Raw genomic sequence first — 144179 nt, forward strand, 5'->3', positions numbered from 1 at the left:
AGAAGAGAGATAATATAATAAAATATATTAAATTTACATTAGGGACTGATCTGCATGTCAGACGCGTGAATAGGGACTGATTTGCTTGAAGAAACTACCTAGAGACTGATCTGTGATTTGAGTTTTGGATTAGGGATTTATCTGTAGTTTCCCCAATGAAATAAGTACTGTAGCATGGTGAAGCGATTAACGTTGTTGCGATAATGACGGGCATGGCCTCTTCACAACTATCGATTGAATTTGCTTGTAATAATTTAAGCTTATTTAGCGAAGAAATGGTATAAAAAAAAATCTCCAATCATTGAGCTTGTTAGTTAAGTAATAAGAACTTGTCCGTAATAAAACACAAACGTACAAATTTAAAGGAAACATAAGCAGCTGGTTGTTGTAAGAAATTGTGCAAAATAAACATGGAATAAGGGGTATAGCAGCGTACTGTTGGTGGTAATACCTACACGCAAGTGCACATATCATACAAGTAACATAGTATACAAGTAATATAGTGGACAATTAAGTTCGGATATCGAACCCACAGAGAATATTTAATTATCTAATACTAGATGCTAAATTCTACCAATTGTTATCAAACCCACCCTACACAGTCGACTTTAGAGAGAGAATTAACTAAATTAAAATAAACTAAATTAAAGCAAATTAAAACGACAAAGCAAGAAAGCAAATTAAACACGAAGATTTATCAGAGTGAACCAACCTAGGATTTTATTCTCCCCCCTATGTGATTATTATTCCCCCAATTCCTTCAATTATGTAAGCAATTAACCCGAATTATTAACCTGAGATGCTAAATTAATTATAACCCACTTCCGCGTGTATTACGATTCTAATACTCTAGATTCAATTACTATATTCCTATGCAATTAATTCTAGAACACAACATTAAGCACAAATCTCAATAATGACTATCTAAGAGATTAACTATATTCTTATGTTAATGCCACAAAGGCTCTTCTACCACAGTTCTAATTATTAACCAGATCTTCCGATTCATGCGATTAACAATAACATAAAAGCACATAAAGTGGCCAGTTTCATGAACTTAATAAAACAAGTAGAAGAAATAATCCGGAATTAAAACTTGCATAAAATCATAAAATTGGGTTCATAAATCCCACATAGGGTTCCAAATAAAATCCTAGAAATAAGAAAATTAGCTACTCATGATTAAAGTAAAAACGCAAATAAAATTAATCATAAACGATAAGTCTATGCTTGGAATCTTCGAATTCTTCGTTATTGCTTCGTTGCTCTTGAAATTGCGTAAAAGATTGATCCCCAGTTGTGTGCTTGGCTTGGTCTTATATAGGGTGGAAAATTTGGAGAAGAAGGTAGATTCCTTGTGCAATTATGATTCCTTTACTGCGCTTTTTCGTAATCTCGGACGGCCGTCTCAAAACCAGAGACTGCTTCTGCTTCTCAGACGGCCGTCCCAGGCTGTATTTCTTCATATTTTTGATTTCTTCACTTTCGGCCCATATTTTCTCCAAAATTGCAGTTTTTACCCCATACTTTTCCAATTCTTCAATTTGTACCTAAAATACAATGAATCAAACTTTTTAAGCACCAATTATCGTTAAAACACACCAAAATCTCCAATTAAAAGGTATGATAAAGTGTAAAAATATACACTTAACACACCCCTAAACTTGACTTTTGCTTGTCCTCAAGCAAAATCTACCAATAAGCATATAGCTCAACTACTACATCTCATTACATAGATCAATGATCAACTTCACGTTTTCAGAACTTGTAATTATAATGACAATTCTTAGGCATTCGCAAGCTCAAAATTCAACAGCACTTAGTCACTCACCATTACCAAAAACCACAAATCATACAATTGCTTCAAGCATCCAATATTTGCAAATTAAAGATAGAAAGAATTTATATTTACATGCATATGTTTGACTCCAAATACTCACCAAATTATTCTACCCTACTAATATTGAACATTAAGCTATTGGGATCATTGGGGCTTTGTGGCTTTCAATTGTTAGGCTCTTTGGTTCGAGGTACGAAATATGGGTATATGTGGCTATTTTTCTCGAATTGAGGTGATTTCGCCAAAATTTGAAAGATAGGCGTTTGAAACAATGAATTCACATCTAAGGACTTTAATAAACTCGATTCTTAAGAGTTCAAAAGTCTCCACTTTTGCTCTTAAGCTAATGGATCGAGCTTTCAAAATAATTCAACAACTAGTCCTTACTTCTCCCTTCTAGTCTTTTCTTCTTCTTCTTTTTTTTCTTTTTTGTCTTCTTTTTTTTCGAAGAAGAAGAAGGACCTTATAAAACATTTCGACCAAACTCCAAGGGGTAATTTTTTCAAGAATCTCCACTTTTCTACCTTATACACTGTAGACGCATAAAATTAATTAATTGGTTAATTAAATTAGCCAATTAAATTGTGTCTGAATTAAATTATAATTTATCTTACAAAATAAGTTATGGAGATAATTATCAAATAATTATTGGCCAATAAGATTATTTCTTCTCTTCCAAGTTATAAGAGATAAATATCAATTTAAAGAGAGCCAATCAAATCGCGCCACGTCATCAAGTAGACTTTAAGTAGGACTCTTATTCTACCACTATAAATAGGCACCCTCTCTACACAATTCAAAACACAACTCAAGAAGAATAAAAAACCGTAGGAGAAAATTCTCTCTACAATATTCAAGTCGTTCTTCATCAAATTCAAGGCGTTCTTCATCAAATCGAAGGAGTTCATCAAATCGAAGGTGTTCATCAAATCAAGGCGTTAAAGCGTTTAATTCAAGATTACGGTGCTAAACCCTCGAATTAACGTTATTAACATCAAATCAAGATCGAAGGAAGATTGAAGGGCCAAATCCATCAAGAACTCCAAGATCTTCAAGTCAAAATCCGTCAAAGTTCAGCGTTCGATCCGAGATTCAAGTCGCAAGACCCTCGGAAGACGTTATTCAAATCCAAATCAAATCCGGAGAAGATCAAGTCAACGACTCGTCTCCGAAATTCAAAGTCAATCATATATTTTTCTTGAGAGAATAATCAGAGGATTAAATTAGAGTTTGTAACCCGCAATATTTTATTTTAATTCAATAAATTATCTTTGTGCAAGTATTTTCTTGTTTGTTAAATTCGCAGATAAGAATTTGTTGCTACAAATTTTGGCACGCCCGGTGGGGACATCTCTACCTCTCATCTCTTCTCTCTCTCGAAGATCCTCGAAGTGTTGCAGCTGCAAGCATCCTCCGAGACTAACTCGACGCCTCAAACCATTCAGAAAGGCTTACCACCTCTTGTCAACACAAGCGCAGACGTGGAAGGTTCAAAACAAAAGATTTCACAGCCCACGCCTCGTTCAACATCAAGCTACTCAGAGGTGGCATCCGTCATGACAACAAACGCTACAACCATGGAGGAGCAAATTGCAAGTTTGACAAAGGAAATTGAGGGACTCACAAAGCATGTTCAACAACGAGATTCTCAAATTGCCGAGTTGATCAACAAGATGGACAAATCCGATGCTAGTCAAGCTCTGGAGAATCAGATAGAAGTTCAAGACGAAGTCGAGACATCCACAAAGCAACAACCAGTTGAAAACGAGAAGGCTCCAGCTCAAGAACTTCAAGTTTCTCCAGAAGGGATGATTCATGTAGATCAAGTGATAACGCTGATCAGTGGAACCATCAAAGACAAGTTGGAAGGAAGCTCGAAGTCTCCATCAACCTATGTCAAGCCATACACGCAAAGGATTGATGATCTAAGGATGCCAATGGGCTATATACCTCCAAAGTTTCAACAATTTGACGGCAAAGGCAACCCCAAGCAACATGTGGCACACTTCGTCGAGACTTGCAATGATGCCGGGACGTACAGAGATCACCTCGTCAAGCAATTCGTCCGATTGCTCAAAGACAATGCGTTTGATTGGTACATTGATTTGGGGGCAAACTCCATCGATAGTTGGAAGCACTTAGAGGAAGAATTTCTCAACCGCTTTTACAGCACTCGAAGAACAGTCAGCATGATTGAGCTCACCAATTCCCGCCAGTGGATGAAGGAACCTGTCATCGACTACATCAACTGTTGGAGAAATTTGAGTCTTAATTGCAAGGATCGACTGTCTGAGACATCAGCTATTGAACTGTGCATCCAAGGAATGCAATGGGGACTCCGATATATCCTTCAAGTAATTCAACCTAAAAGTTTTGAAGAGTTGGCCACTCGAGCACATGATATGGAGTTGAGCATACTTGCAAATCAAATTGAAGAACCACCATTCCAAAAGCCGTACCAGCTCAATGAAGAACATATTGAAGAAGAACAAGAAGATCATGAGGATGGGGACAAGTCTTTTGAGGAACCAACACCCTATGCAATATGACAAGTCCGAATCAAACGAAGCACTCCTTGACACGAGTTTAAAAGGTCTACATGTCCGAATCAAATGAAGTACTCCTTGACACGAGTTTAAAAGGTCTACATGTCCAAATCAAGTGAAATACTCCTTGACACGAGTTTAAAAGGTCTACGTGTCCAAATCAAGTGAAATACTCATTAACACGAGTTTAAAATGTCTATAAGTTCAAATCAAATCAAAGCTCCTTGATACGAGCATAAACTATCTATATATCCAAATCAAATCAAGGCTCCTTGACACGAGCATAAACTATCTATATATCCCAATCAAGTCAAGGCTCCTTGATACGAGCATAAACTATCTATATATCCAAGTCAAGTCAAGGCTCCTTGATACGAGCATAAACTATCTACATATCCAAGTCAAATCAAGGCTCCTTGATACGAGCATAAACTATCTACATATCCAAATCAAGTCAAGGCTCCTTGATACGAGCATAAACTATCTACATATCCAAATCAAGTCAAGGCTCCTCGATACGAGCATAAACTATCTATATATCCAAATCAAGTCAAGGCTCCTCGATACGAGCATAAACTATCTATATATCGAAATCAAGTCAAGGCTCCTTGATACGAGCATAAACTATCTACAAATTCAAATCAAATGCTCCTTCAGTACGAGCTTAAACTGCATGTTTCTCCTTGTCCACATGAGTATAAACTGTGCACGACATCCCTCAAAAGGATATATTTTGAACTACGTTATGACTTGATCCCTTTATAGGGTACGTAGCAACTTAGAATCTCTCTAAGTTCAGTCATGATTTTAAAGATATATGCGCTTTGCTAGATCAAGCTGCAATTGAAGTTGAGCAATTATCGAGACTCATTCACTCCAAGATGCATTGTCCGTGAACAAGTCTCGAGGGGGCATTTGTAGACGCATAAAATTAATTAATTGGTTAATTAAATTAGCCAATTAAATTGTGTCTGAATTAAATTATAATTTATCTTACAAAATAAGTTATGGAGATAATTATCAAATAATTATTGGCCAATAAGATTATTTCTTCTCTTCCAAGTTATAAGAGATAAATATCAATTTAAAGAGAGCCAATCAAATCGCGCCACGTCATCAAGTAGACTTTAAGTAGGACTCTTATTCTACCACTATAAATATGCACCCTCTCTACACAATTCAAAACACAACTCAAGAAGAATAAAAAACCGTAGGAGAAAATTCTCTCTACAATATTCAAGTCGTTCTTCATCAAATTCAAGGCGTTCTTCATCAAATCGAAGGAGTTCATCAAATCGAAGGTGTTCTTCATCAAATCAAGGCGTTAAAGCGTTTAATTCAAGGTTACGGTGCTAAACCCTCGAATTAACGTTATTAACATCAAATCAAGATCGAAGGAATATTGAAGGGCCAAATCCATCAAGAACTCCAAGATCTTCAAGTCAAAATCCGTCAAAGTTCAGCGTTCGATCCGAGATTCAAGTCGCAAGACCCTCGGAAGACGTTATTCAAATCCAAATCAAATCCGGAGAAGATCAAGTCAACGACTCGTCTCCGAAATTCAAAGTCAATCATATATTTTTCTTGAGAGAATAATCAGAGGATTAAATTAGAGTTTGTAACCCGCAATATTTTATTTTAATTCAATAAATTATCTTTGTGCAAGTATTTTCTTGTTTGTTAAATTCGCAGATAAGAATTTGTTGCTACATACACATTGGCTAAAAGAAAGAACACCTTTTCTCCGAGGCTCAAATCAAGGTTCTAAGGATAATTTCGATAAAAATGTCGGCTTGAAAGGCTCAAACGGTTCAAAGAAGGCCCAAATCATATCCCAAATCACTGACTACTTAATACTTCGTTTCATAAATTTCCTAAGGTGAGTTCTAAAACCGAATATAGCATGATCTAGCACAAATTAATTCCAAATTTATAATACAAAACATTCAACCAAAGCAATGCACAAAGTGTGCTTCCTAGCAATAATTCGCATCTAAGTTCCGTTGAATCGAAAGCTAAACAAACATCTAATCCTTATCACACAAAACAAGCAATCTCATCATCAAACATTGATCATCTCACATCATCATAAATCATTCTTTTTTTATATTCCGGAAAAGAAAACGATGAAAGCAATAAAAATAAATAAAACCTACTGCATGCAAACTAAAACAAATAAGCACAAAAACATGTTTTTCACCCCCAAACTTAAAATTTCCGTTGCCCTCAACGAAATTAGCACAAAGTTAAGGATATAAAACACCTGATTTAGTCGGAGTCGATGTGATCGGGGTATGAGAATTGGCGGGAAAGAAATACAATTTTTTTTTTTAATTTTTTTTGCCCTTACTGGTAGTGGGACGGCCGTCCCACTTTTGTGCTATTTTTTCGGACGGCTGTCCCACAGGCAGAGCTGCAGTTTGTGGCCTTCTGTTTCCCAGACGGCCGTCTTGGATTTTGCTTGCAATTTCGGACGGCCGTCTGGACTCCCTGACCATGTTTTCGACCCTAAAAATTAAAATTCCAATAAATTAATTAGAATGCATGCCTATGACAATAAAAACGAAACAAAAAATTAAAGAAATCTACGAAAAACAATAAAGCTCGGGTTGCCTCTCGAGAAGCGTTAAGTTTAAAGTCTTCAGCCGGACGTTGCTTCTTTATTTTCAAGCAAAAGCGACCGAAGTCACTTGGCAATCTTCACTCGCTTCCCAATATAGTTTGAGCCGGCTCCGCTTCACGTTGAACGTATGATTTGAATCTCGCTCCTTTATTTTGATAACTTCGTAAGGAAGAATCTCTTGGACAATAAATGGTACCGACCACTTTGATTTGCGCTTCCTTGGAAATAACCAAAGACGGGATTTGCACAATAACACCAATTGTCTTTTGTGCAATTTCCTTTTGACTTTCTCCTTACGACCACAATTCCTTGACTCATCCTTCCCTCGTGGCTTGCTCGAGTCTTTGGGTGGCAACATCTTCCTTGCACTTTCATCGTCGTTAAGACCCCAAATCTTATGACTTTCTCTCGGAGGAGTTGAAATTGAGTCCACAAAGTAAACTTGCTCCTTCCGATTCCCGTTTCCGCCATCATCTCCTGCACTCAAAGATACTTTCCCATTGTCCAAGTTCAAAATATCAAAATTTTCATGAGTTGTAAAATCCATAAGCTCAATAGCAAAACAATCATTATTATCACATGGATTTTTATTAGCACTAAAAACATTGAGTTTTATTGTTTGATCATGAGCAGTCATTGTAAGATCACCACTAGCACAATCAATTAGCGTCTTCGACGTGGCTAAAAACTGTCTCCCAACGATAATAGGTATCGATCTCCCTATCCTCATCCATATCAAGTATAGCGAAATCAACAGGGAAGATAAATTTATTAACTTTCACTAGCACATTCTCTAAAATAACTTTTGGGTAAACTAAAGATCTATCGGCTAATTGAAGAGTTATAGCCGTCGGTTCAATTTCTCCTAACCCAAGATTTTTAAAAGTGGCATAAGGCATAAGATTAATGCAAGCGCCTAAATCAATGAGGGATCTAAAATTTTTACCTCCTATAGTACAAGGAATAGTAACCTTACCTAGATCGCCGAGTTTTTGTTGAAGGGGCCGAGTAAGAATTGCACTAATTTGCTCTGTAAGTTGAATCATCTCGTTCCCTTGCAATTTCTTACTTTTCTTCACAAGGTCCTTGAGGAACTTCAACCACTTTGGCATCTTTTGAAGTGCTTCAATGAAAGGAATATTTATGCGAATTTCCTTCAACTTGTCCAAAAATCTTTGATATTCGGCATCGAGCTTCTTCTTTATAAACTTTTGAGGATAAGGAATTGGAGGGACTTGTGAAGGCACCGTTCATGGTGGCTCTTCATGAGTTGATTCTTTTTCCTCAATGACTTTTGGCTTCTCAATTACCGTGTTTCTCTTCTCTTTTCGTGGGGCTTCCTCCTATTGCTTACCGTTCTTCAAGGTGACTGCTCGGCACGTCTCGACCTCGATCTTTTTCGTTAGCAATCGTTGTGGATATGGGATTGGTTCCACCCATTCAGCTACAGTGACTTGCGGCTTTATTTGAATTTCTTCCCTTTTTTCGATCTTGACATCGATAGCTTGGCACGTCTCGAACTTTTGCTTTCGAGGATCTTCCTTATTCGATGGCAATGCTCCCGCCGGACGATTCTTTTGATTCACAACGAATTGAGCAAATTGATTCTCCAAATTCTGCAGCGAGGCTTGGGTAGCGGTCATGAATTGGGCCAATATCTCATCCATGTTTGATTTTTGGGCCGGTGGATTGTTGCCTTGATAGCTTTGTGGAGGATGGGCTTGATTTTGGAATTGACCTTGAGGTCTTTGATACCCTTGGCCTTGTGGATTTCCTCCATATTGCCCTTGTGATCTGCACCCTTGATTTTGCAATTGGCGAGGCGCATTGTTGACGTAGTTGAGCAACTCCATATCTTGTTGGCATTGGAGCGTGTAATGATTTCCACCGCAAATTTCACAACATGGAGAATCAATTGCTTGGACTTGTTGTGGTGGTGGACTTGCTTTGATGTGCTGCAGAATGAGTTGATTTTGTTGAGCAATTTGGGTCACTTGAGCTTAAAGGGCCGTAATTGCATCTAACTCCAACACTCCGGGAATTTTCTTGGCTCCGTTAACCGTCCTTTCGCTTGACTTGGCAAACCGATTTTGTGCAATTTGATCCAACATAATAAAAGCATCCGGTATCGATTGACTCATAAAGTTACCTCCGGTGGATGCATCTAAGACGGTTCGTGCATTCGCGTTAATCCCTTGATAGAAAATGTGGATTTGCCGCCATTGTTCGACTCCATGTGTTGGACACTTCCCCAAAAGGGTCTTAAATCTCTTCCATGCCTCGTATAATTGCTCGCCTTGCTCTTGGACAAAATTATGAATTTCTCGTCGGATTCTCTCGTCCTTCTCGGGTGAGCTATAAACTTTCATGAAAAGGTTGAGGAGTTGAGGCCACGAAGAGATAGAGTGGGGGGCTTGGGACATCAACCACTGGCAAGTTGTTCCTTGTAAGGAGTGCTTGAAGAGAATTAATTGAAGCGCCTCTTGGGAAACGTCGTTTTGACGGTGGGAATTACAGGTATCTAGAAAATTGACAATATGAAGATGGGGATCTTCACCCGCCAATCCACTAAATAGCCCATTATTTTGGAGCATCGTCAAGAGGCCTTGCTTGATCTCAAAATTGTGTGCCTCAATTGGTGGATATTGGATGCTCGGGCGGAATCTGTCGAGAGTTGGATTACGTAATCTTGAAGTGCCCGTGGCCTAGCTGCTGGCTGTAATGGAAGATGAGGGGGTGGGTCTTGGACTTGGTTTCCATTGGCATTGAGTAAATTACCCTCTGTGTTTCCGCGTTCTTCGTCCTCCATTGTATTGATTGCGCGTTGGCGTCTCCTAGCTGCTCGAAAAGTACGTTCGATTTCCGGATCAAACGGTTCTCTAGCAAGATCGAGTTTTCTGCACATACACAGTACCTAAAAAGAAAAATAAAATAAAACAAAAAACTAAATGGGTGAGTCGTGAAAATTGTTCAAATTTAGATCTAGAATAAAATAAATAATTAAAATATTTCCCAGCAACGGCGCCAAAAACTTGTTGGTGGTAATACCTACACGCAAGTGCACGTATCGTACAAGTAATATAGTGGACAATTAAGTCCGGATATCGAACCCACAGAGAATATTTAATTATCTAATCCTAGACGCTAAATTCTACCAATTGTTATCAAACCCACCCTACACAGTCGATTTTGGAGATAATTAACTAAATTAAAATAAACTAAATTAAAGCAAATTAAAACGACAAAGCAAGAAAGCAAATTAAACACGAAGATTTATCAGAGTAAACAAGCCTAGGATTTTATTCTTCCCCCTATGTGATTATTATTCCCCTAATTCCTTCAATTGTGCAAGCAATTAACTCGGATTATTAACCTGAGATGCTAAATTAATCATAACGCGCTTCAGCGTGTATTACGATTCTAATACTCTAAATTCAATTACTATATTCCTATGCAATTAATTCTAGAACACAGTATTAAGCACAAATCTCAATAATGGCTACCTAAGAGATTAACTATATTCATATGTTAATACCACAAAGGCTCTTCTACCACAGTTCTAATTATTAACCCGATCTTCCGATTCATGCGATTAACAATAACATAAAAACACATAAAGTGGCCAGTTTCATGAACTTAATAAAACAAGTTGAAGAAATAATCCAGAATTAAAACTTGCATAAAATCATAGAATTGGGTTCATAAATCCCACATAGGGTTCCAAATAAAATCCTAGAAATAAAAAAATTAGCTACTCGTGATTAAAGTAAAAACGCAAATAAAATTAATCATAAACGATAAGTCTATGATTGGAATCTTCGAATTCTTCGTCTTCGTTATTGCTTTGTTGCTCTTGAAATTGCGTAAAAGATTGATCCACAATTGTGTGCTTGGCTTGGTCTTATAGGGTGGAAAATTTGGAGAAGAAGGTAGTTTCCTTGTGCAATTAGGATTCCTTTACTGCGCCTTTTCGTAATCTCGGACGGGCGTCCCGAATTTTATACTAAAACTCGGACGGCCATCTCAAAACCAGAGACTGCTTCTGCTTCTTAGACGCCCGTCCCAGTTTTAAGTGTATTTCTGGGACGGCCATCCCAGGCTATATTTATTCATATTTTTTATTTCTTCACTTTCGGCCCATAATTTCTCCAAAATTGCAGTTTTTACCCCATACTTTTCCAATTCTTCAATTTGTACCTAAAATAAAATAAATCAACCTTTTAAGCACCAATTATCGTTAAAACACGCCAAAGGCTCCAATTAAAAGGTACGATAAAGTGTAAAAATATACACTTAACACGTACCTAAGAGCAGTGGCGGATCCAGGAATTTTGCCAAGGGGGTTCGAAATTGCGTAAAATAAAAAAATTAAATCAGTTTAAAAAAATAGTGGACCAAAAATTTACGATTTTCAAAATTTTAGAAATATTTAAAGAGAAAAGAGGTGAAAAATATTAACTATTTCAATGGTTTGGACCATTTTGAGAGAAAAAAAGGATTTAGGAAAATTTCAGAAATATTTAAAGAGAAAAGAGGTGAAAAATATTAATTATGGGTCTATTAGATATAACCCCCTTAAACATTCAAATAATAGGGGTAGACCCAAATTTAAATTTGCCATTTTGATAAAAGCCCAAGCTTTTCGTAATTACATAATTACCCTCAATCAAATCCCACAAATCCCGTTACTTTACCTTTTTTTAAATTAATAGACTATCTCATATCTTTTAATAGACTATCCCATGTATCTAATTCGACTATGGGTTTAATTAATTGACTATTGGAAAAATAATAATATATATGGAAACTGAATAATATGTTTGTTTGAAATACTAATCAATTAGGGTAATTTTCCTTATTATATGAAAACGATTAGGGTAAATAATAATATATATGAAAAAATAATAATATATATGGAAAGTGAATAATATGTTTGTTATACTAATCAATTAGGGTAATTTTCCTTATATCATGTAATAGACTATCTTATTGATCTAATTCGACTATGGATCTCGTTAATAGACTATGGATCCCGTATTATTCAACCACATAGTATATTAATAATTTCAATATAGTACATTAATCTGCTATGATAGTATATTACGGTTATAGTATTGATATGAAATTGTGTTACAAACAATATACCACTGAAATGACAAGAACATTGAGAACAACACCAACGTAAAGTATTCCACATAACCAATAAAATAGTACATTAATAATCTCATAATTTCAATCTAGGGTTTTGATAAAATACATAAAACACATCATAACACAATAAAACCAATATGTCGAGTTAAAAAACTCTAGTACATTAATAATCTCATAATAGTATAATAAAATGATAATGGTAGTATCATACGGTATTCATAATATTATACTACTGTATTACAACGGTTCAACACTTAACCGAAGTTACCGAGCCATTACATCGTAAACACCTCTTTATAGCAACTAACCCACCAAACCTCAACAAAATCCGTACGAAATTCGCCATCGAAAAAACCTAAAATCATGAAACAAAATTAAAAATGCAGAATACTAAAAAATAATTAAATAGACTGCAAATACATTTGAATGATAATACATTAATATCATCAAAAATAAATTTAAAATGCAAAATTCATACGCTAAATTAAAAAAGACTACGAACTATATTTTAATGTACTACCCAGCACACTTAAATCGGCTGTTATAAACAAATAAACCAACTATCGATCGGGATAAAAACATGAACTCGACCAAAGCGGACAATTATTCCGATTATTGCATAAACCAACTACGAAGCTCATATAAAACAACTCTGGTACGATCTGCGTGAACCATCCTCTTCTAACTCTGTCAATCCTCTTCCAAACAAACATCATCGGCAAAAAAAACGATATATATATGACGGAATAATTTTGTTAAAAAACGTTCTACTTAATAGAATCAAGTATCAACACAACTCTTAAAAATTTCTAACCACCGTACACGACAATCATGGACATTGAGCAAAAATAAAAACGAATAACGCATTCATACCCGCTTAACAACGTCCAACAACAAACGCTCAAAAATCGATCCTATTTCCACGACGGTGCAGAAATCTTCAATGACGATAAAACCCGCTGGAACGATGAAGAGAATCTTCAAAAAAAATTGTACACGATTTGATATAACGGCCAATGATCTCACGTAAATTTATTCCGTGATTTTAGGCAACATATCAGCAAATCTCAAATCACGTATTAAAGGAAATAAATGCCGTTTAATAATAAAACAGGGGTATTAAAGGGAAATTATATAATATATTTTGCCAAGTTGGCAAAATTGGGTGTATCTCAAAAAGGAGAAAAAAAATTGGATCTACCTCATTAGAAAATATGAACAAGGGGGTTTTCCCTAATAAACCCATTAATTATTTCAATGGTTTGGACCATTTTGAGAGAAAAAAAGTATTTGAGAGGAACAGAAATCGAACCTGGGACCTCTTAATGCTTGAAAAAGCTCTTTACCACCTCAACCATTAGATGTTTTATTTAAATTATGTATAACAGTATAATTTATCTGTAAAATCAAGGGTGTGCAGCTGCACACCCTAGACCATAGGTAGATCCGCCACTGCCTAAGAGTAAGTTTGAACGTAGCGAAATCTTGCAGGGAAGGGGATAGAAAATGCGGGGGTTGTATGTATACGCAGATATTTGAAGGGGGACTACCATTGCACCAGTATGGACGGAAAGTAATAATCTTAACGATAAGTTGTGAGATAAGTTATGCTGAATTGTATGTATGGGTGCCGTCATTGTAGTTTGAGTAATGAAAGAATAAATTGGGACTGCGATATAACTGTTGTTTGCAGTGGACGCCACCGAATATTGTTGTGGATTTGTATCTTGACGCTTGTTTTTTTCCTTTTTCGTTGGGCGCATGTTTTCTGATATATTGGGTAGGTCTTGTATAGGGGTGCAAGTCGGAATGGAATTTTCGTATTTTGTTAACTTCGCAATCTATATTGTACAACTGCGGTAGTGCAAGAATCAGCTAGAAGTTAGGCATTACCGGTTTAAGGACCAAAATTAAAAATGGTATATAATATAGGAACCAAAATTGTAATTTTCACAAGTTTATTATAAATAATATAATAAAAGTTTTCTTAAATCGTAACATTTGATCGATTTGTTGATATTGAACATTTATTTTAACAATTGAATCGACTTAGTTATAAATGGAAAGAATAGTACGATTTGAATCTTAAATCGTAAAATTTTAGGCTCGGTATCGCGAATTTTAGTAAATGAGTCACACGTGATTACAACCGAGAAGGAGTCGAAGCATGCTGCATTAGTGGCGGATATTTCGAATATTGCAAGAGAGATCCACTTTGGGGTCAAATTTGTAATTTGCATGGAGCAGCTGGGAAAATGGAGTAAGTATAGGGGTGATTCTGCAATTTTCAGAATTATTTCTGTCAAGGAGGTGGATTTCCAGAAATTACAAATTGACCCCCATCTGTGGGGCATTACCGGTTTAAGGACCAAAATAAAAAATGGTATATAATATAGGGACCAAAACTGTACTTATCCCAAGTTTATTGTAAATAATATAATAAATAAAAGTCTTAAGAAATCGTAAATCATTAAATTTGATCGATTTGTTCATATTTAAGATTTATTTTAATTTTTTAATCGACTTAGCTATGAATGAATTGGCATGTCAAGGAAGTACTTTTATTGCTTAAGTGCTTGGATGTTGGATTCTTGTTGGATCTTTTGTTAGATGATTCCAAATGAGGAGCCCTATTTATACTAGGCCACCTCATTAATGGACGGTGGATATCTATTTGATCTAACTGCTAGGAGTTGTTCACTAGAACACTCCATAATATTCCTACAAAATAAATACCTACAAGGGAGGGTTCTATAAAGTTTTCTAGAATCCTCCAAGAATCTCTACATCTCTATACATTCGAGCCAACTAGGGCCTAACCCTATTTGGGCTATGTCTTGGGCTTCTTAACCTTCCAACCCAAGGGGAACTGGCAAAGGGTTGGGCCAAACTGGCGGGCCGTGACATGGTGGGAAGATGGAGTAAGTATAGGGGTGATTCTGCAATTTTCAAAATTGTTTCAGCCAGGAAGATGGATTTCCAGAAATTAAAAATTGACCCCCAATTGGGGCATTTCCGGTTGAAGGATCAAATCTAAAAATGGTATATAATATAGGGACAAAACTGTAATTATCTCAAGATTACTATATTTAATATACTAAATTAAAGTTTTCTTAAATTGTAAATCCTAAAATTTGATCGATTTGTTGTTATTTAAGATTTATTTTCAGAACTTTTCAGGCAGGGAGGTGGATTTCCAGAAATTACAAATTGACCCCCACTTGGGCGGCATTTCCGGTTGAAGGACCAAAATTAAAAATGATATATAATATAGAGACCAAAATTGTATTATCCCAAGTTTATTATAAATAATATAATAAGTTAAATTTTCTTAAATCGTAAATCATAAAATTTTGTGGATTTGTTGATATTTAGGATTTATTTTAACATTTGAATCGACATAGTTATGAATGAATTAAATCGTAAGATTTGAATCGTAAATCATAAGATTTTTAGTTAGGTGTTGCGAATTTTCGTAAATGAGTCACACGCGATTACAACTCAGGAGGAGTCGAAGCATGCGACATAGGTATGAATGAATTGAATCGTAAGATTTGAATCGTAAATCATAAGATTTTAAGCTTGGTATTGCGAATTTTTGCAAATGAGTTACACGCGATTATTGCTTAAGATGAGTTGAAGCATGCTGCGTTGGTTGTGGATATTTTGGGTATTGCAAGAGAGATCCACTTTAGGGTCAAATTTGCAATTTGGGTAGAGCGGCTAGGAAGATGGAGTAAGTATAGCGGTTATTCTGCAATTTTCAGAACTGTTTCAGCCAAGAGGTTGGATTTCCATAAATTACAAATTGATCCCCACTTGGAAGGCATTTCCGATTTTAAGGCCCAAAACTAAAAATGGTATATAATAGAGGGACTAAAATTGTAATTATCCCAAGTTTATTATAAAAAATATAATAAATTAAAGTTTTCTTAAATCATAAATCGTAAAATTTGATCGATTTGTTGATGTATAAGATTTATTTTAACATTTGAATCGACATAGGTATGAATGAATTAAATCGTAAAATTTGAACGGTGAATAATAAGATTTTAAGCTCGGTATTGCGAATTTTCGTAAACAAGTCACACGCAATTACAGCTGCATGCTGCGTTGGTGGCGGATATTTTCGGATATTGCAAGAGAAATCCACGTTGGAGTCAATTAATAAAATAAATCTTATGATTCAGGATTCAATTTATTCATACCCCACCCAAATTGCGAATTTGACCCCAAAGTGGATCTCTCATAACGATAATAGGTACACTTATGAAAACAGTAGCCTAAAGTTTGAAATAAAGAAATAAATATAGTTGTGGCCTTTTTTAGATACGAAGTTAGTGAAGGGGTACAGGGTACTGCAGGAATTTGTTGGACCATTCTGCAAAGCATACAACTTCCAAATCTCTCTAACTGGAAGACGTAATATGCCTTAAAAGAATAAATACTCGCGTTTTTTTCGTGCCTCTTTTTCCCCTTTGGAAATTCTCTTGTGCGTTCCACATCAAATGAAAGGAGAAAAAAGGGTTCAAAAATTTCAACTTTGAATTTTAATACAAATTGTATTAAAATTACAGACATCCAAAGATAAATGTATATCAGTCCAAAATTTCTGTAAAAATCCCGCACAACTAAAAAAGGCCTAAACTCAATCAGCAACCTATGACAAATGTAAAGTGTATTGAATCGATTCTTTTTAATGAATAGATCCGATCGCAACTTCGAATAAGGAATTCAAAGGGATCAAATAGGAAAGGATACTCTGAATCATAGAACTATAATGAAATATATGATCAACCAACATTTATCGAATTTGAAAAAGAGTCAGAAGAAATGGTTTGATCCTCTTATCTTGATTTCTCGAACCGAGAGATCCATGAATCGGGATTCTGATGCATATAGACACAAATAATCCAATGCGAGCAAGAATTTCCAGGAACATTTGGAACATTTCGTTTCTGAGCAGAAGAGCCGTTTTCAAATAATGTTCGATCGATTAAGTATTAATCAATATTCGATTGATTGGTCTGACACAAACAAATAATAAACTTCTTATATGAACCACAAAAAACGATAAACATGCATCCATTCTGCGTTTTAATGAATTGGTACTCAAAAGTGAAAGTTGAGCCCATATACATCCAGATGGGGCGAAGAGCTGGCGCCGGTCAGGGGCCTGGCCCGCACCGCTAAAAAAATTCAACAAGGATTCAAGAAACACGTATGGAATTGATAGGAATCGAGAACAATCCAAGAGAATAGTAAATAACGATGGCCGATTATGTTCAAAATCTTAAACACAGTAATATACCATATATAGTTGTCCGTATGGAGAGGACAAGACTCCAGAAATTCATACAAGTTACTAATTCCCCAATCCCCTAAAAATTGAACAAATACTAACTATTTATACTAAGCTAACACAAAACTAATCTCCTAAACATACGGAATAACTGAAATCTAATAACTGACTTAATAAAAGTCAGTTTATGGATAAATTCCGAAACACATGGAATAACTAAAATATAATAACTGACTTAATAAAAGTCAGTTTATTGATATATTATCCTTAATTAACTTCCATTTCTTCCTGGAAATGAGTTGGTAGAGGTGGAAATGTATCAGTACACCCCCCCCCCCCCCCCCCCCCCTGAAAATTCGGCTTGTCCTCAAGGCGGAAATGTGTTAAAATATTGATAATCGGCTTCAAAAGTTGGTGTGTGAGGAACTCCTTGGAGCTTGTACTTCGTCCCATTCAACTGAAAAATGCGAAACATCTCGTTCCAATTTGCTTGCACAGTATTCAAAGAAGCAAGCCATTTAATTCCCAAGACCAAATCAGCTCCACCGAGTGCAAATGGATAAAAATCTTGGATGATAGTTAATCCAGGGAGCTGAACCGAAATGTCTCGGCAAGTTTGGTTGCATTTGATCACATCCCCGTTGCCAATTTTTACTCCAAAAGAAGGAACCTCTTGGATAGGTAATGCAACATTTTGGACTATCTGTTTCGCCACGAAATTGTGGGTTGACCGACTGTCAACGAGGATTAAAACTTGTCGGTGCTTACCAAAATTTTCATGGTTGATGTTGCTGAAGTCCCCATCATAGCATGGAAAGATATTTCAGCCAATCCGGCAAGAGTAGCATCCTCGGCATGTGCATTGATTGCGTCTTGCGCCTTTGTAGCTGGAAGTTTGTTCTCCATAAGTTCCATGAGGGAAAAGTTAGACGATTTGCAGCGATGGCCTGGTCCAAATTTTTAGTTGCATCGAAAACATAGACCTTTTGTCATCCGTAACTGTCGCTCTTCCCATGACAGAGCTTGTCTAGATGGCATCGACGGAGGTTTAACTGAATGGGGTTGAGGGTATGCTTTATTTGGTGCAGGAAAATGGGGATCGTTATGAAGACGATTTAAGTCTACATTGGATGTGAGTTTGGATTCAAATTCAAGGGCCAAACTCATAGCTTTATACACAGTTCTGGGCTTGTGAATTCGAACATCAGCCTTTAGTTTATCCCTCAAGCCATTTAAAAACACACCTAATAAGCAATGATCAGGCCAATTTGTTACACGTGACGATCTCTTTGCAAATTCTTGGCGGTATTCGGTGACTGAACCAACTTGTTGAATGCTACAGAGATACTCATTAGGATTTTGAAACTCGGCTGGTCCGTAATTTTCTTGTAAAGCTCGAACAAGATCATCCCAGTACAGCACGATGCGTTCGCGATTAACCCAAGCAAAGAAATCAAGAGCATCACCTTCAAGATACATGGCTGCAACATCGACTTTGAGTTCCTCCGGTGTTTGATAGTATCAAAAATATTTTTCGGCTTTCAATATCCACCCACGAGGATCTCCACCGTCGTACTTTGGAAAGTCCATTTTTGTATGTGGTCGTCGTGAAGGAGTTCGCAACAGCCCAGGGTTGTCGGCATCATCGTCATCACCCTCCGACCAATTTGATCGACCTTTGTCACACGGTCCCAATGGAATATCAGTGTTCTTCCCTTTGTTTCGACCTCTCGTGCTTGTTTCCCCAATTAGAGATCCACTCGATTGTTCCTTCAGTGCAGCAAGTTCCTTCAGTGCAGCAACTTCAGCGGCAAGTGAGTCCAACATGTTGAGTTTTGCAGCAATGGCGGAAAGTTGAAGGGCTGTGGAATCTGAAATTTGGTGGGTTGGTGGGTTGGGAAGGGTTGGTGGTTGATCATTTTGTGAATTGGAAGATCGAGTATTAACCATATCTATCGTTCTGGCTGATACCATTGATATGAATTGAGAACAATCCAAGAGAATAGTAAATAACGATGGCCGATTATGTGCAAGAATCTTAAACACAATAATATATCATATATAGTTGTCCGTATGGAGAGGACTAGACTCCAGAAATTCATACAAGTTACTAATTCCCCAATCCCCTAAAAACTGAACAAATACTAACTATTTATACTAAACTAACACAAAACTAATCTCCTAAACATAGAGAATAACTGAAATCTAATAACTGACTTAATAAAAGTCAGTTTATGGATAAATTCAGAAACACATGGAATAACTAAAATATAATAACTGACTTAATAAAAGTCAGTTTATTGATATATTATCCTTAATTAACTTCCATTTCTTCCTGGAAATGAGTTGGTAGAGGTGGAATTGTATTAGGAATTCAAGAATTGTAGACGCATGGGGCCTGATTAAAACAAACGGAAAGAAAAAAGTGATGTGGAGAAAAATTGAATCAAAGCAAACCTGTTGGCATCTGCATCCCTATTTTGAAAAAAAATCATAATCAAAATTTTGAGCACAATAAACATCCCTAATCTCGAAACTGATAAAAATAGATTCAATAAAAAATAAAGCACATAGAGTAACAGAAACATTGAAGTCATTAAGTTAATGAGAATCCCAGCTCCTAGCGCTCGGACAAGCTCCTCCAATTTTTTTTTCACCGGGACTCAGTACAATTTCTACAAACATCTAAATAGCAAAAAGGCGTTAAATTCAAATAAGCAAAACAGATACGAAAACCTAAACGAACCAAAATAAATCGTAATAAAAAAACAGAAATATAAGAGGCAGAAATCAAACAAATATAAACAACTCCAACGGCTGACGAAGTCGTCGGACGCGCAAAGCTACTCATCAGAGTGGCGCCATCAACAGACGTGGCCGAACCCATCTCCATCTCAGAATGCAGTCGTCCGAATAAAAGCGGCTGTAAAAAATAAATGCCAACAAGAAACATCAATATAATAGTATTGATGTGGCAAATGCCAAATCTAAAAGAAAATAGTGTGAAATATCAGTAGCCCTTAATTTAATTCTACCAACAAATAATAAAGGAATACAGAAAGGTAGAAAAACATAAAGTGATTAACAAAACGTCAATAAAACCAATCCAATCCGGAAAGAGAAATTGAAATATCAATAACATGGAAAAGTTTGACCGAACAAATCGTAAACCCGAAACCCACCCCCTAAAACAATGAAGGGATCGTAAACGCACCTTGTCACGGGCATGCCTCTTGAATTTTCCTGTAACTTGACGGTAGATTTTGGAACCTCGAATTGCAACCTGCGAAGGGCAGTAGAAAAAAATACGTTCATGCGTTGTTACCTCCTCTGCAAGGAAATCATGAAAGATAAGTGGAGAATTACATGGAGCAAGCGATCATAAAAACTGGCAACTTGGAAGCAAAAAAAAAGGTTGAGAGGAAGAGGATGAGAAGAAGAGGAGGACGAAAATAGAGTGAATCAAGGTAGTCAAAATCGGGATTTTAAGTGAAATTGTGGAGGGGTGATAAAATCGGAAACTTAGATCGTAACATCGTAAGATTTTACATGCATTGTAAAATAAATATATTTAGTACTTACTACTTAGAAAATGATAAGCCACGTCGTAGCATGCGAACCATCCGACCTAACCGGCGCTACTTGGACTAGTTAGGATCGTGGCTTATGGGTCTCTATAATAGCTTCCTTATTAATAGCTTCTTTCTTATTATAATTCCTAGTTATTATATTTTTATAGTATTTTAGTTAAGTTAGTCTTCTTTAATTATTAGGATTAGAATTATTCCTTGATTAGTTTACGTAGCTTTAGGATTGTCTTTCTTTTCTTTTCTATATATTTCAACCAACGTGATAAACTGAAGCACGTTGAATAAATAAAGTTTTCTCTAGTTTTTCTTGCAATTCTTGCGTAGAAAATCTGTCGGTACCAAAGCGATCGCATCAATTGGTATCAAGAGCGAGGTTGCGATAACATCAACGCTCCGCTACGGTCATGGCAACAAATAAGGAAAGATTTGATAGATTGGAAGGCTCCGTTGATAGATTGGAAGGCTCCGTGCAAGAGATCCAGACTTCTATGCAACAGATGCAAAGGATGCTTGAACGAGGGCAAGATCGACAAAACCCATGGGGGAGAAGAAACGAGTCGTCGCCGCCACCATCGGACGACTCGTCGGGCAGCGACAGCCAAGATAGCCGCATGTCGAACAATTCGATTAGGAGTCGAGCTTCGAACAACGGCAAACATGGAAGGCGACACCACCAGGTTAGAATGGATTTTACAAAATTTGATGGTGAAGAGCCGAGGGTATGGCTCAATCGGGCGAAGCAATTTTTCTTGGCTAATGACTTACATGGCCATCGTAAAGTAGTGCTGGCTTCGTATCATCTAGAAGGAGATGCCAATCAATGGTGGCAGTGGTTCGAAAGGGCGAATCAAGGTCGTAAAATATCGTGGAGGCAATTCGAGAAAGGGATACTATTGCGTTTTGGCCACGGCAATTACGAGGACCCCAATGAGTCCATGTGTCGTTTAAGACAGAAGGGAGGATTCAAAGAATTCTTAGGAGAGTTCGAGAAGCTCATGAATTGTCTACCAGATTGGCCCGAAGAGGCACTTATGGGAGCTTTCATGGCAGGTCTCCGTGAAGATATTGCGGGGGACGTTCGTCTGTTCAAACCTAAGGATCTACAGACTGCTATGGAGCTAGCAAAACGCAAGGACGAGCAGCTGCAATTCGGGAAAAGAAGTGCAGGCCAAACAAGGACCACGAATTCCACAAACTCCAAATTCGTGAACCCGAACCCGGCAACCAACACTCGTCAATTGGTCGCTGATGGAGCAAAGCGTCTGACCTGGGAAGAATTGCAACGTCGTAGGGAACAAAACCTATGTTATCATTGTGATGAGAAGTTTGTAAGAGGGCACCAGTGTAAAAAAGCACAAGCTTTAATAATCGAAGCGGAAGATCAGGGCGACGATGAAGCAGTTGACTTTGATGAGCCGCAACAAATTTCGTTGCATGCGATTGGAGGAGAGTCGGGAAAGAAAGCCATGAGAGTAAGTGGAAAGCTTGAGAATTCACCGGTCGAAATGTTGGTGGATAACGGGTCCAGTCTCAACTTCATCAACCCGGAATTAGCTCAACGACTACGATTGGAGGTTAAACCGATTAAGCCTTTTCTGGTGCGGATGGCGAATGGTCAAAAATTGGAATGTTCGGCAAGGTGTGAAATCGTCCCAATGCATGTACAGGGATATGATTTTCGAGCCAATTTATATCCTTTGCCGATCGACGGACTAGATGTAGTACTGGGTTTACCATGGCTCGAGGACCTGAGTCCCGTGCTAACAGATTATCGAAAAAAATCAATGAAATTTAAAGTCCAAGGCCGTGAATATCACATTCAGGGACGGGAAGAGAAGGACATCGAAATTAGCGAGCTCCATGCGCTGATCGGGGACTGGAAAGCTGGAGGCGAGCTATTCGGAGTAGCGGCATCGTTCGATAGGGAGGAAACAAGCGAAGTAGTTGGTACCGGCAATGTGGAAATAAAAAAATTATTGACTGAATTTCTTGATATCCAGGCAGAGCCCGAAACCTTACCACCACAACGAGAGTTTGACCACCGTATACGTTTACACGATGAAGCAACCGTCGTCAACGTGCGACCCTACCGATACGCACACTTCCAGAAAAACGAGATCGAAAAACAAGTAGCCGCATTGCTTAAGTCGGGACTGATTCGGCCAAGTACAAGTCCTTTTTCATCGCCGGTTCTTCTCGTAAAAAAGAAGGATGGTTCGTGGCGTTTCTGCACAGATTATAGGGGATTGAATGACGTAACTATTAAAGATCGATTTCCTATACCAACCGTGGACGACATGCTTGATGAGCTACACGGGGCTAAGTATTACAGCAAGCTCGATCTACGTGCGGGCTATCATCAAATCCGGGTACATCCTGATGACATTCACAAAACTGCCTTTCGAGTTCATAATGGCCACTACGAGTATCTAGTAATGCCGTTCGGATTGTGTAATGCACCATCGACTTTCCAAGCTGCTATGAATGAGATCTTTCGGCCACACTTGCGGAAATTCATATTGGTTTTTTTTGATGATATATTAGTTTATAGTAAATCGTGGGAAGATCACCTACAACAGTTGCGGACCACTTTGCAAATATTGAGGGATGCACATTTTTTTCTAAAACCCAGTAAATGTTGTTTTGGCCAAAAGCAAGTGGAATACTTGGGCCATTGGATTTCACACGAAGGGGTAAGAGTTGATCAAGAAAAAATTAAAGCTATGGTATCATGGCCTTCTCCTAAAACTGTGCGCGCATTACGTGGATTCTTAGGGTTAACCGGTTATTATCGAAAATTTGTACACAACTATGGGAGTATAGCTCGACCACTGACAAACTTACTCAAAAAAGGAGGCTTCAAGTGGGGGGAAGAGGCACAATTAGCATTTGAAAAATTAAAAGAAGCAATGACGAAGACCCCTGTTCTAGCCCTACCAAACTTTGAGGAGGAATTTACCATTGAGACGGACGCTTCCGGTGAAGGCATAGGGGCTGTGTTGAGTCAAGGGGGAAGACCTATTGCTTTTATTAGCAAGGGGATTAGCGCAACAAAGAGGGCTTGGTCCACTTACGAAAAAGAGATGCTAGCGATTTTAGAAGCGGTTCGATGTTGGCGACCGTATCTCTTAGGGCGTAAATTCAAAATATGCACTGATCACCGAAGTCTCCGCTATCTTCTTGAGCAGCGTATTACTACGCCTGAACAACAAAAGTGGATAGCTAAGTTATTGGGATTTGATTACGAGATCATTTATAAGCCGGGAAAACAAAATAGCGCGGCTGATGCCTTATCCCGCCGCGAACATGCAAATCCAAAAATCGACGAGGGTATGGTCAGCGAGTCGGAGTTATCTGCTATTACCATACCGACTTGGGCCGTGTGGGACGAGATCGCCGCTGCCACTGCAGAGGATCCAAAGTTGAACGAGCTGAAAAAAAAAGGGGAAAATACTTCAAGTGAAGACGGGATTTCAGTCAAAAATGGGTGCGTATGGGTGAAAGGACGTGTAATGGTTCCCGAGGCGGGTCCTCTACGACAAAAGATCCTTACAGAATTTCACTCTTCACCAATTGCGGGACATTCAGGAGAGCTTCGCACATTCAAACGCATTTCACAGTTGTTTTCATGGCAAGGACTACGATCAGCGGTGCGGCAATTTGTGCGCGAGTGTGACACGTGCCAAAGAAATAAAGCTGATCATCGTCGGCCGGCGGGGCTGCTCGAACCATTGCAAATACCAGTTGTCATATGGGCCGATATAAGTATGGACTTTATTGAGGGATTGCCGAGATCGCAAGGGAAAGATACGATCTTCGTGGTAGTCGATCGATTATCAAAATATGCCCACTTTATGACATTAACCCACCCATACACGGCTAAAGATGTGGCAGCTACATTTGTGAGAGGAGTGGTCAAATTACATGGCCTTCCCACGTCAATTGTGTCTGATCGAGACAAAGTTTTTATGAGTAATTTTTGGCGGGAGCTATTTCGCTTGCAGGGGACTGCCTTGTGCACTAGTTCGGCTTACCATCCCGAATCCGACGGCCAAACCGAAGTAGTAAATCGGTGTCTTGAGCAATATTTAAGGTGCTTCGTTTACCTCAAACCAAGACAATGGGAAGAATACCTAGCATGGGCTGAATTCTGGTACAATACATCGTTCCATCAATCCATTGGAATGACACCATTTGAAGCAGTTTATGGGCGACCTCCACCACCATTGGTGCAATACATGGCTGGAACTGCTAATGTACCAGAGGTTGATCGAACCTTGAGGGCACGAGATGAGATTATTAAGGAATTGAAAATTCACTTGGCAGCCGCTCAGAATCGAATGAAGCAAGCGGCTGATAAACATCGACGTGAGGAGCAGTTTGAGATTGGCGACTGGGTGTATTTAAAACTTCAACCATATCGACAACAGTCTGTTTTCAAGAGGATTTTCCATAAGTTGGCTAGCCGTTTTTACGGTCCATTTCGCATTGTCGAGAGAATTGGCCGTGTGGCGTATAAGTTGGACCTTCCTAGCGAGTCTCGCGTACACCCGGTGTTTCACGTTTCATTGCTTCGGCGTAAGCTTGGGGATCAACAGTCTGCAGTAGCTACTTTACCACCTTACACCGTGGACGGAGAACCCGTTCTTGAGCCCACACAAGTTCTGGAGTCTAGGGTTGTTGCTGGAAATGGTGGCCGCGTGCGAGAGGTGTTGGTTAAATGGAATTCCTTGCCAGTAGAAGACGCCACTTGGGAAGCTTTGGAGGTGCTTGTCGAAAAGTTTCCCCACCTTAACCTTGAGGACAAGGTTGTATTTGAAGAGGGAGGGAATGATAAGCCACGTCGTAGCATGCGAACCATCCGACCTAACCGGCGCTACTTGGACTAGTTAGGATCGTGGCTTATGGGTCTCTATAATAGCTTCCTTATTAATAGCTTCTTTATTATTATAATTCCTAGTTATTATATTTTTATAGTATTTTAGTTAAGTTAGTCTTCTTTAATTATTAGGATTAGAATTATTCCTTGATTAGTTTACGTAGCTTTAGGATTGTCTTTCTTTTCTTTTCTATATATTTCAACCAACGTGATAAACTGAAGCACGTTGAATAAATAAAGTTTTCTCTAGTTTTTCTTGCAATTCTTGCGTAGAAAATCTGTCGGTACCAAAGCGATCGCATCAGAAAACAATCTGTAACACAAATAAAATAAGTCATAATATACATAAACTATGTCCTAACAAATATAAAACATCCCAATATTAACAAAACGTGTTTTAACATTAATTAAACATAGTCTAGTTAGGAGATAACCGAAACCGACACTCACAACCGCTGGATGTTTTTTTTAGCAGAAGAGGAGATTTAAATCAAGGCCAGATATTAATTCTCCAAGGCTAAAGCAAAGCAGAAACAAGATTTGTAAGTAATAAAGAGTTGATAGTTGTTGTACAAGGAAGGGGACATGTGCAAGCAGATAATAACTGATATGGCTACCTGTGGGTGCACGATTCCAAAAGTGCCAACTTGCTTTCCATTGTATATGATTCTTGCTTGTCTACCTGGAAGAAACTGGGGATCCTGCATACACTGATGATGCGGTTTGCTTTCAAAAGAATCTTTAGATATGATGCTCAACAGCTAAAATATAAGACGTACATTTGAACTTAGTATGTAGTAGCCAAAAATAGTCTGATTTGGTGCTGCAAATCCAAAAAAAAAAACTATGTAATAAGCACATGGAAGCTGAAATATATGAAGCTAAGGGAAAAAAATATTTTGTATGACGTTCTTTTAAATAATTTCTCCACAACAAACATATGAAGCTAATATTAGGCTAAAAATTCACCTGCGTCTCCAATCACCCTGGATAATATCGCATCGTAACTTTCAAAACTTTTTTTCCTGAACAACATATTTATGTCTTTAATAGAAATTGTAAAATCTACAGCACCTCCTGAAGATGGAAGAAGGAGAGAGGGAAGGATTTTGTAGATTGAGTAAAGTGGCAATATATGCGCAGAGAAAATCGGAAAATGTGAGATGAAGAAAAAATACACATGATTTGTGGGAAAGCTCTCGGAACTCGAGCCTCCATGTGTACGACGACGGAGGCGGACAACAAGGAGGAGGTGTTGGAGATAGGTGTAAAACGAAGACGGTGAAACACCGTCGTTCCGCAGTTGGCAGATTAAAAGAAAACCGAAAATGGCTGAGAATTATTGGAGAAAGTCAACAATGGCGGCGGCGAGGAGGACGATGAATTGTTCTGAGAGTTATATATTGAATTGAGAAAATATGTACGCCGGTCGAAAAGGGAGGCGTCTCCAATTGGTTGAAAAAAAGAAGAGAACTGAGAAGTGATGTTGGCGGCAAGGGCGGTGAGCGGCGGCGAACGGTGCCAGTTGTGGAGCCGCGGCGCTGAAACGGCAAGAACAGGAAAAAGAAAAGAACTACGCCGTTTCGTATTAAAAGGCCGGGGCAGAAGAAAAACAAAAATGAAATTGCATATATGGAAAACGGGTTAAAATGAGAGAAATGGATCTCTCTTGATTTACATTGCATGGCAGTTTCCTTGCTTACCAATTTGTACAAAACGAAAAACTTCCATCTAGAGAAAACCTAAATTTTTTATTCAACTACCTATTAAATTAATTGCTGCCCTAAACATTTTTCATTCATATTCCATCGCAATAGTGTCATCTACAACTGGGAAAAATTCTGAGAGGTAACCCACACATACATTCTTTTACATCGTTTATTTATTTTTTGTTAGGCTTCATTATTTTTAATGTTATTACAGTGTACCATGAAAACAATTTCAAAAAAAAACAAAGGGTAGTTTTTATTTGCTTGTCAATTGTAATTTATAGTTTGATACATAGTGAGTAGTCGCGGAGCCGGCATAGGGTCAGGGGAGGCCGCAAACGAGAAAATGGTGTTCCTCCATTCTGTAAAATAATGAATCCAATACTGTAATTTTTTAATGTTTTTTAGTATTATACTATAACTTTTGTTAAGTAGTTATTTAAAAAGTAGTACTAATTTTTCTCTTATTATTTATTACACGGATATATTATGCAGTTAGTTGTAATTAAGGGCAATGGCAAAACCAGTGAAGACCATTGTACTGAGAGTACTAGCTGTTGTCTCTTTCTTGATTGCGTCCATTGTCATGTTTTTAAGCAATCAAACGGTTCAAGTTCAAAATTCTTTCAAGGTCAAAGTCAAATACATCGATTGGAATGGTTTCTTGTAAGTTCTCTCTCTCTCTCTCTCTCTCTCTCTCTCTATGTTTTTTTTTTAATTCATCACATTTACTAAAGTTATTATAAATTACTGGAGACAATTTTACTATAACCGGTGGTGAGTTCTGAAATTTGTTGCCAAGTTAAATTTTTTTTGGGGTGCGGGAAGTTAAATGTCACGTCTGATTATTTACACAGGATGGATTCGAACAGTAGATTTGATTAAATAACTATCTACTAGGCACTCATACACATGGTTGTGTGTAAATATTTGTAGATCTACAATTCAAATCCACCAATTGTAAATAACTAGATGTAGCATCTAATTTCCTGAGTTCAGGGGCAGTGCCCTCGAAAAAAATAGAATAAAATTAGAAAATAGGTAAAGAAAAAATATTAGTTATGATTTTTTATTTTTTTTTGCATTAATTTATGTTTTGGGTGGATTAATTAATAAAAATAAATTTGGCTCACACCATTTATTATTATAGTTATTAATTTGTAGTTCTTATTCAAATTATTTCAATTTTGGGTCGAGACAGGTTTTGTCTTGTTGTGTACTGCATTGGATGGTTATACAATGGTCTAGTCATGGCAATACCTTCTGGAAGTCAGCTATGGAAAACTGTCATTGTACTAGATGTGGTAATTATAAAATCATCTTACTTTAATTTAATTTTTATTTTTTTTAATTGTGAAATTAGATTGCATTAAAAAAATTAATTTGATAAATAATTGTATTGGTTGGGCAGATTGTGAATATCCTAGTTGGTATAAGCCTTGGAGTTGGTTGGCAAACATACTCACTGATTAGGCAAGGGAATATATACGCAGGATGCGCGCCGTTATGTGGCATAACGCCATATTTCTGCAGCAAGATTATGGGTTCGCTGATTACCTCGACTATCGGGTTTGTCGTTAGCTTTGGACTTATAATGGGTACTCTTCATGTTTGTGTAGACCCGTTTCTTTTGGGCGATAATTCTTAGTCTCTATTTTTTTTCTTAGAGCGAAACGGTTGTTTTATAAGATTAGTCAAGTAGTAATTGAACAAAGAGACGGGTTTATTTTATATTATATTCAATGGAATTCGTGCTCGATTATATAATATATTTTGCGTGCAAATTTTGTAAGAACATATATATAGTTAGGTGGAAATTTACGATGATATTATATACTAACTAGTGTTATTCATCAATTGTAGCATGTACAAAATCGTAATATTATATATGCAACTAGTATTTCATTCGTGCGTTGCGTTGCACGATTGTCAAACGGATTGACCATTACAGGTATCATTTTGGCGCACTTTGCCAGCGTTTGCACCGGGAAACCGTAAACCAAATCACAGTTTTGAATTTATTTATTTTCCCCATCAAATAAATCAACAGAAACAAAATATCATTCAACAAAAGGCGCACACAGACGCAGTGATTCGTGAGCCAAAGAAAGCATCGATATCTATGTATTAACAGGAACTTTACCAAGAGAATAAATAACACACGAGCAATCGCTGTTTTCCGGAGTGCGAACAGTTTGCAGTGATCTGAAATCGAATTGATCGGCAAATGAAAATGTATTTGGGGTTTCCCAACTTCGGAAGCCGGCCGGATGCAGAGCTGAAACCAGTGTCTTTGAAGCTGTACTGGATTAGGCATTTCATCAATCACCTTCGGGGCATCGGTTCTTACTGAAGCAGGGGCAGAGGAAGAAGATTTTTGAGATTCGGAAAGTGAGATTTCTTTCTCAGCGGAGAGACCTTCATCGACAATAATGGCGGCAAGATATTCGTCGTAAAAGGACTCGACATCCTCCTCCATATCCGCCTTATCTGACTCAACCACCACCACCACAGACACCCTCCGATTTGACCCAGCTGACAGTTTTTGTATTTATGTGTAGTACAAGATATGATACAAAGTTCACAGTACAGGGTGGTTTTGTATTTAACCCTAAAAATAATTAACTTCTCCTCAGATCCATATTATTAATCTATCTTTGCAATTGGAAAAGGGTGTTGGATTTTAATGGAACTAAAAAAAGTCTGAAATTGTTCAAACTCAACCAAAAAATTGCAATCCCAATTGTCTATATTATTTTTAGTTTCATAAAAATTCCAACTACAGCTTCAAGTATAGAATTAGATGAAAAAGAGGGATCACATGAAATTTTCTTCATTCTGATTTATGTCATATAACAAATACTACCCTGTTTGGAAAAAAAATACTACTACAGCAAACGAAATTAGATAAAGTTTAATTATATGCTTGTTATTTTGGAGCAGATAATTGCTTAGACCCAAATTTTTATTGTTCATCTAATTATATACTTGGGATGAATTCGTCTCCTTTTTTTTTTTTTTTTTTTCTTTTTATAGCTTCAGATGAATTCTCCAAAGACGTTAATGGAGATGATATGAAGAAAATATGGAAATCCGTGATAGAAAGGAATAATGAGAAGGAAAATATGTATCACCTAAATTAGTGGGATTTTCTTATAATAAATAAATGAATTACAAAATTAAAAAAATAATTAAAACTGAAATTAAAACCACGTGGCAGCAGAAGGGTGACCCGGTGATAAATACCGTAGCATCGAGGCTGCCGGGGAAGCGCTTTTTATGTTCAGTTAAACCTCTATAAATTAATACAGTTGAGAGTTGGGACCATCAAAATTCCATTAATTTAGTGAAATATTAACTTATCGATAAATTAATAATTATAATTTATACATTAATTAATAACCTATTAATTTATGAAATTACTTTTATTATGATTTTCAATAATACATTTTTTAGTATATTAATTTATGAAATTACGAGTATATTATTCATTGTACCATTAGTTTAGTGCACTATAGAGCCTGTTTCATGAACAGAAGTTTTTAAAGCAGATATGACATTGAACAATTTTCTGTTGAGTTATGTGAAAACTATTCCCAGGGCCGGCCCTTATGGGAAGCCAAGGAAGCCAAGGCTTTGGGCCCCCAATTCCAAAAGGTCCAAAAAAAAAAAATTGTTATATATATATAGTATATGTAATTTACATGAAAAATAAAACAACTATGTGCTTTACTCTGGTAGTTCACGCCACCCAACACCCACCTCCAACTTAAATAAATTTTTTTATAATTTTGATGGGCCCTTAAGGCTTAAAGAAAAGTAAAAAACAAAACATAAATAATGAATGTATACCTAGTAGAATGAAACGCACAAAACACTTTTACTGAAATTAAAAAATCTATCTGCCCTACTCACTGTAATACTTTTTTATCCCTTCCCCAAAATTAAAAGGTATGTTTTTCGTAAATTAATTTCAATTTCCAGCCTGCAGTGTGATTTGTCTTGCATCAAAGTTTTAGGAAATTAGATTTGGGCTCTTATTTACAAGTGTAGATTTTTATTATATATTTTTTGTCCTTTTTCCAGGGCTAAAAATATTTGGAATTGATCGATATTCGGGTGTTATTTTTGTTTTTTTGGCCAAAAGATTTTATTATTCCATTTAAAATATGCCGGGGGTCTCGTTAAAACCTTGTGGGCCTAACACAAGGAAAAAAAGTACTCCTACAATGGAAATAAAAAATCATTATCTAGTCTACCTAGACTATTATAAAAAAAGCCCCAAGATGGGGGGCATAAAATGCAATTATCAAAGTAACTAAGCTGAATATTATCCTCCACCCACAGCCTAGTTTTTGACGAAAACACCCGAAAAACGGGGGTCAAGATGTAATATCTGAAAATATCCCTCTCTTGCCATGCAGTTTCTGAAAATTGCAAATGCCTCCTAGTACTTGCTCTCTCTTAGTGATTTTGCTTCAAAAAAATGCTAGAAGGGTAATATTTAAGTGATATGTTTTATTGAATGTTTATGAGTTTTATCCTCCTTCATTAATGTATTTATTTTTATTACATTTTTTTTTTTGCTTACTGAAATTACTCTCGGCCTACATTTTTTCACTTAATGTAATTTTTTTAGGGATAATGTAATTTGTTAGTAGTATCTTATCTTTGTTTTGGTAGTTTAATAAAAACTTGCAAAATAAAATTAACGATGGCAGCTACGTTGATCTTAATGTTCGGCAGGAAAAAAAACTTACTAAAATTGAAACTACAAAAGGCCCATTTTTTCAATCTTGCTTAGGGCCCCCAAATTCATAGGACCGGCCCTGACTATACCACAAATTCTAACCATATTAAGAAAAGCATGGTGCGCCGGACCGGAACAATGCATTGTCGCGGACACTGCCGTTCTAGTTCCGTTGCAAAGTCGCGGCTGCGTCGCGGCCGGAACGGACACATTTTAATTAAATTATTAAAAAAATACAATATATTTCAAATATATTTTTAATAACAATATTAGAATTCAATAATATGCAAAATATTATTACAATTTAAAAAATAAATATTACAAAGAATATTATGAAAATACAAGCAATATTAATACCAAGTAGAATACCGAACTGGAATTGTGTAGGATATAATTGAAGAGTGAGGCCAAAGATCTGTGATTCAGGGGAATCTTCACTATCTAACGTGGCCACCACCATCATATTATTTATTTTTTATTTTTTTTTATGTTTTTTTTCCTTATTTTTTTAGTCAATTTTTTTTTTTTTTCAAAATCTTTTTTCCTGTTCCGGTGCCGTTCCGGCCTCGTCGGGGCCGTTCGTGGCTCCGTCTCGCCCATCCCACCGATTTCTTGGCGTTCCGACGAGTCACGGTGCAAACACCATTCTGGTTACGGATTCCAAAACAGAGGGCACCGTTCCCGTTCCGGAACGGCCGTTCCGGCGAACCATGAAGAAAAGTGAGGGACGAGATTGATGGTAATGTGAACTTCAACAAGAAATAAGTGACAATTAAATTATATTTTACTTAGCCTTCATAAATATATGAAGTATGTATTGTACCATGTAATTTAAGAATTATTTTTATGCATTATTAATTTATATATTATATGGGGCTTCTTAAAATCTTGGAAAGTGTATTATCTTACAAATTTAGCGAATTGTTAATTTAGCCGTTGTGCCCGAGTCGGGACCGGGAAAATTTATTATTTAAGCGAGGTTATTAATTTATCGGGTATTAGTTTATCGAAGTTTTACTGTATTTCTTCAGTTAATTTTATGGCACTTTACAAATAAATTCATCAATGGGTACTTATACATAAAGAGGTCAAGATAATAAATTATCTTACAAAAAAGTGCACACATGGTCCAGATGTTTGAAAAAGACTAAAATAGCCCCTCATACTTTAATATACTCCAATTTCATCATTTAATTGCACCGTTCCGGTGCCGTTCCGCCCGCGTCGGGACCGTTCCGTGGCTCCGTCTCGCCCATCCCACCGATTTATCGGCGTTCCGACGAGTCACGGTGCAAACACCGTTCTGGTTACGGATTCCGGAACGGAGGGCACCGTTCCCGTTCCGGAACGGCCGTTCCGGCGAACCATGAAGAAAAGTGAGGGACGAGATTGATGGTAATGTGAACTTCAACAAGAAATAAGTGACAATTAAATTATATTTTACTTAGCCTTCATAGATATATGAAGTATGTATTGTACCATGTAATTTAAGAATTATTTTTATGCATTATTAATTTATATATTATATGGGGTTTCTTAAAATTTTGGAAAGTGTATTATCTTATAAATTTAGCGAATTATTAATTTAGCACGTTGTGCCCGAGTCGGGACCGGGAAAATTTATTATTTAAGCGAGGTTATTAATTTATCGGGTATTAGTTTATCGAAGTTTTACTGTATTTCTTCAGTTAATTTTATCGCACTTTACAAATAAGTTCATCAATGGGTACTTAACATAAAGAGGTCAAGATAATAAACTATCTTACAAAAAAGTGCACACATGGTCCAGAGGTTTGAAAAAGACTAAAATAGCCACTCATATTTTAATATACTTCAATTTCATCATTTAATTTAATCTAACCTCAATTTGACCCCAAATTTCACAAATTATTCAATTTTAACACAAAACACATTTTTATGGACAATTTGGTCCGTCACCGCCGTTGACTTTTTTTTTCTTTAGCATCTTTTTGCCCCCGTTTAAACAACTATATTGATTTGATTGACAATAATATTAACTATATTACTGTTAAACACAGTAAAATTAACTATACTACAGTTTAACACAATAATATTCCTATATTAATCTCTAGCAGAGTTATATTAACACAACAAAACTCATTATTATTGTGTAATAGAGTAATATTAATATGTTGACCGTTCAACAAATGTAAGAATAAAAAAAACCAAAAGAATTAATATTACTGTGAGTGACAGTAATATTACTATAACAAATCTGGGACGGCCGTCCCATGCCAAATTCTTCAAATTTTTGATTATTTCACTTTTGGCCCATATTTTCTCCAAAATTGCAGTATGACCCCAAACTTTTCCAATTCTTCAATTTGTACCTAAAATACAATAGATAAACTTTTTAAGCACCAATTATCGTTAAATCACACCAAAAGCTCAAATAAAAAGATACGATAAAGTGTAAAAATATACACTTAACACATGCATAGACCTTGGCCGATTCTGGAGAAAAAAAGTTCGCCTAAAACCAATGCTTATTGAGTTTGAGAGGGATACATCCATTGAGGGGTGAGAAATATCGCATGGGTAGGAGTCATCACCATTGGTTGAAGTGAGCATATAAGCCTCAGTTGGGTGAGTGACGTTTGCAAAAAAAAATTGGGGAGACTGACTTACATCATTTAAATTGGAATTTAAGTTTAGGGTTTGGATATTAGGTAATATCAATTTAATTTTTTTTTTGAAAATGGGGTATTAAGATCACCCGAGAATCTTTTGAGAGATCCATCAACACTTGGGCTTCTACCAGATTTTAATGAACTTGTTTAGGGTTAAAGCCCACTTATTCTAATTCAATTAGGGGGGGGGGGGGGGATTAATTTATTTATTTTAAAGATTTCTCTAGGGAATCGGGGGGCATTTCGGGGCCAAGATTGCATGTTTGGAGATTTGGTGCGTCGGAGGATATTCATTGATATCATATGGGTCAGCTCCCTTTAATGTAATTTTATTAGAAGCTGCAAAATGCATGATTTGGGGAGTAGATTCAGAAATGTTGATATTATAAATGGCTGAATAATGGGTCAATCAGTCAGATATTGTCACGTGGTTTTTGTTTTCCAAAGAAAGTTTATTTGTGGATATCCGGGTTTTATGGATATTTTTAGGTTTACCACCACGAGAACAGTATTCCGGTGAGGTTACAGTGGTTTTGGCGATAGAATCTTGTTTTTTCTTAGCCGAGAAGAGACAGGCTCAAAAAAGAAGGGGTTTGGGATAAGGAGTTTTTCAAATTTGAGCCATAGATCATAGATGCATTGGGAACAATTTGCAATATCTTCCAATAAAAACCACACGAAAAAAAAAAACTCAACTAACCTATCATACCTGATTTCAGTTGATTTCAGTCCAGAGATCAGCTCCTCATGGGCGAGCAAGAGTAACAGAGCCAATGACATGTTTGGTAGTGTCAAGAAAGATGTTGACTCGGAAAGATCTTTTTCATTTATGGATGGTAGAGTGAGGTTCTGTCACCGATTTTTTCAGCAGACTGAGGATTGATAAGGCAAGCAGATAAGTTGAAAATTTGGATCCAAAAAGGGATTTTTGTAAGGTCAATTTTAGAGATCGATTTGTCAGGAGGCCATAGCCTTAATATGACTTGGGAATCTCTAAAGGACCAAGAGAGGTTTTGAATTTTATGGACGACAATGGGGGATTCGAAAATGAATGCCATGGTTTTTTGGTGAAGCTGGTTGGTGAAAGTACAACCTTTAGGGTTCCAAACTTTGAGCATTGTGACTTTCAAGGCATTCATATTGATGTTTTTTGTGAGCGTGAATTTTGGCTATAAGAGTGTGTTCTTCTTCAAAAGGAGCATTTTTGGTGTCGGTTGTTTTAGAGCATTGATGCTTGTCGGTTTGGGCTATGAGCTCATTAATGGGGGTGGTGATTGCATCGTAAACGAAAGTGAGGGGAACAAAAGCATAAACAAGAGCAATAAATGAATGGAGAGGAAGGAGGAGAACAAGGATGAAGATCTGAGATAACTGAGTACTAATGGGGTATACTTAGTGTGGGTTGTACACTCAATTTATACCATTTTACGAGAATTTTGTGGGATTTTGTCGATATAATGGTGCTTAATGACTTGGTCTTTGATGAAACGCTCAAAAACCGGTCAAAGTCAAGCAAGAATGTAAGAAAACAATTCGGAGACCAAACATGACCTGAGACAGCCGTTCTAGTATCATTACTGATTCTTAGACGATCATCCTAAATGGAGAAATCTAACAGAAGCGCGCGACGACCGTCCCAGAAATGCACTGATATGAGATCATCCTCCGAAGGCACGCAGAGGCACAATTTGGGAGTTCTAATTGCATAAGGAAACCCCGATATTTTACAAAGTTTGGACATCTATATAAAGTAATGAGTTGAAACAAAACTTTATTAACCAATTGTTGAGTGTAGATTTTGCACTCATTACATTTACTTTACGTGAATCTTTTGTTTATATTTAATTATATTTGTGCTTTAATTGATTAATTTTGTGTTTTATAGGTGAAAAACGAGACTTACGTGTCAATGAAGGAAAAATGATTAAAAAAAGAAAAAGTTGCAAATAAGGAAGTAAATCAAATTAGAAGAAGGAATCTCGCAACAACTTTGGCAGTGTCCACCATTTCGAGCATATCTTTCTCATACGAACTCCAAATCACCTCATTCAAGCAGCATTGAAAAGCTAACTTAAAGGGCTACAATTTGTATTTCACGTAACAATCCAAAATTCAGACTCAAACATCGTCAACATCGGATTCAAAACCGACCAAGTGCAGAAAAAGCTTCGGCCAGCCGGCCCAATTTTGTACTAAAATCTGGGACGGCCGCCCCTTGATGCGAAAGTGAGCATAGGCTACGAAAATTGAGATGGCCGTCTCGGAATGGCCAGAAAACTCATACAGCCATCCGAGACCCCGATTTTGCACAGTCGGAAGTTTTAATTGCACAAGGAAGCTCTTTCCTTTTGATCAAGTTTTAACCACTATATAAACATAATTCAATGGGATCCAACGATGAAATTTTACACCACAAAACGCAAAGAACGAAGATCGACGAAGATTCAAGCTTAGTTTTTCTTATTTTTTTTATGAATTTTATTTTGTTTATCATAAGAACTACGAGTAGCTAAGTATTTATTCGAACCCTATGTGGGATGTGAACCCAATTCCATGATTTTATGCAAGTATTAATTTTGGACTATTTCTTCTACTTGATTAATTAAGTGCATGAAATTGATCACTTTATGTGCTTTATTTTTATTATTGGATGCATGAACCGGGAGATCGGTTCAACAATTAGAACTGTTGTAGAAAAGCCTTTGTTGTGTTATCATAGGAATATAGTTAACCTCTTAGGTAGCTATTATTGAGATTTATGCTTAATGCTTTGTTCTTAATTGAATTGCGTAGGAATACAGTAATTTAATCCTTGATAATAGAATCGTAATACACGCGGAAGCGAGTTTTGATTAAATTAGCATCTTAGGTTAATAATCCGAATTATTTGCTTGCATAATTGAGGGAATTGGATGATCAATAATCACATAGGGGAAAAATAATATACTAGGCTCGTTTAATTTGATAAATCTTCGTGCTATTTACTTACTTATTTTTGCTTGATTATTATTTGTATTTTATATTTTAGTTTAATTCAGTTAATCTTCTCTAAATTCAACTGTGTAGGGTGGACTTGAACATAATTGTGACAATCTAGCGCTTAGAATTAGATAGTTGAATATTCCTCGTGAAATGGATATCCGAAGTTAATTGTCCTCGTGAAATCTGATTTCACACGAGCACTGTTGAAATGCTCGCATGTTTTTGCACGAGCATCTTATAAATCAAAAAAAAAAAAAAAAAAAACTAATAATAATCTGCTCGTGTAAAAACACACGAGCGGTTGCAAACTGCTCGTGTGATTTCACACGAGCACTTTGCAACCACTCGTGTGTTTTTACACGAGCAATTAAAAAAAATAAAAAAAAATAATAAAAATGCCTGCTCGTGTGGATTTACACGAGCACAGTGGATGCGCTCGTGTAAATTCACACGAGCAGGCCAACGTGTGATTTTTTTCGTTTTTTTTTTCCGGATTCGTAATCTACATAACAAGAGGATCGTAAAAACGTAAAAATTACCTCCGATCTGTTGACGATTTGCACGGGCTTTGCGAAAGAAAATCGAAAGGTTGAGAGAGTTTTGAGTTTTTTTACTTTTTGTTTTTTGAAAAATGGTAAAAAATGTGCCTGAATGTTTAATTTTGGCCTGCACAAATCATTTCAGTTTCTAAAATTTGGGTCGTTTGGTTATCCCTACTATTTAATAAAAAAATACAAAATTCGAATTTTTTGGAGAAGCCTAGAGCAAATGTAATTCTTTTCCCGAGGTGACATGGTTCCCCCAACATTTCTTAAATCATCCCCTATCTCTATATTTTTTTCACCATTTCCTGAAATTAATAGTCTGTTAGAAATTTATCTTAATAACGTATCCAATGCATTATCCCATTAGAGTTTCTAACAATGTTTCAGGGATGATTGTAATTACCGATACAACAAGGACCTTAAATTTATTTTAGAATACCTCAGGGGTGTAGGTGTAATTTACCGAAAATAAAAATAGAAAAGGAATAAAAACATGTTTCGCTTGGGTAATTGATTCAAGTTTTTTGATCGAACCAAAGGCTAAAAACATCGACCGAACCCTCGTCTCGAATCGCTTTCTAAACCAGAGCGGAGGCGTTTGCTCGTCGCACCGATGGTTTGGGGTCTCTTTCCCGTCGATCCACTTCCAGGTATTCATTTTACATTCCGGAAGATTTTGCGTTCTTCAGTGGGGAATTTAAACAAACACCTTGTATACCTGTAGTAGCGTGTTCCCATTTTTTTTTTAAATTCCGGCGGCGAACCTCACCAACCACTACGGCAACCTAACCCTGTGTGTTCTCGAGGGATTTTTGTCTATATTGTTGTTTAGATGACTCGCCCAAATGAAAAACTTTGCCTCTGCGTGGAGAAAAAAATGTTGTATATGAGTGACAAAGTGCAACCGTAACTGGAAAAAAAGGGAATTTTCTTTAGCACGTATAGATTACAAAGAAAAACTGTGCAAGTGGGATTTGGCCAATTGGCCCAAATAACTGTTTTTTTTTTTGACATAAAATGCACTAATTATGATAATTTTTATTCTCCATTCTGTTACCGATGATGGGTTATCGAATTTGTTTCTCTGCGGATTGTCTTTGTACATTATAACTAAATAGTGCGTTGAGTATTTATCATTGAATTTTGCGGAAGTTAAGAAAATCTACTGTTGAAGTTCCTTATAGTACATTTTATATCTTACGAAAAATTTCCTTGAATCGTCTGGCTGGTTTGTTAGGATGAGTGATCTAGCATTTGATTAAGTTGAAGTTCCTTAATAGTACATTTTATCTCTTGCAAAGAGTTTGCTTGATTGTCTGGCTGATTTGTTAGGATGAGTGATCTAGCATTTGATTAAACCAGGAGTTTCTTCGCTTCCATAGTCATAACACTTTGGCTGACATGGTTACGTTTATTATAACTATTACTTCTTGACTAGATTCTACCATATATATTTGTCCAATTATGATGGCAAATTTATGAATGTACTTTCGGATTGGAATTTTTCAGAAGGTTTCATTTTCGAAATCATGAAGTGTTATAATGTTATATCCCCGTTTCTTTATTGTGATAGACCGATTTTCAGTCATATGGTATAACAGATGTGGGCTTACGTATCAATTGTAGTTCCTCTGCATATTTTCGATTGAAGGTATGAGCATCTCATGCTTCAAGTATTCTTTATTTTGCAGGTGAACTTGAATATTATATCTTCAGCAAAGGAACATACAAAGTGGGCCGAAAAGGTACTCTTCTTTATGATTTATTTGTTAAATCATATACCCGTACACTTGCATCATTTTACTAAAGCTATATGAGATTTGAAGCTATATGAGATTTGTCGTAAAGGGGAATCTTTTATGTGTTATAATATCTGTCAGAGAGAGCAGATTGTTTGATATTGATCTTGATGCCATGCGATAACTCGTCGAGCAACAAATCTGATATCTATCTTGGCTACTGCCATATTGCTCAGACTCGATTCCCATCACATGTTTGTCTAAGCAGAATATGGAGGAAATTTATATTCCTTCGTATAAAAGTTTTTATATTAATTTTTCTCGTAATTCACTAAATTAATTATGAAATTTAACAGTAATGATGTGTATGCAGAAGAGTATGATATTCATATTCTACTATCCTCTATATGCATTAGTATTTATAAATTATTGGGTGTAGTTACTTTCACTCTCAACTTGTCGAGTCGCCTTCACTCTTGAAGTGATAATATTTTTTGGTTGATCGAAAAAGTTAAACCTAATTCACGTAACTGTTTGGAGAGCACGAGTATTCAAAAAGTGGATAAATTTGAGACTTTTGCACCAAAAAAACATCTTAGAGCATGCTCTATTCCTTTCCTATGCTATAAAATGTGATATTAACTTCCGTCATCTGACGTTTTCTTTTACTGTTCTTCTGACATGTAATCGATGTTCTTCTTCGTCTTATATTAAATGTAAAAATATTTTTGTAGGATGTGATATAATTACTAATAAAGACAAAGGAGTGTCAAGGGTACATGCAGAAATTATTGTAGATGAAATGGTTTGCATGGATCATTTACAAAAGAGACTTTCACATAAATCCTCCAAAGTTCGGATAAGAGACTGCTCCAAGTACGGGACCTTTATTAACAAGAATACGGATTCTAAGGAAAAGGTTCATGAATTTTCCAATAAAGAGACAACTCTGACCGATGGGGACCTTGTCGCATTTGGAACTGGAAACGCAAAATACAGGTAATTCAGTGTTATTTTTCTTTTCTTTTTCCCCCTTTAGCAATTTTACCCTACATTAATAATGGATAGGTTTTTTTAGCTCTTCTGTTGTGGTCTGGGGTGGGTCGTTTGCGCCTGGGATGGGTTGCCATTGGCGAAATTTTTTGTGGTCAGCTGGGTGGTTGATGTGGTGTTTAAAAAGGAAGGATGTACAAACAAAATACAAATTATACAAGACGAATTTTATAGATTTTTCAAAAACATTTTTGTGTTTACGTACTTATTTTAGAAGTAATAATTATAAATATTTAAGTATATTTATTTTCAAGTAAAATAGATCGACTGATAGTTCAATGTATAATGATTGCTATAAATTAAGTATTAGTAAACACACACACACACACACACACACACACACACACACACACACACACACACACATCCTTGGCCGTATCTCACTAATAGTCCCTCATCTTAACATTTAGTCCCGCTTTAGTCCTTAAATATTTATGTCTCTATCGTCTCATTTTCATTCCTCAATGTTACAATTCATCTCATTATAGTCCCCTTGTGTATAAATTTGTTAACTTTAACGGAATCTCTTCAAGATTGGATGGAATGTTCCATTGTTAATTATTTTTGATAAATTATGAAAAAATAATAAATAATTAATTTTATAATTTAAAATAATATTTACAACCAAGAAAAATATAATTTATAAATATAAAACTTAAAAAATTATACAACATATTAATTGTTATTAATATACAAATAATCATTTAGATTTTATTTGTTGATATAAGTTGCATTTAGGAACATATCAAGTGATTATGATATATCATCTACATATATTCTTTATTTTAATTTACTTATATTTCTTATGATTTGATGTTAATATTTAAAGAACTAATTCAATTATATATGTTCTTCTATTGTTCTTATTTTATTTATTGTTTATTAAAAATAATTATAAAAATAGAACATTCCATCCATTAAATAAAAGATTCCGGTAAAGTTAACCAAGTTATACACCGAAGTACTAAATGAGATGAATTGTAGGGTTGAGGGATGAAATGAGACAATGGAGACATGAGGGACCTAAAGCGGATCTATATAATAAGATGGGGTACTATTAGTGGGATTTGGCCTACATTCTTTTTGATATAGTTTGTACTATACTATGCTTGTAGTTGCTTATATTGTATGTAGGTGTAAAGCAAGGGTAAAGTAGTCATTTAAATGGAGTTATAAGTTAAGTTTAAGTGTTTAGGAAATTATCTTCCCATTTTAAGTGTGTGGGACAACACACCCATTAGTTTATGATTTGTTTTGCAGATTTATTTTTTACTCTCTGCTTAAACGGCCTTTTTGGCAAATAAATAGTTAAATACTTGATTTTTTGAGTCATCTTAATATAAATACAATAATGTTACGTTTTACAAATTTACTCATATGGCAGGTTTTCTTTTGTTTCTCTTGTAATTTTTGCACCGTCCAAGTCTTTAGAGATGAATCAACTACAAGACAAGATGTCGTCGATTGGTAAGTTTATTTACTTATAATTTCTAAATATATATATATTTTTTTAAATCATATTAATGTTAACTGATACTGTTAGTTTTATATTATGTATGTACATCTTAAACATGGGTGAATGAGTGTCGAGGGGAGTAAAGGGTGTGGAGATAGAATGGTCATATTTGATTTTGGTTGTTGAGATAATCTTTAATATATTCAGCATGCAGGTGCCGGTGTTAGTCAAACATGGACTTCAAAATGCACGCATATGGTTATTGATGACTTCACCTCTATGAATGATGACATCATTGACGCTATAGTGGCTAAAAAACCCCTTGTCAGATTTAGCTGGATCGAGGTATTTCTGCACTCACAATTCTCCACTCGAATAAGATAGCTCTGCTTCTCAAGTGCACACCCTCAAACGTTCAAAATATAATTAGAATGACTCAGGACAAGTCTCATTGCACGTAAATTACGGCAAACTGTACTTGGATAATTTGCGAATAATATTTATAACTGAAGGCATAGGTTTTTTATTCGGAATGGCAGTTGGAAGTTAGCTGTGACTCTGTTCAATTTATGTATGATGTGAAGAACATACATTGAAATGTCAAGGCTTATTACGTGGCAATTTCTTTAAGTTGTTTTCTTATTCCTGTGAATTAAGCTGCTATTTTTTCTTACACATATTTTTCTTTTTGGAATTTATAACGTGCTGCTTCGATAGTCATTTGACTTTCCCGTGTTACGTAATTACTAACTACTGGACTACGGTATTCAGTTAATTGCAGGAAAAACTATTTGCACCGAAATGCCAAGCTCCCTCTCGTGAGTATACTCTTCCTCCCGACTTAACTTCTCATCTGCCTTTTTCTGGTGGTTAAGAGGTACTTTCCTTTCTGTATTAGGCATGCACCAACTTTAACATTCGAAGGGGTATCTCTCAAAGTTGCTGACCAACAATCTCGAGAACATTGTTTGAAAGGATACACTTTTCTGTTGGAATCTATACACGAGGTATCAATCATACTTCAACTATTTCATGCTTTCAAATGGCAGTCAGGTTCCATTTGCTTATAAGTTCTAATACATGGCAACAGTATGTAAACTTATTTTGTATTAGCATGTGTATGTACATGCACATTTACATTTACATAATTAGCAGTGTATAGAAAACCACAGTACAGTTTATGGTGTTCACACACACACACACACACACACACATATATATATATATAGTACACATGACAGGGATAATAGTATGGTATATCTGTTGTCCCAATATTCTATAATTGCTCGTACATTGAGATCCATATAAGAGCTATTTTGGGCATTTGACTAATTGACTTTTAAAATATCCGCTGTTGAAACGTTTGACTTATGGTTATTTTTAGATGATAGTTTCGCATTTTAAATATCATCCGCTCTTATCCCTTTCTCCTTTTTCCTAGCAGTATAAATTTAAGGAAAAGTTGCAGTTGCTTTTGGAAGCGGGAGGTGCAAAAGTTGTTTATGCTGAAACTCTGGATCCATGTGCCCACGTATGTTATATATCTGTTTTTCGTCTATATCTTCGTCTTTAAACCATATTAATTTTTTTTTAAAACAATAAGCAATTTTTCTCATGCAATCCACAAAGTCATTGGTACGTTCAGATAACACAATTGTATAGCAAAATGCGTGTCTGTACTAAAAAGCCCCAGAATTTTCTTTATTGACTGAACAAAAATATTAAAAAGCTTTTCTCCAAAGCCAATCCAGTAATACATGTTTATCTAACCTGATTGATGACTGTTATTCATGAAAACTCTTTACTGCATGTCATAGTGACCAGATTATGTCATGGAGAAGCTTAAATATGCAGCTGTACTATTTTACGAGTGTACGATGTAGAAGAACGATGAAATTGTACATCTTGAGAGTAGGAACAATATTCAAATGAGGAAATGGTTTTGTCTCTTAGTCTAATGGAAATTCTCTTTAATGCACGTGTTTTTAAATGACTCATAAAATGCACCTATTGCTGCAGACCTATCGCTTGTAACATACAGCAGTTCTAAATGGTTGTTTTGACTTGTTGCATAGCACAAAGAACTCTCTAGACTTGTAAAAAAATGTTAATTTTGGATCAATAAATGCACGTGTTACACATTCTTATTACGTAGTTTGTAACATGACTGACTTAGGCGTGTAATAATTTGGTGGAGATGTGAGTTGATAAGGTTATCACCTTATCAGAACTTTCGTACAGATAACTTATCTTTCGTTTGCATTAACTTTTCCTCATGCGGTCCTTGTAGAATTTAGAAGACAATCTGGTGCGTGTGATGCCAGCTGGATTGACAAGAAGCACTAGAATATTGAATAAATTCAATTCTCTGCCTAAGGTGAATGAGACGGATATAATCTCAGCAGTTTGTTCTGGACATTTGGATCCTTCAATTATGGCATCATCACCCGGTAATTGCTCTCCGACCATCTATACTAGTATATCTAAAATTTGGTTCCTATTAATTGCTCTCGTTCAATTCTCACGAGATAGAGGATTGACATATTATTGTAACCAAACATATAGCTATCAGGAATTGGAACAGAGTGATTAAGTCGTCTGCTAAAAACACGAGAGGGCATATGTATATATATAATCGAACGTTGTCTTTTTATAATTTCTTAATTTACCAAGAGTAGTTCATTAAGGTATGTTGTTCTACTCTGGTTGCGGTCGCAGTACTTTTTATGCTACTCTACAGCTTTATTACAAAGTTAAGTGATGCACTAGTTTGACAGATTTCTATGAGCTAAGTACTTGTACAATTGCCTTTTTGCAGTGTTGGTCTCGTCTTCATGTTCGACAGATGAGACAGTGGTGGCAGATTCTGATGTAGAATTGGAAACTGCTACGTCAGCTCACAAATCTGTGGTGGTGAACTTAGTTGAGTCTGCTGAAGTTGAATCCGAGAGAAATATAGCAATCCACGAGACGGAATCTTCCGGAAAAGATTGCAAAGCGGAAGATGTTCATATTTCAGAATCCGCCGAGCACAACAGTTTTGGAGGGAATACAGCTGCATTCAAAACTAGCGAACACGAGAGCCAAGGATTTTTACCTCTTAATCGGAGTACTTTTAAACCTGTCAAGACTGATAGTGTCAACAGCATCACTTCATCAGATGACAGAAACGAAGTTACTGTGTCGAGAAAGGATAAGGGCCATTCATCTGAAAGCGAGAATATTGATGTTATATACAGCCAAGATCTAATTGTTCGAGCGCCCAGATTACCACAATCTGGCCGTTCTTCTTCAATAAGTGGTGCATGTGTAGACTTCAAACTTTTCAGGAAGGTAATTAATTTAACCCGTGTTTAAATCTGTAAATGATGACTTAGTTCTTATACATGCCCACATATTTTTAATTTTATTTAATTTTTTCAACTTTTTTTTTCCTTTGGATGATTAAATTGTTATGCATTGTTGATCTTGATTTTGGATTAGACGAGTACTCCATCGGGAAACAGCTTCAGCAATCTTATTCCGTTTTCAAAGTATCCATACGGGTATGAATCAATTTTCTGCTCCATTTCTTCGAATCTAGTCTTATTAGCGTTTAAAACTATATACATGTGAATGCAATGTTTCGTCTTTCGTAGAGATTCTGAATATGGGAATGAAGACGTTGCTGAGTCTGTGAAAGAGGAGAAAAAACGGAAACAGATGGAAGCTATTGCAGATGACTTATTTAACACTGAGAAGGTCCGTACAAGGCAATATATGACTAATCGTCCTAAAAATTCATTCGCCTTTGTGCAAAAACAATACTTACCGATATTATCATGTGATGCAGGGAAGAAAGCGTGCTGCAACTGGTCCTCTTCGTGGGCTTTTTACTCGTGCTTAGTTGAGAGGTATGTCGTATGCAGTGTGTATACTAGTTAGTAATAAATCAAAGTATAATTCATGTGCCAAACACCGTTGTTTCATATCTGGTCGTAATTTGCATTTGTCACTTGTGTTTTTGCTCAATGCTAAAAATATTGTCCTTCTATATATATATATATATATATATATATATATATATATATATATATATATATATATATATATATATATATATGTATAGTTTCGGGTTTAAAGTGCTCATGAGTTCTTGGGTTTTTAACATTCCAACTCTGCAACCGTTTCTCCTGGCGAGCATTCTTGATAATGTTCAGGCTAATTGATTTCTTGCCGCAAGAATGGTATCATTTTTATTTCAGCCATTCCCTAAAAAAAGATTTTTTATTTTCCTTACCGTGGCTTGGTTCGTGTTAGTATTTCGGCTTCTTTCATTGCGGGGTAGAAATTCGAGGTCCAAAAATTACATTTGTGCTCCCCGTGGGAAGTACAAAAACAATTACATTTGTGCTCCGTTCATTTTTTCTAAAACAATATCCCTCAACATAAACCAAAATAGGTGGAGAAGGTGAGCGCGATGTCTATAAACACAACCTCTACCAATAGGGGTGAGCCGAAAAACCGAACCGAAAACCGAAAAAACCGAGCCGATATGTACCGTCCCGAATTAAAACCGCATACACGGTAATTTTTTTTTGAAAAACCGAAAATATCGGTTTGTGTATGGAGAATTTAAAAATTACCGAACCGATTTCCCGAACCGAACCGATTTATACAAAATGATGTATTTTTGATATATATTATAAATACTTACCCTAGCGTGCCTCTATCTTTCGAGCGCCTCCATGTGACATCGTTTTCTATTAATTAATTTTGGTTGTGACGTGTTTTTTATTAGTTAATTTTCGGTTGTTATTTGTTAATATTCTCAAATAAATATAATGAAAGTCCAAATATATGGGTTTTATGCCGAACCGGTTCGAACAAATAGACGAAATCGAAACCCAAAATAAACCGAATTGATACCGAAACCGTTAACCGAAAACCGAAAAACCGATTCACACCGAACCGAAAAAAAACGACATATTCGGTTTTTAAATTATGAGAAACCGATATTATCTGTACGTGTTTGGTTTATTGGAAAAACCGAGCCGTACCGACCCGTGCACACCCCTATCTACCAACATTTCTTTTTACTGCGTGTGTGGTATGTGGGTTCCCTCTTTTCTACAGCACTCGATTTTGTGATGGTGTGAATGGGTACTTGCCAAATTCACAGTATTCGAATTCAAAGCATACGCACTTGAACATCGATTTATTTATGTATTTAAAATGCTTTCAGTTTTGAGAAACCGAGTAATGCTTCTTCGTTGTTCTTGCGCTACTGCATTCTTCAACGGCTTAATCCCACTTTGCACCCTTGAAATGGAATCTTTTGGCACTTTGCACCCTTGAAAAATAATAATAGCACTTTGCACCGTCAAAACACAATAAATCATTTACAATGCACCCTTAATTGAATGAATAATAAAGGACAATTCATTTTTTATTGGTTTTTTCTTTTCGGGTGTGCAAAATAACAAATTAAATTTTCCTTCAACCTCTAATCTGATTTCGAGCGCACAAAGTTTGAAAAAATAAAAACTACACCGGATAATTGAAAAAAAAAAATCTTACAAAATAAAATCAAATAAAACTTTTATCACCAAATTAGTTAATTGATAGATCTTTTATTGTAATTGTGGAAATATTATGTAAAAATATTTGGAAAAAATATGATTTTCAGAGAACTTGATAACGAAATAGTTGAATGAATTTTTTTTTTCGTAAAAAATATTAGCTTTAAAAACTTTAAAAACCATTAAAAATATTAAATAACGTTTATTAGCTTTAAAAACTCATGTGGGTGCATTATGCATGATATTTTGTTGTTTCGAGGGTGCAAAAAGCTATTAATTTATTTCGAAGGTGTAAAGTGCCAAAATTGTATATTTCAAGGGTGCAAAGTGGAATGAAGCCTTCTTCAACCTATGGAAATCCTCAATGCTACATCCCGTCAGGTTGAACCTGAAATGATTCGATTAAAAAAAAAGGGCAAATTACCAAAACCCCCCTGAGGTAAGCCTGAATAACGAAAATCCCCCCACGTTCTCGTAATTACGAAAAACCCCTGAGGTATGCAGACATCTTACAAATTGCTCTAACGGTGTTAACCTCGATAGAATCTTTTTGATTCCCCCGAATATTCCTCCGATAAATACCAATTTTGCCCTTGTACACGTAGAACGTTCCGATACTTCTATTTACAGACGAAATTACCCTCAGGGGGGTAATTGTAAGCATTTTATTTAATGAAGGGTCATATTGTTGCATAGTTTGTACTTACTGAAATATAACCGTTGCATTTTAACTGTTACTATCTGAGGGGGTTAATTGTAAGTTTTGAGTTATTTGTTGGAATATGATCGTTTTTTGCATCCCTATAAATAAGGTGGAGTTTTCTCTTCTCTTTCACCTCTCTCTCTCTACTTCTCTCTATTGCTTCCATGGATTCTTCTAGCACATTCTCTCAAGTCAGTGAGTTAAAATACAAAAAGGAGAAATGCAAGAGTTGTGGAAAGAAAACAACAATTATGATATCAGAGACGAGAAAAAATCCGGGAAGGCTCTTTTATTGTTGCCCCGAGCACGGCTTCTCACATTGGTGTGAGCCATTTGAAGTTGGTTATAGTTGCTCACATGGCGATACAATAGCTACTCCAAAGTCCAAAGCATGATGACAGTGAGGTGACAAGTGCATCAACAAATCAAGTTCAATCAAAGAAGAATGGCAAGATTGAAGATGGATTAGTTTGTAGTTTGGTAGTGCTAAACCTAGCAATCCTAGTATTATACATGATATGTAAAATAACTGTACTACTATTTCTGCAATAAAATATTGTACCTTACTTTATGATATATCAAACATAAACTAGTATTCAAATTAGCCCATAAGCACCATATGTTTAGTGAATAAATACATATCAAATCAGCTCAAAAAATAGCATGTAAAACATTAACAAAACAACCTTTATAACAGGCTACAAAAGACCACCAAAAACAGGCTAAAAAAACCCACAGAAAACAGTCCATGATATACGAAACACCCCAAAAACAGGCTACAAAACATCCAAAAAACAACCTATAAATCTTCCAAAGAAACAGTCTATGATGTTCTACCTCTTGGTGAAAGACATAAATTTGTCAAAGTGAGTGGGATACCATTTTGCCAGAAGTTTGTCAATATTATCACACTTCATTTTGCCTTTTGATTGCATTGATTGCTCTGAAGTTGCGTTGCTCTTTAAAACTGTTGCATTAGCTGCTGCACTTGAAGATGGTGATGCTGCACTTGAAGATGGTGCTGCAACATTGCCTTTTGAGACCACCTTAGCTGTTGCACTTGTCTTTTTTCTCTTCTTAGGTGCTTGAGCATAGGTTTGAGTAGTCACTTGGACATCATCATCAAATGCATGAGCATAGGCTTGAGCAGTCACTTGGGCATCATCATCAAATTCATGAGCATAGGCTTGAGCAGTTACTTAGACATCATCATCAAAAGCATGAGCAGAGGCTTGTGCAGAACTCTGAAATAAAGTAAAAACAGCTAAAAAAAATAATAAAAAATTAAACAGAATACAGAACACACAAAAACAGGAGGAAACCAAAATACATAATAAGAAAATTAAAAAACAGAATACCTGGGACTTGGAACTAGCATTTGTTCGTTTTCTTCTAGTCAACACTGATGCTTCACCTTGTCTTTCAGGATTGCTAAAGGCTTGAAATTGTGTATTTTCCTAGAATATATATGTATTTTCTTAGAAACATAGAAACAAATTGTAAGAACACATGAAGTAAAAATAATAAATTGTACAACATACCCCACTAGCTGTGGTTGTGGCACCTCTCCTAGACTGACTTGGTCCTTTGCAAGTTCTAATGTTATGCCCCCAACCTTTGCATCTCTTGCATCTAACCACAGTTGATCTTTTCTGTGATTGACCTTCTCCAGCCTCTATTCTTCTATTTTTTTAGGTCTCCCAGGCAACCTCCTATTAGTAGGAGGTTGCAGATCCTTTGGAGTGGCATCCAGGTGTTCTCGCCAGAAATCAGGGTGGTTAACAGGATTAATATAATGACTATAAACTCTCATGTAAGTTTCCTTGGAAAAATACTTATCTGTATAATTCTCAAGCCTCTGCCTATTGTGTTTAATTGCAACTATGGCATGTTTACAGGCATTCCAGACAAATCCCAATCTTCACAGTCACACCTCTTGTTTGATAAATGCACAACAAAATGATTTCTTTTGTCTTTAATTTGAAACTGATCATTTCCAGCAACTACAATCTCACACTTCATAGACTCTTCAACTGCAATATTTAACCTGTCAACTACAGTTGACATTAATTCATGTGTGGACTTCTACCATTTTGCAGTCCTATTTGTAAGCCTTAATTAGTTTACACCTAAGATCATCCAACAAACTCAAGAAAGACAGATGTCTAAATTCTTCAATCCAATTATTAAAAGACTCTGAAATGTTATTAGTAACGTGATCATTTTTAAGCCTTTTATCAAAGGCATACATTGATCACTGCTCAATTGGAATAGCTAGCAACCACTTATATCCATTAAGGTTCAATTCTTTCATTTTATACATTGCAAAGTTAAATCCAGAGGGAGTATATGACCTGGCAGCTGACCAAAACCATTTCTTCAGTGCACCTCCAGAAAAATGAGTTCTGAAATTAGCACAAATGTGCCTAGCACACCTTTTGTTCATTACATTGGGGGCCATCTATGAAATTGTCTCCACCAGTCCTTGAAATAAAGAAAAAAAATGCATTATGACATTATTTTGATCAAAAAACATAATTATAACAAAGACACTATGAAAGTCCTTAAATGACTTTACCTTCTGCCTATCGGTCATAAAAGTCCATGGCTTTCCATCAGAAAATCCTCCCAGCATGATTGTGAGATTATGAAAGAAGAAACTCCAACTGTCCCTATTCTCTGTCTCAACAATAGCAAATGCTATTGGATATAGGCCATTGTTGCCATCCAATGCTATTGCTAAAAGCAACACACCACCATATGGCCCTTTGAGATGGCATCCATCAAAGCCAATAAATGGATTACACCCACTTAATAATCCATCTCTATGTGCAGCAAGTCCCATGAAAAATCTCTTGAATGTAGGTGGATTTTGTGGTCTACCTAACCCATTTTCATCTTCAACATCTTTAATATCACATTGTAGTGTAACTACACTGCCTGGGTTAGTAGCAAGAACCATAGCACCATAATATGGTAGTTTTTCAAACAATTTTGCATGACTTCCTTGTATCTGATCTAGTGCAATACTTTTAGCTCTGTAAAACTGCATGTATTGTGGCCTGACCCCATATTTTTTCACCTCATGCCTCATTGCCTTCAGCTTTGCATCATCAGGGTCTGATCTTAAGAGATCCATCAGCTTTGAGGCTAACAACTTGGCACTGACATCATTATCAACACACCTGATACGCGTTTTCCTCACGTATAAATTACCGCAAGTATACAATATCGCATTTTGCAGAACAGTGGTTCCGGATATCGATCCACAGAGACCTTGTAGATTCACAATCTAAGTAGTGCAATTATATTATCGTTATATTATCTAGCCGATTGTAAATATTTGGAATGGTGATAAACCCTAATTTATAAGCATGCAAGATCGTAAACATGCAAATATAGAATGTACGTAAATAAAGTAACGACAACTCAACGCGGGGGGACTTCGATTTAAAATGGACTTCTAGGGCCAAATCCACCTATGTATAATCAACAACGATCTACAAATCCGTTATCTAACGTCACATTCCTATTCGTTAACCCAGACGCTAATGTACTCTAACCCCCGTCTCCAGTGTAGTTAGAGTCTACCCACATGTCCGACATCTCCGTTCAAAACCTGCTATTAAGAGAGCATTTAGGTCAAGTCCTTAGGGCTACCCGAAGTGCATCACGTCTCCGTTTCCACACCCCGAGCTATGTTTTCCTAAATTCAAACAAGAAATCCTCTCTCGAGTTCATTCCTATTTAATATCAATCCGAGAGCTGATCAAACAATCAGAAGCATTTAATACATGAAAACATAAACGAATTCGAAATACGACAAAAAGATAATAGAAATGACGATCGAAATCAATATATACAAGGCTTCATTACCCTAGAAGAAAATGTTCTTAGTTCATAACAAACATAGAGTCAAAAGAATGTACAAAAGAAATGTAGAACAAAACGTAAAGAAATTGCGTAAGAAAAAACCAAGTCGAATCCCCCGTTGATGATTCCCGCGAAGAACTGTCGAAAATCGTAAAAAGTCGAAGAAGGAATGAAGAATGAAAGGGCCTTTCTATTTATAGTGAAATGCAAAGCTTCCTCAAGAAGCTTTGCAAACAAAATATCTTTCTCAAAAGGCATGGGTTGTTTGGATCGCGATCTGGTTGCCTCGGGGAACTGCCCACCGCCATGCCAGATCGCGATCCCGAAATGTGTATCGCGATCTGGGTCTTCAACATTTCAGCACTGTAAGACCCCCCATATCACGATGTGGATCTTCGGCAAATCAGCACTGTGAACACCCCCAGATCGCGATACGTAATGTCAGATCGCGATCTAGTTCTTGATCAATTTGCGTTCTGTGACAACCCCCAGATCGCGATCCAGAGATGTCAGATCGCGATATGGGTCTTCTTGGCCCCAAAATTGGCTTCAAAATTCGGTTTCCTTTTCAAATGGCTTCGACTTGGCAAAAAAAAAACTAATAAAACCCTGAAATAGAAATAAAACAAGAAACGCAATAATATATACAAATAAAGCCGAAACTCGGACGAACGAACACCGAAACTCGAAGATTTGATAAGCAAAAATCGTGCAAAATGAACACTTATCACACCCTCAAACTTAAATCATTACTCGTACCGAGTAAATCAAAACGAAACTACAACAAAAAGGAAATAAAAACAACAAACTAAACTAGGCCACTAACGTAGGGAACACGATTGTATTTAGCGTATGCAACAAGCCGTTGAACCCCTAGGTACCCCCAAAGGACGAGTTGTGTCTCGTGAGGGTTTTCAGACAACACACCCACAAAGTTGCCAGATTGGTCAAAGCATTGCAATTAATTCCAAAGATAAAACGAGCTAGATAACTTAAAATCTTATAATGGCATACGGCTAAAGGTATTCGACTTTCCTACCGACGCAATTAGTTGTTTCTACACCAAAATGAAAGATAGACTCAAGAATCCGTAATTAAACAATAAACACAATTATCAAGGGTTTTGAGTAGAAATGTGGGTGAAAAGCAAGTTTTGATTCTGAAATTCAAAAACTCGAGTTGGGCATAAGTAGGTCTATTTATTCAATAAGAAATGACAACAACAAATTTTTGGGTGATTTTCATCACAATTTTTTCTTTTTTTCAATTTTTTTTTTGAAACGGGCATAATCGTGACTCGTGCAAGGCTCGACACCACTGTGTTATCTCCCTGACCCATGTATCGAACTTTAGTCCAAGAAACCCCCAAGCTCGACAGCTCGAGAGACTTAGGCGACGAGGTGCACCCAACGGGTTAAGCTCGAGTAAAAAAGGCGGGGAAATCAGAGCGTGAATCAAAACAATACCACAAATTATTATTTTTCTCTTTTTCTTTTTCTTCTTCTTTTTTTTTCTTAACATAAAACATAAAATAAAAATGTAAAGACCATTGAAAGAACTTTTAGCCAACAACTGGAAATCGTGAACACATAATTCAATTCTAACTCGCCCCCCAAACCTCATACTATTTTACCCTTCAGAAAAGTGCGCTCAAGCTTAATCCGAAAGGATTCGAAAGGCTATCCACACAAGTTGAAAAAACGCAGTCGGAAGGTTCATCTATAATTTGCCGGTTATCCATAATTTCAATTTTAAAATCAACTAGCCCATCTACTAATTCATTAATTGCTTTGCTTCAATAGAACCCGGAAATGCAACTTACACTCGATCATAAATGAAATGCATGTGACAAACATAACACAATTACGGAAATCGAAATACATAAATGAAACTAAATCATATGATATGCATGCAAAAGACCAAATCAAAATAAGATAAATAAAATAAAATAAAATCAATGTCTAGAAAAGATACATCGTAAACGAAATATCAATCCAACGACTTATCCTAAAACAAACGAAATAAAAACAAAAACAAAAACAAAAACAAAAACAAAGAGGTTCAACAAACACCACCCTCAAACTCAAACTCTAGCATAGTCCCTATGCTCAAAAGCAGAATAAAAAATAAAAGGGATAGAAAACACAACGTCCCTAGATGTCATGGTCCTCCTCGATAGCTCGTTCCTCGTTCTCCCGCAGTCCACGCTCGTGCTCCTCCCAGACGGGCCTCACCAGTGTGGTGGCTGCAGCTCGTGCAGCTTCTTCTGCGGCCGCGCTGGAGGAAGATGCTCCATCAAAACGAGGCCGTGGTGGGAATGGTCGTGGCTCGACGACGTCATCCGTCCTGCATTGGAGTGCCGCTGCCATCACCTTGATCATTTTCTTGAACCACCCCACGTTCTCCTCCATAGCATCCATCCACTCGCCCATATACTCTAGAAGTGGCGGAGCTGCTGCTGCTGCTGTCTTTTTCCGCATCGTGGTGCGGGTTGGGCTGGTCGGGAGTCCTCGGATTGTGGCGCGTTTGGCTCAGGGCCATCGCCCTCGCCCTGTGGACCGGAAGCTGGCTGGAGTTTGTCGAACGGGAAGATCGGCTTCAGAGCCTTTGTTACCTTGTCGTCGGCAAACATCGCCACGTTGGCATTTTTGCATAAGGCGGTGATGAGGGAGGGGAACATCGGGCCCAAAGAGGTGTCGCCCATGCACCGTCGAATCTTCGAGTGGATAATGGCACCCACGTTCAGAGGGGTGCCCTTCATGATTGCGTACATCAACGTGAGGCGAGTGGCATAGGTCCGGGCAGTTGAAACCGTTGGCATGAGTCGGGAGCAGACGAAGTACATCCAAATCTTTGCCTCTCTCAAAGGCTCGGCTCGATAGAACCACTTATCTCCTGGTGCCCAATACGATCCGCGGGGGCACAGGGCCTGAATGAGGTCCTTGTACGTCGTCTCTATCTTTAGTGCTTCGAACGGCTCGGTCGGGATGTCCGGAAGACGGGGGATAATCTTGTAGACTCGGTTAGACGGGGGATAGCGAACTTCGACGCCCCGGATGAAAACCACCGAGCCTCTATACTTACCGGCATTGGCGTAGAAGAGCCGGACCAAGCTCTCGTTGTAGGTGCCGGTTTGTCTACGAGTACTCTCCAACACCTTTCTTGGATGTTGTTGACGACCGAGGGGCATCCAATCGTACGGACATCCAACTCACGCTCTGGGACGATCGATCGAGGGAGGCGGTCGACATACTCGCTCTTGGCTTCGACATTCACATAAATTTCTTAGTCGTGCTCGTCGAAGGTGACTTCGTTCACGAGTGTGCGTTGATTGGCACGGGCGCCCGTGTTGAGTGGCACGTCACCGGTTCTTGGCATGGCTTGCTCGGTTGGTCCCTCCGAATGTGAAGGCGAGTGTGAAGAGCCTTCTCCCCCTTTTTTGCCTTGAGCCTTGCCCTTCTTCTTTTCCAGTGCTTTTCCTTTGCCCTTCGGTTGGGCTTTCTCGGAATCCTCACCCGTCTTTTGGAGTTTGTTTGCCGGTGAAGTCATGGTGTGAATGATGGTGCAAAATGAAACTTGAAATTGGTTCGGACAATTCATCGAACACTTGGCGCGCGCAAGTTCTTTGAAACTCCTTGAATGTTAGTTTCTTTCGAAAACTAACCCTCCTACATCAATCAATACAACAACAACAATTAATAACGATCAACGAGCAAAAATTAGCATAATATGACTCAACCCATTCAAAAATTCACAAGAAATTCGAAATTAAGCATAATAGGGCAATTCCTATATCTAAACATTGGGTCAACCAATTAAACAAGACTTTAAATCCCAAAATCAAGTACGTAATTATGTACAAGCAATAAGAATTGAAGATCCAAGGGACAAAACAAGAAAATTGGAAGAAATTCAAATTTTCAAGAAAAACTTAAAAATTTGGGTCAAGAACAAACCTTTGTTGAAAATTCGTCCACAATTCTCAATAAAAACAAGCAATAATCTTTAATAGTTGATGAAAATCTAAAAATATGCAAGTTTGAAGAGGAAATTTGAAAGAGAATTGAAGTTCTAGGGTTTTGGGGGAAAGGGGTTTCGAGTTTTTGAAAAGAATGAAGTGAGAAAAAGAGAGGGTTTTTTTCGAATTACAGTTTTCGCCCCAAGGTCGCGATCTACAAGGGCCGGATCGCGATCTGGGTCTGCCCTTAATAATGTACTGTGAAACCCCCCAGATCACGATCCGGGTTGGCTGGATCGCGATATGGGTCCGCAATTTGTAGGCTCTGTAAGACCCCCCAGATCGCGATCTGGTTCTACCTCATTTTTGCTCTCTGTAAGACCCCCCAAGTCGCGATCCGAAATCCTGGATCGCGATCTGGATTTACCTCATTTTTGCTCTATGTATATCATCCCAGATCGCGATCCGGGCATGTGGATCGCGATCTGGTTCCGCTCCAATTTCCCCACTGTAAGACCCCCCAGATCGCGATCTGACGTCCTGGATCGCGATCTGGATCCTGTAATCTGCACAAAATTTGAAATTTAAACGGGTGAGATAAAGATATTGAACCTTAAAAAGATATAAAAATGCAAGAAAAGACTAAAAATAAAAACGAAAGCAAGAACAAAAGGGAAATGACAGAGAATGAGCAACAATGGGGTGCCTCCCATTTAGCGCCTATTTTACAGTCGACGGCACGACTTCTTTTCCATAAGTCCTCACAACTATACTTATCAGAATCAATATTATCAAATTTAACATCACTTGATCTGTAGTGTAGAATAACATAGCACAAATCTACCATCTGCAGTTCAAATACAAACACAAAAAACATATCAGATTCAAATACAAACATTTGCAATAATCCCCAAAATCATAAATTAATTCTTTGGAATCAGAAATTATAAACCAAAAATAAAAAAAAAAGACCAAAAATAAAAAAAAAAGACCAAAAAATTAAAAATTAGAAATCCTAATCAGAATATCCTTATTTCCCTAACTTCTGTAATTTATCCTTCCTCTTCACGAGAAGCAAAATACCCTAATTTGAAACAAAAAATCAAAAACCCTATTTTTTTACCGAAATTTAAAACCCTAAAAACTTGAACAAAATATCCATACAAACCTTTGATTTTGGACGTAAACATGGCGATTCGAGCAATGATGGGTGATGATAACAATTTCTATCGTGATTAGGGCTTGTTCAACCCTAATCTTCTCTAATCTCTATGCAATTTCCAAGTGAAGAGGGGAGTGAGGTAAATCGTGATAGATGAAAAAAATGAGTGTGAGAAATAAAAGTGAAAAACGTGGTTATAGTGAAAAGATCAGATATTGAAATATGTGGTGCAGATTAAAAACGTTGTTATTTTTACGAACAAAAAGATGTGGTGCAGATTAAAAACGTTGTTATTTTTATGTGGTGCAGATTAAAAACGTTGAAATATGTGTTAATATTTTTAACAATATTAACACGATTTAACAGAGGGTACAATAGACTATACACATTTTCAGTTTTTTTCTTTTATTTTTCACATATTTAACAGAAGGATATAGTAGACATTTCATGTTTTCGGTTAAAAAAATTCGGTCAACTGTTAGTCAAGGGGGGTTTTAGTAATTACGAGAACGTGGGGGGATTTTCATTATTCAGGCTTACCTCAAGGCAGTTTTGGTAATTTGCCCAAAAAATAAAATACCTGAAATGATTTTTGCGGGGTCATTTTTACTAATATAGTTCATTTCTTCTCTCCCTTCCCCTACTCTTCCTTCTCTGACTTTTTCTCCCTCACTCGCCCAAACTAGGCGTGAAAAAGCACATTTGACGCCCAATTTGTGCGTGAGGCTTGATTATTTCGTTTTTCCTTTATTTGTATATAAATAAAACTAATATCTTTTTTATATTAGCAAAATAACTAATTATTCTAGGGCCGTGCGTTGGTTGAGTTGGTTAAAAACCAGCCATAAAACCAACCCAATTCATTCAACCAACTTTTGTAAATATTGGAAACCGTTATCGACCCAATTTACATAGGTTGGATAATGGTTGAAAACCAATTTAGTAGGTCGGTTGATGGTTTGGTTGATGGGTCAACCATCTAAATATTTTTTTAATTTTGTTTAATATTTTACAAGTTGTTACAATGCTATATCTTTTATAAATTAACCATGACTTGTTCAACAATATTCAAATAAAAATTTCAAAACATTAAGGGCCATATGTATTGCAATTAAACATACATAGTTCAACAAATAATAATTGTCCAAACATTTAGGCTATATGTTTTAAAATTAAAAATTAAAATAGTTCAAATTAGATAATTATGTTAGATTTATTACTTTTAGGATTTTAGTCAATATTAGACAATTTAATAAATGTAATATAAAATAGAAATTTGAAATAAACAATATTAAACATTTTAAATAAAATTAATAAATAAAAAATTAATAAATAAAGTTGGTTGGAAGATATTACCCGACTAACCAACTTTTTAGCATATTAAAATCCATTATCGACCCGACTATACATGGACTGGTTGACATTATCGACCCAACTTAAATGGGTCGGTTGATGGTTGATTATCCGTCACAAATTGTTGGTCGAAAATGGGTTGGTTGGTGGTTAAAACCGATCCATGCACAACCCTAAATTATTCATTAATACTAAATATTTACCCTAAATATCTTTATGAATAAGTAGGCCATGGTGAACTTATTTGTAATAAATCCTAAATAAAAAAATTAGGGTAAATGTACTTATTAAAAAAAATTTATTTGCTCTCCAACTGCTTATTTAAAAAAATTAAAATTTTTCAAAAAAATATTACCAAACACTTTGGAAGAGCTTATAAGTTCTTAAACATATTATAAGTTTTTTTTAACATCTTAGAAGCTTAGGCAAACACACTCTAATACTAATATGAATACCAACACTAACACTAACACCGACACTAATATTAATAATTCTTGGCTCTTGCAGCAACATGTTTAGCTAGTTGTGTTACCTCTTTCATTAATGACAAAATTGTCCTTCTAGTTTTTATCTTTATCACAATGACATATTCAATTATTTGTTTTTATTAAACTTTTAGTATAAAATAAAAATAAATAAAATTTGAAAAAAAATTAAAAACAAAAAAAAAATTAAAGATATAAAATAAAATAAGAAAAAATATTTTTTTCCGAAAACCAACATTAAAAAAAAAAGTTCAAAAAACTAATTTTTTTTGAAAAAAAAGAATTGGAAAAAAAATCAGTTTTTTTCGAAAAAATAGAATATGTTTATTTTGAATTAACAAACCCAAAAATATTATAAAAAAATAATATTTTTTTCGGATTTTTTTTTCGAAAATAATTTTTTTTGGAAAATTTGAAGAAAGAGAGTTCGAAAAATAAGAAAAAATACCTTTTTCGAAAAAAAATAAAAGAAATAAAATATAAATAATAAAAAGAAGAAGAAAAACCTATATACAATAAGAAAGGATAATTCGGTCACTTTTAGGTAACTGTGTTTATGTTAAGGAAACCAAATATCAAACACTACAATAATGAGGAGATAAAAAATCAAAAGTTGATAACAAACATCTTATAAAATAATAGGCCTTTTGTTTTATAGGAATAATTATCTTATCTTGTCAACCAAACGAGGCCAAAGTAAATTATAAGAGAAAAAGTTTGTACCCAAAAAGAAAAGCCAAACTCTAACCCAACTCCCATATTGGGCGTGGGAACTGGGAACAACAATTTCACGCCTAATTTGGGCTTGAAGTTGTGGTTTCTAGTTCCCACAGCCAACATGGGCATTGATCAAATTTTATTGCACCCGTTTGAGCGTGAGGTAAACAATTTCACACAAGTTTTAGACATGAATAGGCGAAAAAAAGAGTAGATTTTTCAATCCCTAGAGAGAGATTATGACAATTGAAGCGATATTCGTAAAAATAAAAACGGTATTTATCAACTACCTTTAACAAATCTAAGAAATTCGATGATCATGTCATAGTTGAACCACCCTCCCCACCCCATCCAATATATCTAGAACTGAGCACAGCACCTTAACCAGTTCCACTTCAAATAATGGTTATGTTTTTCCCATATGAACAATTTGAACCATATGTTTGCTCTACACGGTAAAATACTCTATATGCTTTTAAACTGCAAGTCTACACATAATAAAACACCCACTCATGTTTACACGGTGAAAGATTAGGATTTTTTTTTGTGACAAAAATCAGAAGATAGGAAAAGAGAATTTAGAACTTTTTTTGCATTAATTTAGATTTTGAGTGGACTAAATAATAAAAGTTGGGTGGACATAATAAACGTATAGATGTAATATAGTGAATATTTTTTCGATTGAGGGTCGACTTGAGTCTATCCTTCACATTTGGTTCCAAGTCTCAATCCGTAACTTCATTATCTTATGTGTTACGCTCATTTATTATCTTTTTTTTTTTCAATTAAAATATTTAACTTTTATTTTTATATAAAACTAAATTATAAAATACTATAAGAGCACAATACAAAGACAATTAATTATATATACATATATAGACAATAAATTATTAATATTTAGGAAGATTCTAATTATGTAAACATTTTCTTTATATTGGCACAAATAGTATATGCAAAAAGATATTTTCTTTTAAATACATAGGTGTAGACAAAAACATATTTGGACGTCAGCTGAACAAATAGTATCTATGGGTTTAAAGTGAAGATGGACTTTTGGTAGCATCAGCATCCAAATTGCAACAAGTGTACGCGGCATACCATGACTTTTTATTTAAACTAGCTAACCATTATTCAATTATAGAAGCTTCTTATTAATTATTATTTTACTAGGTCATGTTTTCAAATAAATAATTTTCTTTTATATTTCTCCAATATAATAATTGGCTACACATGTTCAATTTCTCCCTTTGGAAAAAAGATAACTATAAATATTTGGCGTGTCGCTTTGGGCTGTTTTTGTGCACAAGCCATGACGATAAATAATAACTAAAATAATAACAACGAAACTAACAATAATAATTAATTAGGGATGAGCACAAAAACCGAGAAATCGAACTGAAAATCGAAAAAATCAAGCTGATATGCACTGTCCTGACTTAAAACAACATTTGCGGTAATTGTTTTTTGAAAAACCGAATATATCGATTTGTGTATGGAGAATAAACAAATTACCAAACCGATTATCCGAACCGAACTGATTTGTACAAACCGACGTCGTTTTGATATATAGTATAAATATTTACCATCTTCCCCTAGCGCGCCTCTATCCTTTGAACGCCTCTATGTGACATTTTTTATTAGTTAATTTTGGGTCGTGACATGTTATTTAATAGTTAATTTTGATTTATTTGTTAATTTATCAAACAAATGTAATGAAAAGTCCAAATTTACTGTTAGTCAAATATCGGTTTTATGCCGAACCATAATAGACGAACTGAAACAAAAAATAAACCAAAACCGTTAACCAAAAGCCAAAAATTCGATTAACACCGAACCATAAAAACCGACATGAGTTCGGTTCTTAAAATGTGAAAAACCGATATTATTGGTACGTGTTTGGTTTATTGCAAAAACCGAGCTGTACCGAACCATGCACACCCCTAATAATAATAATAATAATAATAATAATAATAATAATAATAATAATAATAATAATAATAATAATAATAATAATAATAATAATAATAATAATAATAATAATAATAATAATAATAATAATAATAATAGTTTTATTGTAAAATAGAAAAAAAGTAATAAATAATAAAAAAAATTAAATAAGAAGCTCACGAAATGTCGAACAACTTTAATTGGGCTCGAGCTCGATTTCGAGTTTTTGTCGAGTCAAGTCGTCGAGTTCACGAGTCGACTCAACTTATTTACCACTTCTATGGAAGTTCTGTGTTTACGTTAAAATGAAAAGAGGTCATGTGCTATATTCAAAATACAAGAGGGTGATGTGCACAAATTTCACAACACAACACAGGAGGGGTCAGTGTTATTTACCCAAAAAGAAAAATAGTATAAATTTGTACACGCGAGAAATAAAAGTTGAAAGAATAAGCATTACGAACCAATAAACATACCTTCACATTTTACATTTCAGTACAAATTAATGCTACCACGCGTCTATATTTTGACCTTAAAAATATTTGACTTTCCTAACTCTTACCATAAATAAATCACACTTTTAGACCAATTTTAATTTTAATATTTAGAAGTAAACATATATTGCATTCGCAGCGTTTTAAAACGGGTATCCTAGACAATGACTTTTCACCCTCTATTTTGTTTAAAGTCAATAAAAGGAAACTTCAACAACAGAACCATTAACACACACACATGACTTTGTCAATCCATGCACACGTATACACTTTTGCACCAAACCCCCAAACTTTATATAAAAACCAAACTCATTTCTCCAAATAAAATATACTTCCATTCCTTTAATTTATCCTCATACTTCAAAATTCTTGATCTTAAAAAAATGGCCGATCATCAAAGAATCCATCCAGTACACGAACATGAGGCGATGGTGGTGGTTCCACTTACACCGCAGAAAGCCACCGCCCCTCTGATTACTCGGGGATCTTCCAAGTCGGAGCACGGCGACCCGGAGAGGCAGTATCCACCGCCGCCGGTCCACCGTACGATCCCGTACGCCCCGTTGAAACCGCCAAAGAGGAGATCAAGTTGCTGCAAGAAATGCTTGTGTTGGACCATATCCCTTCTGCTACTCCAAATCGTAATTATCGGGATACTAGCTGCGGTCGTGTACTTTGTCTTCGATCCCAAAGTGCCAAAGTACTCGGTCGACGCCATGAGAATAACGCAGTTCAATTTCGGCAACGACAACAGCCTGTCCGCCACGTTCAACGTGAACATCACCGCGAGAAATCCGAACAAGAAGATAGGGATATACTACGAGAGCGGGAGCCATCTGAGCGTGTGGTACACCGGCAGGAAGCTGTGCGAGGGTTCGCTGCCGAAGTTTTACCAGGGACACCGGAACACCACCTTGCTCAGCCTCGCGCTGGCGGGGCAGACGGCTGATGCCGCCGGTTTGGTGCAGTCTTTGCAGGCTCAGCAGCAAACCGGAAGCATCCCGTTGAATATCCGGGCGAAAGTTCCGGTGAGGCTGAAACTCGGGAAGTTGAAACTGATGAAGTGGAAGTTCTTGGTGAGGTGCAGGGTGGATGTTGATAGTTTGGCTGCAAATAATGCCATCAGTATTAGAGATAGCAGCTGCAAATTTAGGTTTAGGCTCTGATTATTTATATATCTTCACTTTCTTGTTATACTTGCTTTATCTTTTTTGTTATTCCTTTTTTTTTTTTTCAATTTCTTGATGATGATCATTTTTTACTATATATATAATTGATTTTGGGTATTCATTCTATGAGCCTTATTCATTTATTCATTTGTTTGGACTTCATCAGTATAATAGCACGTGGGCGGTTGTATTTTCTTTCTTATTGATTTCTCAATTAGTGAACAAAATTTAACTATTACATTTCTTTTCTTCCACCACGAGAACGTTTCTACATTAAAGTAAAGATAACAAAGTCAATATATTGGGATAAAAACCATCTCAACATCTCGCTTTAATATACTCAAAATATACTCAAAATCTAAGAACTTAACACTAGGGTTGAAACGAGTACCATACTGTGAGATAGTGCATCAGCCACTACATTGTCTTTACATTATTTGTACTGTATCATAAAAAGGAAACATCTTGATAAGAACCACCCATCGAAAATGTCTTCGGTTCAGCTTGCCTTGGCCCTTAAGACGTTTTAATGATTCGTGATCCGTGTGGATTACGAACTCCTTAGAACACAAGTCATGTTGCCAAGTCTTCAATGCTCGCACCAACACGTAGAGCTCTTTGTCATAAGACGAGTATTTCAAAGCTTCACCATTGAGCTTCTCGCTGAAATAAGCGATATGTATGTCTTGCATAAGCACTGCACCGATACTTATAATACGAGAAACATCACATTCGATTTCAACAGTTTTATAAAAATCCGGTAAAAGTAATAAAGGAGCGGAACTTTTCTCATCTTTCAAAGTGTAAAATGCCTTTTCTTGAGCTTTTCTCCAGTTGAAGCCGACCTCCTTCTTGATCACCTCGGTCCAAGGAGCTGCAATTATGCTAAAGTTTGGCACAAATCTCCATAAAATCCAGCTAGGCCATGGAAACTCCTTAACTCGGATGCGGTTGTGGGTGCATGCCATTCACGAATAGCCTTAACCGTCTTCTCGTACACTTCGACGCCCCTAAACTTAACGAAGGAAAACAATTCTATTTTGGCAAAAATCACACTTCTTTAGGTTAACATATAGGTGTTCACGCCTCAATGACTCCAATGCACACCTTAGATGTTCAATATGATCATGAAAGTTTATACAGTAAACTAAGATATCATCAAAGTAAATAACAACAAATTTTCCTATGTAGGCTTGCAAGACATGATTCTTAAGTGGCATAAATGTACTAGGTGGATTAGTAAAACCAAAAGACATCACTAACCATTCATACAATGCATACTTACTTTTACTGCAATTTTCATTCATCTCCGTCTTTCATGTGAATTTGGTGATAACCACTTTTCCAATCAATTTTAGAAAATAGCCACATAGTTCATCCAGCATGCCGTCTAATCGATGAATGTGGGTATTGATACTTTACCATAATTTTTTTGATGGCTCGACAATAACCATACATTCTCCAACTTCCATCCTTCTTCGGTGGCTCGATAATAAACATAATTTTGTTGATGGCTTGATATATGTGAAATATTTGATTTGAATGATTGTATGACTTTGTATAAATTGTTTCAATTTGTTAGTAGTAATTTAATTTTAAATTAAAAATTAATATGTATGCTTGTTCTCGCGAGAGCGATTAAGGTACATAATTAATCTATGTGCGCGTATGTTTAAATAACATGAACTCTTTTATGTAATTATTTTTTGTTTCCGTTGAGTATAAGTGCATCGATTTGCAACATTAATTGCACAGACTCTCATGTGAAATGTCTAAATATCGGATACCCTCTAAGTGAAAAGATTTAGGTAATACCACCCCCTATAACACAATTAATATATATAGCCCACCAGCCCTATCCAAGATCACTGCTTTGACTATAAGGGCATCCCTAATGGAGTCTCCAAACTATTGGGAAGCATATTATAGAACTTTCACAAAAATGCCAACACCAATAAGGCTCTAGATGGTCTCTATATTTAGAGACTTTGCCAAAGTCTCTAAATTTTTTCTAAATATAGTATTGTGTTTGAAGACCCAAATTTGCTGGGACCCATAACGAATGGGCTGTAAATTGTAGAACTCAAATCATCAAAGCATAAATTCTGAATTGAAAATTGAAAAACTTAATCAACATAGGAATATGACGTTGGGCTTCAATGGGAAGAAAAAAAGATGAAATGCATAAATAACTGATTGGGTTTCACGTTCTTCATTCATCTCCTTCAATTTTTCTTCATTGTCAAAAAATCAGTGAGTCTATTTTTTTTTCCTTTTTTTTTTCAGATGTTACGAGAAAATTGAGAGAGAAGGAATTTTTTTTTTCTTTGAGGATGGGGTGAGGTTTTTAATTGGAGAGATAAATTATGTTTTGGTTTGTGATGTTGAAAGGTGAAGGTTGGGGCAGGCGGTGCGAGAGAAATTTGGGAGCAGCTAATTTTTTTCTTCTTCTTTCTTTCTTTCTACAAAACGTATGTGGTGAATAAATTAGGGAATTGGGGGTGGGGTGGCGGTGGGGGATTAAGCAAGATAGTGGGTTGAGCTATAATTATGGGTTTTTGTTTTTTTTTTTTTTTTTTTTTTTTTTTTTTTTTTTTTTTTTTCTTTCTTTTTTCACTTATTTTTTCTTTTATTTTTAGTGTGTTTATTTTATATTTATTATTGTGGTTTATTTCATTTTATTAATGTATTTTAATCTATAATTGTGCTTATATTGTTGAAATTATTTATTGTATAGCAATGGAAGATGGTGAAGGAAGTAAAAGGGCCGTAATCTTTTACCCGAAGAAGATACAATTTTATGTCGAGCTTATATTGTAGTTCAAGATTTCTTATATCTTCAGAATTTTTCGTTTTTTGGATGGAAATGTGTTTTAAAAATAAGGGTTAACTGCAAAAAATCCCCTAAACTTTGGACGTTTTTGCGCTTTACCCCTGAAAGGAAAAAAGTTGCACGGGCATACCTGAACTTGTTAAATTGTTGCACCGATGATTAAAAAATCCATTAATAGCAAAATTCCTGCCTGAATTGCACACGTGCAACTCACACGTGAAAATGAAGGGGCAATTTCGTCAATTCACAAGACTTTCAAATAAAAGAATAAAAAAAAGGAGAAAAGAAAAAGAAAAAAAAAAGAAAAAATAAAAAAAGAAAAAGAAAAAAAGCCCAGCCATCTTCTTCGTCCCTCTTGCTGCAAAACAGGGGAAGATTTTTCACACCACCGCCACCACCATCTCTCCACCGGCGCCGCACCACCATCTCTCTCCACTGCCGCCGCACCATCTCTCTCCACTGCTGCCGCACCACCATCTCTCTCCATCTCCGCCGCCGCACCACCATCATCTCCACCGCCGCACCACCACCTGAAATTATCATATAAAATTACTAAAAATTCAATATGAAAAATCCCTAATCTCCAATGAATTCATATCGAAAATTCATAATAATTTGTTCACAGCTTTCAAGTGTAGAATTTCTTCCCCTTTTTCGTAGTGATTTCGGGAAACACACACACAGTGGCGTATGTAGCATAGTCCTAGGTGTGCAGTTGCACACCCTTGGATTTAAAAAAAAAAAAAAAAATTTTATAATAATTTTTGGGTTTTTTTTATATTTATAACTAATGGGGGGTTAAATTGAAATTTAGTAAAAATTAATATAACCTTACCCACAAACAGAGGCCATTTTCCAGAAGGCTTTTTCCTCTGTTTTTCACTTTTGACTCCAGTAACAAAATATAAAAAAAGAGAACACAAACGCTTCACCAAAAAGTTGGAAAAAAAAAACGATCGTGGTTTGGTTTCCTTCTCCCTTCGTCAACTCCGATCAAACAACACATGATTTCCGCCACCAATCCAACTCTGATCAAACGATCGTGGTTTGGTTTCCTTCTCCCTTCGTCAACTCCGATCAAACAACACATGATTTCCGCCACCAATCCACCCCATATATCCTTTTAGTTGGATATATGCACTTTGCACGTGCACCACATTATGTAGGGATTCCATCCATTTTTAATTATTATAAAAACTTCTATTTTTATCTAATTATATTTATTTTCAGAAACTAGATCGATTTGTGACAAAGACAAAACGCTCTCGGCTAGAAGAACCATCAACATCAAATGATAATGTGAATATTGGAAGGCCAACTAATGATATCGTCCAAGAAGAACAAGTTCAAGGTATTCACTCTCAATTGCAAATAGAAGTTAATGTGAACACTATTGAGGCCGACCCGGGATTAAGATTGCCTATTAGTGTTCTTGCTAAGACTTCAAAAGAGCTTGAAACTATCCGGAGAGCTTACTTGCAAAAAGGTCCTTGTCAACCTCGACTCCATACATTTCCTCAATCTACTTTATATGGACAAGAACGTAGATTTAGTGCGGATTGGTACAATGAATTTGGTAGTTGGTTGGAATATAGTGAAAGTAAAGATGAGGTATTTTGCTTATGTTGCTATCTTTTTAAGGTTGGCGATAGTGCAAAAGGGGGTGGTGATAAATTTGTTGGTGAAGGTTATAAGAATTGGCACAAGAAAAAGAGTTTGAGAACACACGAGGGAAATCATGATAGCGTTCATCATCATTGCTACATGGCTTGTCAAGATTAAATTAATAATAAATGTCACATAGATGTTCCTCTTGCGAACAAAACTAAAGAATCTAAACGTGAGTATTACATTCGGTTGCGTACAACGACTAAAGCCATAAGATATCTCTTACGGCAAGGACTTGCATTGCGGGGGCATGATGAATCAAATGAGTCGCTAAATAAAGGTAATTTTGTTGAGCTTATCAAGGTTATGGCGGAAGACAACGATGAAATTAATCGAGTTGTTTTGGATAACTCTCCGGGAAATTGCATAATGAAAGCACCAAATATTCAAAACCAAATTATCAGTTCATTTGCCCATTTTGTCTTGAAGGCTATTCTTTGTGACATTGGTGATGATTTCTTTGCTTTACTAGTTGACGAGGCACGTGATGTTTCCATTAAAGAACAAATGGCCGTTGCTTTACGTTATGTGAACGGTGAAGGGAAAATTATTGAACGTTTTATTGGCGTTGTTCATGTTCCAAACACTACTGCACGATGTCTGAAAGTTTCTCTTGAGTCTCTTCTTACGACATTTGGCTTGAGCTTGTCACGTGTGCGTGGCCAAGGTTATGATGGAGCTAGTAACATGCAAGGAGAGTTTAATGGTTTGAAGAGTTTAATATTGAAAGAAAACAGGTCTGCTTTTTATGTCCATTGTTTTGCTCATCAACTTCAGTTGGCTCTTGTGCAAATTACTAAGAAGAACAAGCAATTATGTGAGTTTTTTGGTTCTCTTGCAATGTTAGCAAATATTATTGGAGGTTCTTGTAAACGTCAAGAGTTGCTTCGGGAGAAACAATTTGAAAAACTGTGCGAAAAGATTTCTTTTGATAATTTTGTAACGGGTAGTGGTTTGAATCAAGAAGCCACTTTAAAAAGGCCGGGAGATACACGTTGGAATTCATATTATTTCACAATTTTGAGTATGATTAAGTTGTTCTCGTCGGTGGTTGATGTACTAGAGTATTTAGCAAATAATGGTGATGATGTTGCTCATTGTGGACAAGCCACAATTCTTTTAAGAAATATTGAGTGTTTTGAGTTTACCTTTGTTTTGCACTTAATGAGATCAGTCTTGGGAATCACAAATGATTTATCACAAGCATTGCAAAAAAAAGACCAAGACCTTGCTAATGCCATGAAGCTTGTTACTTTTGCTAAAGATCGACTGCAAGAATTGAGAGAAGATGGTTGGGGCAAATTGTTGCAACAAACTTCAGACTTTTGTGTTGAGCATGACATTCTTGTCCCAAACATGGATGATAATTTTCTACTTTACTCAAGAGATGGCAGAATATCCCGGAGAGGTACACAAATTACAAACTTGAATCATTATCAAATTGAGGTGCTTTACACAGTCATAGATCTTCAACTTTCAGAGTTGAACGATCGTTTTGATAATACCAATACGGAGTTACTTAGTTTGATATCGTGTTTTGATCCAAGTAATTCGTTCTCTGCTTTTGATACAAATGCTTTGGTGAAATTAGCTGGATTTTATCCAAGCGAGTTTGATGATTGTGGTCTTATCGTTCTTGAAAATCAACTTGAAAATTTTATTAGAGATGTTAGAAGTGATCAAGACTTTTCAAATATGGTGGGGGCTAGTAGGCTTGCTGAGAAGTTGGTTGCAAAGAGAAAAAATATTACTTATCCATCGGTGTATTTGCTATTGAAGTTGTCGTTAATTTTGCCGGTTGCAACCGCATCAGTGGAAAGGGTATTTTCTGCAATGAAGATTGTCAAGTCAGAACTACGCAATCGTATGGGGGATCAATTGTTGAATGATATTTTGGTGTCGTACATTGAAAAGGATATATTAGATAATGTTAGTGTCGACGAAGTGATGACTTTTTTCCAAGAAATGGGACCACGTCGAAAAATATTTTAGAACTTTTTATTTGTATATTAAAACGGTAGTATTTTTAAAAAAAACGGTAGTATTTTTAAAAAAAATTCCATGTGTATTATTTATATATTTTTTTGTTATTATATTTCAAACACCCTTAATTAAAATCCTGGATTCGCCACTGCACACACACACACACACACACACATAATAATAAGAAAATAGAGAGGAAAAAAACATGCCTGGTCTCTCTTGCAGTTGAAATAGGTTTCTCTAAGCCCCACACACTCGCTGGAAATGTGTGGGCTCTTCTCTTTCGCACATTCTCCATACGGCCGATTCTCTACCTACATCAATTCATCAAAAAAAATCATGATTTAAATCACTCAATTCTACAATACAAAAGTCCCCAATTGCAAAATATACCTACATTTCCAATGAATTCAGTTCAAATCTCGATTACACATTTCCAATTAGCCAATCTCGTCTCACCAATTAAAAAAAATGATGAAATTAAAGAAGAGAAATCACAAAGGTTTCGTTCGTTGTACCTTGACGCAATCGGATTCGCTGAGGCATTTGACGAGTTCCGTAGCCAGACCTTTGCACGACTTCGCCATTTTTTCTAAAACCTCTGAAGAATTTGTTTCTCTCTCTGAGTTTTTATTTGGGAGATGTATTTTTAGTTTATTTTTTTATTCTTTTATCTGAAAGTCTTGTGAATTGACGAAATTAGCCCTTTATTTTCACGTGTGAGTTGCACGTGTGCAATTCAGGCAAGGATTTTGCTATAAATGGATTTTTTAATCATCGGTGCAACAATTTAACAAGTTCAAGTATGCTCGTGCAACTTTTTTCCGTTCAGGGGGTAAAGCGCAAAAACGTCCAAAGTTTAGGGGATTTTTTGCAGTTAACTCTAAAAATAATTAAGATTGTTAAAATAAAATATAATTATCTACAATCTCGTATATGAATAAAATTTTGAGCCCTAATCAAATTACTACATAAAATAATCCATAACATGATTTAGAGACTCAAAATTATAGAGTCCTCCATTGTGGAATATTTTTTTTAGAGACTGTGAAATTGTACCGAGTCACCATATGGGTCTCCAAAACAGAATTTGGAGACTCAGTTAGAGATTCCCTAAGGAAAATCGTGAAATAATTTCCACCTATATTTCCCCCGATCCCCACTATTGATGCAATCTCTACCAAATCCATTTTTGTCTTGCGAATCGCGATAGAAACCTTAAAAAGACCACATTTATCTTTTGAATTTGCATTCACGGCCCCATTTACGAAAACCACCTAGGAAGAACAATGGGAAATATCCATTAGAATCCTGTTTGAAGTTTCTGAACCTAATTTATGTAATTTTTAATATTGCACGAGGTAAATCGAACATTATTTTCTACTTGTCGTTTTTTGGACCTCCCGGAACTTTTGTACTTTATATATCTTCTTGGAATGTGTCGGTTGTATCTTCAAGGAATATTTCGGTTGTAGTGTTATTTTTTCGGGTATTTGTGGGTTGTAGTTCTTTTTCTAGCTTTTATTATTTAACGGGACACATGTTATTTGCATTTTTGTTATGTCTCAGTTTGGGCTGAAATTTTGAGTTTGGGCCCAAAACACTCAATATTTAACTAAAAATATTAAGCCCAATAGCAAGTAAATCAATAATTTTATAGGCCCAACTTGATTTTGCCCTAAAACATTCGTGAACGGGAAGAAAACATTTTTCATCTCTTAAGAGAAAAAACAAGCCGTGTCTGTGAGTTACCTGTTAGAGTAGGTGACCAACAAGCCAACCTGTGGCTGTGGTCTTTCGTATTTATTATTGTAATAAACGAACCTTTATTCGTATTAATGATAAAACACATTGGCATTCTATATCTTTGTCCCTTTGTCACAAGCATAGATATAGTCCTTACAGTTATTACAAGTACTAGTAATTGATCGTTAGGATCGTGAGATATTTACTTGAGTATTATAACTGTTAAACATGTTCCTAGTCGAAGGGTTACGCCACTAATGAGGATATCGGCCTTTCCCATTAAGACTAGCACTTAGTGTATGTGTACTGCATCTCATCAGTAAACGGTATTGTGATATCGGCATGCATAAGTGGGTGCTCGTAAGTTGACGAGTTCACTGAACTCCCTCACCCTAGAAATCTCTAAGTGGTTCCCAATAATCGAGTAGAGATATCTATGGTATAGTTGTACACCATTAGTCCTTATGACCTAGACATCACCGTGACTTCACTAGAGGACCAGCTGTATCGTGACCTGTCCCTGAGTTCCACCGAGGACCATCCCAAGGGCCAGTGTTCGTGCAGTCCGAAATCTAGTGGGAGGTCTGTGCATTGTAGTCGGGGATTCGATCGCTAGAATAGTCTTGGATGTCCTGTGTGTTCTGAAAGTTTGTAATCATTCTAAGTCTCTGGCCAGAGCTGACTAAGTGATGATTAGAGAATTCGATTCTCTAAGTCATGCACGTAAGGATTACAACACTTAGAACGATCGCACCGTCATCGAACATATAAAGAGGTCTCGATGAACCAATGCCTCTAGTTCGATCGGGACATATGTATCGAAGGGACCGTACTGTACGTTAACTATATCTGAAGGTTCTTGCAGGCACTTCATTTGTATCTAGGGAATCATGACGCGTAGTTGCTAGACGCCAATCTTGATTCGTTGGGTGATTAAGGTGAAACGAGCTTCATCTTAATCGTAACTCGAAGGGGACGAGTTTTGACCACAAAGGGTTGTGGGCCCACGGCTAGCTTACACCTGAACCATCGAGGGTCACACTGCTCGTGCACATGAGATCTTTGAATAAACGGTCAGAGATAAAATAGTTTATCTTTGCATAATTGGAAGTCAATACGATTGAGTCCAACATTCGTAATATGGAATTATGAATGAGAATAAGAAAAGGAAAAGAATAGGCGAACGTGTTAGTGAACTTTCTAAATCGGGAAGTTTCCAAATTTAGAAAGTCCACTGAACTAGGGTTTCCACTTTTGGAAAGTTGGAAAATGAGAGATGGCACTCGTAATGACGAGGAAGTTATAATGATTCCGAAAATGTAATCGTTGCAATTTTTCGGTCATTCAATTAAGAGAGACGAGCAAGTAAAGATACTAACGGACTTAAGCTGTTGGGCCCAATCCAACTTAAGCCCGCTAGGGTTTTGTGCAAGGGACTATAAATACATGATTTATAGGCCTTGCACAACACACAAGACCTAACCCTAACCCTAGCCGCTCAGCCCCTCTCTCTCTCTCGGCCCTCTCTCCTCGGCCACCGCGCCGCCGTCGCCGGAGCTCCATCGGAATCGGCCATTCGTTGGCCGATTGTTTCGGTATCGTTATTCCTTCTCTTTTTCTTCCGTTTTATTCTAACTACTTCGTGTCTAGTGCCACGTTTTAGTAGATCGAAGTATACGAGGTGAAATCCGAGAGGAGGAAGATCGTAGATCAAAGAATCGAGGAGCAACGCACGAGCCGAAGCCGCACGCTGCCCCACGCGCCGCCCCGAAGCCGCGCGTATATCACACGCGCCGCCGTGACCTCACGCGCCGCTGCTGCCGTTGCACCGCTGCTGCCCCGATTCTACGGATTGGTTTCCGTAGTAATCACGACGTATTAATCGCTTCTACCTCACGCTTCAAGAGGTAAACACGCGAAACCCTAGTTTCGATTCGATTATGTTTAAACTATTATTTCATGTTTGTTTCGTATGATTTTATGTGATTATGTGTAATCGATTAAATCATTGTAAGCATGTTATTTGGTTTAAACGCGAGCATGTTAGTTGATTTAAATTCGATTGAATTATTAGCATGTAAATTGTTTTTAATTTCGCTGGAAGCGCAAAGGTACGCAATTAATTGAATTATATTATCGGGCATGTGCTTATGTGATTTAAACTCGTTTAATTCGCATAAAATTTTTGTTTTCCGCTGCGTATGCGTGCCCGAAACCCAACAGTGGTATCAGAGCTCGTTGCGCAATTAATTGCGTTTCGTTTTAATATGCATGTTCGATTTATTAAAGTAGCGATTGTCGTGTTATGTAATTGGGAGTTTTCGTAAGTTTAAAATATTTTTGAAATATTGTTTAGAATATTTCCAGCTTTAAAATTGTTTAAAATTGGAAATTCGGATCTGAAATTGTTTTAAAATGTCGGTTTTTTAAATGTTCGGATCGAACCGGTCGAACCGGCCGGTTCGATGGTTGTGTGCGATCTAGTTGACCGAATCCACGTGGATTCGGGTCGGTCAGACCGGTTCTCGGTCCGACTGACCCGGCCCACTGATTTGGGTCAGCTGGACCGGGCAGAACCGGACCGCTTCGGTCCGAACCGGTCAGACCGGTTGGGCCGAACCGGTTCACTGAAAAATTAAAAAAAAAAAAAAAAAAAAAAAAAAAAAAAAAAAAAAAATATTTCAGATTTCTAAAATTAAACTTAAAACAAATTGATTTTAATTTTTGGAAAATTATTTTCAATTAATCCCAATTAGATAATTGGATCGACAATCATCTATTTTAGTAAATAGGTGTTAGATTAATTAATTAATTTAAATTGTTAAATTGATTTCAATTAATGGAACACATATATAATATTGATTATATATTCAACTTAATTAGTAGTACCTCAACATTATTTGAATGATTTATGCTAGTTGAGGTTCTATAATTATTTTGAAAAACTCAATAATTAATTAATGTAATTAATTATGTAATTAGGTCGTATGTTCCTCTTAGGACAATATGCGCTTCCATATACCTTTAGAGAACATAGATGTAGGAATCACATAGACCAATCCAAAACCTTCTGATGAGATAAAACTTTTAAATAAAATCTCTCATTCTTAATTCAATTAAGAATCATTTCAAGCTATAAAGAAATACCCAATCTGTTGAGTTATTTCTTTCCTTCTGCCAACGGTTGGATTATGTGTAGCCCTTCACTGTAGTGCAGTAAGCCGTGTTAGCGGGGAGTGCTATGGTGGAGTAAGCTGTAATTCAATTGACATAGCGATGAAGGTAGCCATAGAAAAGGGTTATGTTGGATTAACGTGGTCGGCTAGATTAACTAGGGACTGCATTAGTTTGGCATAATCAAGTTCTATGAGCATCTTTGATTGGTAGGTTAGACTTGACACACGACGATTTTGATATTCGCGAGATTAACTTAGGTCATTATCAAGTGTGAGGAAAATTAATTTAGGGTCATATTGTGGATATGATTGATTGTGATCTACCTTTGGGCAAATATAATCGGGCTAGATTAACTACGGGTTATATTTGTCTATTGGACCTAAAGCCCATTAAGAAAAATCAGTTTTCTCGTTTGTCTACTAGAGGGAAGTGGAACTCGATAAAATTAGTGGGAGAACAATTAAATAACACAAGTCCAAACATTTAATTGTAACAATCATTTAACGCGAATCTCTAATAATCCTCTTCTCTATATGTCTCAGATAATCATGTCTAAGAATCCCATAATGTCAATCCTCGACAATAAACTCAATGGCCCTAATTACCTAGATTGGTTGCGTAGTCTTAAGCTTGTACTAACTGTTGAGGGTCGTCTCTATGTTTTGAACGAGAGGCTTCCCGCCACTATACCTGCCACAACGACTGATGCTCAAAAGGAAACTTATGAAGTTTGGAAGAAAGATGACACTCATGCTAGGTGCTATATGATAGCCGCCATGGAGCCCGCGCTTGCGAGGAAATATGAGTCTCACTTGCATGCTTTCGATATAAAGGCTCATCTCGATAGCATGTATAGTGAGAATATTAGGGCATCGAGGTACGCTGCTACAAAGGAGTTGATCACAGCGAGACTGCGCGAAGGGACTTCGGTCCACGAGCACTGTCTCAAAATGATCACTCTCCTTGAAAAGCTAGTGAATCTTGATGTCACCCTCCCGGCCGAGCTCTCGTTGGATTTGATCCTGTTGTCACTTCCTAGTTCCTATGAATCGTTCATAGTGAACTTCAACATGAACAAACTAGATCCTCCCTTGGATGAGTTAATGAACATGTTGGTCAGCTTCGAGTCCACCATTAAGAAAGAGAAGTCTGTTCTCGTTGCTGCTACTTCTGGAAAGAAGAGTTCTTTCCAAAAGAAGAGAAAGGAAAGAGTTCTTTTCCCTAACAGCAAGTTCGAAGTGGGTGAAGGTAGTGGGGGCCCCAAAGCAAAGGTTAGCAAACAAGTTGATGATGCTTGCCATCACTGTGGAAAGAAAGGACATTGGCGCCGCAACTGCAAGGCTTACCTAAAGCAGAAAGGTTCTGAAAAGGGTACGTATTTCATTGACGTAAATTTGTCTGTCAACTCTTCTTCTTGGGTATTGGATACGGGCTGTGGCTCACATTTGTGCAATGATTTGCAGCTAATGACAAGAAGTCGAAGACTTAGAGCGGGTGAGACCTACCTAAGGATGGGGAATGGAGCAAGAGTTGCTGCTGAAGCCATTGGCACAATTTACTTAAATGTTTTGGATTCTAGTTTTCCTATTGTTTTGAACGATTGTTTATTTGTTCCGTCGCTCATTAGAAACCTTATTTCTATTCCTGTATTGGATATTGAAGGTTTTACTTTTGTTTTTGGAAATTCGATTTGCATTATACAAAAGAATGAGAATTTAATTTGCAAAGGACGACTATTAAACAACTTGTATGAACTAAATCCAAATGAAATACCTATTAATGTTATATCAGCAAAACGTAAGGAGATAGATCAAAACCCCGCACAACTTTGGCACGCTAGATTAGGTCATGTCTCTTTAAGAAGGATGAACGATTTTGTTAGTGAAGGATTGTTCTCTTTGGAGGACGTGAAATCACTACAAACTTGTGAATCTTGCCTTAAAGGGAAAATGACCAAGTCACCCTACAAAGGGAAAATGGAACAAGCCGAGGGTCTTTTGGATTTGATCCATACAGACGTATGTGGTCCACTAAGTGTTAGTGCGAAGGGTGGATATAACTACTTCGCCATCTTTACCGACGATTATTCTAGGTATGGGTATGTGTACTTGATGAAGTACAAGTCTGAAACATTTGAAAGGTTCAAAGATTTTAGACATGAAGTAGAAAAGCAACTCGGACGAAGTATTAAGAAGCTGCGATCCGATCGTGGTGGAGAATACTTGAGCATCGAGTTCATTGACTATCTAAAAGAAAATGGGATACAATCCCAATGGACTCCACCGGGAACTCCTCAACTTAATGGAGTCTCCGAACGTCGGAATCGAACTTTATTAGATATGGTTCGATCAATGATGGGGTTCACAAACTTACCGGCATACTTGTGGGGTCATGCACTCCGCACTGCCGCGTATTTGCTGAATAGAGTTAACACCAAAGCAGTTAAATCCACACCTTATGAACTTTGGCATTCCCGGAAACCCAATTACAAACATATTAGGATATGGGGTTGTCCCGCTTATGTGAAGCGATTAGTGGGAGATAAGTTGGATAGTAAATCCGACTTGTGCTATTTTGTGGGGTATCCTGAAGACTCAATGGGATACGAGTTTTATTATGTCAAAGAAGCAAAGACGTTTGTTTCGAGAAATGCCACCTTTTTGGAAAGGGAGTTTCTATCCGATAGAAAGGGCAGCATGATAGAACTTGAAGTAGTTCAAGAACCACAAAGTGAAGTTCAAGCGCAAGAACAAGTAATCGAACCAATACAACAAACCACGAATATACCTCCTGAACCTACGGTACGTAGATCCGAAAGAGTTCGGAAAATGCCCGATAGGTTATTCCTCCTCGAGAATGATGAAGATCATGTTGATCTTGGACGAGACCCAAGAACATACAATGAGGCCGTATCGGATGCGGACATGGGACATTGGCTAACTGCCATGAAATCCGAAATGGACTCCATGTACTCCAACAAGGTATGGACCTTGGTAGATCCACCCAAAGGAATTGTTCCTATAGGCTGCAAGTGGATCTATAAGAAGAAAATTGGAGTTGATGGAAAGGTGTCGACCTATAAAGCTAGATTGGTAGCAAAAGGATACACTCAAAGGCAAGGCGTTGACTATGAGGAAACCTTTTCGCCAGTCGCGATGCTGAAGTCCATTAGGATTTTGCTGGCCATAGCTGCGTGGTACGACTACGAGATATGGCAAATGGATGTGAAGACCGCCTTCCTTAATGGAGATATTGAGGAAGAAATTTACATGGCGCAGCCGGAAGGCTTCATATCTTCTGGAAGTGAGCAATAGGTTTGCAAGCTCTAGCGATCCATTTATAGATTGAAGCAAGCATCCCGAAGTTGGAACATTAGGTTCGACTCAACTATCAAAGAGTTTGATTTTGAGAAGAATCCGGAGGAACCTTGTGTATACAAGAAGGTTAGTGGGAGGGCAGTGATATTTTTAGTGCTTTACGTTGATGACATTCTACTCATTGGGAATGACGTAGGAATGTTGCAACAAACGAAAGCATGGTTGTCCACACGTTTCTCAATGAAGGATTTGGGAGAAGCATCTTACGTATTAGGAATACGCATCTATAGAGATAGAGCAAGAAAAATGCTTGGCTTATCCCAAAGCCTGTACATAGACACCGTTATGAAACGGTTTAGCATGGAAGAATCCAAGAAAGGATTCTTGCCAATGTCCCATGGGGTTCGTCTCTCGAAATCTATGTGTCCCCAAACACCTAGTGAAATCGAGGAGATGAAAAGGACGCCTTATGCTTCTGCAATAGGAAGCATAATGTATGGCATGCTATGTACAAGACCCGATATTGCGTATGCTGTGAGTGTCACAAGCAGATATCAGTCTAACCCCGGCCCGGCTCACTGGAAAGCCGTGAAAGATATCCTCAAGTACATGCGAAGAACTAAGGATATATTTTTGGTCTATGGGGGTGCCGAGTTGAAATTAGAGGGTTTCACTGACTCTAGTTTTCAATCGGACGTGGACGACTCAAAGTCGAATTCTGGATTTATATTCACGCTTAATGGTGGTGCAGTGTGTTGGAAGAGTTCCAAGCAAAGCACGACGGCCGATTCCACTACCGAAGCGGAATACATTGCAGAGTCCGAAGCTGCAAAAGAAGGGACTTGGATAAGGAAGTTCATCCAAGAGTTGGATGTCATTCCTGATGCTAGTGATCCAGTACCGTTGTACTGTGATAACACCGGAGCCGTGGCACAAGCTAAGGAGCCGCGATCTCATCAGAAGTCGAAGCATATTCTGAGGAAGTATCACGTGATCCGAGAGATCATTGATAGAGGTGAAGTTAAGGTAGAACGAGTCACCTCGGAAGAGAACGTTGCAGACCCCTTCACGAAGCCTTTACCGAGATCGGCATTGTGATATTGGCATGCATCTCATCAGTAAACGGTATTGTGATATCGGCATGCATAAGTGGGTGCTCGTAAGTTGACGAGTTCACTGAACTCCCTCACCCTAGAAATCTCTAAGTGGTTCCCAATAATCGAGTAGAGATATCTATGGTATAGTTGTACACCATTAGTCCTTATGACCTAGACATCACCGTGACTTCACTAGAGGACCAGCTGTATCGTGACCTGTCCCTGAGTTCCACCGAGGACCATCCCAAGGGCCAGTGTTCGTGCAGTCCGAAATCTAGTGGGAGGTCTGTGCATTGTAGTCGGGGATTCGATCGCTAGAATAGTCTTGGATGTCCTGTGTGTTCTGAAAGTTTGTAATCATTCTAAGTCTCTGGCCAGAGCTGACTAAGTGATGATTAGAGAATTCGATTCTCTAAGTCATGCACGTAAGGATTACAACACTTAGAACGATCGCACCGTCATCGAACATATAAAGAGGTCTCGATGAACCAATGCCTCTAGTTCGATCGGGACATATGTATCGAAGGGACCGTACTGTACGTTAACTATATCTGAAGGTTCTTGCAGGCACTTCATTTGTATCTAGGGAATCATGACGCGTAGTTGCTAGACGCCAATCTTGATTCGTTGGGTGATTAAGGTGAAACGAGCTTCATCTTAATCGTAACTCGAAGGGGACGAGTTTTGACCACAAAGGGTTGTGGGCCCACGGCTAGCTTACACCTGAACCATCGAGGGTCACACTGCTCGTGCACATGAGATCTTTGAATAAACGGTCAGAGATAAAATAGTTTATCTTTGCATAATTGGAAGTCAATACGATTGAGTCCAACATTCGTAATTTGGAATTATGAATGAGAATAAGAAAAGGAAAAGAATAGGCGAACGTGTTAGTGAACTTTCTAAATCGGGAAGTTTCCAAATTTAGAAAGTCCACTGAACTAGGGTTTCCACTTTTGGAAAGTTGGAAAATGAGAGATGGCACTCGTAATGACGAGGAAGTTATAATGATTCCGAAAATGTAATCGTTGCAATTTTTCGGTCATTCAATTAAGAGAGACGAGCAAGTAAAGATACTAACGGACTTAAGCTGTTGGGCCCAATCCAACTTAAGCCCGCTAGGGTTTTGTGCAAGGGACTATAAATACATGATTTATAGGCCTTGCACAACACACAAGACCTAACCCTAACCCTAGCCGCTCAGCCCCTCTCTCTCTCTCGGCCCTCTCTCCTCGGCCACCGCGCCGCCGTCGCCGGAGCTCCATCGGAATCGGCCATTCGTTGGCCGATTGTTTCGGTATCGTTATTCCTTCTCTTTTTCTTCCGTTTTATTCTAACTACTTCGTGTCTAGTGCCACGTTTTAGTAGATCGAAGTATACGAGGTGAAATCCGAGAGGAGGAAGATCGTAGATCAAAGAATCGAGGAGCAACGCACGAGCCGAAGCCGCACGCTGCCCCACGCGCCACCCCGAAGCCGCGCGTATATCACACGCGCCGCCGTGACCTCACGCGCCGCTGCTGCCGTTGCACCGCTGCTGCCCCGATTCTACGGATTGGTTTCCGTAGTAATCACGACGTATTAATCGCTTCTACCTCACCTCACGCTTCAAGAGGTAAACACGCGAAACCCTAGTTTCGATTCGATTATGTTTAAACTATTATTTCATGTTTGTTTCGTATGATTTTATGTGATTATGTGTAATCGATTAAATCATTGTAAGCATGTTATTTGGTTTAAACGCGAGCATGTTAGTTGATTTAAATTCGATTGAATTATTAGCATGTAAATTGTTTTTAATTTCGCTGGAAGCGCAAAGGTACGCAATTAATTGAATTATATTATCGGGCATGTGCTTATGTGATTTAAACTCGTTTAATTCGCATAAAATTTTTGTTTTCCGCTGCGTATGCGTGCCCGAAACCCAACATTACCAAGGGAGGCGGCGAACAGTGAGGGAAGGCGACAACAAAGAAGGCAATGGTACGGCGGCGCATCTGCGAAGGAGACGACGCTGGTAATTGGTGAGTGTTTTTTTTTTCTTTTTTCTTTTTTCTTTCTTCTGCCTCTGTTATTGTTTTGAGTGTTTTTTTTTTTTGTTTTTTTTTTCTTTCTTCTGTCTCTGTTTGTGGTGAGTGTTTTTTTTGTTTTTTTTTCTTTTTTCTTTCTTCTGTCTCTGTTTGTTTGCAAGGAATACTATTTTTCAAATTAAATTTCGACAATTTCCCGTCTTTGTAATCAAATATTTACTTAGAAATTTTTAGTTATTTTTCAGATTCTTATTAATATGTCGGGGGTTGCTTCTAGTTCTTCAATTGTGTCTATGGAAAAGAAGAGTAATTCGAAGAAGTCTAGTGGAAGTAGACTGATATTGGGTGGGAGTATGGCATTGATATTGACGATAATGCGAAGAGATCTCCATGCAAATATTGTACTAAATTGTTTTCCGGAGATGTCTATTGTTTGAAGAATCATCTTGCTGGTACAAAGGAAAATGTTATTGCATGTTTAAGTGTGCTAGATGATGTGAAGACCCGTATGATTGAGAATCTAGCAACTCTTGCTGAGATTAAAGGGAAGAAAAAAAAGAAATTGTGTGACACCTCGGGTTCGATGAATGAAACACACTTGGGATTCATGGATCATGCTTCAAAGGGGAAAGAAAAAGCAGGTTCGTACCAAACAACTATGAATCAACTATTCAAGAAGGATTTGCGAAAAAGCGCATGCAAGCGAATAGCAAAATGGTCTTATATGAGTGAGATCCCTTTCAACACAGTGAGAAATCCCGAGTTTGAGAGAGCATGTGAGGAGATAGCTCGACAATTGTCCAGGTTTTGAGGGTCCCTCTTACCACAACATTTAAGAGACTTTTTTTACTGAAGAAGTCAAGGAAATAGACAATTTTCTTGATGTCAACAAGGACGAATGGAGTAAGATTGGATGCACAATCATGTCGGATGGTTGGACTGACAGAAAGAGAAGATCGATATGTAATTTCTCGGTTAATAGTCCTAAAGGAACTGTTTTTTTGGAGTCAATCGACACATCTTCCTTTTCCAAAACAGCTGAAAAGGTTTTGAGATGTTGGATAAAATTGTGGACAAGATTGGGGAAAAAAATGTGGTGCAAGTGATTACTGATAATGCTGCGTCATACAAAGCAGCTGGATCATTGTTGATGGAGAAAAGGAAGAATTTATTTTGGACACCATGTGCAGCCCATTGCATAGACTTGATGTTAGAGGATTTCGAGAAGAAGCTGCAAACTCACCGAGTAAAAATAAGGAAAGGTAGAAAGATCACTACATATATTTACAATAGACCAAGTCTCATCTCTTCGATGAAAAACCACACCAAAGGAAGAGATTTGATTCGGCCAGCTGTTACTCGGTTTGCAACTGCATATTTGACTTTGGGTTGCCTTAGTGAACATAAGGGTTCTTTAATTACAATATTTTCTTCATCAAGCTGGAAGGGAAGCACACATGCTCGTTCGGAGAAAGGCAAGAAAGTTCAAAAGATTGTGTTAGATAATAATTTTGGAGTAATGTTGTGACGTGTCTTAGGGCAGCCTTACAACTAATCAAGGTATTACGGCTGATGGATTCAGATGAGCAACCTGCTATGCCATTCTTGTACGAGGAGATGGATTGTGCAAAAGAAAAGATCCAAAATAACTTCAACAATGTGAAATCAAGGTAAATTAATAATTTCATACAATTCTAATTAATTTATCTATTATTTTATTCATGAAGACTTGAGTTTTATTATGCAATTTTATAGATATAGGCCTATATGGAATATCACTGATGAGAGGTGGAATAATCAACTCCATAGGCCATTGCATGTAGCAACCCAGTATTTAAACCCTAGGATTCATTATCGTCCAACTTTCAATGCTAATCATAGGGAGGTTAAAAATGTACTTTTTGATTCAACTGATAAGTTGGTAAATGATCGGTTTGAAAGGCATACCATCATTACACAACTTGATGTATTCCATCACGCACAAGGCATGTTTTCTAGGGAAGATGCAAGAGCATTGTTGAGAAAAAAACATCCATCTGATTGGTGGAATATTTATGGAGATGATGTCCCGAACTTCAAAAGTTCGCTATAAAGATACTTAGTCTGACTTGTAGTTCTTCGGGATGTGAGCGTAATTGGAGTGCATTCGAGATGGTAAAATATTTTTTTAATTTTATTATAATTTATAATATTTTTATTAAACATCCTTAATTTTTATATTTACTTTATGACTTAATTATAGGTCCATACGAAAAAAAGAAGCAAATAGCTTCAAAAGAAAATGAATGATTTAGTGTACATCATGTACAATTCAACGTTGAAAGATAAAAAGTTCCGAAATATTGAGATCGATGTCGAAGAAGTACATTCAGATGATGAATGGATTACAAAAAGAGGTGGAGGTGTTGATCCTGATGGAGATGATATTGTTGAGATGGATAGAGATGGGGGAGGGGAAGAAAGGGAAAGAAGTATGGAGATGGTTGAGGAAGATGAAAGTGATGATAATGAGAGTGAGAGTGATGATGGACTTGATCCTAATGTCAACCTTGAAGATTTAAGCTAGTTCATTAGATTTTAATTATGTTCAATTTATGTTAGACTATGTTTAATTATGTTAAAACATGTTTTGTTAATGTTTGGATGTTTTATATGTTGGGAATCGGACACGTGTACGCAGCGGAAAACAAAAATTTTATGCGAATTTAAACAAATTTAAATCACATAATCACATGCTCGATAATTGTAAACAATGAACTGCGTACCTTTGCGGTTCCAGCGAAATTAAAAACAACATACATGTGAATTATTTAATCGACATTAAATCAATTAGCATCCTCGCATTAAATCAATTAACATGCTCGCAGTAAATTACGAATTTCATGTAATCACTTAATACATATAAATCCATACAATATACTACGAACGAACATACATATTTAATCTTAATTAAATCAAAATCGAATGACTACGGATTCGAAACTTTACCTCTTGAAGCGTGAGGTAGGCGCACGAAACGAAGCAAGATTACCGCGGAAACCAATCCGTGCAATCCGGGAGCGGCGACGGCGTGAGCAACGGCGGCGCGTGAGGATCACGCGCTGTCTTCGGGTGGCGCGTGGGAGCGCGTGCGTCGTTGGCTAGGTGGCTGCTCCTCGATTCTTTGATTCTTCAATCTTCCTCCTCTCGGATTTCACCTCGTATACTTTGATCTACTAAAACGTGGCACTAGACACGAAATAGTTAGAATAAAACGAAAGAAACGAAAAGAGAAAAGAATTACCAAGACAATCGGCCAAGGGGTGGCCGATTCCGGTGAGTTGGCGACGGCGGCGGCGGTGGTGGCCGCGGGTTGAGATCGGCCGAGAGAGAGATGTGAGCGGCTAGGGTTTTGAATTAGGGTTGTATCTTGTATTGTGTGCAAGACCTACAAATCAAGTATTTATAGTGCCTTGCATAAAAGCCCTAACGGGCTTAAGTTGGACCGGGCCCAACAACTTAAGTTCGTTAGTTCTTCATTCGCTCGTTTCTCTCAATTCAATGATCGGAAAATTATAAAAATTACATTTTTCGGAGTCATTATAATGTCCTCGTTATTAAGAGGGCCAATTCTAGATTTCGAACTTTTTAAAAGTGGAAACCCTAATTCAGTGCACTTTCTAAATTTGGAAACTTCCCGATTTAAAAAGTCCACTAAGATGTTCGCCTATTCTTTTCCTTTTCTTATTCTCATTCATAATTCCAAATTACTAATGTTGGACCCAATCATATTGACTTCCAATCATGCAAAGATAAAACATTTTTATCTCTGACCGTTTATTCCAAGATCTCATGTGCACGAGCAGTGTGACCCTCGATGGTTCAGGTGTAAGCTAGCCATGGTAAATGGCCATGTGGTAGAGAAGGATAAAGGAGATCTCTAGAAAATGATAGAACACCAAACTTTTGGACATTATTCAGCAAGATTTAGAGTAATTTAAATGTTATAACTTTTTACTACAATTTTCATTTAGATGTATTTTTATAGGGTCCATTTGGATGGAGGGATTTTGAGGGGGATTTGATTTGGGGAAGGAATTTGAAATGACCAAATTTGGAGTAATTTGAAATCCACCACAATTGCTCAAAAAACAGCTAAAAATAAGAGTGTGGATTTGAAATTCCTTGTCAAATCCTTCAATCCAAACAAGTGCAAGTGATTTGTTGTTATGGATTTGAAATCCGCCTCCAAATCCCTCCATCCAAATGGACCCACAAATATTTTTAATAATTTATTGCACATTTCATGAAAAATATAATTAAATGCACTTTATGGGAAGTATTTGCAGAACAAATGGATTCATATGCCCACAAAGATAATCAAGATAGAACTATTGTGGTCATACTTCAATTTTTCAGGACTAAGACTTGCCAAGGTACGTGATAATACTAATTACAAACCATGCATACATATATTCGAAATTGTGTACTATTTACTTTTCGTTTATTTCACCCTGAAATAAAAATTAGTAACCGCAAGTTTATCAAATGTTCTACATGGATCAAACTACTGATCAACCCGGATGCGAAGGAAGCTTTGGACTACAAGGATAAGTAATAAAATTTGATCATCCAACTTTCAACATAGAAATTTTAGTATACTTATAAATAGTATATTTTAATAATTGTAAATGACCAGGTTCGCGTTGAGCGAAGAAATCTATGTCCCATCAGCTAGCCATATCTTCTCAGTTTTTTTTACTCAATGAAACGATTTACTTGAGATAGATATAATGACCATAGATGAGTGCACTGAGAGTACAAAGGTAAGTTGATTATGCTAATATATTTATCGTGTATATTTATATACACATAAGTATTGTTTAAGAAACCATTGATGTATATATATTGCAGGAGTGTGTTGGATCTGTGTCGGCGATAATTTTGGAGATCAAGTCGGCAGCTAATTGGTGGTATTCTTCGTGTAAAAATTATAACAGGAAGGCCGAGCCCATCTCAAAGAAGTATTGTTGCGAAAGGTGTGACGACTTTGTTCTTGCTATACCAAGGTATACTTGATTTTGTAGTATATTAAGAAATAATTTGAGTTGAATTGTTGCACCATGATTACTCTTGGTTTTAAAATTTTTATAACTTTACATTTTCATACATGTTCAGAGTTCAGGTTACTGTCATTGATAGTACTGGATCGACGTCTTTTGTACTGTTTGTTCGTATTGTCGCACAATGGATAGGAAAAAGTGCTTCAAAGCTTGTGGATGCATCTTACAAGGTATTGTTACTATATCAGTGATATGTTATGCAAACTTAAATCCGCATTAGACTAACAAGCCTTTTTTATGTTCTTTTTTTTTGTTTTTCTTTTTTAGGAAAACCATAGTATTGGTTACGTTGGTATTTTTTTAAATCCGAACGATACTAAAAAGCCTTTTTTATTTTTATTTTTTAAAATTTTCATAACTATACATTTACGTACAGGTTCAGAGTTCAGGTTACTGCCACTGATAGTACTGGATCGACGTCTTTTGTACTGTTTTATCGTATTATCACACAATGGACAGGACAAAGTGCTTCAAAGCTCCTGGATGCATCTTACAAGGTATTGTTACTATATAAGTGAAATGTTATGTATACTTAAATTCGCACTAGACTAAAAAGCCTTTTTTATGTTTTATTTTATTTTATTTTTTAGGAAAATCATAGTATTGGTCACCCTTCTGAAATCAATCGTATGATTGGGAAAGAAGTTCTAATTGTCATGTTTATAAGGTGAAAAATGCATCAACAATGAGGGTATTACATGACAGTTTAAGACTTGGCACTCTATAAAGGTGATAAATATAAATATTATATATACAGTTTTTTGGTCCGGTAACAATTATTTAATATCTATTTGTTTGTTGCAGTCATGTTACGAAGAAGATGAGACAATATCCGCAGAAAATAATTCTCAAGAAGTTGATGATAATATAAAGGTATTATTCTAATTTACTTTTTTAACATTTTAGTTAACTTAAAGCCTGCTATTAGTTTTTTATGCTCACGTGAGTTTAAATTCGTTTGTAAATGATAATAACAATGAAGTAAAAAAATATACAAATAAAATTTTTACTTTTATAGGATTTCAATTCCGATGATAATTAAGTTACTCAAACAAATAAGTCACCCAAGAAAAGAGTATTTGTTGATGTTGATACCAGTAGTTTGCCTGATGATGTGGCTACAAAGGCGTCGAGCAATAAACCATTGAAGAAGGTCAAAGTTGAAAAGGATTGAAATTGTAGTACTATTTATTTTCTTCGATAAACCTTTGCTCTTTAACTTCAAGTTATTTGGTACTTTATTGTAGTAGATTAGGATATGTCATTGCGGCACTCTGTTTTATGCACATGATATTGTTTTAATTGATAGATCTAGAGAATGTTTCTTTCTTTCTTTCTTTTTTATAATGAAATTCGACTCTCTATTCTATTGTTTGGATCTGCGTTTAATAATTGTCCAATAATGTTCGACCATTGGGTTATATTGATACTAAAAGGTTTCTAGATATGCATTTTAGCCTTCATATTTTGGCGTTTAATTTGTTTGGGGAATTTTCTATTTCTCCGATGAGAAAGTTGTTATTTTTTTTGTTGTTCTTTTGGTTTGGTTTGGCTTATTTTATTGGATTTTTATATTTACACTCTATTTTTTTAATCTACAAATTAATTAAAGTGAAATGAAAAATGATAGAAATAGAATTGCTCAATATTGTCCGAGAATTTGTAATTTCTCAATCATTAACCATATTGAAATATGCGGGAAATGTTGAACCATAGCATTAAATCTATCAAGCACGAGCATAAAGGAATAATTTTATTATCCCTCATAATTAAAAGTCAATCTGTTTAATCAATTTGACACACACACAGACACCCACACACACACACACACACACACACACACATATATATATATATATATATATATATATATATATATATATATATATATATATATATATATATATATATATATATATATATATATATATATATATATATATATATATATATGGGATTAGTTTGGAGACCCCCTCATTTCGAAATTATATAGGATTAATTGCATCCTTATGCAAATTCCCTCCATTTCGATAATAATTTGACATACCCCTTCGGTCATCCTGAAGTACCTATAATGCCCTTTTAAAATCAGTTTCAAACCGTAGCCACTCACAGTCGTCTCTCTCTTCCTCTCTCAACTCTCAGATTCAAATCCCGCCTCCATAGATCTCCAACCGGCGAAATTGCTTCCCGGAGTCATAACTCTCTCTCCGGTGGTCGGAATTCGATGGTTTAACTACCGTTGGATTCCATTCAGTGGTGATTTCATTCAGTTTGGAGCACTCAATCTGTTTCTTCAATTGCTTTTCAGTCGACACATATTTTCGACGACGGTGGGTCTTGCTGGAGGTGTATTTTGTGTTCCGACAGTCGAAATTTGACGGGCAACCCACCGTTGGATTTTTCTCGTCGAGATCTATAGATTGATGGTAAATTCGTTGATTTTTTATATTGTCGGATTTATTTTTATAATTTGTTTTTCATTTGTGAGCGCGGAACCTTGGGTGGTTATTAGCGGCGGCTAGGGTTTTGATAGGAGGCGATTGGGGTGAGAAGTCACTGGCTGTTTAGTTTAAAATTCGTAGCATTTCCCAACTATAGCCTCTCTCTCTCTCTATCTCTCGATCTCTTAGTGTTTGTTGATTTTTTGAGTGTTTTGATGTTTCTTCAATTTTTGTTGATTTGCACTAAAATAATTATTTTTTAAGATTTTGCAATTGAAGGTTAATGAAAGTCATTGATCATTTCCCTGAAGGTGCCAATAATTTGGTTGAAGTTACATCTGCTTCAAGTTACAATGTTCAACATACTGTATACATTATTGTACATTACTATATATTATTATACATTACTAGTTACATATAGTAACATGTAGTTACATATGCATATATTTGTGTATTTTCGATTTGTATTTATTGGTTCTGAGGTGAATTATAATAAAAATATTGAAATTTGTAAATTTTTGTTGTAGGGGTTTATGAATTTGTTTTGTATATGCCAGTATTTGTGTGTGTATATAATTGATCAACTAAAAATATGGGATAAAAAAAACATAACTACGAATTACTATAGTTTACTACAGTTACATGTAGTTACATTTATTTATTTTCAGTACATATTGATTTGAAATAAAACAATTAAAAAAAATTAAGAAAAAATAAAAAAATAAATACACACACACATATATATATATATATAAATCAGCAAATATGCTAAATGCAGGAGACTAGAAATGCTCAATGCAGTTTGGCCGAAAATTGCATGTAAGAGTAGTATAGTACTTTCGCCTCTCTAGGGGTATGTCAAATGATGATTTTGGCTTGGTTTTATTCCTAGTTTATTTGATAGCTAGGGGTGTACGTAAAATAAGCATATATATATATATATATATATATGTATATATATATATATATATATATATATATATATATATATATATATATATATATATATATATATATATATATATATATATATATATAATCGATCCCTCTTGCGTTGCGAGAACTTTCTGCGACTTCTTCTTCAAAGCTCCATTCGCCTTAGCCCGAAGCGCCGCGAAATGCGATCATCTGCAAAGAACAATCGACTATTACTACCACAGAAAGATACAACATCAGTTCAAAATGCATCTACGAATATACACATAAAGCAGAATAATAGCATTCAACAACAAGAAAGGATATATGTCGATGACCACTTGAAATCAGATACTTCGGATCAAACTCTACTTCACACAATCCAGACTCCTTAATCCGCTTCGTCATGTTCCGTGCTATCTTTAAGGTCCCGCACACGAGATTTCAAACTGGGGGAACATCGAAAGTAGGAGCCCTGACACAGATAAAACGGGACTTCCAATCCCCCACGCCATCTTTATAACCTTCAAGAACCTATAGTTCACTCGCGGATAAGTGCAGAAAAACGGAAGGTTATTCGACCGGTGTAACGTGAACAACGCCTTGAATATGCCAGCGGTGAGCGGCAGTCCTACTTGCGCCATCCTCTCGCAAAATGCCTCAAACGTGAGTCAAGTTCGGGGATAACTGACTTCAGCAATGAGGATGCGGGATGATCTGAGGACAACAAGTCAAGAAGGCCAAATATATTGTGTAGAACCCATCTGGTGGCGCGTACAATAGCTCACCTTTTTTGGGCAACCAAAACTCAATACTCCACGACATCCCGTCTACTGACTTCGAGCTCATGCACCCTCTGAGTGAGCTCTGACTGTACTGCCTCCAACTGGGCACGTAGTTCTTCTTCCTTCACCTCCCGTCGAGCGCGCTCCTCTTCCTTCGCTTCCGCTTTCTCCTCTTGTTCCATGAGGAACCTCCAACCAGCTAGCGCCTGCATAGAGATATCAACAAGTAAAGACCACAAATAAAATAATTGTGTAAACATTTTCATTCAACTAAACATTTACTTTCCCGACACAAGTCTCCACCGATCAGCGTGCGAATATGAGGGAGACCTTTGGCTGACATTTGGCCTTGATCGTACTCTCCAATAAGACCCTCAGTTTCTTCATCGCCATGTCATAGTCCGCCACATCCCATAAGGACTCCTTCCCGTCATGGTTCACTCCATAAGTGAACAACTGTTTTCTGCCCCACCACGAAACACATAAGGTACCTCGAGATCTACTCGTGCGCGATTCCCCTTAGTCACGTATTCGACATCTCGAACGGGCTCGCGCATTTTGCGCTCTCGCTCCCCATCACGGCTTCGAGCATCCACGTTCCCCACACTCACCCGAGGGGTCTCGACCCGAGTCACCTCCCGAGGCCCACTTCCAATCGATCTCGCCTGCACTGCGGGAACTCTCTGCGACTTCTTCTTCGAAGCTCTATTCTTCTTAGCCCGAAGCGCCGCGAAACAATACGACCACCTGCAAACAACAATCGACTATTACTACCACCCAAATATACAACATCAATGCAAAATGCATCAAAGAATATACACATAAAGCAACATAATAACATTCTACAACAAGAAAGGATATCTGTTGCTGACCACCCGAAATCAGATACATTGGATCAAATTCTACTTCATACAATCCAGACTCCTTAATCCGCTTCGTCATGTTCCATGTTATCTTAGAGGTTTCGCACATAGGATTCCAAACAGGGGGAATATCAAAAGTAGGATCCCTCACATAGAAAAAACGGGACTTTCAATCCCCCACGCAATCTTTATAACCTTCAAGAACCTATAGTTGACTCACGAATGAGTGAAGAAAAATGGAAGTTTATTCGGCCGGTGTAACGCGACCAACGCCTTGAACATGTCAGCGATGAGCGGCAACCCTACTTGCGCCATCCTCTCGTGAAACGCCTCAAACGTGAGTATCACATTCGGGGACAACTAACTATACCTTATCCTGAACTCCTTGCTATATTCAGCAAGTCAGATGCGGGATGATCTGAGGACAACAAGTCAAGAAGGCTAAATATACCATGTAGAACACATCCGGTGGCGTGAAAAATCGCTCGCGTTTTTAGGGCAAACGAAACACGATATTCCTCGGGGCCCCAACTGACTGACGAATATGCCCCAACTGCTTATCAATCAACGTGTTATCGATATCAACGAGATCAGGATTAATCGGCTTCACCTTTTTTTGGCCTCTTAGTATCTCTCGCTACATCGTCAATCGGAACATCATCCTCGACCTCCATGTCGACACTTGGAAAAACGTGGTCGATCTCCTCATCCACCCAACTACGGCGCCTGCTTAACTTCTCGACCCCGTGAAGTCACTTGACGAACCCGACTTGGGTGACTCGTCGCTATCACTCCCAAAATGTACACGTTGTGTCACCAACGCCGACTGCTAGAACCCACGTCGTTGGTATTACCCAAAAGACCAACATTCGGTTTTATATTGTCCCTCCATGCATTCTTTACGCCATCCGCGACCTCGCTCCACCACATTGTCATCTTCAGAATTAACGCATCAATCGACACCCACCCGCGGCTCATCGCTATCGTGCGTGTGCAGGCCACACACCTCTGCGCTATTGCGCGCGTGCAGACCACGCGCTAATAGGCTGCCACGCGCGTGCAGTCCACCTGTCGCCACCAGTCGCCCTAGCACCCTGCCGCACATCCTCGACACGCGCGAAACACACCCTAGGCGCGACCGCCGTCGCGTGCACCCTCATCTTCTCGTTCCTTGAGGCGCGCGCCAAGCCCCTCACACACGTCCGCCGACGTGCGATGCTCCATCGCCCGCTCTCGACAAGATCCGGCACCCCTGTAGACTTGGCTCCCACATCGACTTGATAGTGGGGGCTTCATGATTTGCCTAATTGAGCCAGCGCAATGGGTCTACAATTTCTTCACCTACAGGGCCACAAGCCGAATTTTGAAAACCACTACAATGGAAGCCCAATCACCTTCAAATAAGGTTTGGGCCTAATTTCAGCCCGACAAACTCAATATAAATAAAGGTTATAAGTCATTTTGTTAAGGTACGCTCATTATTCTAGCAATACAACTCTCTGAATTCTCTATACCACTTTTGCAATTCACACGTCTAACTTGAGGGTCGGAGGGGTTTTCGCCGGATCAACCCCCAACTTAGTTACATGTTCTCTGATCGCAAGTGTCTTTGGATTATCAAGTTCGTGAGCCAGTATTTCACTTTACTCTTCCAACTCATCCTACTTCAACTACTCAAGTGATCTATCTTTAGCATCGTCAATATATATATATATATATATATATATATATATATATATATATATATATATATATATATATATATATATATATATATATATATTCATCCTTCATTGGTTTTTAATAATAAAAACTATCAATTCACTCTACTTGAATGAGCAAACGTCGAGAAGATTTTTTTTAGTTTTCACGAAGTAGCTAATTCATTTATGTTACCCTATATAAAGTATATATAGCAACTCTCACAAACTTATGATTTCACATGATATGGATCAACGGTTGCGAAAGAAGAGACTATTGTCATCCGGAACTAATGAAAATCAAAATTCAGCCAAGGTTCATCATTCAGAACGCGCTTATCAATTACCAATAGTCAAACACGTACACTAGGAGCTGGACGATATGTCATAAATAGCAACGGGATTATATCTGCGTCAGCAAACAATGAGAGCACGATTGGTTAATGTACGACAAACCGTCAACCTGATATTTTATCAGCAAACGATGATACAATGCTTGGTCAATGTACAACAAGTCGTCAACCTGGTATTTTACCTTTCTTTGGTACTTACAATTATGATTATTTGCATAATTACATAACTATATTTTTAAGTTTTATTTACAAGAAACCATCTGGGTTTATTTACATTTTCTTTTTTGAAGTTGTTGAACGTGGTGAACGTAATGCTAATATGCCATCATCTAGCCTGTCCCGATTCTTTGTCCATGACGGTGCGGTAGAGAACGTAGAAACTAGTGTAGAGAATACAATTTTGTCCAATGAAGGTATGTTATTGTTTTGTATATTATTGTTAAGTTGTAACAAAATATGTTCTCTACCTAAGTGTCTATTATTGGAATGACGGATGCATGTTGTTATTATTTTAAATATTCTTTATCTCCAAATCATAAAATTGTTTAAATAATGCAGAATATTGGGATATTGGGGATCCTATTTGGCCATGCGAGCATTGTGGTGCATAGATGTGGTATGCTGAAAGATTGCATAAATAAAAGAATATGCCAACTCCAACATTCTCATTGTGTTGCCTTCAAGGAAAGATAGAACTTCCAATTCTTATAAGTCCTCCCCAAACTCTTAAAGATGTTTTCTTAAAAAATGATGCTCGAACCAATTTTTTCCTCAAGCATATTCGGTCATTTAATATGATGTTTTCCTTTACTTCCATGGGTGAAAGAATTGATAGGACAATGAATGACATAAATGCTCCACCGCAGTTCATCATGTACGGTGAGAATTACCGTAGAATTGAAAGTTTAATGCCAACTCCAAGATCAACACCAATATTTGCACAATTGTACATATATGACACTCATAATGAAATATCAAATAAAATGCTTGTTGTCAGGTAAAACACTACTATTTTGAAAATAATAGTAGGTGTTTTTTTATGTTTATGTTTTTATTGATACCTAATGTATGTTTTATGAAATGTCACTGTATGGAAGAGGAGACTAACACATTATATGCTGCTATCATTTCTGATATCAAAGATATGCTTGATCGCTGTAATCCGTATGCAAAATTCTATAGAATGATCAGAGATAGGTTTCAATCTAATGACTTTCCAGAGGTCGGGATGGAAGAAGATATAACCTACCATCTGCATCTGGAGTTGCTGCAATTATTGTAGGTGATTATGATTGTGCCGATACTCAGAGAGACATAATAGTGGAGATACAATTATAATAATAATTGCGACATGCGTCTGTATTAAATCATGCATATTTGCCGTTACAATATCCTTTATTGTTTCCACGAGGAGAAGATAGATACAAAGATGATGTTTCATTAAAAGATAGCAGTAGAATGTTATCTAACAAAAGGCAAAAGGTGTCAATGAGAGAATTCTTGGAATACATAATTCAAGAAAAAGACCACGAGCAGTATGTGTTGTTATACTCTACACGTTTATTTCGGCAGTTATTGGGTGATGGTTATAGCATGATAGAGTCATATCGTTTTGCGTATATTCGGAATCATCGAAAAGAGTTAAGAGCTGAAAGGTACAAATGATTATCAGAAGCAATCTTAAGAGGAAAATTGAATTATTCTGCAACAGGAAAACAAATCATATTTCCTACCTCTTTTACAGGAGGAGTACGCTATATGATTCAGAATTATCAGGATGCCATGGCTATTTGTAGATGGGTTGGATATCCTGATTTGTTTATTACTTTTATTTAATTAGAATTGAACATAAATAACAAGAATTTTGAGCTAAAAGGGTTTGAGACCTGAGGATATACCGTACATTATTTATCGCGTATTCAAGATAAACTAGACCAACTTATAAATGAGATAAAACAAGGAAAATCATCCGGAAAGGTGAAATTAGATATTTACAAAAAATCATTTACTTTTGATATTTAATAAAAAAAAATTATTTATAATAAACACACACACACACACACACACACACACACACACACACATATATATATATATATATATATATATATATATATATATATATATATATATATAACAAATTGTTGTACATTCCGATTAGTTTACCATAATAAATAAGAATACATATGTGATTTTCTTAATCAAGTATTTACTGGGGAAGATAAATAAGAATAAATATGTGGACTTTTTTAATCATGCATTTAGTGGGATGGATGATTTAACGATAAATCAACTACAAAATAAAAAAAAATCAAATCTTCAAGCAGTTGCATAATGATCCCAGAAAATGAGTCATGTACTACTTTGCATATAATTTATTTTGTTTAAGTGAAATATAGGGAACTTATTTCTTTTACTATAGTTTTATATATTAACCTTTGATTTGTTCTTTTGTTATGCAGTGATATATGCGATTGAGTTTCAGAAGCGAGTATTACCGCATGCCCATGTATACATTTTTTTGCATTCAGATTACAAATATTTGAATCCAGAAGATATTGACAAAATCATTTATGCTGAAATTCCTTCTAAAGATGATGATTCTTACCTTTACAACTGTGTAAAATCTATTATGATACATGGTCCATGTAGACCGCTGAATCCAAAATCTCCATGTATGCAGGATGGTAGGTGTACTAAGTATTTTCCAAAAAAAAATTAGTGATTGAACATCACACGATAAAGATGGGTATCCATTGTATAGAAGGAGAGACAATGGGGTAATCATTAACAAAAGTTGGTGTTATGGTTGATAACAGATTTGCGATTCCCTACAATCCATATATGCTCAAGAGATTCAACGCACATAAAAATGTTGAATGGTGCAACCAATCCAGATCTATCAAGTATTTGTTCAAATATGTGAATAAAGTTCATGATCGGGTCACTGCGGGATTTTATCAAAGTTCAACAAACAACAATGCATCGTAATGTGAAGATGAGATTAAAATGTATTATGACTGCAGATACTTATCACCATGTGAGGCGACATGGAGGCTAATTTCTTTTGACATTCATTATAGAGAGTCATATGTTGAACGTTTACCTCTTCATTTGCCTGAAGAGAAAATTGTAACTTTCAATGATGATGATCCCATTGACTCAGTTCTGGACAAACCTAACATTAAATAATCGAAATTCTTGGCATGGATGGGAGCAAATAAGAAATATCCTGAGGCAAAGAACTTGATTTATGCACAGTTTCCTATTAAATTTGTATTGAAACAACCTCTACATGAGCAGTTTCCTAGAAAGCAGGGGTTTTTGGTTGGGAGAATTCATTACGTACCCCTTGGAAGTGGAGAAATATATTATTTGAGAATTTTGTTGAATATGTCAAAGGGTGATATTTCTTATTATGATTTGAGAACTATAGATGTGTTGTTTATCCTACATTTTGAGATTCTTGCTATGCTATGGGTTTGTTGGATGATGAAAAAAGAATATATTGATGGAATTCGCGAAGCAAGTGATTGAGGTACAACTAATTACTTGAGAAATCTATTTGCAATATTAATGTTCTCAAATCAGCTTTAACGGCCAGAATTTGTTTGGAACAGCATATGACAGCACTTGAGTGATGATATCCTACATAATCAATGAACACTCCTTCGATTTGATATTATTGAATAATTTTCAGTATTTACTTATTTGTTATGAAGTTCATCCTATTAAATATCTAACATAATCAATACAATATTTTATGTTATATCAAATATTTATTATATTTTTGCAATATCACATATTTGCAGCTTAGTGAAGACGATTTGAAAAAAAATCGCTCTCGCAGAAGTAGAGAGTATTTTGAGGAGTACCAATAAGATTCTTGCTATTTTTCCGACAATGCCAAGAATACACATATCATTGCTTTCACAAGTTCAGAATAGGCTTATCCATGATGAACTTAGATATGACGGACAGACATTTACTGCAGAACATTGTCAACTTTTGGCCAATCTCATCGATGAAAAGAAAAATATCTACGATAACATAATGCTTCACATTGCAAGAAGACGCGGACTATTTTTTATTTATAGATAGGACGGTACATGCAAAACATATATTTTGAGAACACTTTCATCAGCTCTGATATCAAAAGTGAAATAGTCCTTACAGTTACTTCATGTAGTATAGCAGCTCTACTCATTTCTGGTGGTAGAACTGCTCATTTGAGATTTGTGATCCCCTTAAATGTTAATGAAGATTCTACTTGCAACATTGCACAAGGTAGCCCACTGGTTAATTTGATAGTCAAAGCAAAACTTATCATTAGGGATGAAGCTCCTATGATACATAAACACTGCTTTGAGGCTGTTAGCAAGACTTTCAAAGATATACTCAAATTCTCTAATTCTGATAGTAAAAAACAACCATTCGGGGGAAAATAATTGTTTTTTGTGGTGATTTTCTACAGATTCTACTTGTAATACCGAAAGTAACGAGACAAGAGGTAGTGTTTGCTAGTATTAACTCCTCATGTTTATGGGGATACTGTGAAGTTCTGACATTCACAAAAATATGAGCCTTCAATCCGGCATATCAAATTCTGAGATTCATGAAGTGAAGAAATTCTCAGAATGCGTGTTAGTGTTAGGGATAGCACTATAGGTTGTCCTAATGATCAAGTGGTCGACATTGAAATTTCTTGTGACTTGCTCATAAAATATTCAGGTGACCCACTTACTGTGATTGTAAATAAAACTTATCCATCATTTTTGGAGAACATGGATGATATCCGTTATTTGTAACATAGGGCTATACTGGCTCCAACTAATGAGATTGTTGATGTGGTGAATAATTACTTGCTATCATTGGTTCCTGGTGAAATGATGACCTATCTCAGTTTTGATAGTCCGTGTTCAACTAACAAAGCCATTGACAGATCTGATGACATTTATACGCCTGAATTTCTAAATAACATTAATTCTTCCGGTCTTCCAAATCATGATTTAAAGCTTAAAGTTGGAGTTCCAGTCATGCTGCTGAGAATTATAGACCAATCTTCAGATTTGCGCAACGGCACCTGACTTTCAATCACGTGATTAAGAAAGCGAGTATTGGAAGCAAAAACTATATCATGCACCAACATTGTTCATAAGGTGTTTATTCCACGTCTGACTCTAACGCCATCCGATAGCAGAATTCCTTTTAAATTTCAACATCGACAGTTTCCTATCAATCTTTCGGTTGCAATGACAATAAATAAAAGTTAAGGTCAGTCTCTTCAACATGTCAGTATAAATCTTCAGAAGCCGGTGTTTTCGTATGGGTAATTATATGTTGCTATCTCAAGAGTTACCGGTCGCAAAGTAATGAAGATACTTATATGTGACAAAGATGGAAACACTTCAAGTACTACGATGAATGTTGTTTATAAGTATGTGTTCCAAAATTTGATCTAAATAAGTTATTTATATTATACTTTTTAAACTTACATTTTATTTTTTTGGTGTTTACGATTATGGATTAAATTTACATTTTTTATTTATAAGTCGCTGACATGTTTTTCTTATGGAGATGGGTAATCAGGTTAGTTTTGTAAGATTCTTTGTTTTTTTATAGCAATGCATTTGAGATCCCACAAGAGTTCTGCATTGTTGCAGAATTTGGACAAGTAATTATTGTTTCCCAGACGGTTATCTCCCCTCTATTGGTTATTTTATTACAAACATTAAAGTTGATATGCGATATTTGACCCGAGAGAACATGATTTCCCCGCCGTCGAACCACAAGGGAGCCTCAATGGTTATAGAGAGGCGGTGAGTTATGAAAATTAAATCATAAAAAGGTCATGATATTAATTAAATGGCGAATTGCATATAACCAAAGACTCATTGGGGAAAGACTAAAATACATCCTATCAAAAGTTGGAGGATCTTAATAGAATAGCATCTTAAAACCAAGTTTCCTATCTCTAACCAGTAGTCCCACACATACTCTTGAGCATCTAGCTCTTTGATTTTACTAAGTGCAACTTTTTTAGGCCTTAACGTCTTCCAGTATCCAACTTCAACACCAACCTTCCTCCGTATTGAGTTTCCAAGCTTCTGAATTGGACTATCAGGGTTGTCTTTGATTGCTTATTCTATTCTTTTACCATTGTATTTGACATTTGCATGTTTGTTCACTCTTTTCCTTGAACATGTATGTTCTCATGTAATTTTCTTGATCTGAAAATAAGGAATAAAAAACTATTTTTTTACATATAAAATGAATGAGAAAGTATTTATTATACATAAAAAGTATGAAAAGTATTTATTATACCTAGAAAGTTGGACCACCTTGTACAACATATGCAAGGATCCTCCAATTGCAACCTTCTTCTTCTACAGCGACCCTACTCCTTTCATATTTTTATATATTGAACTCATAGCCATTTCTCACCACCCAATATGTCAGTGCATTTATAAAAAGACCGATATTTGAGAACTTCATCAAAGTTTCCAAGTTTTTTTTTCTCATGCTTATTGGTTGAGTGAATGTAGGACATTTAAATCTGTTTAAATCATCCAAGTTTTCAATATCATTATCGTCTTCTGGCTCACTATACCGATGGGCTGTAGATGGTGTAGTATGATCTAAATGACTTTTCTCAATCCTATAACTTGCTCTTTTGGCCTTCGTTCACATTCTCTTGAGTTTCCTGATTAGGTCTCGATGAGTAGGTTGTTTATCAACAAAGATATCATTATTTAAAGAGTCTTCAATATCCTCTAATTCCTCACTTGAAGCATTTGACTTTGCATCACCATCTGAGGACTCGTCAAATTGAATGTTGTCACTATCTGAAGAATCATCTGCCTTTGAGTGTAATGGTTCTTCATGTACTAGTTCTTCTTGCAATGGCTCAACTGGTTCTTCTTGAAATGGTTCTTGAAGATCTGTTTCTTCAGGACTATGTGATGGTTCTTCATGTACTGCCATTTTCTTTTCAAATTCCTCTTCTAAAAAGGCCTTTGTAATAGCAATTTTTGCTTCAATTTCATCATCAAATTCCCTTGAACTTGTAATGGCTTTTCACTTTCAATCATCAACTTCAGTTGCATTTAGTTGCAAGTTCATCTTCATAAACTTCATCAACATCCCTTGAAATGTTATATTCTTGAACATGAGTACCTTCCCTTGAACTATTTTCAACATCATCAACTGCCTTAGATTGCCTTGAACTGCAGTTTCATCTTCTTGAACATAAGTATTTTCCCTTGAAATCTCATCTTCTTGAACATCAGTATCCCTGCATTGCTTTGGACTGCAGTTTCATCTTCTTGAACCTCATCAGCAGATCTTGAATTTTCTTGAATATTTTCCACCTCAATTTCATCCTCACCATTTTGCAAACATAGCACTTCTGGCTGAATTGGTATTGGTAACTAAGGTAGTTAAAATCGAGATTTTACTTGAAATCGGAGAGGAGTAGTAAAATCGAAAACATAAAATCGGATCGTAAAATTGTAAGATTTTACACGTCTTGTAAAATTAATAGCAACGCATTATATATATATATATATATATATATATATATATATATATATATATATATATATATATATATATATATATATATATATATATATATATATAAACTGTTAGTACTTACTACTTAAAAATCATCTCATAACACAAATAAAATAAGTCCAAACAAATATAATGTTAGAGTAGGTGACCAACAAGCCAACTTGTGGCTGTGGTCTTTCCATTTATTATTGTAATAAATAATCATTTTCGTATTAATGATAAAACACCTTGGCATTCTATATCTTTGTCCCTTTGTCACAAGCATAGATATAGTCCTTATAGTTATTACAAGTACTAGTAATTGATCGTTAGGATCGTGAGATATTTACTTTAGTATTATAATTGTTAAACGTGTTCCTAGTCGAAGGGTTACGCCACCAATGAGGATATCGGCCTTTCCCATTAAGAGACTAGCACATAGTGTATGTGCACTGCATCTCATGAGTAAACGGTATTGTGATATCGGCATGCATAAGTGGGTGCTCGTAAGTTGACGAGTTCACTGAACTCCCTCACCCTAGAAATCTCTAAGTGGTTCTCAATAATCGAGTAGAGATATCTATGGTATAGTTTTACACCATTAGTCCTTATGACCTAGACATCATTGTGACGTCACTAGAGGACCAGCTGTATGGTGACATGTCCCTGAGTTCCACCGAGGACCACCCCAAGGGCCAGTGTTCGTGCAGTCCGAAATCTAGTGGGAAGTCTGTGCATTGTAGTCGGGGATTCGATCGCTAAAATAGTCTTGGATGTCCTGTGTGTTCTCATAGTTTGTAATCTCTAAGTCTCTAGCCAGAGCTGACTAAGTGATGATTAGAGAATTCGATTCTCTAAGTCATGCACGTAACGATTACAACACTTAGAACGATCGCACAATCATTGAACTAGTAAGGAGGTCTCGATGAACCAATGCTTCTAGTTCAATCGGGACATATGAATCCAAGGGATCGTATTGTACGCTAACTATATCAAAAGGTTCTTGCAGGTGTTGAGTGTAGATATTACACTCAATACGTTTACTTTACGTGGATCTTTTGTTTAGATTTAATTATATTTGTGCTTTAATTGATTGATTTTGTGTTTTATAGGTGAAAAACGAGAATTAGGTGTCCATGAAGGAAAAAAGATGAAAAAGAAAGGAAAAAGTTGCAAATAAGGAAACAAATCAAATTGGAAAAAGGAATCTCGCCACAGCTTTGACAGTGTCCACCATTTCAAGCATATCTCTCTCATTCAAACTCCGAATTATGTGATTTTGACGGCATTGGAAAGCTAATTTCAAGGGCTACAATTCTTATTTACACAACATTCCAAAATTCGGACTCCAACATGGCACAAATCGACGAACAAATCCTAATGGGGGAAAGTGGCGGAAATTGATTCCTATTAGGTTTCCACTACTTCCTTATCAAGAAAAGCCTATAAAAGCAACAAGTCTCTACACCATAAGCACGAAATTTTACACCACAAAACACGAAGAACGAAGATCAACGAAGACTCAAGCATAGTTTTTCTTATTTATTTTATTTATTCTATTTTGCTTATCATAAGAATTACGAGTAGCTAAGTTTTTAATCTAGAATTTTGTTGGAACCCTATGTGGGGATGGTGAACCCGTTTTCTTGAGATTATGCAATTATGATTTTATGATTATTTCTTATACTTGTTATGATTGTTAGTGCATGAACTTGATCAATTTATGTGCTTTATCTGTGATTATTAATGGGATTGACTCGACAGAGCTATTTTGATAATTAGACGGTAAGTATAAGAACCTTCGAGTAGTTTTCACCGGATGAGTGTGTCAATTGCATGTGGTGTCGTAGACATATACATATCACCTTAGGTAGCCATTTACGAGACTTGTTAGTTAATGCTTTATTCATAAATTGTTTGCATAGACATATAGTGAACCGTTTATGAATAATAGACTCATAATACACGCGACAGCGGGTTATGAGTAAATTAGTGTCTCGGGTTAATAATCATGAATCATATATTTCATGGGATAGTTACATTTTTCGTCCCTATACATTACCACTTATACGATTTTCGTCCCTAAACAAGATGAAGTTACAATTTTCGTCCCTATACATGTCACTTTTATGCTGTTTCTGTCCTTCCGTCCATTTGTCCAGTTAGTTTGGACGGAAAAATCGCACGTGCGTCGCACGTGACACACAAAAGCACCTCAACACCTCAAAACGTTCAGATTATTAGAATAATTTTATAAATACCAAAATTCTCTCGAAAACCCTAAGCCCCAATTTTCGAAATCTCTCAATTCCTTATGAATTCATCATTGGAAGCACAATTAGAAAGTGGGCAATTCAAATTTTGAAGCTTCTTCAGCGCAGGTAGATAATTTCAGAACTTGCGGTCGCGAATTCGAAGTAAATTTTCTTCTCTCTTTATTTATCCTAGATTTTAATTTGGAAACAAAAATTAAGAATTTGTTGTTTTATATTGGGGAATGGAGCTTGAAGGATGAGTCAAAATAGTGGTTCTAGCTACAATTCAAGATCTGCTAGAAATGAAGTGTTTTATTGTAAATGTGGAGATGAGATGCCATTGTTGACCTCATGGACTCCTAGTAATCCTGGAAGAAGATTTCGTGTCTGTCCAAATTATGAGGTAATTTTTGTGTGTGTGTGTGTGTGTGTGTGTGTATGTGTGTGTGTGTATTGATATTTTTTGTCACACACAATTGTGTTTCTTTTGGAACAGAGAGTTAAAAACTGTGATGTGTTCAAATGGCATGATCCTGAAATGTGTGCTAGATCAAAGAATATTATCCCTGGATTGATAAGAAGAATAGACCGTTTGAATGATGAATTGGCCAGCTATAAGGAAAAAAAGAGATATAAGGGCAAATGAAGAAGATATGATGGCAAAGCAAGAAGATATGATGGCAAAGGAAAAGAAGTCCTATGAAAGAAAAATAAAGAAAATGGAAAATTTAATTGTGATGTATAACAATAGAATGAAGATCTTGAAAGTTCTTTTGGTTGTCTTAGGTTGTTTAATTGTCATTGTAATGATGAAAATTAGTGGTTAGAATTTTCAGTGATTAATATTAGTGGTTAAGATGTAGTTGTTTGTGATAACATTGTTGTTTTTTTTTTTGTCCAATATAATGCAAGTTTGTATCTCAATTATGTTTGCATTTTTGGTACATGTTAACAGATTGACAAAATAAATGCAAGCATCACTTACAAAAAATAAAATAAAACATAGACTACATTATTGATTCCAAAAACATCATTCATGATTCCAAAAACATCATTCAAAGTACAAACATATGATTTGTTTGCAAACATGATTCAAATTACAAACTTGTTTTCAAATGATAACATATGACATCTCACATTAGAGTACATCAAACTAAACTGCAAGTTCACAAAAACACTACATAATTCAAAGTACTTCATAGAACAAATTACATATTCATAAAAACGCAAGATTGTCTTCAAAATAAAAATGCCATCTAAGACTAAGATGCAAGATTGGAACCACCAACAGCCTTAGATGCAGAACCACCAACAGACTTGGCATTGGATGAAGAATCACCAACAGACTTGGACTTGGACTTGGAATGTGAGGCACCAGCAGACTTGGAATGTGAGACACTTGCTTTCAGATTGTTCAGAGTGATAAAATTGAGTCCCCCTTTGACAATAACAGGAGTGTTAACTGTTGGAGATGATTTGCTGGCTTGAAAAGCAATTGTATTTGTCCTTCCTTTAACATTCACATTCTTTTGAGAAGGCCTTTTAACCTGTAATTATCCCAAATAAGTTTATTAAATACTAATTCACAAAAGACTATAAATATATTTTAACCATACTGAAAAATAAAAAAAAATAATTGAAACCTGTAATTTTGTTTTTCTCTGTGGTGGTACACTTGAAACAGAAGCTTGAGTGGCCAAGTAATCTTGAGGAACTTCAAATACAGACTCATTTTGTTGGCCAACTGCATCTCCAGTTCCACTTTGACTTGCTTGCACCTGCTCAACTGCAGAAAATTTTCTTTTCTTGCATGTTTTTGAGTTATGGTTTGTGCCCCCACATGTCTTACATTTATTGTTTCTTTTAATTCCTCTCAATCTATGTGGATTTGCACCTGGGGCAGGGGGTTCATCAGGTTCTCTCCTCCTTAGCCTTTGAGGCCTGCCAGCTTTTTCAATGTAGTTTGGAGGCAGTGGAGCTTCTAATGAACTTTTGGGCCACAATTCAGGTCCATTGAAGCCTAAGATTGGAGGCTCATAAACCTGTAAATAGGTCTCAACCTTGTAACAATTATGTACATATGATTCAGACTCCTCATTTCTACACCATATTGCTGAACATGCATGTTTACAAGGTATGCCACTTAAATCCCATTTTTTGCAGCTACACTTTCTCTCCAACAAGTCAACAGTATGTTGGTCAAATGGACCAATAATCTGAAAATGATAATCATCACATTTCATAGATATACACTCCCCAGCCTCTTCCATAATCTTCATCAAGATCTTTTTTATCTTTGGACACAAGAGACCTTCCCATTTTGCAGCTTTTTCCTTGTTAGATTGCACCCTAGTCATTAACAGATTTCTAATAGTTTCAAGCAAAGAAATTATTGGTTTTTCTCTTGCTTCAAGAATGAAACTATTGAAACATTCACACATATTGTTCAGTAGGATGTCACACTTAGGATGTGGACTGAAATGGGATCTAGTCCAGTTTTGAGGAGGCTTTTTCACTAACCATTGATAGGCATCTTCATCAATGTCTCTCAACTCTTGCATTTTTCTATTAAATTCTTCAACCCTGGTTGCTTTAGCTGCCCCCCATAATGCTGTCTTGATTGCCAACCCAGTGACTCCATCCCTCTTCATATTGCTATGTAAATGTCTCACACAAAATCTATTTTCAGCATTGGGAAACAAAGTTTCAAAAGCTGGAATTAACCATTTTTGCTTGTCAGACATAAAAGTCCAATTATGTTCATTTTCAAATCCAATATCTGCATTCAACAAGTTCAAAAACCAGATCCAACTGTCTTTTGTTTCAGATTCAACTATTGCATATGCAATTGGGAAGATGTTGTTATTTGGATCTAACCCAACTACAGTTAATAGTTGACCTCCATGCCCACCCTTCAAGAAACAACCATCTACCCCAATTATAGGCCTACAACCATTTTTAAACCCAACCTTGCATGCATTGAAACACATGTACAACCTATGGAATCTTCTCTCCTCAGTCAGCTTCATGATAACTGTAGAACCTGGATTAGTTCTTTCAATTTCTAGGCAATAATCATAAATTTTTGAAAATTGTTCCTCCAAAGTTCCCTGGATTATCTTAATTGCCTTTTTTCTTGCTCTGTAAGCCTGTGATCTGGTTATATTGGCCTTCAAAGTTGTACAAATTTCACTTCTGAATTCATTTGTACCCAACTTTGGATTGTCTTTCAATTTTTTCATAAATATTTTGCCAATCCAACCAGACTTAAGGCTTGTATTGTTATAATTCCAGGAACATTTAGTGTGTCTTGGGTTATAGGTTTTCACTTGCCAAGAGTGGTCATTTTGCATTTTGGAGACATGAATGTACCATCCACAACCCTCTTTTTTACACACAGCCCTGAGTCTAATGGCATCATTTTTTGGAAATTTCACCATCATACCCCTCCTAAAACAATGAGACTCAATAGCAAATTTTGCCTCTTTTTTGGAACTGAAAATCAAGCCTAGCATGATGTCTGGATTCTTATTCTCAGTTTTAGGATTAAATTTGGGGAACTTCATTCTACCCTTACCCTCATCCTTATCACTACCATTTGAGCTGTCAAAATCATCATCACTAACTACACAATCTTCATCACCTTCTTCATTTTGCAGCCTATTATACATTTCCTCACTAATGAAATCATCATCTGCAACAGAGTTACCCTTACCCAACCCCCCAAACTCAGCCTCAGGATCTACAAATTGCTCAAACAATTTATCATCATCTTCCATGTCATAATCACTTTGATAAAACACATCATCATCCTCACTAAATTCATCAGATTCACTATTCTCTCCCTCCAACCCTACATCATCAATTATAACAGCTTCATTGACTAACCTACCCCCAGTTTCACCCTCCACATCCACTCCCAGATTTAGATGTTCAATAAATATCTCAACTTCCCAATTTTTAGGATTATGGCCTCTTATATTAAACACGTCACTATCAGTCTCAATACACTTGCAGTGTTTATCAAAACTTTTTCCATGCTTAAGCCAAAACCTAAGACTCCATTTTTCAGTGTACCCCAGCTCCTCAGCAAAACCCCAAAAGTCAAACATCCCTATTTGATCTATATCGACAAAATCAAACCATTCAAGACTTCCTCCTATGTACTCTCTTTTTGGAGAGTGCTTCATAATTCCACCATGTCTCATTTTAATGGTGAAACATGTTAATTCCCCAACACAAGCTTTATTTAAAATAATTAAGAAAAAAAAAAAAAAAAAACTCCAATCAGTAATCAGCTAAGGCAAACAATTTCGCTCAAACAAAAGTAAATTTAAACAAAAGAAACTTACCGTAATTCGGAGTACATTCTAGCATCAGTGAAGCTCTTCTCGACATTTTTGTTGTCCTTAGATGAAGAACCCTAGTATTTGTCGCAATTCCGTAGCTCCACTCCAGAAATTGTAATCTACTCCAAAAATCGTGATCAGTGATAATTTTGGTGATTGAACACTTTTTTACTTCAAGAAACTAGGGATTTACAGGTGAGATGTGGAACAAATTAGGGATTTAAAAAAGGGGGCATTTGGATTCAAGAGAGAATTAGGGCAGATTGTGTTTACCTGTAATGCGTAATTGAACGTTTTGAGGTGTTGAGGTGCTTTTGTGTGTCACGTGCGACGCACGTGCGATTTTTCCGTCCAAACTAACTGGACAAATGGACGGAGGGACATAAACAACATAAAAGTGACATGTATAGGGACGAAAATTGTAACTTCATCTTGTTTAGGGACGAAAATCGTATAAGTGGTAATGTATAGGGACGAAAAGTGTAATTATCCCTATATTTCATAATTGAGGGGTTTTGGGTGAACAGTTCTTGCATAGGGGGAAGATAAAATCCTAGGTCCGTTTTTATTGATATTTTCTCATGTTTATTTGCTTTCATAATTAGTTTAATTATTTAGTTGATTAAATTTGACAACTTTGCGTAGGCTGGATAAAAATCATAATTGTTAGAATTTGGTACTTAGGATTAGATAATTTGAGTATTCCTTGTGGGATCGACATCCGACTCTCACGAGTCCACTTTTACTACTTGTTTGCGATACGTGCACTTGCGTGTTAATTAGGTATTTAGCCCCAACAAGTTTTTGGCGCCGTTGCCGGGGAATACGGCTAAATTATTTATTTATTCTAATATCAAATTTGAGCAATTTTTCTTACTTCAGCCATTTAATTTTAATTTTTATTTTTATTTTTAATTTTGATTTTTTTTTATTTTTTTTTGTTACATGTCTGGTTACAATGTTGGGGCACCTCAAACGGGATATGAATGGCTTCCATCTGACGAATACCTCCAAAACACCTATGATATGCCTCCGCTTTGTTCCGCATGTGGTGGAAATCATTATTCCGATCAATGTTGGGGATCACCAAAAGCGACAAATTTCGTCGAAATTACCAACGGAGGTTATTGGAACACTTACACCAACACATAGGAGCAAAACTTTCAAGACCAAGATTTGAACGAGTTTCAACATAGAGAGCCACAATTTGATGATTTTCAAAATTATTATCCAATGCAGCAGCAGACCACTGATGAACAACTTGATTTGGTATCCCTTATTGCCGAATTCATGAAGTCCACTCAATCATCATTTCGAAACATGGAGATACAACTAGAAGAGATGACGCTCAAATTAAAATATGAGTTTCTTGAATATATTCCAGACGGAATCGGCAATGGTTACATCAAAGAAAATTCGGGTGAAGCCTGTGGTGAGAAAAATCTTCCATGTCCAGAAAATAGTGTCGATATGAGAGAAATAGAAATTACGAAGACACTTGAGCATGATGAATCTGAGAAGGCAATCGAGCTAAACCACGAAGATGCCTCAGAACAAGAGAAGAAGGAGATGGATGTAATGATTGAAGATATTCTAGTTGTGGACCCTGTCGTTGATCTAAATGTAGATTTGAAGGCATCAATAGAGGTTGATGAGAAGACGAATGTGTTTGAAGTGGAGGTTATACACAGACTTGAGGTTTTTGTGTACCGATTTGAGGGAGCGGGTGATGAAGATCCCATCTTGGCTTCGTACCGATTGATTACAACAAAAAAAGACTACAAGTTAAGGTGGACCGTGACATATTGCAGTGCTATCCATGCCTTGGTTGCAATTGAAGTGATAGAGCTCATGGATGGATGCGCAATCTACAAGGCTTTGGATTGGACATAACAATTTCAAGAAGCGAAGTCCGGCTGAAGACTTAAAATTAAACGCGCTCCTCGGGAGGCAACCCGAGCATTTATCGTTTTTTTTTTCTCTCACATATTTTCGTATTTTTAGTTGCTTTTAATTTTCTTAGAATGTATATAAGCTTGCAACCTAATAATTTAATCATGTTTGAATTTTTAGGTCGTAAAAAAAAGTTTGCTTGAAAGAGGAAGAGATGGAGAGGTGCAACACGTGGAGGAAGTTTCGACTAATCAAGGTGTATTCTATCCTTAAACTTCGTTTTAATTACATTGAGGACAATGTAAATTTTAAGTTTGGGGGTGAAAAAACACTTTTTATGTGCTTTATAGGTTTTAGATTGCATGCTTTAGGAATTTTTTTCTTTATAGTCGTTTTCGTTTATTTATTGTTTTCTTAAAAAAAAAATTGCTTGAGTCGAACGCATCGATGAGTTATGATGATGAGAGATGATCAATGTTTAATGATGAAATTGCTTGTTTTATTGTGATAAGGATTAGATGTTTGTTTAGCTTTCGATTCAACGGAACTTAGAAACGAATTATTGCTAGGAATCACACTTTGTGCATTGCTTGGGTTGAATGTTTTGTATTTTAAATTTGGAGTTAAATTGTGTTAGATCATGCTATATTCGGTTTTAGACCTCACCTTAGGAAATTTATGATACCAAGTATTGAGTAGTGAGTGATTTGGGATATGATTTGGGCCTTCTTTGATCCGTTTGAGCCTTTCAAGCCTACCTTTTTATCGAAATTTTCCTTAGAACCTTGATTTGAGCCTCGGAGAAAATGTGTTCTTTCTTTTAGCCAATGTGTATAAGGTAGAATAGATGGAGATTCTTGAAAAATTACCCCTTGGAGTTCGGTTGAAATTTTTTATAAGGTCCTTCTTCTTCTTCCCCGAAAAAAAAAAAGAGAAAAGAAAAAGAGAAAAAGAAAAGAAGAAGAAAAATATATATGTATCTATATATATATATATATATATATATATATATATATATATATATATAAAAAAAAAAAAAAAAGAGAAGAAGAAGAGACTAGAAGAGAGAAGTAAGGACTAGTTGTTGAATTGTTTTGAAAGATCGATCCATTGTCTTAAGAGCAAAAGTGGAGACTTTTGAACTCTTAAGAATCGAGTTTATTAAAGTCCTTAGAGGTGACTTCATTGTTTCAAACGCTTATATTTCAAATTTCGGCGTAATCACCTCAATTCAAGAAGAATAACCACATATACCCATATTTCCTACCTCGAACCAAATAGCCTAACAATTGAAAGCCAAAAAGCCCCAATGATCCCAATAGCTTAATGTTCGATATTAGTAGAGTAGAATAATTTGGTGAGTATTTGTAGTCAAACATATGCATGTAAGCATAAATTTTTTCTATTTTTAATTTACAAATATTGGATGCTTGAAACAATTGCATGATTTGTGGTTTTTGACTATGGTAAGTGACTAAGTGCTTTTGAATTTTGAGCTTGCGAATGCCTACGAATTTTCATTATAATTACAAGTTCTGAAAACATGAAGTTGGTCATTGATCTATGTGATGAGATGCGGTAGTTGAGTCATTTGCTTACGATTAGATTTTGCTTGAGGACAAGCAAAAGTTCAAGTTTGGGGGTGTGTTGAGTGTAGATATTACACTCAATACGTTTACTTTACGTGGATCTTTTGTTTAGATTTAATTATATTTGTGCTTTAATTGATTGATTTTGTGTTTTATAGGTGAAAAACGAGAATTAGGTGTCCATGAAGGAAAAAAGATCAAAAAGAAAGGAAAAAGTTGCAAATAAGGAAACAAATCAAATTGGAAAAAGGAATCTCGCCACAGCTTTGACAGTGTCCACCATTTCGAGCATATCTCTCTCATACGAACTCCGAATTAGGTGATTTTGATGGCATTGGAAAGCTAATTTCAAGGGCTACAATTATTATTCACACAACATTCCAAAATTCGGACTCCAACATGGCACAAATCGACGAACAAATCCTAATGGGGGAAAGTGGCGGAAATTGATTCCTATTAGGTTTCCACTACTTCCTTATCAAGAAAAGCCTATAAAAGCAACAAGTCTCTACACCATAAGCACGAAATTTTACACCACAAAACACGAAGAACGAAGATCAACGAAGACTCAAGCATAGTTTTTCTTATTTATTTTATTTATTCTATTTTGCTTATCATAAGAATTACGAGTAGCTAAGTTTTTAATCTAGAATTTTGTCGGAACCCTATGTGGGGATGGTGAACCCGTTTTCTTGAGATTATGCAATTATGATTCTATGATTATTTCTTATACTTGTTATGATTGTTAGTGCATGAACTTGATCAATTTATGTGCTTTATCTGTGATTATTGGGATTGACTCGACAGAGCTATTTTGATAATTAGACGGTAAGTATAAGAACCTTCGAGTAGTTTTCACCGGATGAGTGTGTCAATTGCATGTGGTGTCGTAGACATATAGATATCACCTTAGGTAGCCATTTACGAGACTTGTTAGTTAATGCTTTATTCATAAATTGTTTGCATAGACATATAGTGAACCGTTTATGAATAATATACTCATAATACACGCGACAGCGGGTTATGAGTAAATTAGTGTCTCGGGTTAATAATCATGAATCATATATTTCATAATTGAGGGGTTTTGGGTGAGCAGTTCTTGCATAGGGGGAAGATAAAATCCTAGGTCCGTTTTTATTGATATTTTCTCGTGTTTATTTGCTTTCATAATTAGTTTAATTATTTAGTTGATTAAATTTGACAACTTTGCGTAGGCTGGATAAAAATCATAATTGTTAGAATTTGGTACTTAGGATTAGATAATTTGAGTATTCCCTGTGGGTTCGACATCCGACTCTCACGAGTCCACTTTTACTACTTGTTTGCGATACGTGCACTTGCGTGTTAATTAGGTATTTAGCCCCAACAGCAGGCAATTCATTTGTATCTAGGGAATCATGACGCGTAGTTGCTAGACGTCAATCTTGATTCGTTGGGTGATTAAGGTGAAACGAACTTCATCTTAGCCGTAACTCTAAGGGACGAGTTTTGACCACAAAGGGTTGTGTAAAACATTAACACATAAAATTAGCATGACCCAGCTAGAATCGAAATATTTGATTCTACACCCAATAGGAACAATAATTTAGTCATAGAAGAATGATATGAGACCTTACGTACCAAATAGTAAAGTTTCATCCACATTCTACTTTAATATGTCGAAAGAAACGAACTTAAAGTTGGTAGACGGCATATTGTCAGCAACTGTAATAGTAACTACATTCATTCCCTCAAAATTGAGCCTAAAATCTATGTGTAGATGTTTAAAATGGTAAACTGGAATCGCCCACAAAGAAATTTTGAAAAAATATAAGTTCCGCCTTCGTTCACCAATTCTTTAAATTTCTCAATGAGAATTTATTTTACCGTAGCATGGATACGCATACCCTATTACAAATTCGAATAAAATCGACTAAAATTGTTATATGCGGAACTTTCGAAATATAAATTGAAACAAAACAAAAGGAAAAGAAACTCGGAAAATGGAACATCACCTTCTCATCCATAGAAACCATTTCAATACTAGCAGTTTCTGTTTTTTCCCACCTATCTGACACTAACCATAGACGAATCACTCCCGCAATTATCTTCCACTCAATCTTCTTGGAATTAATGTGATGAAGCAATGAAATCGGTGGAACCATACTTGTCAAACTTGAAATGGTGTTAAATAAGATACAACCGAAAAAATAACACTACAACCGAAATATTCCTTGAAGATACAACCGACACATTCCAAGAAGATATATAAAGTACAAAAGTTCCGGGAGGTCCAAAAAACGACAAGTAGAAAATAATGTTCGATTTACCTCGTGCAATATTAAAAATTACATAAATTAGGTTCAGAAACTTCAAACAGGATTCTAATGGATATTTCCCATTGTTCTTCCTAGGTGGTTTTCGTAAATGGGGCCGTGAATGCAAATTCAAAAGATAAATGTGGTCTTTTTAAGGTTTCTATCGCGATTCGCAAGACAAAAATGGATTTGGTAGAGATTGCATCAATAGTGGGGATCGGGGGAAATATAGGTGGAAATTATTTCACGATTTTCCTTAGGGAATCTCTAACTGAGTCTCCAAATTCTGTTTTGGAGACCCATATGGTGACTCGGTACAATTTCACAGTCTCTAAAAAAAATATTCCACAATGGAGGACTCTATAATTTTGAGTCTCTAAATCATGTTATGGATTATTTTATGTAGTAATTTGATTAGGGCTCAAAATTTTATTCATATACGAGATTGTAGATAATTATATTTTATTTTAACAATCTTAATTATTTTTAGAGTTAACTGCAAAAAATCCCCTAAACTTTGGACGTTTTTGCGCTTTACCCCCTGAACGGAAAAAAGTTGCACGAGCATACTTGAACTTGTTAAATTGTTGCACCGATGATTAAAAAATCCATTTATAGCAAAATCCTTGCCTGAATTGCACACGTGCAACTCACACGTGAAAATAAAGGGCTAATTTCGTCAATTCACAAGACTTTCAGATAAAAGAATAAAAAAATAAACTAAAAATACATCTCCCAAATAAAAACTCAGAGAGAGAAACAAATTCTTCAGAGGTTTTAGAAAAAATGGCGAAGTCGTGCAAAGGTCTGGCTACGGAACTCGTCAAATGCCTCAGCGAATCCGATTGCGTCAAGGTACAACGAACGAAACCTTTGTGATTTCTCTTCTTTAATTTCATCATTTTTTTTAATTGGTGAGACGAGATTGGCTAATTGGAAATGTGTAATCGAGATTTGAACTGAATTCATTGGAAATGTAGGTATATTTTGCAATTGGGGACTTTTGTATTGTAGAATTGAGTGATTTAAATCATGATTTTTTTTGATGAATTGATGTAGGTAGAGAATCGGCCGTATGGAGAATGTGCGAAAGAGAAGAGCCCACACATTTCCAGCGAGTGTGTGGGGCTTAGAGAAACCTATTTCAACTGCAAGAGAGACCAGGCATGTTTTTTTCCTCTCTATTTTCTTATTATTATGTGTGTGTGTGTGTGTGTGTGTGTGCAGTGGCGAATCCAGGATTTTAATTAAGGGTGTTCGAAATATAATAACAAAAAAATATATAAATAATACACATGGAATTTTTTTTAAAAATACTACCGTTTTTTTTAAAAATACTACCGTTTTAATATACAAATAAAAAGTTCTAAAATATTTTTCGACGTGGTCCCATTTCTTGGAAAAAAGTCATCACTTCGTCGACACTAACATTATCTAATATATCCTTTTCAATGTACGACACCAAAATATCATTCAACAATTGATCCCCCATACGATTGCGTAGTTCTGACTTGACAATCTTCATTGCAGAAAATACCCTTTCCACTGATGCGGTTGCAACCGGCAAAATTAACGACAACTTCAATAGCAAATACACCGATGGATAAGTAATATTTTTTCTCTTTGCAACCAACTTCTCAGCAAGCCTACTAGCCCCCACCATATTTGAAAAGTCTTGATCACTTCTAACATCTCTAATAAAATTTTCAAGTTGATTTTCAAGAACGATAAGACCACAATCATCAAACTCGCTTGGATAAAATCCAGCTAATTTCACCAAAGCATTTGTATCAAAAGCAGAGAACGAATTACTTGGATCAAAACACGATATCAAACTAAGTAACTCCGTATTGGTATTATCAAAACGATCGTTCAACTCTGAAAGTTGAAGATCTATGACTGTGTAAAGCACCTCAATTTGATAATGATTCAAGTTTGTAATTTGTGTACCTCTCCGGGATATTCTGCCATCTCTTGAGTAAAGTAGAAAATTATCATCCATGTTTGGGACAAGAATGTCATGCTCAACACAAAAGTCTGAAGTTTGTTGCAACAATTTGCCCCAACCATCTTCTCTCAATTCTTGCAGTCGATCTTTAGCAAAAGTAACAAGCTTCATGGCATTAGCAAGGTCTTGGTCTTTTTTTTGCAATGCTTGTGATAAATCATTTGTGATTCCCAAGACTGATCTCATTAAGTGCAAAACAAAGGTAAACTCAAAACACTCAATATTTCTTAAAAGAATTGTGGCTTGTCCACAATGAGCAACATCATCACCATTATTTGCTAAATACTCTAGTACATCAACCACCGACGAGAACAACTTAATCATACTCAAAATTGTGAAATAATATGAATTCCAACGTGTATCTCCCGGCCTTTTTAAAGTGGCTTCTTGATTCAAACCACTACCCGTTACAAAATTATCAAAAGAAATCTTTTCGCACAGTTTTTCAAATTGTTTCTCCCGAAGCAACTCTTGACGTTTACAAGAACCTCCAATAATATTTGCTAACATTGCAAGAGAACCAAAAAACTCACATAATTGCTTATTCTTCTTAGTAATTTGCACAAGAGCCAACTGAAGTTGATGAGCAAAACAATGGACATAAAAAGCAGACCTGTTTTCTTTCAATATTAAACTCTTCAAACCATTAAACTCTCCTTGCATGTTACTAGCTCCATCATAACCTTGGCCACGCACACGTGACAAGCTCAAGCCAAATGTCGTAAGAAGAGACTCAAGAGAAACTTTCAGACATCGTGCAGTAGTGTTTGGAACATGAACAACGCCAATAAAACGTTCAATAATTTTCCCTTCACCGTTCACATAACGTAAAGCAACGGCCATTTGTTCTTTAATGGAAACATCACGTGCCTCGTCAACTAGTAAAGCAAAGAAATCATCACCAATGTCACAAAGAATAGCCTTCAAGACAAAATGGGCAAATGAACTGATAATTTGGTTTTGAATATTTGGTGCTTTCATTATGCAATTTCCCGGAGAGTTATCCAAAACAACTCGATTAATTTCATCGTTGTCTTCCGCCATAACCTTGATAAGCTCAACAAAATTACCTTTATTTAGCGACTCATTTGATTCATCATGCCCCCGCAATGCAAGTCCTTGCCGTAAGAGATATCTTATGGCTTTAGTCGTTGTACGCAACCGAATGTAATACTCACGTTTAGATTCTTTAGTTTTGTTCGCAAGAGGAACATCTATGTGACATTTATTATTAATTTAATCTTGACAAGCCATGTAGCAATGATGATGAACGCTATCATGATTTCCCTCGTGTGTTCTCAAACTCTTTTTCTTGTGCCAATTCTTATAACCTTCACCAACAAATTTATCACCACCCCCTTTTGCACTATCGCCAACCTTAAAAAGATAGCAACATAAGCAAAATACCTCATCTTTACTTTCACTATATTCCAACCAACTACCAAATTCATTGTACCAATCCGCACTAAATCTACGTTGTTGTCCATATAAAGTAGATTGAGGAAATGTATGGAGTCGAGGTTGACAAGGACCTTTTTGCAAGTAAGCTCTCCGGATAGTTTCAAGCTCTTTTGAAGTCTTAGCAAGAACACACTAATAGGCAATCTTAATCCCGGGTCGGCCTCAATAGTGTTCACATTAACTTCTATTTGCAATTGAGAGTGAATACCTTGAACTTGTTCTTCGTGGGCGATATCATTAGTTGGCCTTCCAATATTCACATTATCATTTGATGTTGATGGTTCTTCTAGCCGAGAGCGTTTTGTCTTTGTCACAAATCGATCTAGTTTCTGAAAATAAATATAATTAGATAAAAATAGAAGTTTTTATAATAATTAAAAATGGATGGAATCCCTACATAATGTGGTGCACGTGCAAAGTGCATATATCCAACTAAAAGGATATATGGGGTGGATTAGTGGCGGAAATCATGTGTTGTTTGATCGGAGTTGACGAAGGGAGAAGGAAACCAAACCACGATCGTTTGATCGGAGTTGGATTGGTGGCGGAAATCATGTGTTGTTTGATCGGAGTTGACGAAGGGAGAAGGAAACCAAACCACGATCGTTTTTTTTTTCCAACTTTTTGGTGAAGCGTTTGTGTTCTCTGTTTTTATATTTTGTTACTGGAGTCAAAAGTGAAAAACAGAGGAAAAAGCCTTCTGGAAAATGGCCTCTGTTTGTGGGTAAGGTTATATTAATTTTTACTAAATTTCAATTTAACCCCCCATTAGTTATAAATATAAAAAAAAACCCAAAAATTATTATATAATTTTTTTTTTTTTTTTTTAAATCCAAGGGTGTGCAACTGCACACCCTAGGACTATGCTACATACGCCACTGATTCCGTATACTGCACAATTTCATAAGTATATATATATATATATATATATATATATATATATATATATATATATATATATATGCCACACAAAGTCATATATCTATGCTTATACTCAGAATCAGTCATAAAAGAAGAGATCAAAATCGAATGGCTTCTTTCGCCCATTTCTTGATCCCATTATTCCCCCTAGTGATGTTCTTCATCTTCCTTTACAAATGGCAAAGTAGTAATAATAATCATGCCCAAAAAAGGGTACCTCCATCTCCAAGAAAGCTACCCGTGATTGGAAATCTGCACCAAATCGGCTTATCCCTTCACAAATCGCTCCACTCTCTCTCTACAAAACACGGCCCGCTAATGCTTCTCCGTTTCGGCCGTGTACCGGTTCTCGTTGTCTCGTCAGCCGATGCAGCACGTGAGATATTGAAGAACCAGGACTCAATCTTCTCAAACCGGCCCAAACTAACAATTCCGTATAAATTATTCTACGGCTCAAAGGACTCGGTTTTTTCTCCGTACGGAGATTACTCGAACAATATGAGGGACGTATACATCCATCATCTTATGAGCGTTCATCGGTCGTCTTTCCGTGACGCGAGGGATGAAGAAACATCCCTCATGATTCTGAATATGACGCGACAATCGAGCTCGGTCGTTATAAACTTGAGTGATATGTTGGCTTCGCTAGCGCACAACGTGTTTTGTCGGGTGGCGTTTGGGAGAAAATACAGCATTAAATGCGACGAGGGCAGAGAGTTGAGAATGAAGTTAAACGAAGAGATGGAGATGTTGGGTAGTACTTATTGTGTAGGCGATCACATCCCTTGGTTGGCGTGGATCGATCGGGTGAGTGGTTTAAATGCTAAAGTGGAGAAATTGGCTAAGTGGTTTGATCGATTCTTGGAGACCGTACTCGAGGAGCATAGAGCTAAGAATATTATTGGAGAGAGCGTAGATTTTGTGGACATATTGATTGAACTTCAGAGATCGAACGACAAAGACGGATCATTTGCCGTTGGAGACGATGATATCAAAGGTGTTATACATGTAAGATTACTCTCTTTGTCACTTTATGTTTACTTAATCGGGCACGTAAAACCCGAGTCATGGATTACATTCAACACTCATGTCTTCTCTAGTCGTTAAAGAACTCCACATTTTTAATCGCATACACAACCACTAATGATGCATTTTTAGGGGGGCCGTTTGCTAATAAAATTGAACCGTAGGGTGGATTTTGCTAATAATTAAAAACACATCGAGTTTTTACCAATTAGAGTAAACACAAAGGTGGTGAATGCAATTAAACCAATGAAGACTATTTTGGAAAGAAAAAACTCATGCTCGTTGCAATTTTTCATATATTGCAACCAATTTTCATATTGTAGCGTAGTTTGAAATCCGAAATTGCATAAGGGTTCGACAACTTATGCAATAATTGACTCGATACTGGATCAAATCAGGGACAATCCGATAGTTCGTGAGGCCATGTGCGATACTAAAAATTAATATATTCGATTTTCTTTTTTTTTTAATAGAAAGAAAAGTAATATTACTATTAGGCCTTTTTAGATGCATTTTCATCCAATATTATTTTTTTCCAATGGAAAAATATACAAGAATTTTCTGAATTTGGTAGCTCCTAAAAAACATATGAGCTTGGAGGTCTCTCGGAATCCACTGAGGCCTATGGATTTGAGACTGTAATATGAATTGTATTTAATTATATTACGAAAAAATATTACGTCATGCTTTTTCGACTATCTTTCGATTTTTTTTCTTGCAGAACACGTTTGTTGGTGGAATCGAGGCAACATTTTCTGTTATGGAGTGGACGATGGCGGAGCTTTTAAAAAATCCAAATAAAATGGAAAAATTGCAGCATGAAGTTAGACGAGTAGCCGGATACAATGATGAGATAACGGAGGATGATTTAGAGAAGCTGCACTATCTCAAAGCAGTGATCAAAGAGTCCATTCGACTACACTCCCCTGCTCCGTTACTGGTCCGCGAATCAACACAAGACACAAAGGTAACGGGTTACGATGTTCCAGCTGGCACGATGGTTGTTGTCAACACCTGGTCGATTGGAAGAGACCCGATGTTGTGGGAAAATCCAGAAGATTTCAACCCCGAAAGGTTTCTCGATAACAATATGGATTTCAAGGGTGTGCATTTTGAGTTCATTCCATTTGGGGCGGGGCGGAGAGGCTGCCCGGGTATGGATTACGTAACCGTACTTAGTGAGCTTGCAATAGCAAGACTGGTGCATAAGTTTAACTTTGATCTGCCCGATCAGGCGAGGAAGAATGATTTGGATGTGTCTGAAACGGCCGGTGCAATTGCCCATCTCCAATTTCCTCTGCTTGTAGGCGTTACTGAGTCACTATACTTTCTCGAAGAATCTTGGGATTCACGGCAATAAGATTTTTATTTCGTTGGATGGCTATTATACGACTGTTATAATTTAGCCTCTTTCTTTTTAAAACAAATAAATAAGAAAAAAACTTAAATTAACTTGACTTCAGTAATCGTCAAATCCATTTTATTGTAAATTTGAATGTACTTTAGGCGAATTACATTTGAAGCCTTGAACTTGAAATATGTGGCAGTGAGATGCGAACTCAAGATCTTTCATAGGTCTGGGCTCTTTTTTTTGAGGAAAAAAGGAGCTTTTATTAGGTTAAATTTAGGGGAAGGAACTGGCCCTCCGAGTTTGCCAGCTCAATTGTGTTTACTAATGCAATGAGCTAATTTATTACAAGCGCGAGGAACAAAAGAAAACTGACACGAAATGAACGATAAAATATGAGCCCGAATGTCCTCCAGCTATGCTCCAAACAGGCAGAAACTAGCGTCTTCATCCCTAAGTGCCGTATTGAGTTGCTGGCAGTCTCCTTCGAGGATAATCGAGGTCCAACATTTAGCCTTTGCCATTTGGATCGCTTTAAGGGCTCCGTGAGCTTCTCCTTCAATAGCTTGGACAGTTCTTGAGAATTGTTTAACACTCCACCAAAGTACAGCCTTCTCTGAATTTCGAGCCACCATACCATCTCTGTAGAAAGATCGGGATGGCAGTAGAGCGGCATTTAAATTTACCTTGATGATACCGTACGGTGGTAAGCTCCAATTTCGTCGTGGGACGACATATTTGAGCGTAGGCGGGACATGGAATGCAGCTCTGAAAAATGATAGATATTTTTCGCTCCAACTACTCAACTTCCAACCTCTTAATCCCAACTCTCCACGAGCCTCGCGATTCCTTGAATCCCATGATTTCCAACACATAATAAGTGCCAGGCAGAAAAGATCTTTCGATAGCTTTTTCCTAATTCGCTCAAGCCATTGTCGGAAGGATGCTGGCTTGATTGCCCCATTGAGTTCGAACGGTTGGCCCAAACAAACCCCAGTTATGCTCCTATAGTGGACCAAAGCATGCACGGTTGTTTCGGGTTTAGTCCTACAGCTACCACATAATGGATTAGAGGAGACATGTCGTCAGAATAGGGCAACGTTGGTCGGGATAAAATCTCCAACAACTCTCCAAATAAAGATCTTGATCTTTGGTGGAATACTTAAATGCCAAATAAATTTTCAAAACTCTTTGTCTTCACTCCTCGAGGAGTTCCCCCTAGTCTTGGCCTCCACTATCGGTACCAAGATTTGACCGTGAAATCACCGGAGCGGGAGTAGTGTGACACCAGCCGGTCCTTTGCGTGAGTACTGTAGATGGGAGTCCTGATACTATATTGAATGAATCATTTATCTCTAACTCTATCTCTACCATCTATCTATCTATCTATCTATCTATCTATCTATCTACCAACCTTAAAAGTATGAATATTTTTTTGTTTCTTAACATTTTTGGGTTTCTTATTATTCCCACAAAGCTATAGCATCAATTAGTTATGGTCAATTGTGTGATAACAAAATGAAAATAATAAATTAACATAGCTTAATTATGTTGTATAAATATCAAATGTCTTTTCATGTGTTATAGTTATTCTAAGGAGATAGTTTATTTTATTTTTATTATAATTTTTTCTACATATTGAAATTTCGATGTAATTTGTATTTTTATAAAACTATATCTGAAGAGATTTCTAATGAGATAGTATATATATATATATATATATATATATATATATATATATATATATATATATATATATATATATATATATATATATAAATAAATTTATTTTAAAATAAATCATTTTATTTTAAGTTAGGGTCTATAACAAATAAGCTCATCATGGGCTACTTATTCATAAATGGTCCAGACAAAAAACTCTTTCACAAAAAAATTCAGACAGTGTTCCGATGTGTGTAAAAGGATTAAAATACCCCCTCAAATTTTAATATGCTCCAATTCATTCTTTAAGTCAAGTTAACCTCAATTTGACCCTAAATTTCACCAATTATTAAATTTTGACCTCTTAACCAATTTTGACAATAATTTTGCCCGTCGCCGTCGTTGACCGCCGGTCTCTGGTGTTGACTTTTTTTCTTTCTGCCGCCGCTGATCGGCGGTCAATGCTGGTCTCCAAAGAAGTTAACTTTTTTCTTTTTGATTTTTTTTGTCTTCAACATTTTTTGGCCCGTTTGAAAATAATATTGTTGTGGTCGACAATCATATTAACTATATTACTGTTTAACACATTAATATTGCTATATTACTGTGTAATAAAGTAGTATTAATATGTTGACCATTCAACAAGGACAAACATAATAAAAAACTAAAATAATTAATATTACTGTCAACCACAATAATATTATTGTGTTTACAGTAATATTACAATAGTGAAGAATAATATTATTATCTTAATCGGTCAACATATCAAACAAAGTAAAAAGGCCAAAAAAGTATGTGGTTGAGAGTAATATTATTGTGTTTACAATAATTTTACCGTCAACGACATTAATATTATTACGTCGACTAGGTAACAAATCAAACAAAATAAAACTGTCAAAAAAATAATAATATTAATGTGGTTGGTAGTAATATCATTGTGTTTACAGTAAATATACCGTCAACGACAGTACAATTACTGTCTACAACAGTACAATTATTGCAATGACAATACAATTACAGTCAACGTTCAGCGACGGACGTAAAAAAACAGATAAAAAATTTAGGAAAAAAAAAGTTAATACCGGTGACCGGCGTTGAACGTTGGTCAACTCCGGAAACAGGCGGCATAAAAAACAGGGGAAATTTGTTTATAAAAAAAATCAATACCGAAAACCGAAGTTTTAAAAAGGAAAAAGTCAAAATTGGATTTTTGTGGTCAAAATTGATGAAATTGAAGTTAAATTGGGGTTACAATTAGGAATTGGGTTTAAAGGGTTTGGGATAATTTCGTCATATACATTAATTATGCATTTATTTACAATACATATTAATTGGATGGGCTTATTGGTGAAAGAGATATAGTCCCTGAATCTAGAATAATAAAGATGGTTGGTCAGTGACTTATGCATAAAAACCCATTTAAGTTAAGCATTAGATAAGAACATTTAAGTTAAGAATATTATTGAGGATATTAAGCGGAAGAGGGAGTGGTAAGAACATTTAAGTTAAGAATATTATTGAGGATATTAAGCGGAAGAGGGAGTGGTTCGAGCATTTTCAGATACAACACATTTTCAGAGAGGCAAATCAAGTGGCTCATGAAATAGCAGCTTTGTCGAAGATGGAAAATTATGCTCTTGAGGATCTTCCTGCTACAATATGTAACATTGTATATGCTGAAAAGCAAGTTGAATAAAATTGCAAGCTTTTTCTTCTAAAAAAAAAAAAAGTTAAGCATTAGATACCTAGAGTAGTTTCAAATTTTAAATTAGTTCTCATATAATTTTTATCACGTAAATTCCACAAATATGAAACTATAATAAGTAAACTCAAACTAATTATTATTTACTAATATATATACGAGTAACAATATTTATATTATGTTCTATTAAAAGTATGAAATGTTAGTTTTACGTTTTTTAACGTTTTAATTTTTGGTCCACTAATCTTTATTTTAATTTATTAAATAATGGGTAATTCAATTTTGGTATTAAGGTGATTTTATGGTAATTGATTTGTAACGTTGATGACAATAAAAGACCATGATGGGTGGGATTTGTCTTCTGCCGTTACAAATCAATCGTGGCCCTCTTCTCTCGTCTATAAAAGAATCCACAACTCTTCTCCTCAACATAACAGAAAACTTGAGAATTCCATCGCTTACAAAAATATTCGTGAGTTGTGATTTAAGAGAGATAGACAGAAGAAGGTGTGCTACGAATAAAGTTCTCACAAGGAGATTCAGAGGAGGCCTGACTAGGCTTAGCTTGTAGATTGTTATCATCCTTGTTCATCATCTCTATCGAAATCCATGGCGAACGGTATGTCGATAATCCCAATTATGTGATTATGTTCTTAAGATGAACTTGATTTCAAGATTCTGTGATTAAGGTTTTCTGCATAAAATAAATAAAAGTCTTTCAACTGGTATCAGAGCAGGGTTTTGAAATCGTTTCATCTTAGAACTCTCAAGTATGTTATATGTTAATTATACGGTTTTATGAAATTGAATTACGATTGTGATTGGTATTTGTGTTTTGATATTTATAATCTGTTTTGACGAATTGAATTATTATTTGTGGGTGCTCTTCTGCAAAACACAACTTTTCCTACGAATTGATGTTTTCATGAATGTGTGAGATTTTTCTCTGAATTACTTGACTAATGTATATTTTTATTTAATATTTAATTACATAATGCATGGATTTGTATATGTATATTGTATGAATTGTCTGTGGACATTATCTACACTCACATGAAAAGTATATTTTAATTTATTGTTTAAAAAAAATATCATGGGTTTAATATGGTACATGCTATGGAATATGTGTGTATGGCCAAATGCATGTTTCTGTGTATAGTAAATACATGAATTGTATGTATTCTGTGAAGTACATGCATTCTTTTAATGTATCTCATATGCAGTAAATTATTTCTTTTGAAAAATGATTTGTTACTGTTATGATTATTTATTTCATGACTAATTTGCAATTAAAGGTATCAGTCAAATTAAATTAACGAGAATATCATTAGTTTTATATTTATGAAATTTACTAATCTTGTAGTTGCTAAAGTGACCTAAATTAGTAAAATCTAATAAATATAAGAACTATATGAAAGTTTAATCATTTACATGATATTAAAGATTATAATATTCTCAAATTGCAGTCATACTTAAGAAATTGAGACTAGCTCAAAGGATAGTCGATTTTAATTAATTATGAACTGGGTAGGATATCATAATTTATATTACTTAGCAATTAGAATTGTTTAACTAAAGGTACATGACTAATTGATGAGTGAGATAAATTATGTTAGACCCTACTTAGGTGTTATAAAAGATCATTTACACCAACATAGAGTGAACGATATGCATACTATATTTCACTCAAAGGAGAACTTGTAGTGATATCGATAGTTCATCTTATTTGACTCAAGGTCTTATGTGAGCATCCTTTTATCTTTACCTTATTATATTTGCTATATTTATTTCAGTTGCTAGTCCTACTTCATTGTACTCGCATGCTTCTGGTATTAAGACACTCAATGGGTCAAATTTCTCCGAATGGTATGAACAAATTCAGTTCCACCTTGGGTGTTATGGATTTAGACCTAGCATTGCTTACTGAAAAACTTGGGGAAATAACGGATGCTAACAGTGAGGAAGAAGTTAGCCTAACTGAAGCCTGGACCAAGTCCAATAGGCTTAGTCTTATGCTTATTAGAATGACTGTTGCTACTAATATTAAGACTTCTCTTCCTGAGGTTGACAATGCTATGGAACTGTTAATGGCTATTAAAGAACGCTTTAAATCAGCAGACAAGTCGTTAGCAGGTACACTCGACTACCATGAAATATGGTGGTGATAAGGGAGTTCAGGAACACATCCTGAATATGACTGATAAGGCTGCCAAACTTTGAGCTCTTGGCATGAAAGTGGAAGAGTCATTCCTTGTGCAATTTATCCTTAACTCACTTCCATCAAAGTTCGGCCCATTCAAAATTCACTATAATACTCAAAAAGATAAGTGGAATTAGAATGAGCTGACTTGTATGTGTATTCAAGAGGATGTGAGATTAAAGCAAGGAAATCACTTTGCATTGGCTGTAACTCATGGAAGTATGAAGAAGAAAGGGAAATTTGTGAAGAGTGGAAAGAAATTTGCACCAAACAAAAGATATGAACCTGGTGAAAGTAGTCAGGGTCATGGAAAGGCTTTTGTTGTCACCTGTTACTTTTGTAACAAGAAGGGACACGTAAAGAAGGATTGTGAGAAACGAAAGGCTTGGTTCGAAAAGAAAGGTATTCATGTTTCTTTTGTATGTTATGAATCTAATCTTATTGAAGTTCCTTCTTACACTTGGTGGCTTGATTCTGGTGCTACAACTCATATCACAAATTCATTACAGGGATTTCTTACAACTCGGAAACCGGAGGAAAGTGAAAAGTACATCTATATGGGGAACCGTCTCAAATCTAAAGTGGCGTTTGTTGGAACTTATCGCCTCATATTAGAGACGGGTCACAAGATGGATCTTGAAAACACTTTTTATGTACCTTCGTTTTCTAGGAATTTGGTTTCTTTGTCAAAACTGGATGTTTGTGGTTATTCAGATTTAATTGGTTGTGGAAAACTCAGTTTTATGTTTAATTCAATAATAATTGGTTCTGGTATTTTATGTGATAGTTTATATAAAATATCTTTGAATCATGAGTTTGAACAATCATTATTAACCACTCATTCGGAAGTTGGCGTAAAGCGAAGCCTAAATAACGAAAATTCTTCTATCTTGTGGCATAAACAATTGGGGCATATCTCCAGGGAAAGAATCGAAAGATTGGTAAAAACTGGAATTTTGGAAAATCTAGACTTTACTGATTTTCAAATGTGTGTGGATTGCATTAAGGGTAAGCAAACCAAACATAATAAAAGGGGTGCCACAAGAAGTAAAGAGCTTCTTGAGTTAATCCATATAGATATCTGTTCACTACCTATTCCATGTTTTAGTAGAAAAAAGTATTTTATCACCTTCATTGATGATCTATCTCGTTATAGTTATCTCAATCTAATTCATGAAAAATCTCAAGTTGCTGACATGCTTGAGGTGTTTGTTATGGAAGTCGAAAGACAATTAGATAGAAAAAGTAAAGTTATACGATCAGATCAGGGTGGGGAATACTATGATATGATGAGTCGGGACAAAATCCTAGCCCATTTGCTAAATTCTTAGAAAAACGTGGTATTTGTGCCCAATACACAATGCCTGGAACACCACAGCAGAATGGAGTTGCTGAACGTCGTAATCGTACTCTCATGGATATGGTTAGGAGTATGTTAAGCAATTCAACTGTACCAATTTCACTTTGGAATGAAGCCTTGAAAACCGCTATGTATATCTTAAACCGGGTTCCCAGTAAGGCAGTCCCAACAACTCCCTACGAATTGTGGACTGTTAGGAAACCTAGTTTAAGACATTTACATATTTGGGGTTGTGCAGCAGAGGCTAGAATATACAATCCAAATGAAAAGAAATTGGACCCTAGAACAATTTCTGGATATTTTATTGGTTATCCACTAAAGTTAAAAGGGTATAGATTTTATTGTCCTAACCATACTATGAGGATAGTTGAAACTTGAAACGCCAAATTCTTAGAGAATGGTGAAGTTAGTGGGAGTGTTGAATCAAGAGAGGTAGAACTTGAGGAAATTAGGGTGGATATTTTACCATCTTATTTCGCTCAAGATAAAGTTACTGTTCAACCTATACAGCAGGTTGCAACAAATGATTCGCCACTCCATTCACCACTTCATGAAGATTTCATCATTGGCAATACTGTAGAACCACCACAACCGGTAGCTTTGAGGAAATCTCAAAGGGAAAGAAAATCTGCCATATCCGATGATTATGTGGTGTATCTACAAAAATCTGATTTTGATATTGGTATTCAAAATGATCCAGTTTCATATTCACAAGCCATGAAAAGTAAAGATTCTAGTAAATGGATTGATGCTATGAATGAAGAGTTGAAATCAATGGACTATAACGGTGTCTAGGATCTTGTCGAATTGCCTAAGAACAGTAAGAAAGTCGGTTGTAGATGGGTCTTCAAGACCAAACGTGACTCTAAAGGCAATATCGAAAGATTTAAAGCTAGACTAATGGCCAAAGGTTTCACTCAAAAAGAAGGCATTGATTATAGAGAGACTTTCTCTCCAGTATCTAAGAAAGACTCTCTTAGAATCGTTATGGCTCTTGTAGCTCATTATGATTTAGAGTTGCACCAAATGGACGTGAAAACCGCTTTTCTGAATGGGGATTTAGATGAAGATATCTATATGGACCAGCCTGAAGGATTTGCAAAACAAGGAAATGAACACTTGGCTTGTAAATTAAAGAAATCCATATATGGACTTAAACAAGCCTCTAGACAATGGTATATAAAATTCAATGATACCATTACTTCCTTTGGATTTAAGGAAAACACTGTTGATCAGTGTATATATCTAAAGGTCAGTGGGAGCAAGTTTATCTTTTTAGTCTTGTATGTGGATGATATTTTACTAGCAAGTAGTGATCTTGGTTTGCTTCACGAAACCAAGAATTATCTTTCCAAGAATTTTAAGATGGTTGATATGGGTGAGGCAAATTATGTTATTGGGATAGAGATCTTTAGATATCGATCTCAAGGATTTTTAGGCTTGTCTCAGAAAGGATATATCAATCGAGTTCTTGAAAGATTTAATATGCAGTTTTGTTCAGCCATTAATGATCCTATCACGAAAGGTGATAAATTAAATGAAAAGCAATGTCCAAAGAATGATTTGTAAAAGGAGAAAATGAAGTTGATTCCATATGCATCAGTAGTTGGAAGTCTGATGTATGCACAGACGTGTACTAGACTAGATATTAGTTATGCAGTGGGTGTACTTGGTAGATATCAAAGTAATCCGGGAATAGAACATTGGAAAGCAGCAAAGAAGGTTATGAGGTATCTTCAAGGAACAAAGGATTATATGCTTACTTATAGGAGATCGGACCAATTAGAGGTTATTGGTTATTCAAACTCCGATTTTGCTGGTTGTTTAGATAGTAGAAAGTCCACATCGGGCTTTGTATTTCTACTAGCTGGTGGAGCAATCTCTTGGAAAGGTGTAAAGCAAAGTATTATTGTTTCTTCCACAATGGAGGCTGAGTTTGTAGCATGTTTTGAGGCCTCGAGTCATGCACTATGGCTGCAAAATTTTATCTTAGGGCTTAAGGCTGTTGACTCAATTGCTAAGCCTTTGAAGATATATTGTGATAACACCGCAGTCGTTTTATTCTCTAAGAATGGAAAGTATTCAAGTGGATCCAAGCACATGGATCTTAAGTACTTGGTTGTTAAAGAAAGAGTCCAGAAACAACAAGTGTCAATAGAAAATTTAGGTACAACTCTTATGGTTGCTGATCCATTAACCAAGGGATTGCCTATAAAGACATATGAGGAACATGTTATTAGAATTGGTCTTTTGAACAATCCATGATTTGATGAGTTGTGATTGTAATTGACACTTAATTTATTTAATCAAATGTTTCTGTTTTCATGTTTCCAATTATGTGTGCACATATTATATTTGGAATTAATTTAACATGATTTGTCCTAACAAGACAAAATTAAAGGGGCTATTATGGCTAAGAATAGTAAGGGTTATTAGTGGCGTGATACATAGAAGGGAATATGATGAATGAATAATATGACCGCTATGATTCACATTAATAACTCAAACTAGTTCTAGTATTAAAGTACTATATTTACCTATTATGGTAATCACCTTAATTTTCTTTTAAAATCGTGATCACGTATCAAATGTTTTGTATGAAGAACCCACCGAGTCAAATAATTTTTAAACTTATTTTTCTTAATCGATTCAGTGGACCAAGTGGGAGAATGTTAGTTTTACGTTTTTTAACGTTTTATTTTTTGGTCCACTAATCTTTATTTTAATTAATTAAATAGTGGGTAATTCAATATTGGTATTAAGGTGATTTTATGGTAATTGATTTGTAACGTTGATGGCAATTAAAGACCATGATGGGTGGGATTTGTCTTCTGCCGTTACAAATCAATAGTGACCCTCTTCTCTCGTCTATAAAAGAATCCACAACTCTTCTCCTCAACATAACAGAAAACTTGAGAATTCCATCGCTTACAAAAATATTCGTGAGTTGTGATTTAAGAGAGATAGAGAGAAGAAGGTGTGCTACGAATAAGGTTCTCACAAGTAGATTCAGAGGAGGCCTGACTAGGCTTAGCTTGTAGATTGTTATCATCCTTGTTCATCATCTCTATCGGAATCCATGGCGAACGGTATGTCGATAATCTCAATTATGTGATTATGTTCTTAAGATAAACTTGATTTCAAGATTCTGTGATTAAGGTTTTTTGCATAAAATAAATAAAAGTCTTTCATGAAAATCTTTTCACATATTATAATTTTTTTGAAAGTCGAAGTTTATTTTCTTAAATTCTTAAATAAAATGTATCTGATATAAAACTCATAATATAGTTTTCAGTGACATAACATGTGAACCTTATCAAGTTAATTAAGAATTATTTAGAAACAATAAAATAAAATAAAAAATAAATAGTGATAACCAATATATAAGAAATGTCTACAAATAAGATGAAATAGTTGTAATGACTAAGATTGATTTTAAAATATCGAGGTTAAATTAATTCTTAAATTTTATTTACTATCGTTATTTATGCTTTTTATTAATGTAAGTGAGAATATGATTTAACCATAGTTAATTATGTAAAAAAACATAAAAACATAATAGTCATATATAAAAAATATGTCCAGAAATAAGAAGAAAAAATGGTTGTGACTGACTAAGATTGATTATAATTACGGAGGTTAAATAAGATCTTAAATTTTATTCACTATGGTTATTTATGCATTTTATTAGTATAAGTAATAACATGATTTAACCATGGTCAAATATGGAAAAAAAGGCATAAAAATATAATAAGTAAATAAATGATAATGTATATTACTTATTTTTAGTAATATATAATTTTAATGTCAAAGGACTTGTTAGAAAAAAAAAAAGAAAATATGTTAAAAGCTGTATTTTTTCGTTATCGTAATTATTTTTTATACATTAAATTTCAACAATGTTTTTTCTTTAAAGTTACATTTCAAGAGTTTTCCAATGATTACAATATTAAAAGTATGTATATAAATAGGTAATCACATAAAAATGACTTTCCATTTTTAAATTGAGCACTGTTCGTTTAATGTATTTTTAATCTTTAGATGTAATAATTAGTCTTATTATATACTTCATAATTAGTCTTATTGTTTACTTAAGTATATTTTATAAATATTATACTGGACTCAAACATCAATATTAATAAAACAATATTGAAAAACAATTTATGAAAATAAAGAAAAAGTTAAGTAATAGACGTGGATGATCAAAACAATTTTATATTTAGAGGTCATATAATGAAAGTAAAAATAACAATGTAAACATATAATTAGACATGAGGGAGGACAATATAGTTTATTCATGTTATAAATGAACTAAAGAACTTCAACAAAACAAGAATATAGGAGATCAAACATAATGAGAATATAACCTTTTCTTTTTGTTCTTTCTTGTATTCTCAAGTATATTTTAAATCCAATACAATGCCATATATTTATAGTTTTCAATGAGCATATTGAATACATAAAAGTATTAATGTAGCCCACTTAAACTCTTACGTTTTGACATCCACACTAAATGCATATTGAATGCATTCATAACACTCCCCCTTGGATGTCAATCTTAGTGAAATATGCCTCGTTATAAACTTTGCCAGTAAAACCCAATGGGAAAAATATGGAAAAAGGAAAAATAGTACACATCCGTGTGAAGTTTGCGATCGTGAGATCCTCTAAAACCTTTCCAAGAAAAACCCAGTGGGATAAAAACTTGGACGACGGGAAAATAGTACAGTGGTGAGAGTTAATGATCACGCTCCCCCTCATGTCGGCAAGAGATCCTTGAGTTGACGCTTTCCAATATCGTGGACCATCATCCTGAACGTTGTAGTTGGCATTGTTTTATTGAATAAATCTGCCAATTTATTGCATGACTGTATTTGATGAACGTCAATATCGCCACTCTTTTGTAGTTCATGAGTGTAGAAAAACTTGAGTGATATATGTTTTGTTCTATCACCTTTAATACCCATTTCTGATTTGTGCAATCAAGAGGCATTATTCTCGTAAAGTATTGTGGGTGTATCTCGTATTGAAGTTAACCCACAATTTTCTCGAATATGTTGAATCATTGATCTCAACCATATACACTCACAACTAGTTTCATGCAATGCCAAAGGACTACTCAAATGATAAGATTTATCCATGTAAAATCGTTTTAGAATCATTTATGTATATATTGATTGATGGATGGAGATTCCATTGGATAAATGCTCGATCTGCAGGCCGAGACAAAATTTTGTCCTTCCGAAATTTTTCATCTCAAAAATTTTTGTCAAATAGTTTGCGGACTTTGTGAGTTATTGAGGAGTTCCCACAAGATTTAGATCATCCACGTAAACCGCAATAATAGTGAATCAACTATTAGATATTTTGATGAAAACACAAGGACAAACTGGATTATTCATATACCCTTGTTCAACAAGGTATTCACTATACGGTTATACCACATTCTTCTAGATTGTTTTAAACCATACAAGGATCGTTGCAACTTAATTGGGTATAACTCACGAGACCTTCATTTAAATATTTTAGGGATTTTAAATCCTTAAGGAATTTTCATATAAATATCACTATCTAATGATCCATATAGATATGCAGTAACAACATCCATAAGGCGCATGTCAAGCCTCTCTATGACTGCTAAACTGATCAAATATCTCAATGTGATTGCATCGATTACGGGGGAATATGTTTCATCATAACCAATCCCGTGTCTCTGTGAGAAACCTTGTGCAACTAATCGTGCTTTATATCTCACGATTTCATTTTTCTCATTTCGTGTTTGTACGAATACCAATGTTTATCCAACAATTTTTACACCATCTGGTGTTTGGACTGCTGGTCCAAATACTTTACAGTTTTCAAGGGAATTTAATTCATCTTGAATAGCATTTTTCCATTTTGGCCAATCATTTCTATACCGACATTCTTCGACAGATTTTTGTTCGGGGTCCTCATTTGCGCAACCCCATAGACAAAAATATTATCAATAGCAACTTTACTTCTATCCCAGTTTTTTTTGGTATTCAAATAGTTTAAAGATATCTCTTCACATATAAGTTTTTTCTCATGATCATCTCCAGGGGCATCATGTACTTTAGAATGCTCAGTCACATTTTCATAGCGTTTTCTTGTTCACAAATAATATTCTCTTCAGGAGAATTTCCTTCTATTACCCTTTTTCTTCTAAGGTTCTTGTCTTTTGCGCCAATAGGGCGCCCACGCTTCATGCAAGGTTTTATTATATCTTCATGTTGTCCTTCAGGGACATCAACCCGTGCCGGGGTGTTTATAGCTGGTGTATGAGATATTGTTATCGTTTTCATATCGGTAAAAGCATCAGGAAATTGATTTGCAATATTTTGCAAATCGATTATCCTTTTTACTTATTTCTCACATTGATGTGTGTGGGTCAAGATGAGACAAAGACGGTACATTCCATGTAATTTCACACCGATGATTTTTTTCCCCCTAACGACGGGAAAATTGTCTCATCAAAATGGCAATCAACAAATCTTGCCTTAAACAAATCACCTGTCAGGGGTTCAATGTATCTAATTATACACGGGGAATCAAAACCAACATAAATTCCAAGTCATCTTTGTGGACCCATTTTTGTTCTCTGAGGTGGAGAAATTGGAACATAAACAGCACAACCAAATATTTTTAAGTGAGAAATGTTTGGCTGCTGGCCAGAAACAATTTGCAACGGTGAATACTACTGAAATGAACTTGGTCTAATCCGGACCAATGAAGCAGCATGTAATATTGCATGTCCCCAAATAGAAGTGGGTAAATTAGACCGTAAACGCAAGGGTCTAGAAATCAGTTACAATCTCTTAACAAAGGACTTTGCAAGTCCATTTTGTGTATGTACATGGACAACTGACTGTTCAATATCAATACAAATTGACATACAACAATCATTAAATGCTTGAGATGAAAATTCACCGGCATTATCAAGACGAATAGTCTTGATAGGATGATCAGGAAATTGAGCTCTTAATATTATAATTTGAGCAATAAGTCTAGAAAAAGCAACAGTACGTGTTGAAAATAGACTTACATGTGACCATTTAGATGAGCATCCAATAGAACCATAAAATAGCGAACTGGTCCACACGGTGGATCTATAGGTCCACAAATATTCCTTTGAATTCTTTGTAAAAATGTTGGGTGCCTCGCTACTAATTTTCATTGGAGATGGTCTTATAATCAATTTTCCTTGTGCGCATGCAATGCACACACATTCAGGGGGCAAATGAATCTTCTGGTTCTTTAAAGTATGCTCATATGAATTATTTATTATTCGACGCATCATGGTCGATCCCGGGTGACCATGTCGCTCGTGCCAAAGAAAGAAAAGTTTCAGATCATTGGACTTCTGGTCCATCACAATATTTGTTTCTATTACGCTTATAGTCGCATAATACAACCATGATGAGAAGAAACTGGGAGTTTCTCTTTAACATGCTTCTGGCATGAAATATTGGTTGTAATACAAAGAAATTCCACATTCCCCTTATTCATAGTCTCGATATGAAATTCATTGAGACGTATGTCATTGAAACTCAATAAGTTTCTTTTGGATTTATTAGGGTACAAAGCCTCTTTGACCAAAACATTCGTTCCACCAGGCAAAAAAATATTAGCTCTTCTGGAGACATCAATTACTTTTGTAGTACCAGAAATTGTACTAAAAATTACCTTTGCCAATTTCAAACTCGAGAAATATTTTTGTTCTCGAAGAATTGTGTGTATTGTTCCACTATCAACCAAACAAATGTCTCCATCGTTCAAGTTTCTCACGGACTCATAAGATTCCAAGTAGGTAATATAAGAAGATATAATAATTTTATTTTCTTATATCAATCATGATATCAACCACACATAAAATTATTTCGAACTTATTTAGGAAATGGAAAGATAAACATTATTTGATTCAAATGCAACATAAATGTAATACTTGATCAATCCTGATTGATTTATTTGTTGCCATCATTATTATCATCACCATAAAATTTGATCCCATCAATTTCTCCACTTGGCCCGGGAAAGAAATCAACAACATCCAAATGGGTAAGGTCCATTGGATCAATATGTTCATTCTCGGTATTGCTAAAATCAGTAAAATTGATTTCTTTCCCTTTTTCTTTTTCCTTGATGGATGCTTGATATAAATCAACAAGATGCCTTGGAGTACGACAGGCACGTGACCAGTGCTCTTTCACCCCACACCTGTGGCAACTCTCATTTTGATTATTATGAGGGCCAAATTTTACAGTCTTGCCCTTGTCTTGTTTGTACCAATTTTATTCCACTTCGGGTGGTATGGTGCAACTCTAGGACCATCTTGACGTCAACCATGACCACGGCGATACCCACGCCCGCGGCCATGACCTCGACCATGATTATAGTTGTTCGCATTCACTTCTGGGAATGAAACATTTGCATTTACTTCTGGAAATTCTTGTGATCCTGTTGGATGGGAGTTATAATTTTTCATTAAGAGCTCGTTGTTATATTCAGCAACGAGGAGGCAAGAAATCAATTCAGTGTATTTTGTAAAACCTCTTTCACGATATTGTTGTTGCAGGAGCATAATAGAGGAATGAAAAGTGGTAAATGTCTTTTCTAACATGTCCTGTTCTGTGACATCGTCTTCGCATAATCTCAATCGAGAAACAATTTTAAATATGGTGGAATTATACTCATTTACCGATTTAAAATCTTGCAAACACAAGTTCATCCATTCATATCGAGCTTTAGCGAGTATCACACTCTTCTGGTGATCGTATCTCTCCTTTAAATTGTTCCTTAGAGTAGCAGGGTCCTTTACCCCAAGATACTCGGATTTTAAGCCCTCATGGAGATGATGGCGAATAAAAACCATTGATTTCGCCTTATCTTTTTCACTTTACTCATTACCATCCTTAATGGTATTTCTAACGTTCATGGCATTCAAATGGATCTCAGCATCAAGGATCCAAGTTAGATAATTTCTTCTGAAAATATCTAGAGCAGCGAACTCAAGCTTGATGATGTTTTCCATAGCACTGAATCATAAAATTAATAGTGCTTTAGATTATATGTATACTTAAAACTTCAGGTTTGAGTCTAACTTGTTCAATATATCCAAGCTTCAGGATTTGATATTCGATATGGACTTCAGGCCTATAGTTTCTTTAAAGAACTTCAAGTTCTTATGATAATTTGCATAGCAATAAAGCAAATAAATAATAATTTAAAATATAGCATTTTAATTAACAATAATGATTATAAAGTAATTAAATTAACATGTCTTATTATATATCAAAACATTTGATATCTTTGTTAATCCATAAAAGAGATAATAATTATATAAGCTCTTAATTAAACAAATATCATACATAGATTAATAAATTTTAAAGCATCACATAGTCAAAATAAAATTCTAGAATTTTATTTGTACTAATGGTTTTTATCTATAATCTTAATCTAATTCTTAAATCATATATGTATATCAAAATATTTAAAACATGTTTTACAAGCCACTGATTGAAAACATGAATAATTTTATTTTTCCAGGATATTAAAATAATCATAAAATTCCTTACCAACTTCAATGAAAAATGGGAGAAAGCTCGTGTTGATAACGTGTTATAAATATACTAAATAACTTCAGCAAAACAAGAATATGAGACATCAACATAAGGAGAATGGAACAATATGATAGTAAATTGTGAGAATTTAGTACTTGGAATTACATAGTTGAATTTCATGTGGATTCGACACCCGACTATCATGAGTCCACTTTACTACTTGTTACGATACGTAAACTTGCGTGTGAGTTTTCGACCAACAAGTCGGCTTGATGATTAACAATATTTTTTTCCTCTAGTAATAGTATTTTATTAAAAATGCAAAAAGAAACCTAAGAAGCCTATTACAAAAAAACTCCCTAATGGGGTGAAAGCAAAATAACTAAAAAACACCTATAGGGTGATGTTGGGTGCTAAATACCCACACGCAAGTGCACGTATCGCAAACAAGTAGTAAAGTAGACTCGTGAGAGTCGGATGTCGATCCCACAGGGAATACGCAAATTATTTAATCCTAAGTACCAAATTTTAACAATTACGATTTTTATCCAGCCTACGCAGGTTTCTCAAATTAATTAACTAAATAAATTAAACTAATTAAGAAAGCAATTAAACAAGATAAAATATCAATATAAAACGGATCTAGGATTTTATCTTCCCCCTATGCGATAATTCTTCACCCAATTAACCTCCTATCATGCAAGTTACGATTCTCGATTATTAACCCAAGACACGAAATTACTCATAACCAGCTGTCGCTGTATTATAAGTCTATTATTCATAAAAGATTCACTATATGTCTATGCAAACCTAGTATAAATAAAGCATTAAATAACAAGTCTCGTAAACGGCTACCTAAGGTATTATCTATATGTCTATGATAATACATGCAATTAACACACTCATCCGGTGAAAACTACTCGAAGGCTCTTCTATCCCTGTTCTAATTATTAAAACGATCTGTCAATCAATTCTAACAATAACAAATAGCAACATAAATTAGCTACGTTCATGCGCTAAATAAGATCAAGATAGAAGAAATAATCGAAGAATTAAACTTGCATAAAAGTAGAAAAATAGGTTCGAATTACCACATAGGGTTCCAATAAAATCCTAGAATAAAAACTTAGCTACTCGTAATTCTTATGATAAACAAAATAAAAATAAAAGAAATAAGAAAAACTATGCTTGAGTCTTCGTTGATCTTCGTTCTTCGTGTTTTGTGGTGTCAAATTTCGTGCTTATGGTGTAGAGACATGTTGCTTTTATAGGCTTTTCTTGATAAGGAAGTAGTAGAAACCTAATAGGAATCAATTTCCGCCACTTTCCCCCATTAGGACTTGTTCTTCGATTTTCGCCATGTTGGAGTCCGAATTTTGGAATATTGTGTAAATAAGAATTGTAGCCCTTGAAATTAGCTTTCCAATGCCACCAAAATCACCTAATTCGGAGTTTGTATGAGAGAGATATGCTCGAAATCGTGGACACTGTCAAAGCTGTGGCGAGATTCCTTCTTCCAATTTGATTTGTTTCCTTATTTGCAACTTTTTCCTTTCTTTTTGATATTTTTTCCTTCATGGAAACCTAATTCTGGTTTTTCACCTATAAAACACAAAATCAATCAATTAAAGCACAAATATAATTAAATCTAAACAAAAGATCCACGTAAAGTAAACGTATTGAGTGTAAAATCTACACTCAACAGGTGAAAAGGCGAAAAAATAAAAAAACTAAGCCTAGGAAAAAAAAAATGCAGAAATAGGAAATAGGCCCCAGTTACAACTGATCGGTAGTTCCTCAATTAGCAAAATGCCCACATCCAAAGGCTGCTAGTGGAATTATAGAAAAACTCACGCTGAAATCCCCAGTCTTCTAGACGAGATTTTGGTTCTTCTTTTCTTCATCGTTTCAAAATGAAAACTCAAAGAAATTTACATGCTTTGCTCAAAATTTTCCAAATATCTTGAGAATAACCCAAGATATTAGCACAAAAACGAGTTTGACGATGGGTTGTTGGAATTTGATAGCGTTTTGAATGCGGCTTTTTCTTCTTGGATTCACGTCTTTGGTATTTTGTATCAGATTTGGGATCAAATTGATCAACTAGCTCTTGTTTTTCTTCTAATTCTTCTCCATCTGCTCGTGTATTCTATGAAAAAAAAAATCAGCATCTTCACCGGAACCCCCATCATGGTAATTGTCACAGGGTTTCTTTACTCAAGAAATTTTCACCCGTGCGGCCTGATCTCCTCGCAAGATGAGTTAGCCTTGCTCTCGATTCTGTTCACACAAACGCACACATACAAAGTCTTTTAAGCCAACGTAAACATAAACAAGAGTATGCAGCAGAAAACAACACACAAATACGATCTTCCAACCTTAATATTTATTTCCTAACAACGAATACAGAGGAGACGAAGGTGCATACAGAAAATCCTCAGTCAGAATACCCACAATTCCAATCAGAACTCTCGAATACTAGATGGGTCGGATTTGTGCACTCATCTCCCTATAAGTATAAGGAAAAAGGTAGCTTACAAATTAAACTACCTAGGGATACTTGGCGGCACACATGCCTGACACTTGGCTAACTATTACAAGTAATAAGGGGTAGTTCCGCATGCTTTCCAAGCCTCAACCGATCATCAACTTCCCTCAAAAACCACCCAGCTAGTGAATTGTCGGACGCCTACCTTGCTTGGGCGCGGGCACCAAACAACCCGGTCGGTTGCTAGGCAGCACCCTGCATTGCCTTGCCCGCACACTTTGCTTGCGTTGTCAATCACTTGCGAGTTCTTTCCCTACACAGTCATCAGCACACCCGCTCATTGGGTTGCCTTCCTTGACTTGCCAACCGGTCGTGCTAACTTACCCACACTTGTGAAGTTGATGTCAATTTCCTCCGAACGCTCGCTTTCCCAAGTTCTTGGCCACATGCCGATTATTGCCCACACTTGTTCGCATTGGCTACCGAGCAACGCTCGTACCAGTCACAAGTCTTATCGAGAATTACTCATGCCATTTGCCGAGACACGCCCGTGCCGAACGCCGAGTATTACCGGTACTCACTTGTGCTATCAGCCAAGTACTTTCGATCACTGTTCCCACTTAAATCAGTCTGTTCCATTTTTTTCTCGGACAAACACCCCATGTGCTTGCCCAACACTCGACCACTCATTGCCCGATTGAGTGGCTATCTTGTGCCAACCCTCGCTTGACATCGTTTCTCGGCCATGACTTGGCGACACTTGAGTTATAGCCGATGGCACCGACTGAGGGGTAACAGACCTCCCCCACCAACGGTGTTTGACGCCCTCGTCGAACCGAAAGCATCAGCTTCTGCCTTGTATTTGCATTCATGATTCCATTTACCATCTTTAATTTTCATTATCTTGATTTTTGTTTTCAAACCTTGAAGTGAACTCCAAAAATTATATCACAATATTAATATTGCAACAACACCTAAAAAAACCTTTCAAATTGTGAAATGGTGAAACAATGAAGAAAATCCCAATTGAGGGGTGAAAGTGTAAGTTATTAATATATCTCCTTATTTTAATAATAATCTTACAATTTGGGGACTAAGTTTAAATTTTTTAAAATGTATGAAACAATTTTGGTTGTTCAATTGCTCCACTGAAACAATGTGGACTTGGAATAGAAGCAGAGTCAATACACTGATTTTTCTAATTTATAAGTAAATAAGACTTCTCATTTTCATAGTAAGCAAGAAAACTTTTCAAAAATATGCAAGAACAGGGATTTCATTGATCCATTGCCCTTACACTTCTTTTCTTTTTCATTCTTTTTTCTTGCTAAATTTCGGTCAACTAAATTTAAGTGAGTGAAATAACTTTTTTTTTTTTGGTAAATATGATTGTAGTAATGCTTTCACTGGCATGCATGATTATTTTTTATACAAAATTTCTTCATTTTTTTGTGATATAATACCACCCACTTGTGATCATATTCATAACCCAAAAAGAAAGAATGAAATTATAAATCAAGAAATGAGTAAATTCACAATATTTGCAGAGAGGTAAATGTTAACTCTAAATTCTAAAATGTCAGCCAAATTTATTGAAATTTTAAGAAAATTTTACAACTCTGCTCTCTCAAAATATAGCATTTGTCACTTTGCACCCCCATAAAAAAATAATAGCCCTCTACACTTTCAAAAGATAACTAATCATTCACATTGCACTCCAATTGATATTTTAGCAAAATTCTCGAAGTAAATTATTTGTTTGGAAGATCTTTGGCAAATAAAGATATTTGCGGAAATTTTCAAGTAAAATAAGGAGAAAATGGTTGAATGTTGGGAAGAACTACAATTTAACTTGACACTAAAGATGAAAATGGCATCCGTGAATACACCCATACAAAAATATTTATTTTCTTGGTGCAAAATATTAATTTTTTATTTTTTCCACCCTTCAACTATTTGTTTCACCAAATTACATAAAAAAATCCGTTTCATACAAAAAAAATCATCATTTTATTTACGAATTCCAATAAACGAGGTACATGTCCAATAAATTTGTAATTTATTTATCGGAATTCCATTATTTTAATTATATTTATCACATAAAAGAAAATTTTCATTTATAAATGCTACTAAAAGATGAAAATATCTTCATTAACCTTAAAACTTATGTTGGGGTGAAGTGATATTAAATTATTTTTTGCCAATGCAAAGTGCCAAAATGCTACATCTCGAGGGAGAAACAGGAATTAAACCTTCCGAAATTAATATAAAAAATCCTCAATAATTGAAGAATCAATATAACGGAAACTCGTCAAATTTATCGATTAAAATTGTAAGTACTGAAATTTCGAGAACTTGCATCCAAATTTGCAATTTGAGTCCACCCTCATGTGTATTGTATTTGTTGTTGTTAACAAATACTCATGTGATCTAGAAAATTTGAAGCCAAAATCAGTCACCCAAGAAAAGAAGATATAACAAATAGAAGCCAACATAAAAAGGTAAAATAATGAATAACTACTAAATAAGTGTTACTTGAGTTATTTATAATAATTATCAAATTTCTTCCGGTCACCGTGCATATCGACATTGCTGGACATTATTGAAGCCCGAAATGCAAAGAGCTATCTCTTAACAAATTGACGTAAGATGCTATGTGGCCACCGGAGGTTCTTGTCCAATTCTCGACATTTTATGATCGTAGCTAGGTGGTAGTTGATAAGTGTTCATTTTGCATGATTTTCACTTATCAATTCTTCGAGTTTAGGTCTTCGTTCGTTCGAGTTTTCGACTTTATTTGTATATATTATGTTATTTTTGTTTTATTTATATTTTAGGTAAAGATAAGCTATTTTTGCCAATTCGAGACGATTTTGGAAGAGAAGCCGAGAACCAAACCAAACACGTGAATAAGTGCATTCTCCCGGATTGCGACAGTGTTTGGTATTTCAAGCATAACTTTCTCAGACCTCCGATTGATCTGATTCAAGTGACCTTAGAAAGCTGACTGCAAGATCTACAACTTTTGTGAAATGCACAATTGTCCAATTCGGGCTAAACAAGGGTGAAAACAGTGTTTGAAGTTGATGCAGAGGCCAGATCGCGATCCAGAAACACCGGATCGCGATCAGGTGGCAAATTCCAGTAGCAGCGAAGAATTGGGGCAGAACGCGATCCGCACTTCTTGGATCGCGATCTGGGAAGGCGGTGCGCAGTTTTCGAGACTGCCAGATCGCGATCCAAGTTTCCTACCGACTGATTTCCCAAGAAAATGAAAAGTACCATGGGTTGGGATGGTCAGTACAAGATTGCAATCTAATCCATGATATGATTGCAAAGTATGTATCAATACTGACGGATGGATGCGCAATCTACAAGGCTTTGGATTGGACATAATCCGTCCAAACTGTGTCGAGCCGTCGACAGTAAAACAGGCGCTGAATGGGAGGCAACCCATTATTTATTTATCGTCATTTATTTTCTTTGTTTTAGTCCTTTTTGCATTTTTTTGGTTTAAAGTTTAATTTCACCCATTTTTTCTTGATTTTTGCCGGTATCTCGTCCCCAAGGAAACAAGAGTAAGAAGTCGGGAAGTTTAGACAACTCCGGCAATTCGCCCTCGGTGCCAAAATTCACGGCACCCCGTGCAACCAAAGAACACTTTCGCAACCGTAGAACACTGATCAATCTGCGGCACGACTGTTCAGAACGTATTTCTTTCTCATATCTTTTATTTTTCGCATTGAGGGCAATGCACGATTTAAGTTTGGGGGTGAGTTTAGCTTATTTTGATTTGGTCTTTTGCATGCGTATCATATAATTTAGTTTCGTTTATGTATTTCGATTTCCGTAATTGTGTTATGTTTTTCACATGCATCTCATTTAAGATCGAGTGTAAGTTGCATTTCCGGATTCTATTGAAGCAAAGCAATTGATGAATTAGTGGACTGGCTAGTTGATTTTAAAATTAAAATTGTGCATAACCGGCTAATAATAGATGAACCTTCCGACTGCGTTTTTGCAACTTTTGTGGATAACCTTTCGAATCCTTTCTAATTATGCTTGAGCGCACTTCTCTGAGGGGTATAATAGTCTGAGGTTTGGGGGGCGAGTTAGAATTGAATTATGTGTTCACAGTTCGAGTAGTTGGCTAAAAGTTCTATCAATGGTCTTTACGTTTTTATTTTATGTTATTATGTTTAAAAAAAAAAAGAGAAAAACAAAAAATATATGGTATT

At 36.0% G+C, this 144179-nt stretch overlaps 9 protein-coding genes, 1 long non-coding RNA gene and 4 pseudogenes across 11 annotated transcripts; 8 read left to right on the forward strand and 6 right to left on the reverse strand.

Annotated features, from left to right (window-relative positions):
• Positions 1-28139: 28139 nt before the first annotated feature.
• On the forward strand, positions 28140-29391 carry LOC105971102 (CASP-like protein 1C1). Its single transcript, XM_012995948.2, has 3 exons — positions 28140-28306; positions 28842-28944; positions 29052-29391. Exons 1-3 carry the CDS (start codon positions 28155-28157, stop codon positions 29286-29288), a joined length of 492 nt encoding a protein of 163 aa, XP_012851402.1. The 5' UTR covers positions 28140-28154; the 3' UTR covers positions 29289-29391.
• Positions 29392-39067: 9676 nt separating this feature from the next.
• Positions 39068-46849, forward strand: NBS1 (nijmegen breakage syndrome 1). 2 transcript variants are annotated; one of them, XM_012995999.2, is made up of 13 exons: positions 39068-39218; positions 40260-40313; positions 41042-41306; positions 42745-42827; positions 43031-43161; positions 43588-43634; positions 43715-43823; positions 44261-44347; positions 45107-45266; positions 45635-46149; positions 46300-46361; positions 46455-46557; positions 46649-46849. In XM_012995999.2, the coding sequence occupies exons 1-13, from the start codon at positions 39182-39184 to the stop codon at positions 46700-46702; spliced, it is 1707 nt and encodes a 568-aa protein (XP_012851453.1). In that variant the 5' UTR covers positions 39068-39181; the 3' UTR covers positions 46703-46849. The 2 variants fall into 2 exon arrangements, with proteins under 2 accessions (XP_012851453.1, XP_012851452.1); XM_012995998.2 differs by having other exon boundaries at positions 39071-39218; positions 44258-44347.
• Positions 46850-54886: 8037 nt separating this feature from the next.
• LOC148767039 (uncharacterized) lies at positions 54887-58243 on the reverse strand. Its single transcript, XM_088825583.1, has 2 exons — positions 58080-58243; positions 54887-57758 (listed from the first exon to the last, which is right to left on the reverse strand). Exon 2 carries the CDS (start codon positions 56141-56143, stop codon positions 55391-55393), a length of 753 nt encoding a protein of 250 aa, XP_088681709.1. The 5' UTR covers positions 56144-57758; positions 58080-58243; the 3' UTR covers positions 54887-55390.
• A 5140-nt stretch (positions 58244-63383) lies between these two features.
• On the forward strand, positions 63384-64359 carry LOC105971131 (NDR1/HIN1-like protein 6). The gene has a single exon (XM_012995975.2). It carries the CDS (start codon positions 63453-63455, stop codon positions 64233-64235), a length of 783 nt encoding a protein of 260 aa, XP_012851429.2. The 5' UTR covers positions 63384-63452; the 3' UTR covers positions 64236-64359.
• A 2871-nt stretch (positions 64360-67230) lies between these two features.
• Positions 67231-71602, reverse strand: LOC105971099 (cytochrome c oxidase assembly factor 5-like). Its single transcript, XM_088825737.1, has 3 exons — positions 71241-71602; positions 70932-71036; positions 67231-67601 (listed from the first exon to the last, which is right to left on the reverse strand). The coding sequence occupies exons 1-3, from the start codon at positions 71307-71309 to the stop codon at positions 67578-67580; spliced, it is 198 nt and encodes a 65-aa protein (XP_088681863.1). The 5' UTR covers positions 71310-71602; the 3' UTR covers positions 67231-67577.
• A 10365-nt stretch (positions 71603-81967) lies between these two features.
• Positions 81968-84654, forward strand: LOC148767040 (uncharacterized; annotated as a pseudogene).
• A 13942-nt stretch (positions 84655-98596) lies between these two features.
• On the forward strand, positions 98597-99583 carry LOC148767041 (uncharacterized; annotated as a pseudogene).
• Positions 99584-105033: 5450 nt separating this feature from the next.
• On the reverse strand, positions 105034-107920 carry LOC148767042 (uncharacterized). The gene is made up of 2 exons (XM_088825354.1): positions 105703-107920; positions 105034-105606 (listed from the first exon to the last, which is right to left on the reverse strand). Exons 1-2 carry the CDS (start codon positions 107836-107838, stop codon positions 105322-105324), a joined length of 2421 nt encoding a protein of 806 aa, XP_088681480.1. The 5' UTR covers positions 107839-107920; the 3' UTR covers positions 105034-105321.
• Positions 107921-108073: 153 nt separating this feature from the next.
• On the reverse strand, positions 108074-108888 carry LOC148767043 (uncharacterized). The gene is made up of 3 exons (XR_016034264.1): positions 108682-108888; positions 108412-108527; positions 108074-108302 (listed from the first exon to the last, which is right to left on the reverse strand). It is a non-coding gene; the product is annotated as an uncharacterized LOC148767043 (long non-coding RNA).
• A 5797-nt stretch (positions 108889-114685) lies between these two features.
• LOC105971095 (cytochrome c oxidase assembly factor 5-like) lies at positions 114686-115438 on the forward strand. Its single transcript, XM_012995941.2, has 2 exons — positions 114686-115042; positions 115247-115438. Exons 1-2 carry the CDS (start codon positions 114974-114976, stop codon positions 115436-115438), a joined length of 261 nt encoding a protein of 86 aa, XP_012851395.1. The 5' UTR covers positions 114686-114973.
• Positions 115439-115537: 99 nt separating this feature from the next.
• On the reverse strand, positions 115538-117060 carry LOC105971134 (uncharacterized). The gene is made up of 2 exons (XM_088825444.1): positions 116717-117060; positions 115538-116683 (listed from the first exon to the last, which is right to left on the reverse strand). The coding sequence occupies exons 1-2, from the start codon at positions 117036-117038 to the stop codon at positions 115554-115556; spliced, it is 1452 nt and encodes a 483-aa protein (XP_088681570.1). The 5' UTR covers positions 117039-117060; the 3' UTR covers positions 115538-115553.
• Positions 117061-118679: 1619 nt separating this feature from the next.
• On the forward strand, positions 118680-120985 carry LOC105971093 (cytochrome P450 71A6). The gene is made up of 2 exons (XM_088825360.1): positions 118680-119585; positions 120325-120985. The coding sequence occupies exons 1-2, from the start codon at positions 118686-118688 to the stop codon at positions 120961-120963; spliced, it is 1539 nt and encodes a 512-aa protein (XP_088681486.1). The 5' UTR covers positions 118680-118685; the 3' UTR covers positions 120964-120985.
• An 8468-nt stretch (positions 120986-129453) lies between these two features.
• Positions 129454-130140, forward strand: LOC148767044 (secreted RxLR effector protein 161 pseudogene; annotated as a pseudogene).
• Positions 130141-136231: 6091 nt separating this feature from the next.
• Positions 136232-136924, reverse strand: LOC105971092 (uncharacterized; annotated as a pseudogene).
• Between the last annotated feature and the right edge of the window lie 7255 nt (positions 136925-144179).

Source organism: Erythranthe guttata, chromosome 11, assembly GCF_056151865.1.
Source record: "Erythranthe guttata isolate IM_541 chromosome 11, IM_541, whole genome shotgun sequence".
Lineage (NCBI taxonomy): Eukaryota > Viridiplantae > Streptophyta > Magnoliopsida > Lamiales > Phrymaceae > Erythranthe > Erythranthe guttata.

Coding starts and splice junctions, on each gene's coding strand:
- LOC148767039 (XM_088825583.1), bottom strand. CDS start 56,143: ATGCCCCTCGGTCGTCAACAACATCCAAGAAAGGTGTTGGAGAGTACT.
- LOC105971134 (XM_088825444.1), bottom strand. CDS start 117,038: ATGGCCGTTGCTTTACGTTATGTGAACGGTGAAGGGAAAATTATTGAA. Junction 116,684..116,716: donor GCAATTATGTGAGTTTTTTG/GTTCTCTTGCAA, acceptor ATATTATTGGAG/GTTCTTGTAAACGTCAAGAG.
- LOC105971099 (XM_088825737.1), bottom strand. CDS start 71,309: ATGGCGAAGTCGTGCAAAGGTCTGGCTACGGAACTCGTCAAATGCCTC. Junction 71,037..71,240: donor GCGAATCCGATTGCGTCAAG/GTACAACGAACG, acceptor GAATTGATGTAG/GTAGAGAATCGGCCGTATGG. Junction 67,602..70,931: donor TCAACTGCAAGAGAGACCAG/GCATGTTTTTTT, acceptor TGATAATTTCAG/GTGGTGGTGCGGCGGTGGAG.
- LOC105971131 (XM_012995975.2), top strand. CDS start 63,453: ATGGCCGATCATCAAAGAATCCATCCAGTACACGAACATGAGGCGATG.
- NBS1 (XM_012995998.2), top strand. CDS start 39,182: ATGGTTTGGGGTCTCTTTCCCGTCGATCCACTTCCAG. Junction 43,162..43,587: donor TCAGATTTAGCTGGATCGAG/GTATTTCTGCAC, acceptor TACGGTATTCAG/TTAATTGCAGGAAAAACTAT. Junction 46,362..46,454: donor TTTTCAAAGTATCCATACGG/GTATGAATCAAT, acceptor CGTCTTTCGTAG/AGATTCTGAATATGGGAATG.
- LOC105971093 (XM_088825360.1), top strand. CDS start 118,686: ATGGCTTCTTTCGCCCATTTCTTGATCCCATTATTCCCCCTAGTGATG. Junction 119,586..120,324: donor ATATCAAAGGTGTTATACAT/GTAAGATTACTC, acceptor TTTTTCTTGCAG/AACACGTTTGTTGGTGGAAT.
- LOC148767042 (XM_088825354.1), bottom strand. CDS start 107,838: ATGGAAGATGATGATAAATTGTTTGAGCAATTTGTAGATCCTGAGGCT. Junction 105,607..105,702: donor AGAGAAAAACAAAATTACAG/GTTTCAATTATT, acceptor GGATAATTACAG/GTTAAAAGGCCTTCTCAAAA.
- LOC105971102 (XM_012995948.2), top strand. CDS start 28,155: ATGGCAAAACCAGTGAAGACCATTGTACTGAGAGTACTAGCTGTTGTC. Junction 28,307..28,841: donor ATCGATTGGAATGGTTTCTT/GTAAGTTCTCTC, acceptor GGGTCGAGACAG/GTTTTGTCTTGTTGTGTACT. Junction 28,945..29,051: donor CTGTCATTGTACTAGATGTG/GTAATTATAAAA, acceptor TTGGTTGGGCAG/ATTGTGAATATCCTAGTTGG.
- LOC105971095 (XM_012995941.2), top strand. CDS start 114,974: ATGGCGAAGTCGTGCAAAGGTCTGGCTACGGAACTCGTCAAATGCCTC. Junction 115,043..115,246: donor GCGAATCCGATTGCGTCAAG/GTACAACGAACG, acceptor GAATTGATGTAG/GTAGAGAATCGGCCGTATGG.